Source organism: Pan troglodytes, chromosome 13, assembly GCF_028858775.2.
Source record: "Pan troglodytes isolate AG18354 chromosome 13, NHGRI_mPanTro3-v2.0_pri, whole genome shotgun sequence".
Taxonomy (NCBI): Eukaryota; Metazoa; Chordata; class Mammalia; order Primates; family Hominidae; genus Pan; species Pan troglodytes.
Window position 1 is genome coordinate 18,611,457 of NC_072411.2, and position 144,179 is coordinate 18,755,635.

The window sequence follows — 144,179 nt, forward strand, 5'->3', positions numbered from 1 at the left end:
GAATACTGCCGCAATAAACATATGTGTGCATGTGTCTTTATAGCAGCATGATTTATAATCCTCTGGGTATATACCCAGTAATGGGATGGCTGGGTCAAATGGTATTTCTAGTTCTAGATCCTTGAGGTGTCACCACACTGTCTTCCACAATGGTTGAACTAGTTTACAGTCCCACCAACAGTGTAAAAGTGTTCCTATTTCTCCACATCCTCTCCAGCACCTGTTGTTTCCTGACTTTTTAATGATTGCCATTCTAACTGGTGTGAGATGGTATCTCATTGTGGTTTTGATTTGCATTTCTCTGATGGCCAGTGGTGATGAGCTTTTTTTCATGTGTTTATTGGCTGCATAAATGTCTTCTTTTGAGAAGTGTCTGTTCATATCCTTTGCCCACTTTTTGATGGGGTTGCTTTTTTCTTGTAAATTTGTTTGAGTTTTTTGTGGATTCTGGATATTAGCTCTTTGTCAGATGAGTAGATTGTAAAAATTTTCTCCCATTCTTTAGGTTGTCTGTTCACTCTGATGGTAGTTTCTTTTGCTGTGCAGAAGCTCTTTAGTTTAATGAGATCCCATTTGTCAATTTTGGCTTTTGTTGCCATTGCTTTTGGTGTTTTAGACATGAAGTCCTTGCCCATGCCTATGTCCTGAATGGTATTACCTAGGTTTTCTTCAAGGGATTTTATGGTTTTAGGTCTAACTTTAAGTCTTTAATCCATCTTGAATTAATATATTTATTTTTTTTTTTTTTGAGATGGAGTCTCGCTCTGTTGCCCACGCTGGAGTGCAGTGGTGCGATCTTGGCTCACTGCAAGCTATGCCTTCTGGGTTCAAGCCATTCTCCTGCCTCAGCCTCCCAAGCAGCTGGGACTACAGGTGCCCGCCACCACGTCCGGCTAATTTTTTGTATTTTTAGTAGAGGTAGAGTTTCACCGTGTTAGCCAGGATGGTCTCGATCTCCTGACCTTGTGATCCGCTTGCCTCAGCCTCCCAAAGTGCTGGGATTAGAGGCGTGAACCACTGAGCCTGGCCCTGAATTAATTTTTGTATAAGGTATAAGGAAGGGATCCAGTTTCAGCTTTCTACATATGGCTAGCCAGTTTTCCCAGCATCATTTATTAAATAGGGACTCCTTTCCCCATTTCTTGTTTTTGTCAGGTTTGTCAAAGATCAGATGGTTGTAGATGTGTGGTATTATTTCTGAGGGCTCTGTTCTGTTCCATTGGTCTATATCTCTGTTTTGGTACCAGTACCATGCTGTTTTGGTTACTGTAGCCTTGGAGTATAGTTTGAAGTCAGGTAGCATGATGCCTCCAGCTTTGTTCTTTTAGCTTAGGATTGTCTTGGCAATGCGGGCTCTTTTTTGGTTCCATATGAACTTTAAAGTAGTTTTATCCAATTCTGTGAAGAAAGTCATTGGTAGCTTGATGGGGATGGCATTGAATCTATAAATTACCTTGGGCAGTATGGCCATTTTCACGATACTGATTCTTGCTACCCGTGAGCATGGAATGTTCTTCCATTTGTTTGTATCCTCTTTTATTTCATTGAGCAGTGGTTTGTAGTTCTCCTTGAAGAGGTCCTTCACGTCCCTTGTAAGTTGGATTCCTAGGTATTTTATTCTCTTTGAAGCAACTGTGAATGGGAGTTCACTCATGATTTGGCTCTCTGTTTGTCTGTTATTGGTGTATAAGAATGCTTGTGATTTTTGTACATTGATTTTGTATCCTGAGACTTTGCTGAAGTCGCTTACCAGCTTAAGGAGATTTTGGGCAGAGACGATGGGGTTTTCTAGATATACAATCATGTCATCTGCAAACAGGGACAATTTGACTTCCTCTTTTCCTAATTGCATACCCTTTATTTCTTTCTCCTGCCTGATTGCCCTGGCCAGAACTTCCAACACTATGTTGAATAGGAGTGGTGAGAGAGGGCGCCCCTGTCTTGTGCCAGTTTTCAAAGGGAATGCTTCCAGTTTTTGCCCATTTAGTATGATATTGGCTGTGAGTCTGTCATAAATAACTCTCATTATTTTTAGATATGTCCCATCAATACCTAATTTATTGAGAGTTTTTATCATGAAGGGTTGTTGAATTTTGTCAAAGGCCTTTTCTGCATCTATTGAGATAATCATGTGGTTTTTGTCTTTGGTTCTGTTTATATGCTGGATTATATTGATTTGCATATGTTGAACCAGCCTTGCATCCCAGGGATGAAGCCCACTTGATCATGGTGGATAAGCTTATTGATGTGCTGCCGGATTTGGTTTGCCAGCATTTTATTGAGGATTTTTGCATCGATGTTCATCAGGGATATTGGTCTAAAATTCTCTTTTTTTGTTGTGTCTCTGCCAGGCTTTGGTATCAGGATGATGCTGGCCTCATAAAATGAGTTAGGGAGGATTCCCTGTTTTTCTATCAATTGGAATAGTTCTTATAAAACTCATCAGTGCATTTCATATAAGAATGTAATTATCCTATTACATTCTTTGTGAAGACATGTTTTCTTTTTATGATAATGAGGATTATTAATTGACTGTGTTTATATTTTCATTTTGATGAAGAAGAAGCACAGAACCAAATTGTTGGCTTAACTCTGGAATTTATATAAAACCCAGTAGCCTGCTTATTTGTGTATAATGTTTCCAGCCAGTCTATAATTCCAATTTTAGATTTCCCTATCCTAGTGTTTTATGTTCAGTTCATAGTTTACTGTTATTCTGCATGTTTCGTACAAGCCACCTCAAATCTCGTGAATTAAGGCAGGGAAGAAAGTAATAAGCAGGTGACTGACAACCTGTAGGAGGTGGAACAGGTAAGGTATGTAGTTACGAGTCAAATTATATATTCAGTCATCCATCATTGTTGTCTTTTAAGGGTCAGAGCTCAATCTTGGGTCTACTGAGGATTTTCCCTCATTGACTGAAAGACAATAGGGGGTATTAATAATCTCCCCACCTCTCCCTTCATAAAATGCACATTCAGGAATAAATTTTAAAAGTACTGTTTATTGAGCCCCCATCATGCACAGCTGTTGTACTGGGTTTTATATACAAATGATCACTTACTCCTGCATTCACTCTATAAGGTAAATATAGTCCTCACTTAACTATATTCTAAGAGGATGAGTAGGCTGCCCATGGTCACATAGTGAGTACATAGCAGACAGGTATTTGGACTCAAGTCTGTCTGTTTCCAAACATGAGAAAGATGAAAGGAACCTAATAGAAACCTGACTAGACTCCATGTTTCAGCTTTGGCTTGCATTTTGCAGCATGAGATCTGCATGAACCTTTGCAGACTACACCTGATATAGTGAATCCTCTTGCATTATTCTAGTTGGATTCCAGGAAGAAGGTTTCAAGGAGAGTCTGGGTATCATTGGGTAGGCACCTATAGAATTTTTTGGTTTACTCCTGCTATTGGATAGTGTGCTTTTAATGTTTATTTGGCAGGGGTTTGACTTAACGTACTCTCATTATGGAAGCATCTCAGGCAGAGGGAATCACATTTATGTTTAGATTTCCTTAAAAGAAAACTATTTGCTTGCTAATTTGGTGGCAACTTCTGCTGGACATTTTAGGCTTCAAACTTTTCTTCAGTTAGTAAAGCCTTCTTCAACGGCTCACAATAATTACAAAATGTTGAATTCCTGAAACGGATCAGTTGATGATTGACTTTATGCAAGGACGCACTTATGACTCCTTTTAATTCAGAGTATTCGGAATGGAATTCTATTGACAAAACATATCTGATTTCCAATTAACATTCTAGGAACATCCTTGGTAAGTGTAATGTCTCTGTCCTGTCTCTATCTCCTTTGCCTATAGAACATGACTAAGATGGAGTTGGGAGGATGTTAGAGGAATTCATCTCTTTCCTGTGTGGATTTATTTTCTAAGGTATCACAATTTAATTTCACAAAGTTCCAGGTCTGTAGGATGGATGTGGCTAATGGAAGAGTTTTATTAATTTGGTCATGTATAATGTATAAAGTATGCTACTTTTCTCCCTTTGAATATGCCCTCCATGTTTCTTTAGGCATGTCTGAGGGAATTTATTTTTTAATTTTTAAAACTTTTTTAATTTTTCTTTTTATTATTATACTTTAAGTTTTAGGGTACATGCGCACAATGGGCAGGTTAGTTACATATGTATACATGTGACATGCTGGTGCGCTGCACCCACTAACTCGTCATCTAGCATTAGGTATATCTCCCAGTGCTATCCCTCCCCCCTCCCCCCACCCCACAACAGTCCCCAGAGTGTGATGTTCCCCTTCCTGTGTCCATGTGTTCCCATTGTTCAATTCCCATATATGAGTGAGAATATGTGGTGTTTGGTTTTTTGTTCTTGTGATAGTTTACTGAGAATGATGATTTCCAATTTCATCCATGTCCCTACAAAGGACATGAACTCATGATTTTTTATGGCTGCATAGTATTCCATGATGTATATGTGCCACATTTTCTTAATCCAGTCTATCATTGTTGGACATTTGGGTTGGTTCCAAGTCTTTACTATTGTGAATAGTGCCACAATAAACATACGTGTGCATGTGTCTTTATAGCAGCATGATTTATAGTCCTTTGGGTATATACCCAGTAATGGGATGGCTGGGTCAAATGGTATTTCTAGTTCTAGATCCCTGAGGAATCGCCACACTGACTTCCACAATGGTTGAACTAGTTTACAGTCCCACCAACAGTGTAAAAGTGTTCCTATTTCTCCACATCCTCTCCAGCACCTGTTGTTTCCTGACTTTTTAATGACTGCCATTCTAACTGGTGTGAGATGATATCTCGTTGTGGTTTTGATTTGCATTTCTCTGATGGCCAGTGATGATGAGCATTTTTTCATGTGTTTTTTGGCTGCATAAATGTCTTCTTTTGAGAAGTGTCTGTTCATATCCTTCACCCACTTTGTGATGGGGTCGTTTGTTTTTTTCTTGTGAATTTGTTTGAGTTCATTGTAGATTCTGGATATTAGCCCTTTGTCAGATGAGTAGGTTGCAAAAATCTTCTCCCATTTTGTGGGTTGCCTGTTCACTCTGATGGTAGTTTCTTTTGCTGTGCAGAAGCTCTTTAGTTTAATGAGATCCCATTTGTCAATTTTGTCTTTTGTTGCCATTGCTTTTGGTGTTTTAGACATGAAGTCCTTGCCCATGCCTATGTCCTGAATGGTAATGCCTAGGTTTTTTTCTAGGGTTTTTATGGTTTTAGGTCTAACGTTTAAGTCTTTAATTCATCTTGAATTGATTTTTGTATAAGGTATAACGAAGGGATCCAGTTTCAGCTTTCTACATATGGCTACCATTCCTTCTGAAACTATTCCAATCAATAGAAAAAGAGGGAATCCTCCCTAACTCATTTTATGAGGCCAGCATCATCCTGATACCAAAGCCGGGTAGAGACACAACCAAAAAAGAGAATTTTAGACCAATATCCTTCATGAACATTGATGCAAAAATCCTCAATAAAATACTGGCAAACCGAATCCAGCAGCACATCAAAAAGCTTATCCACCATGATCAAGTGGGCTTCATCCCTGGGATGCAAGGCTGGTTCAATATATGGAAATCAATAAATGTAATCCAGCATATAAAGAGAACCAAAGGCAAAAACCACACGATTATCTCAATAGATGCAGAAAAGGCCTTTGACAAAATTCAACAACCCTTCATGCTAAAAACTCTCAATCAATTAGGTACTGATGGGATGTATCTCAAAATAATAAGAGCTATCTATGACAAACCCACAGCCAATATCATACTGAATGGGCAAAAACTGGAAGCATTCCCTTTGAAAACGGGCACAAGACAGGGATGCCCTCTCTCACCACTCCTATTCAACATAGTGTTGGAAGTTCTGGCCAGGGCAATTAGCCAGGAGAAGGAAATAAAGGGTATTCAATTAGGAAAAGAGGAAGTCAAATTGTCCCTGTTTGCAGATGACATGATTGTACATCTAGAAAACCCCATTGTCTCAGCCCAAAATCTCCTTAACCTGATAAGCAACTTCAGCAAAGTCTCAGGATACAAAATCAATGTACAAAAATCACAAGCATCCTTATACACCAATAACAGACAAACAGAGAGCCAAATCATGAGTGAACTCCCATTCACAGTTGCTTCAAAGAGAATAAAATACCTAGGAATCCACCTTACAAGGGACCTGAAGGACCTCTTCAAGGAGAACTACAAACCACTGCTCAATGAAATAAAAGAGGATACAAACAAATGGAAGAACATTCCATGCTCATGGGTAGGAAGAATGAGTATCGTGAAAATGGCCATGCTGCCCAAGGTACTTTATAGATTCAATGCCATCCCCATCAAGCTACCAATGACTTTCTTCACAGAATTGGAGAAAACTAAAGTTCATATGGAACCAAAAAAGAGCCCACATCGCCAAGTCAATCCTAAGCCAAAAGAACAAAGCTGGAGGCATCATGCTACCTGACTTCAAACTACACTACAAGGCTACAGTAACCAAAACAGCATGGTACTGGTACCAGAACAGAGATATAGACCAATGGAACAGAACAGAGCCCTCAGAAATAACACCGCGTATCTACAACCATCTGGTCTTTGACAAACCTGAGTAAAACAAGCAATGGGGAAAGGATTCCCTATTTAATAAATGGTGCTGGGAAAACTGGCTAACCATATGTAGAAAGTTAAAACATTTTTTATATAGAGACAGGATCTTCCTATGTTGCCCAGGCTGGTCTCTTGAACCCCTGGCCTCAAGCAATCCTCCCACTTTAGCTTCCCAAACTGCTGGAATTATAGGCATGAGCTACCATGCCTGGTCTTGTCTGAGGGACTGTGGATTCTTATCATGATGGCTGTGCTCTGTGAGTGTCTATTCCACATGTAGGTGCCATCCCCAGAGGCTGCTCTTCTGGCCTCTCACCTGAGTGGTGTTGAGAGGTATCTTTTCAACTCCAGGTCACAACATATCATGAAACCAATTTGGTAGTTGGCTCAATCAGCGACATTCTCAATAGTCATGTGCAATTACTACGAAGTCTCTGTGGCATATAGCAAGTCTTTATTTCTTGCTTATATGCCTGAGTTGGCTGGGATTTCACTGATCTAGGCAGGGCTCATCTAGGCTTGGCTTCAAGCTTCAGGTTGCGTCTAGGCCTGCTCTGTTTGTCCTTCATCCTGTCCTTGGGCCAACAGGGTACGTTCTTCTCAAGAGAGAAGGGCAAGAAGGTAAACCCAACCGTGCAAGCATACTTTCAAAACTTCTGCCAAGTCAGCTAACCCATAGGACAAGCAAAAGCCCAGGGTCAAGGGGAAGTACATTCCACCTGCCATGAAAAGGCACCTGCTATGATGGGATGATGGAAAGCAGCACTTCAATGCTCAGCATTTTCAGAACAGGAAAAAACATCAGAGTGTAGTATTAAAAGGCTAAGTATTGTCTTATAAAACTTTCTTTTCAGTTATATTTAAATCTGGACTATTTCAGGGGTCTCTTAACTGGGCTCCCTGCTTCTGCCCTCCCTATAGTCAACACAGCCTCCAGAGGGATCCTTATTTTTTATTTATTTTTATTTTTTGAGACAGTCTCACTCTGTCGCCCAGGCTGGAGTGTGGTGGCGTGAACATGGCTCCCTGCAGCCTCGACTTCCCAGGCTCAACCCATCTTCCCACCTCTGCCTCCCGAGTAGCTGGGACTACAGGTGTGCTCCACCATGCCTGGCTAATTTTTTGTATTTTTAGTAAAGACGGGGTTTCGCCATATTGCCCAGGCTGGTCTTGAACTCCTGGGCTCAAGCGATCTCCCCTCCTCAGCCTCCCAAAGTGCTGGGATTACAGGCATGAGCCACTGCACGAGTGTAGGGATGCCTATTAAAATGAAGCCAGATTGGCCGGGTACGGTGGCTCACGCCTATAATCCCAGCACTTTGGGAGGCTGAGGCGGGTGGATCAGCTGAGCTCAGGAGTTCGAGACCAGCCTGACCAGTGTGGAGAAACCCCATCTCTACTAAAAATATAAAATTAGCCAGGTGTGGTGGCACATGCCTGTAATCCCAGTTACTCGGGAGGCTGAGGCAGGAGAATCACTTGAACCCGGGAGGTGGAGGTTGCAGTGAGCCGAGATTGTGCCACTGCACTCCAGCCTGGGCAACAAGAGCGAAACACCATCTCAAAACAAACAAACAAACAAAATGAACCCAGATCACATTGCTTTCCTTCTCAAAAACCCTCCAGTGGCTCCCCACACAGGTCTCCTTCATGTTCCTCAAACTCACCTGCTGGGTATGCTCCTACCTTAGGGCCTTTACACTTGCTATCCCCTGTGCCTGGACTGTTCTTTACACAGGTATCCATATACTCACTCCCTCACTAGTCAGTGAGTGAGGCCTTCCTTCACTTCTCAATATAAAATTGCAGCCGCCACCAAACCAGACACTCCTGATACCTTCCGTGCTTTAATCAGCATGTTGAAGTACCACATGACAATATTTACGTATTTATCTTGTGTGTTTTTTCCCACTGGAGAGTAGCTCCAGGAAAGCAGGTTCTCTTGTCTGCTTTTTTTACTGCTATATTCTCAGGGCCTGACACATAGAAGAAACTCAAGTATTTGTTGGTTGAATGCACAAGCTAACAGAGGTTCATTTTTCTCATGGAACAAGAATATGGAAGCAGGTGGGCCTCAGTGTGGTTGAGAGGCTCATCATGCCTTCAGAGAGCCAGGCTCTTTCCACCTTTTCCCTCTGCCAACCTCAGTGTGTTGGGATGTCTCTTTTCATGGTCTCAAGATGGCTGAAGTTGCTCAAACCCTGTCCCTCCTCCATAACTTATCACAGGAAGAAAGGGTGAAGCTCTCCTAGTGCATCTCTCACTGATCATCAGGAAAGTCCTTGCCAGAAGTTCAGCAGTCTCCCCAAAACTGGCCATAACTGGGTTAGACATCCATCCGCAAACCAGCAGTTGGCCAAAAAAAAGTGAGATTCCCCTGACTGGAAAAGCTGTCATGTTCCTCTCCTGGGGCTGACACACGGCCACCTCGGAGCTGGACAAAATCAGAGTTGTGTTGGTTTTTAAAAGAAGGCAGAGGTGGGGAAGGCTCACCCACAGCAGGTTTCCACACAAGATGGGCACGGCTTCTGGAGGATGTTAACAGCCCCCCTTGAGTCATGACTCTGAGGTATGCCTATCTTTTGTACCCCAAAAGTCAGAGGACCAGGGTTGCACTGTGATTTTTGTAAGATGGACGGAACCCTGCAGCAGCCCGTCTGTCCCAGTGATTAGTCACATCACCATCCATTTCCCCATCCCCATCCCTCCCTCTGCCAGCCCAACATGCTCCCAGAGTGTGAGAAGAGCCAGCCTCTGCTTCACTGCCGCATTCTATTCCACCAGAAAAGGACACCTCCCTTTCCATGGCCCATTGCCTCAAGACCCAAGAAAGAGTCTCACTACTTTTGAATCAAAGGCTTTATCTTTAAGAAAGCAGATTTAGAGAATCAGAATTTTCTTCCATTTTGGTTCTATTAAGAAAAGTATACCAAATTAAAAATTAAGAACTATTTTTTAATAGATAATACATGTACATGGTACAAAATTCAAAAGGTACAAAAGGTGTACATTGAAAAGTCATTCCCACCCCCTATTCCCAGAGGCAATTCAGGCTGCCGGGCTGCTAGATATCCTCCCAGAGACATCCTAGGCATATGCAGGTGGACATATGATATACACGTGTATATGTCTGTGTGAAAACATATGCACACACATACATCTACACACTTTCTCCATTCCAAACATTAGGATACCATGGGCTTTTTTCCTCACTTAATCATGCATCTTGGGGACCATTCTATGGTAGTACACACACACAGGATCCATTGTTTTAAATTTCTGCAAACTATTCCATTGTTTAAGCTGGCCATAATGTATTTAACCATTCCCCTGTATTGGTGGCACTCTCCAACTTTTTGCTATTACAGTGTTTCAACAAAAACTCTTGTACACAAGTACCTTGTACACAGGTACAATTCTTAGGAGTAGCATTGCTAGTTCAAAGAGCTTATGCATTTGCACTTTTGATAGACACCGTCCAGCTGTCCCCCATGGAGTGCCTACATGTCACACTCCTGCCACCACCGTATCTAGTGCTGCCACCCACAGCCTTGCACTGTGGTCCCACTTCTTGGTTCACGTGGCTGAGACATTTCTGCCCATCAAGTTACCTTTAGGTTCATGACACATTTTGAGCCAAAACATACCTTATCTCTAACATTAGTGTAGTTCTTCCCTCTCTTTTTCCCTTCTTAGGGAATAAAAAAAAAATCTGTAAAAGGCAATTCCTTTGAAAGATTCAAAACCTCTGACACCTTGTTTCATCTCAAACTTCAAGGTTACAGTATAACATACTCTGAGAGAGACCCTCTAAAGTTGTGAAAACTGTTCTCAAACTAAGCATCAAGTAGAGGAAAGGTTCAATCTAAATTTTCCTAATAGAGATGCAAAGTTGCAATGTGGAAAAGCCATTTTATCCAACCGGAATTTCCCAGTCAGTCATCTACCTTGAGCTAGATGCTGGGGAGAGTGTGGTAAGACAGGCCCTTACTTTTGTTGCCCAGGGCCACTGGACATGGGCAGGCAGTGAGCTTGGCACATTTTGGGGACGGATGTAAGGCTGGCGTGGAACATCCACGGTATTCCCTGGGTTGTCAAGTATGCTGCAGATCAGCACCAGATCTTCCAGTTTTGCACATTTATTGTGAGAAGAGGGAATACTATTATAGCATTACCTTTTACAATGCATCTTCAGCCTGTAATAGAAGGAATGCTCTGGACTTCATGAAAAGGATCAAGAGAGGGCCTGGGGGATTCTGAAGATGCACGGAACAAGGCACTTTCCTTGGCAATCCCAACCATGGGGACACATGATGGCATCCATCCTATGGGGCTCTTTATTGTACTGTTTGGCATTAAGATGTTCTTTTACTTTGAGGCCAACACCAGCCATGAGTAAATCATAAAGTGCTTCCTTAAAGTGTTCTTCCTCAATGCATGTTTCAACATCTGCACTTCAGAACAAGTGGTCAGGCTCAAAGTAACTGTGCTACTGCTAATACCTACCTCCCTTTTAGGGTGATCATCAGTCACCTACAGAGTGGGCAAACAAGACCATATGAGGCAGCAGAAATATGAGGGCACAGGTTAGAGCCAGGGCTCACTGTCAGGAGTGCCCTTTCAGGCAGGTCTGCTTCGGTCACTAGAGACGTACTGGGGCCTGACAACATCAACAACGTCACAACCCTGAGGTCTGAGGTCCCGGGCATGGCACTTTGTGAGGTAGTAAAAGGACTGTCTGAAGGTCTTCTCCAGCCTCTGCTCAAGGTTTCAGGAGGTCCCGAGGGCTCGGTATTGTCAGAGAATGCTTCCCATGCCTGGACCCTGGACCTTCTGGTTGTGCTGATGGACTCAGCGGACACTGGCAGGACCCAGCTATCCTGAAAATATGTAAGGACTACCAGCTAGAACCATTAAAACCATGAACTTCGGACTCTAACAGAGATATGCTTGACAAACTGGGAATTTGCCCTCTGTTAAAACAACCCTCAGTGTGACTCTGACGACTGTTTAACATTCTGTACCTCCCTCTAGTGGTGTTAGCTAACCCCAGTCATCCAACAGAGACGGAGCACAGGTCAAAGACATCAACAAATGTCCTAGCAACTCCCCACGCACTTCGTGATCACGCAATCTTGTCCTGCTCACAACAGCTCTGATCGCGGCTTAAAGCAGAGCAGTCCCATGTACTCCATAAGAAGCAAGAAGTGGGAAGGACCCCCCAACCCAGAGGCTGGCGGAGATTCCACAGCACTGGGCAGCCTGCCCGCTAGCAACTCCCTGTGCTGATTGAGCAGGGAGCCTGTCTCTCCTGGGGAAACCTGGTTCCTCCTGAAGCGCATATTTTGAAAAAGTAACTTAAGGATGTTCTTGCTTCCTTTTAACTCTGGAGAAGCCTGTGGGCTTAGAGCACAATTCCATACTATGTCTAAGCACACAGAGCCATAGCCCTGGGAAGATGACCCCTTCTGGTGCTCCAGGTGGCTTCTGAAATGATCAGGGGCCTTGGGGCATCTCCTTAGCCTATACAGCTTCACCAAAAAGTCATATAACATCCTAATTACTCAGAAAGGCACTGTCCACACTGAGAGTTGTCTGCAGCAAGTGTGAAATTTGAGCTCAAACTGGCTTCGTAGTCTAATTCAAAGTGTATTCAGGCAACAAAAACTGATTTATCCGTAGTAGGCCTTGTGGATTAAAAAAAAAAAAGGAATAGAGATCTATGGACACCTCTCTATACCAAAACCAAACCAAATGAAACTCCTGTGAAATACAGCTCAAAATAAATGCCTGCACTTTCAAAAAGAATTACTGGTTGCTTTGGATTCATCATGCCATACTTTCCCCATCAGCACAGAGGTGGACTCCAGTAACCCCAGAATGTCATCTGCCTCCCTACCACCTTTGGACAAATATTCAAATAACTGCCCCAACTGCTCACAAAGTTCAGTTAGCCAGGGGTGGGCCTACAAGCTGCTTAACAAGACAACGCAGATGTTTCCCTGACTGAAATAATTTCAAACGCAGTCAAACTTCTGTCTCCTTCCCCTGCCCTCAGAGTGCCACCTGTTCTTTTGCAATTACTTGCTTCAACTTAGCCCTTCAAAACCCCCACATGACCATGGCTCAGGGACCAGCTGAGGTGCAGCTGCACATGACCCAAGAAGCGCTCGCAGGTGGCAGTTTCTATTTGCAAGCTGCTGCTTCCGCCTGGCTCAGGCAGGCCTTGCTGGCCCTGGCACTGAAACCAGTGGCTGTTTTTAATCCAGCACGTGTGTATGTTTTTAAATCTGTACACATCAGCCCTGCTTAATCACATCCATTAGGGAACTAAAAATGAACACATTTCTGTGGCTGCTGAATGCCCCACTTGCTTGACATGTTTAAGCTTTTGTGTTACTGTGCAAACCTGCCACCTGGTATGTTTGCAAGATTTATGCAAAATGGAGCACAAACCTACAGAACATGAATGAGTTACCAGACTCCTGAGGACCAGGGCAGCAGGAGCTCCATGTTTGATCTGCACTGGTCATTTCCAGGGATTAAAATCAACCCTCAGCTGCCCTTCAAGGCCCTCCAAAGCCTAGTCTCAGCCCTACTTCCCAGACGGGTCTCTGAAGCCTCCTGCAGAGACTAGCTTATCCCCTCCTTTCCCAACATGCATGCCTTGTACTCCTCTGCACTCTCTTGGGTTTTTAATCATAGTGTATTTTCACTTAAAACAATCTTCCTATCAACATCCGATTCTCCCTTTAGATAGGGCTCAAATGCTGCCTCCTCCAGGAAGTTTCCTTGGATCTCTGCAAACCCTACTGCTCTTCCTCCTGACACCCTACTTGCCTTGAGTGCAGGGAACAGTGTCTGTCTCTCTCCTGGCTCAGACCATGACCCATCTGCAGCATAGCCTCATCAAATGTGCCTTCAATGAGGGGGATGCACAGCCCCTCTGCATGCTGTGACTCACATGAACATTGGGGCAGGGGAAGGTATAATTTTTATTGACGTGTCCTCAGCACAAGGTCTGTTTTCAATTTTCTGAGAAATAAACTTGAGTAACACATAAAAATTAAAACAACACTGAACTTTCGTTCCAGTTGCTGTCACCACCAAGCCTGCTGGCTGGCACCTGGAGGAGCTGGGAACAAAAGGTACCATGGCAGGTGAAAGGCCCAAGTGACCAACACTACATGGGCTGATCATTTCAGCTAAATGCCTTCTGTTTACTGAAAAACATCTTGGATAGCCCAGTTCTGTGGTCAAGTGTGCTGTATCTGCCTCCCTGGGCCACCTGCTGGGTACCTGTGCAGTAGGAACTGTGTTTTACACGTCTCTGAATCTTCCTCAGTGCTTATTTCTCAGTGGTTGCTGAACTAATACTTGCTAAACAAATGAATTCTTCTTTATTCAGAGTCCATACAAATACAGGTACCTTCATAAGCGCAATGTTACTGGAGACATAAAAGTTGAATCAACAGAGAACAAGTACTCCCCATATTCTTCATAGGATGATGGGTGTTATCCAAGCCACGTGTTTACTGTCTGACTCCATCAACAGCAGCCAACAGAGATGAATGGAAGCAAAGAGGAGAAAGAAAACATCCAGGTTGTTGAAATCATCACAACTGCATCTCTCTACTGTCGCTTTCAGAACCATTTCATGATCCTGTAGGTGATATACGGTGCTTAAAAGTAAAATCAATGACATACAACCACGGCTGGGGATGTTCAGGAGGCCTTCGCTTTCACCTTGGACAGCAGCATCTCATTCTTGCGGCCCTCCTGGAGGGAAAGCAGAGAGTATAGAGAGAGTGGTGACTACATTAGCACCCATGTGAGGCCAAGATGGTCTCAAAGCCCTTCCCATATCCCTATGGGAGACATCTCCTGGCCAACCCAGTCTCTTGGCATGCTGCCACCAGCATGGTGAAGCTTCCTGATGACCTACTGACATCAACACCAATATAACTATAATGATGCTCCATTTCTGGGCTGTCAGACTGAAAATAGGATGAGAGGATAGGCACTGTCATTCCCAAAGACTTCATGAAGTCTATGAAACTTCAAGGGGATAGAAGCAGAAAGCACACTTATCTGCCAGTCTTGGCCTACTATGGTGAGGGAGTGGGGAAAGGCTTTGGAGACAGCAGCCTAAAAAGAGATAAAAGGGAGCCCTAGTTTACATAGCAGGCAAAACACATAGAGTTCTAACAGTGAAAGTTAAGAATATTCTTGTCTTTAAGAAAGAAACTCAGAAAATAGGATAAGAGATATTCATTAAGAGATAATGGGGCCGGGCGCAGTGGCTCATGCCTGTAATCCCAGCACTTTGGGAGGCCGAGGCAGGCGGATCACGAGGTCAGGAGATCGAGACCATCCTGGCTACTACTAAACCCCGTCTCTACTAAAAATATAAATTATTAGCCAGGCGTGGTGGCAGGCGCCTGTAGTCCCAGCTACTCAGGAGGCTGAGGCAGGACAATGGCATGAACCCAGGAGGCGGAGCTTGCAGTGAGCTGAGATTGTGCCACTGCACTCCAGCCTGGGTGACAGAGCAAGGCTCTGTCTCCAAAAAAAAAAAAAAAAAAAAAAAAGATAACCTGCCCTTCCTTAAAACCGAACTGTATGAAATCAATGGCACGTGCTACGGGTTATCACTGAGGGAGGTCACTGTCCCATCCTCTGCCTGTAGAATCTGACATCCAGTGGCACAAGTCACCTCTGCATCATTTCATGTTCCCTCTGGGGTCATCTTCAAAAGCTTCTAACTGCGCCTCCTGCCCTCGTTCCACTGGCCTTAGTAGCTCAGGATACCTCCATCTGCTAGCAAACCTCCAATAACTCTGACCCCATTCTCTGGGTAGGGTCACAAGGAGTCCTGCTTTTAAATTGGGAGATAAAAGTGGTAGCAGAAAGGGCCCGGAGAGGTAGAGCTCACAGGCTTGGCAGTGGTCAGGCCTCCAGGGGCTGTGTTTTCCTGGAGGTGCATTTATTGTGGGAGAAAAACTTTTACCCTTGAACCTTCTGCACTCAAAACCCCCACGGTCAATTTTTCCACCTCCCTGGGCCAGGGTCAGGTGCTCCCAGCTCTCTGGAGGCCCTGATCTTTTGGCAGTGTGATGGCAGCATGACCACAACGACCTTGGTTTTGCTAAGACTAGTGCTGGCTCATCTACAGGATTCAGATGTGTCTTTCACTCAGGGAGCAAGGAAACAGGTGGGTGCTTGCCTTGGTGGTAAGGCTGAATACTTTGAGGCTGTCAGAAGCAAGGTGCTCTGACACTTTTGAGCACCTTTTTGGGGAGAGAGGGGCAGTTCATGGGCAGGGCAGTGGGGGGACAGAAATAAGGTGATGCTGGGTTCCTTTTAAAAATGGCTTGAGATGTACTTGGGGGAAAAAAGACTCCAGCTTAAAACAAATGGAGGGGAAGAGATGGAACAAGAACAGAGAGCTACACTATTATATTGTCATACTACACTCTCTACTTGTATATTTTTTAAGATTTCCATAACAAAAATATGAAACAGTAAATAAGTTTAAACTGTCACCCACCTCACCGTTTAAATGAGGCAAAAACAGCATCAGAACCCTACCGTGGGGAACTGTGTGTGTCACAGAACCCTAGGCGATGCTTGTACTGTTCGGTAGAGACAGCCTGCAATGTCACCTAGTATGTGAGCCTACAGAATCATATTCTCCGTCTCTTCAAAGCAAATACAAAAGAGGCGCTTTGGGTGTTTGTTTCTAGAAGAAAAGGGAAAATGTCTCATCACCTCAGTCTCTTTCCTGCTGAAAACTCTATCCAGGCCCACTAGGTGCCAGACAGAGAGCTAAGTTCACTCAAGGTTATGTACCAAAAGCCAGCTTCACAAAAATGTAGGGTTTGAATTCATCAGTGCTATTGAATTTAAATCTTAGTATCATGACCTGATGGTGCCCACGGCGCATAACTGTTGCCCATTTAACGTGGGGTAAATCAAACCCAACAAAGGCAACCGCTAAGGTGGCAAAAAACCATATGGTAGACAACAATGTTGTGTTTTCCATGAAGAATAATTATTGCACACTACAAGTGCTTGGGCCCAGGATGCAGTGAGAATTCAGAACGCAGAAGTAGAGGGCCAGTGAGGGGATGGTGAGAAGGCAAAATAGAGGGTGCTGGAGAAGGCTCCACCCTGGATGAAAGTCCAGATTAAACTGTAACATATAAAACAGAAAAGCAGCAGAACTAGTCTGGCTGAAGATATGGCGTAGAGGCTGTGGAGTAGCAAGCAAGTCCCTATTGTCACCTCCTCCTCAACACCTGTGGTGGCCCCAAATTACCTCAGAAGAGCTTGTGGGAGAAAGATGCTGGAACACTGACATGTGGGTGCCAGTTTTAAATTTTTGCCAAGTAATATGTTCAAAAAAAAAAAAAAAAAGGACTACCCACCATCACAATTATTTTCTAAGACAATTTTAACACCAAAAAATAAAAGGACATGCTAAATGTGAGGTGAAATATATTTAAATGAAATATGCAGGATTTTCAGGGGGTGGAGCCAAGATGGCCGAATAGGAACAGCTCCCAGTGTGAGCGAGGCAGAAGACGGGTGATTTCTGCATTTCCAACTGAGGTACTGGGTTCACCTCACTGGGGAGTGTCAGAAAGTAGGTGCAAGACAGCACGTGCAGTGCACTGAGCGTTAGCCGAGGCAGGGCGAGGCATTGCCTCACCCAGGAAGCACAAGGGGTCAGGGAATTCCCTTTCCTAGTCAAAGAAAGGGGTGACAGATGGCACCTGGAAAATTGGGTCACTCCCACCCTAATACTGTGCTTTTCCAACGGTCTTAGCAAACGGCACACCAGCAGATTATATCCCGCGCCTGGCTCAGAGGGTCCTACGCCCACGGAGCCTCACTCATTGCTACCACAGCAGTCTGAGATCAAACTGCAAGGTAGCAGCGAGGCTGGGGGAGGGGCACCCGCCATTTCTGAGGCTTGAGTAGGTAAACAAAGCAGCCGAGAAGCTCGAACTGGGAGGAGCTCACCGCAGCACAAGGAGGCCTGCCTGCCTGCCTGCCTCTGTAGGCCCCACCTCTGGGGGCAGGGCATAGCCAAACAAAAGGCAGCAGAATCCTCTGCAGACTTAAAAGTCCCTGTCTGACAGCTTAGAAGAGAATAGTGTTTCTCCCAGCACGCAGCTGGAGATCTGAGAATGGGCAGACTGCTTCCTCAAGTGGGTCCCTGACCCCTGAGTAGCCAAACTGGGAGGCACACCCCAGTAGGGGCACACCGACACGTCACACAGCTGGGTATTCCTCTGAGACAAAACTTCCAGAGGAATGATCAGGCAACAACATTTGCTGTTCACCAATATCCGCTGTTCTGCAGCCTCTGCTGCTGATACCAAGGCAAACAAGGTCTGGAGTGGACCTCCAGAAAACTCCAACAGACCTGCAGCTGAGGGTCCTGTCTGTTAGAAGGAAAACTAACAAACAGAAAGGACATCCCCACCAAAACCCCATCTGTACGTCACCACCATCAAAGACCAAAGGTAGATAAAACCACAAAGATGGGGAAAAACCAGAGCAGAAAAACTGGAAACTGTAAAAATCAGAGTGCCTCTCCTCCTCCAAAGGAACGCAGCTCCTCACCAGCAATGGAACAAAGCTGGACAGAGAATGACTTTGATGAGTTGAGAGAAGAACGCTTCAGACAATCAAACTACTCTGAGCTAAAGGAGGAAGTTCGAACCCATGGCAAAGAAGTTAAAAACCTTGAAAAAAAATTAGACAAATGGCTAACTAGAATAACCAATGCAGAGAAGTCCTTAAAGGACCTGATGGAGCTGAAAACCATGGCACGAGAACTACGTGATGAATGCACAAGCCTCAGTAGCCGATTTGATCAACTGGAAGAAAGGGTATCAGTGATGGAAGATCAAATGAATGAAATCAAGCGAGAAGAGAGGTTTAGAGAAAAAAGAATGAAAAGAAATGACCAAAGTCTTCAAGAAATATGGGACTATCTGAAAAGACCAAATCTACATCTGATTGGTGTACCTGAAAGTGACGGGGAGAATGGAACCAAGTTGGAAAACACTCTGCAGGATAATATCCAGGAGAACTTCCTCAATCTAGCAAGGCAGGCCAACATTCAAATTTAGGAAATACAGAGAATGCCACAAAGATACTCCTCTAGAAGAGCAACTCCAAGACACATAATTGTCAGATTCACCAAAGTTGAAATGGAAAAAATGTTAAGGGCAGCCAGAGAGAAAGCTCAGGTTACCCACAAAGGGAAGCCCATCAGACTAACAGCTGATCTCTTGGGAGAAACTACAAGCCAGAAGAGAGTGGGGGCCAATATTCAACATTCTTAAAGAAAAGAATTTTCAACCCAGAATTTCATATCCAGCCAAACTAAGCTTCATAAGTGAAGGAGAAATAAAATACAGACAAGCAAATGCTGAGAGATTTTGTCACCACCAGGCCTGCCCTAAAAGAGCTCCTGAAGGAAGCACTAAACATGGAAAGGAACAACTGGTACCAGCCACTGCAAAATAATGCCAAATTGTAAAGACCATTGAGGCTAGGAAGAAACTGCATCAACTAATGAGCAAAATAACCAGCTACCATCATAATGACAGGATCAAATTCACACATAACAATATTAACATTAAATGTAAATGGGCTAAATGCTTCAATTAAAAGACACAGACTGGCAAACTGGATAAAGAGTCAAGACCCATCAGTGTGCTGTATTTAGGAAACCCATCTCATATGCAGAGACACACATAGGCTCAAAATAAAGGGATGGAGGAAGATCTACCAAGCAAATGGAAAACAAAAAAAGGCAGGGTTGCAATCCTAGTCTCTGATAAAACAGACTTTAAACCAACAAAGATCAAAAGAGACAAAGAAGGCTATTACATAATGGTAAAGGGATCAATTCAACAAGAAGAGCTAACTATCCTGAATATATATGCACCCAATACAGGAGCACCCAGATTCATAAAGCAAGTCCTTAGAGACCTACAAAGAGACATAGACTACTGCACAATAATAATGGGAGACTTTAACACCCCACTGTCAACATTAGATCAACAAGACAGAAAGATAACAAGGATATCCAGGAATTGAACTCAGCTCTGCACCAAGCAGACCTAATAGACATCTACAGAACTCTCCACCCCAAATCAACAGAATATACATTCTTTTCAGCACCACACCACACCTATTCCAAAATTGACCACGTAGATGGAAGTAAAGCACTCCTCAGCAAATGTAAAAGAACAGAAATTATAACAAACTCTCTCAGACCACAGTGCAATCAAACTAGAACTCAGGATTAAGAACCTCACTCAAAACTACTCAACTACATGGAAACTGAACAACCTGCTCCTGAATGACTACAGGGTACATAACGACATGAAGGTAGAGATAAAGATGTTCTTTGAAACCAATGAGAACAAAGACACAACATACCAGAATCTCTGGGACACATTCAAAGCAGTGTGTAGAGGGAAATTTATAGCACTAAATGCCCACAAGAGAAAGCAGGAAAGATCTAAAATTGACACCCTAACATCACAATGAAAAGAACTAGAGAAGCAAGAGCAAACACATTCAAAAGCTAGCAGAAGGCAAGAAATACCTAAGATCAGAGCAGAACTGAAGGAAATAGAGACATAAAAAACCCTTCAAAAAATCAATGAATCCAGGAGCTGGTTTTTTGAAAAGATCAACAAAATTGATAGACTGCTAGCAAGACTAATAAAGAAGAAAAGAGAGAAGAATCAAATAGACGCAATAAAAAATAATAAAGGGGATATCACCACCAATCCCACAGAAATACAAACTACCATCAGAGAATACTATAAACACCTCTATGCAAATAAACTAGAAAATCTAGAAGAAATGGATAAATTCCTGGACACATACACCCTCCCAAGACTAAACGAGGAAGAAGTTGAATTTCTGAATACACCAATAACAGGCTCTGAAATTGAGGCAATAATTAATAGCTTACCAACCAAAAAAAGTCCAGGACCAGATGGATTCACAGCCAAATTCTACCAGAGGTACAAGGAGGAGCTGGTACCATTCCTTCTAAAACTATTCCAATCAATAGAAAAATAGAGAATCCTCCCTAACTCATTTTATGAGGCCAGCATCATTCTGATACCAAAGCCTGGCAGAGACACAACAAAAAAAGAGAATTTTAGACCAATATCCCTGATGAACATTGATGCAAAAATCCTCAATAAAATACTGGCAAACCGAATCCAGCAGCACATCAAAAAGCTTATCCACCATGATCAAGTAGGCTTCATCCCTGGGATGCAAGGCTGGTACAACATATGCAAATCAATAAACATAATCCAGCATATAAACAGAACCAAAGAGAAAAACCACATGATTATCTCAATAGATGCAGAAAAGGCCTTTGACAAAATTCAACAACACTTCATGCTAAAAACTCTCAATAAACTAGGTATTGATGGGACATATCTCAAAATAATAAGAGCTATCTATGACAAACCCACAGTCAATATCATACTGAATGGGCAAAAACTGGAAACATTCCCTTTGAAAACTGGCACAAGACAGGGATGCCCTCTCTCACCACTCCTATTCAACATAGTGTTGTAAGTTCTGGTCAGGGCAATCAAGCAGGAGAAGGAAATAAAGGGTATTCAATTAGGAAAAGAAGAAGTCAAATTGTCCCTGTTTGCAGATGACATGATTGTATATCTAGAAAACCCCACTGTCTCAGCCCAAAATCTCCTTAAGCTGATAGATTCAGCAAAGTCTCAGGATACAAAATCAGTGTGCAAAAATCACAAGCATTCTTATACACCAATAACAGACAGAGAGCCAAATCATGAGTGAACTCCCACTCACAATTGCTTCAAAGAGAATAAAATATCTAGGAATCCAACTTACAAGGGACATGAAGGACCTCTTCAAGAACTACAAACCACTGCTCAATGAAATAAAATAGGATACAAACAAATGGAAAAACATTCCATTCTTATGGGTAGGAAGAATCAATATCGTGAAAATGGCCATACTGCCCAAGGTAATTTATAGATTCAATGCCATCCCCATCAAGCTACCAATGACTTTCTTCACAGAATTGGATAAAACTACTTTAAAGTTCATATGGAACCAAAAAAGAGCCCCCAATGCCAAGTCAATCCTAAGCCAAAAGAACAAAGCTGGAGGCATCATGCTACCTGACTTCAAACTATACTACAAGGCTACAGTAACCAAAACAGCATGGTACTGGTACCAAAACAGAGATATAGATCAATGGAACAGAACAGAGCCCTCAGAAATAATGCCACATATCTACAACTATCTGATCTTTGACAAACTTGAGAAAAATAAGCAATGGGGAAAGGATTCCCTATTTAATAAATGGTGCTGGGAAAACTGGCTAGCCATATGTAGAAAGCTGAAACTGGATCCCTTCGTTACACCTTATACAAAAATTAATTCAAGATGGATTAAAGATTTAAACGTTAGACCTAAAACCATAAAAACCCTAGAAGAAAACCTAGGCATTACCATTCAGGACATAGGCATGGGCAAGGACTTCATGTCTAAAACACCAAAAGCAATGGCAACAAAAGACAAAATTGACAAATGGGATCTCATTAAACTAAAGAGCTTCTGCACAGCAAAATAAACTACCATAGGAGTGAACAGGCAACCTACAGAATGGGAGAAAATTTTTGCAGTCTGCTCATCTGACAAAGGGCTAATATCCAGAATCTACAATGAACTCAAACAAATTCACAAGAGAAAAACAACCCCATCAAAAAGTGGGCAAAGGACATGAACAGACACTTCTCAAAAGAAGACACTTATGCAGCCAAAAGACACATGAAAAAATGCTCATCACTGGCCATCAGAGAAATGCAAATCAAAACCAAAATGAGATACCATCTCACACCACTTAGAATGGCGATCATTAAAAAGTCAGGAAACAACAGGTGCTGGAGAGTATGTGGAGAAATAGGAACACTTTTACACTGTTGGTGGGACTGTAAACTAGTTCAACCATTGTGGAAGTCAGTGTGGCGATTCCTCAGGGATCTAGAACTACAAATACCATTTGACCCAGCCATCCCATTACTGGGTATATACCCAAAGGATTATAAATCATGCTGCAATAAAGACACATGCACACGTATGTTTATTGCAGCACTATTCCCAATAGCAAAGACTTGGAACCAAGCCAAATGTCCAACAATGATAGACTGGATTAAGAAAATGTGGCACATATACACCATGGAATACTATGCAGCCATAAAAAAGGATGAGTTCATGTCCTTTGTAGGGACACGGATGAAGCTGGAAACCATCATTCTCAGCAAACTATTGCAAGGACAAAAAACTAAACACCACATGTTTTCACTTATAGTTGGGAATTGAACAATGAAAACACATGGACACAGGAAGGGGAACATCACACACCGGGGCCTGTTGTGGGGTGGGGGGAGGCGGGAGGGATAGCATTAGAAGATATACCTAATGTTAAATGACGAGTTAATGGGTGCAGCACACCAACATGGCACATGTACATATGTAACCTGCACGTTGTGCACATGTACCCTAAAACTTAAAGTATAATAAAAAAAAGAAATATGCAAAAACATATTTCATCCCCTCCCCCTCTTCTGACTTGCTTTGGATTGAAGGAAAGAGGCCTGGCAAGAATCTGGTCTAGGTGTCTTAGCTGGCTCTGAAGGAACCACCCTCTGTGTCTGGTGTGACAATGACTGCCAGCACAGGTGGGAACCCAGACCCAAGCCACTTAACACCTCTGAAGGAACTGGTGCCTTGGAGGTCATCCTAAGCTCTCGTCTGAGAGCCTGTAGGGCGAGAATGAGCTTTTCCATTTCATTTTCAATTGCTTTGACAGCTTATACTTATCCTCCTCAACTTGCTTTTCGTTTCTATACCGTCAAAAGGGTGTCTCCAAGCAACATTTGAGATGCAGTTCTTCTCCTTTTGTGAGTTTTGATTAAAGGGAACGAGGAGCTCTGAGTAGGGCAGCAAATTCCTAATTGTTCCCTGCCAGTTCACTCACTGGCCCTTCTGGGACCTCAGCTGCAGCCTGTGCTAGCCTCAAAGGAGTCCCAGACTGAGCCGCAGACCCTCCGCTCCCCATTCCTGCACTGCTGTGGCTGAAGAACTCTCTCTTCCCATGGCTAGGTCCTGCTCACCCTAGAGGGCCCTCCTAGACCACACTACCTAAACCAGTCTCCTCACATGGCAAAGTCTGGAATTGTTACTGCTTATTTGTTACGACTTGTTCTTAGCTTGCCATCCGTCTCTCCCACCACAGCGTATGCTCCTTAAGGAGCAGGAGGTCTGCGTTACAACCTGGCATCTGCCCAGGGGTATAGTAGGAGCTGGAACACTGGAAAAGATGAGATTTTGAAATGCCTATGGGATGTGGCTTCTAGAAGTTAAATCACAGAAAAGGAAATATGTAGAAGACAAGGGAAAGATGAGGAAGGAAGAAAAGTCTTAAATTAAGAACAAAATTATGAGCATGGAAAGACTACATTTTTTATTCTGCAGACCAAACACCAGGATACAATCTACCTTTAACTCTGCTGTATTTTCAGCAGTCTCTAAACTCACTGAAACCACATGGATTTAGGTTAGGGAGAAGGAATTCCTTAAAATAAAGCTGCTGAGACCCTAGCAAGGACCAAATGAAGTCTTTTTGGAAAATGTCTTAAGGGCAGGCACTTTTCTTTCTGGAACAATGAAGAGTAACTGCCCAAATGCAGGAAGGAAAAACAGGGAAAACCGAAATTCAGTTGAGTGTTGGGTGTTAGGAGGTGCCAGGCCTGGTGCTGGATGTTTCAAATTTCTCACCTGATGCAACGGAATTCACCAATGAGGAAACTGAGGCTGGGAGGGATTAGGTCATTGCCAAAAAATGACCTGTAAGTGTACCACTTACAGCTGGTAAGTGGTAAATGTAGGATTCGAATCCAAGCCTGTGACACTTCAAAGTTCTCTCTTCCCACACGGCTTCTTGAGGTCCCTCCCCACCCTAAGATTGGCAGGAAAGAAGATTCTATATCTGAATCCGCAACAAATGCTGTTTCCAAGTGGCCCTTGATATGGACTGATGGAGTCGTTTTGTGAGTTAATGTGCTTACTAATGTTAGGAAAACTAAAGTGATGTGATGTCTTAAAACATTTAATTAGACCTCAAGATGGGCCACAGAAAAACGCAATCTTCAGCTACCTAGATGCCACACTTCACTGCCAGATCACACTCTGTCTTGTTATTTCCCTTCACAGACCAGAGGAAAACCAAAAAACTGCTGTTTTTTAGTGGCTACTTTTGAGGTGAACATATATCTCACGTTAGCCTTAATGGGCTACCCAGCCTTCCTCTTACCTCCTTGAACTCTTTCACAGTCTTAAAGTATAGCCTCTGCTTTTCTAACAGCTCCAAGTACTGGTCGTTCAACTGGTCTCTTCTCATTTTGTTCTCTTGCTTTTTCTTTTCCATCTGTTGAAACATTGTGGGAAATGGTGATGAAAAGACATGTTCTGCCCAAGGGCTACTGGCAACATCCAAAAGGCAACAGTTGTTAACAGTTTCATGGATTTCCTTCCAGTAGAGGAAGCTTCAATATATAATTTTTGAGGTTGGTTAATTTATTTGCATGATATTACATGGAGGCTCTACAATTTATTCAGCAATTTTTCTATCCCTGAGTATTAACTGTTTCCATTTTTTTTTCTCACTACAATTTCACAATGGACAGGTTGGTGATTCTCAACTAGGAGCTATTTTGCCCCCCATCCCCCACCCGGCAGTGTCTGGAGACAGTTTTGATTGTCACAACTGTGAGAAGTGGGTGCTACTGGTATCACTGGGTAGAGGCCAGCAATGCTGCTAAACATCCTACATTGCACAGGACACCCCCACAGCAAAGAATTATCTAGCCCGAAATGTTAACTGTGCTGAGGTTGAGAAACCCTGATTTAAAAACTGTGCTCATATAATAAAACCGTGTATCCTCTTTTGATTTAATGTAAGTATTTCCATGTCATTATAAATTTTCTACAAATTATCATTTTAAAAACAATACACTATTCCTGCTGATTGCTAACTTGCCCATCTTTCTGCTGGTAGACAATTTAGGATATTTTCAGGATTTTGATCTCATAAATAGATGCTAGGCTTTGATTTAAAGAGACTTTTCTAAGGTATCCAAAAGCTTATTCATTCAACAAACATTGACTTAGAACCTACTGAGTAGCTACGTGTAGTGGTGAACATGGCAAAGTCACTGCTCTCACAGAGCATACATTCTAGAGATTCACATTAAGCAAGCACCCTGACAAACAGACACACAAAATATTCGCAACACTGATAGGTCCTGTGAGGAAAATGACACTGGGGGAGGTGACGGAGAGGAGGGTGGGTGCACGGCCTCCTCAGCCTGGAAGCTCAGAGAGGCTCTCTGAGGACACTAGAGCAGGGCTGGCAATGCTATGTGCTATATGTCTGGAAGGTAAACCCAGAGAATCAGCCAGGAAATGAGGGCAGTAAGAGTTACGGTACAGACCGGGTGCCTGACTCATGGCCGGTGCTCAAAAGCTTGTTGAATCAAATTCTGAGAGATGCTTTGCTGTGGCTTTGCTGATGCCTGACCATGATTTCTGTGGGGAGGGATTTGGTAAACACAAGCTATAGGTAAAATTGACTGCATTTTATTCAGTAGTTCCCTCCACACTATAGGCTTCTGTTGACTACACAGGACAAATGCAACTTGGTGTCCCCAAGGCCTATCCCAATGCTGTTCAGAGAAAGACCCACCACATATGGGGACTGATTTGCCTAGTCAAATCCTGACCTTGCATTCAGTTCCTGAGTCCCAAGACCCTGTGCCCTGCTCTTTCCACAGGTCTGCATACGGATGCCTGGTGCACACCCATGCTAGGTCTCCAGTTTGGTGCCCTCCCTTGTGCCTAGGTCTCCCAGAGTGGCCAGTCCCCTCTGGGGTGTCCTACCACACTTGGAGCCCTGGCTCAGCAGCAAGTCCTGATCCCTGTCGATGGAACCCCTAATGCTGCCTGCATGGGTCTCTGACACCCACTCATGATCCTGTCACAGTGACACACCAGCCCACCGCAGTTCCCACTACTGTTCCTTCGTGGGCTCCAACTCTCAAAGCAGCAGACATCTTTTCTGCTGCACTGGCTAGGACCTCACAGCTAGGTCCCTCTCTCTTATTAGGACAGCCAGCAGCTCTATCTCAGGCCTTTCCTCTCTGCTCTGTACTTTAGCAAAACACTTCACCGTGACTGATTATGTCCTAGTGAGGTAGCAATGCGCTTGAATTATGAATTTATCCAGGATCCACTGTGGGAGTTAGTGTGGCAACCTAGAAATAGTATGAGCTTGAGGCCAGAAAGGCTGGGTTCAAATCCTAGTTCTGCCACTCACTGTGTATCCTTGGACAGCTAATTTAACTTTTTTGAATGCTACGTCCTTTAGCTAAAATAAGAATATCAAGATAACCAGTTTTGTTACAAGAAGCTTGGGACATGCAATGGTAAGTGAATGATCCATCACCTGGTCTATAGTAGCTGCTCAATAAAGACCATTTTTCTTCTCAACATTTCACATCCTAGAATGCCAACTCACTATGAGAAGCAGGAGTTGACTCTTTGATCTAAGCTTCATTTTCACACTCTTCTCAGTGTCCCCTTACCCAGACATACGATTGTTATTCCCTCCTTATCACCTCTTCACACCCTAGGTCTGTGAAGTGCTTGTGCCAAGCACTTGCTCACAGTATTCCAGAGATCCAGAGACCTTAACTCCTCTGAGTGAGGTCAAAATGCTGACGGATATGTGACCTCTTCTTTACTCAGAAACCTTCAGACGGGGCATAAACACCTATTCGGTCATTGTTACCCAGCGCTGGTCTACTATGTAACACTCTGAACCTGCTGGTTCTGAGAAACCTGTGCTTGAGAGGACAGACTCCCCTGCCACATCTATGAGAGCAGGACCCATTAAGGCACTGTTACAGGGAAAGCTTTTTTTTTTTTAAACAAACACAATAAAACATATCCATCCAAGTGACTGCTGTTCCATTCAGAGTGTCTATCAACATTCAACATTCAAAGCGTATCTGGAGCCCTCTCTGAGAACTGCTCTTTGACTCTGTTGAAAGAATTCACTCATTCAACAAATAGTCCTGGAGGGCCTAACCATGGGTTAGGTGCTACATCAGCCACCAGGGATGCAGACCAGAGAAAGAGAGCCCACTCTGCCCTGGGTGCCATTGACCCATTTGGCACCCACCATGGAGGGGAGAGACAGATACAGCAGTGCCTTTCCACACTGGTCAGCACTGAGGGGCCAAGAGCATGAAGCCTCGGGGAGAGTGAAGAGAGTGAAGGGGTGAGGCCCATTTCTTCCCCTGCTTTGGCTCATAGTCAACAACAGGAATTCATGGGGTTTTTTCCTTTGACTTCTGCTTCCTGTTTACAGAGAGCAGTGTAAACAGGAAGTGGAGGCGAAAGGAAAAAACTCCATGAATTCCTGTTGTTCTTGACTATGAACCAGAGCAGCTTCCTGCGGAGCAATGGCAAGGTGGAAGCGTCTAACACACTGACACCTGGGTTGTCAGAAGCTTTTGGTCAGCCAGGTTCTCTGCCCTCCACCTACTCACACCCCAGGTCACTGAGAGGGGACTGCATTCTCTCTCTGCAAGACAGGCTATCCTGGCTTGGGTGAGTGTGCGTATATAGGCAAGCACTGACTTAGGTCGTTCTCATTTTTATGGCTGAATAGTCTTGAGAAATCGTGCTTGTTACTAGTGATACTTTTTTTCTCCTCCTTTGACATCATTTTATTAAAGTCATTCACAGAGAGATTAATGATATTTTTCTACAGGGAAAGGGATATGGAGCACTTCTGCCCTTAGCTCATCTCTTGTGAGATGAGATTACAGGCAACTTGAATGTTTGTCTTCTGTAACAGGGTTTTTTATGTTGACAGGACCTATGGACAATTCTTTCTTTCTCATGTGTTTACATTCTGGCATCACTCACTGGAGCCCTCTGCCCCAAGATCATAAGAGGAGAAACCCAACGTCCCCGGAAGATTTTACTGCCATGTCGGAGAACCACTCTGGTGTGATACATTTTTAAAACAGGACCATAAGCAAGAGATATTTGGAAGTACTGTTTAGGATTCATCTGAGAATGGTGGTAGGAAACTGCAGCTGTCTCTGTAGGAAAATCCCATGCTGCACCCTGACTGAGTGGGGCCTCTCTGTTCTCTTCAGACTTCTCAGACTCAATTTCCTCTCAATTTGGCAGAACTCAGTTCAGCAATGATTTCTCTTTTTTAGAGGGTTCCTGAAAACCAAAATGCTCTCAAGATCCTAAGATTCCTAAGGAATGAATCTCTTGTGGCGGAATGTCAGGTACCACAGATCCACCGAGGAAGTGAATCTAGTCAAGAGCGGAAGCCTGCTGGTCAAAGGTGGTCTCCTCATCTGTAAAATGGGTGTGATACTGTTCACTTCAGAGGTCTTTTAGGAATGTCAGCACAATGCTTGGTACACAATAGGTGTTCAATACCTGGGAGCTACTGCTAACAGCAACTTTTGAACCCCTGGGTGTAGGCAGCTCATGAGACAGGCCCTGCCCATTACAGAGTAAGACGCGTGGTGGGAATACCTCTGTAGAAATGTGTCTTTTCAGGATTGAGGGCACACTCCCCAACTACCAGAAGAGGCCTTTTCTTCCCAGGACCTTCCCTGTCACCACTATAAAACCTGGGCTGCATTACAGAAAAGAAGCCATCTGACCTTCATTCTACTTTGCTTAATTCCTTCCACAATCTGTTCCATCTGACGTAAAAACTGGTCCCGGGCAGCAGGGGAGGCCATGGCCCTGAAAGAAAAACCAGTAGAGTTATGACCGGCACACAGGACTCTGAGGCAGGGGGAAATGCCAAGCAGTCAGCTCTGTATCCAGATGATGACCCTTGGGAGAGGCAATCAGGTCTTTGTAACGCACGGTGGAGCCACAGGGGCCCCTGGGATCCCAGGCAATTAAGGAGGCTAAACCTCTGAGAAGGCATGGAAATTAGCCTGGTCTTATAATTGCATATTAATCTTTTTTGTCATACTTTCCCTGTAACTTTCATAACTAATATGTATTTTCTTGCAGTAAAATGTGACTAAAATTAACAAAAACATTATTTATTTGAAATACGGCATGTACTGCGTAAGTAATGAATTTCATTTGGTTTACAAAATTTGAGGATTGGCAGATACTTGAAACTGGGAGACATATTCTGAGATTTCCTAAAACCAGGGGAAGCTGCGGGCTTTTTTTTTTTTTTTTAAAGAAAAGAAGCTTAAAATCTAGAACCTGTAACTCAATAAGATGTCAGTCTCAATGTGTCCCCTGTCATCTGCCAGAGGACAGCAGAGATTTGTGCCAGAGAGAAGGCAAGCATGCTCTCCAAGGAGCAAGTCCTGGGGCTGCTGGATGGTGGGTGGGCAAATGGACATGCTTGAGGGCTTGATTTGGAAACAGGTGGGCCTTGACATCTAGTTTTTAGAGAACAATGTACACATTAACCAAAAAAAATCTACCATGAGATTTAAAAAATCTAAAAAATTACATAAATTCCATTAGGTAAATTTTAAAGCATCTCTATGTGTTCATTAACAAATATTAATTTGATAACATACAGAGAGATTTTAGTAGGTGGGCACAGTCAAATTATTTGAAAGTTAACTTTTTTCGTCAGCTCTTCCTTCACTCTACTATCATTATAGTTTTGCAGGTACTCAAGGAGAGTGTAAACAAGATACTTAGCAGAAGGGCTAAAAGAGTAAGAATCACATACCCAGCGTTAAGTCTTGCATGTACCTTTGTCAAGCACATTATAGCAATGTGAGGTGGGCTGAATTCAAAGCGCAGGCTGGCAGGGTATTAGTGGGAAGGAGGACTGACAGTACTTACTGTGAGAAGTTCTCATGAATTGAGTTCAGCAGACTAATCTGGGGAAGTAAAAAAACAAACGAAATTATAAGACAGGCAAAAAGATTTCCACACTACTGCAACTGCTGCAAGCTTGCCTGTCTCCACATACTGCTTCTGCAAGGAACACATGCCTTGTTTATGAAGATTAAAGTAACATATGAAAAAAAAATTAGCCACATGTTCTGTCTCACAGATTTCCTCAGGGAATCCACCTTCTTCTCACAGAAAATTCCCTCTTCCTACAGGGCATTCCCACAGGAATGTAGGGAGAGCGTGCTTTGAAGGGAACTGGATCTCAGCTGAGAGGACACTAAGCTAACACTAGGGCTCTCTAGGCAAGCTGCCACCACAGCCCTTTCTATCTTGCCAAACATTGCACTTTATTTTCAAGGATAACAGCTTACAGGAGTCAGACAGTGTGGAAAGTGAGAGTCGTTTACACCCTATTCCTTCCCACAGAATCTTCTCGCCAATGCAGCAAGCTAAGCTGCTGGGTGGCTGAGCGCCTCCAAGGGGATGCACTGTTCAAGGCCCCGTGGACACTGCCTTAGCCCCGCAGCAAATCCTCTTATCTGCCCCAATGAAACAGTCCTGGGAAGGGCTCTGAGGCAGGAGTAAGGAAACCTGGGTCATCTTTCTGGCCATAAAACTACTCAACTTGGGGGCTCAGAACTAAGTAATTACCATACGTGAACTTTAGGTTCACAGTCTGCAATGTAGAATATTTCTTGTCCTTAGTACTCCACAGGAAGGTTTTAAAGTTAAAATATCACAGGCATAAATCCATTTAAAATAAAATACCAAATTTATTCAAATGTAACATTCTAACTGGTAACATGGCTTGGAATTAGAAAGCCCAGCTCCCCAGTCTGCCTCGCAATATTCCTAGTTTTTAAACAGTGGAACAACTTTAAACACTGCTGATGAAGGAAGGTCAATGGGGTTTAAGGTCTTTGGGAAGGGGCTGGCCTATCCCTAAGTCAGGGTTGGCAAATCTTTCCTTTGCCAGGTAGGAGGGCCCCAAGGCCAGGATGTGGGACAGAGCTATTCCCCAGGTCTGATGCAAATCCCATGAAATGCATTCATCTATTCAAACATTTATCAAATGTCTGTTATATGCCTACCACTGTGTAAGCCCCGGATACAGAAAAAAATAAAACAGCTTCCCAAGGAGCGCCCTCTAGGATGACAGAGATCTACCTGGTTTGTCTGACAGCAGGCAGTAAAGGTGACAGTAATTACAGATGCCTCAATTTGGGTTCAGGTAAAAGACACATTTGTAATATTATCCTTATTAAAGTGGTAATTAGTGTAGACTACAAGGTGACAAAATGAAAACACATTCTATCAACCTCAAGGTGAGGGGGAGGGTAGGAACAAGTATGTACTGAGAATCCACCATGTGTAAGGAACTTTACATTTTCTCATTCTGTCCTCATTATAATCATCATCAATGCAATTAGGTGTCATCCCCATTTTACAGGTGAGAAAAAAGAGGCCACACTAAAACCCAAATAAACCCAAATCTGACTGACACCAAAGCCCGTGTTCTCTTCAGGACACTATGCTGCCATGGTGAAGACCAGGACTGTTCTCTTTTTTAAATTAAGACATATCTGCATACTGTGCTCCAACCGTTTGTCATCAACTTGGGAAAGCCCTGAGCCATTAATTTAACCTGAGTTTTTAAGTGTTAAAAAGAGATATACCTAATGCTAGATGACGAGTTAGTGGGTGCAGCGCACCAGCATGGCACATGTATACATATGTAACTAACCTGCACAATGTGCACATGTACCCTAAAACTTAAAGTATAATAATAAAAGAAAAAAAAGAAAAAAAAAGAAAAAAAAAACAAAAATTAAAAAAAAAAAAAGACGAAGGGAGTGACAGTGACCCTTTCACCCCTGCTTTGAATTTTACAAACCTTTTAGTTCACGCCTTTGTCGGCCACTGATGATTAAACAGGTATTTTCTCCCTGTAAACCATAACAAGCCCACCACCCCCATTTCATTCAGCTGGTTCCTCCCTTCCTTTAAATCTCAAACTAGTCTCACCAACTCCAGAGCTTCCATTGTGTTCCTTTTAACAATGGCATTTCCCCCACAGCACTCTAGAATGGCTGTCTACCAGTCTCACTTCACAGAAGACAGTCTGGGTTCCCAAGGAATCTTGCACTTTCTGACTGGGTATGCCAGCACTTAGCATATAAAATAGGCACTCTTTCTGCTAATGCTGAACATACCTGTCCCAAACATCAAGTTCATTTGACTTCCTGGAGTCAACTGCACTGTTAGCTGCTTAGCCATTTTCTTTTTATAAATGTTCTTACCTCTTTTTCCAAATAAACCTTTTTATCATCCAGGGTATTATATAAAGTGAAGAACTGCTTGGTTTCTTTGTGCACTGCTGAAACTGTAAAGGTAAAGAAATCAGCACACGAATAAGAACAGGTATCAGAACACCCTACCTGCCCCTCTCCTCCATGAATGCACTGCCAGGACAGCTTTGTCAGGCCTGGGAGCTCACTCTGCAGAAACCCCACAGCGTGCAAACTGAATTGCCTGGGAAGCTTTTAACAAGTCTCAGGACCAATGAAAGGAGAATGTTGAAGGTGGGACCCAGGTGGTGACAGTGAGTACCCAAAGTTGAGAATTACTCCCATAAATGAACCAGCCACCCTTACCTCATCCAGCCAAAGAACTGGGTGGGGGTTGTAGATATTTGATAATAACACATTGATACAGGTATTTTGATGTAACTGCTTGAAAATGTCCTTAGTGTAAACATGTCTTTATCAGATGATTTTAACCTGTGTGAAATTTGTTCTGTGAAATAAATAGATGCAGGTATTATTATTGCTAAAAGCTTTGAAACAAGCAGGAATAGAAAAGTAAAGGGAAAGATTTAACTTAAAGCAGAAACTACTTTCTGCTGAAAACTGTCACTGCTGATCCCTGCCTCTGATCATTTGAGTCCAGTGTGAGGACTGGATGAAATCCCAGCCTAGTGGGGCCGGGCACATGAAGGAAGCGTGATCTGATCTCCTCCAATAGAGCCAGGGCTCTACCAGGAAGGATGCTGGAGAGGCCAAGTCCTCAAGGCAAAATCTTAGGTGGATTTTGAAATACCAAGTGGGAATTGTAGGATAATGGCACTATGGACTCAGGTACCAGCTCACAGGCCAAGATGCAGATGTGCAAGAGGGGTGAAGCTGGGTGAAGTGGGCCAAGACGATGCAGGACTTAGTATAGTGTATTTAGGATTCTAAAGATTACCCAAGAAGTTGCAGGGAGCCTAAGTATTACAGCTTTTAGAGTAAAATGATCAAATATATGTTGAAAAAGATCTAATTAGACTCTGGGCAGCAAAGGAAGGTGGCTACAGCGCAGTCCAGAAGAAATAGACTTGAAAATTACTAAGACACAGAATTGGCGAGCAGCTTGAGTCAGAGAAGAAAGAGGGGTCCAGTTTGCCTAAGAGGAATATGGAGTAGGAGGGCCGAATTCAATTTTGTACCTGTTGAGTTTGAGGTATCATGGGGACATACAAGAGTAGGAGCCTGGAGAAGAGGTGATCAGTTCTTGCCTGGGGTGGGGTGCCTAGAATAGGTTTACAGGATCTGAATTGGGTATTGAAGAATTTAGCCTGACAGAAGAAAAAGGATCCAGGCACCAGGAACAGGAGGAGTCAAGGCTAAGACGTCAAAGCTCATGGTTTGTTCAGAGGCAGTGTGTGGACTGACAAGGCCAGAGTGAGGGTTCAGATCAGGAAAGGGGCCTCCAGGCAGGCCACTCAGACTGGGGAGGAACCCAGGCATGGTAAAGAAAGAGGCTCTATTCAGTAAGGCCTGAGGAGTTCCTGAAGATTTGTTAGCAGAGAGAGAAGTGACAGAATCAGATGTGTGGCTAGGGGACTTGGAGGCACTGCAGCTAATGGTCATTTAGCTGAGATATGATGCAAGAGCAGATGTGGCAGGAATGTTAGGAAGAAAAAGGCAGTGGCAGCCTTGAGGGCCATTCTGAGCCTCATGAGACATGATCTCTTATTCAGGCTGAGGGGGTCATGGTCCTGGGTTACTGGGTGAATATGACACTGTTAAGGGTTAAGGACCACATCAGCAACAAAGTCTGTAGAGAAGAACAATGAATGAGGACTGATCTCTAGACACCAGGGTCACGATGTTCCGTGTGAAGTTGGAAAGTGGTGTGGGAGCTCAGGGGAAGGCTGTGTGGCTGACCAGGATGAGGGCTGCTTTGAAGCTTTAGTCTAAGAGCTCAACTGGTTCAACCATCTGTCCACGGAGAGGGCAGTGAGAGCACCACAGTGCTGCTCCCGGGACTGCCAAGTGGGCCTGCTGATGAAACGGAGCTTTCCGGTGGTGGCCTTTGTGGACTGTGCTCTGGTGCATGCTCCCCCATGCTAAAGTGGAACAGACCCCTCGCCTGTCCCTTCCCAGCCTCAAGAGCTTGTCTGTGGTCAATGCACCTACTCTGGCGGTAGAGTTCAATAAATCTCTTCTGATACTGTATTAGCTCGGCACGGCTAGGGACTTCATCAATCTTGCGGTGCAAAATTGCTATTTCTCGATTTCTTCGAGCCTAAATGCAAAAGGGAGGCAGAGACAGTACTATTTGGTAAAAGGCCTTACATGTTCTCTAGGGAGCCAAAATATTGCCTGCACCCCGACCTGAGCCCAACCATGCGCCCTACAATGCAGGCACAAACTCCTGCCATGGGCTTAAAGGTCCCCATCTCAGATTTGGATTGACTTTCCCACTTTCCTAGGAGTGGGAGGTGGTGTGACTGTGAACTGAATCACAGAAGGCACCAAATGAGTGGACCAGGAGGGAAGATACTGAATGGGAAGGGCTTCTATGGACAGAGCCTGCAGCTACCCACCAGGCCCCCAAGGAGTCTAGAATAGCCAGCTCCACCCTGCCAGGCAGGGACAGGCAACAAAAGGAATGCTTCAGATGATGGGAAGCTATGCCACCTTGCCGCCTCCACATACATCCCAAATTCCTCATCCAGGTTAAAAAGCTCCTGCAACCTACTCCTCAAATATTTTCTAGCATTTTCTCCCTTCCACAGACTCAGGAAACTGCCCTACTGACCGGGTCTGGGAGGCATGGCACTGCTGTGTGGTGTGGAATGGTGCAGGGGCAGCTGCAGGGAGAGCAAGCCGCTCACTTGTGCATGGCTCCCACTGAACACGTGTAGACTCCAGACCAAGCGGGCTCTGAGTGCTGCCTTTCTTCTGTGCCTGCATCCCTTTGTCCACCATATCCTCCCACTCTCCTGCCTGCTTCGCCTGCAGCAGCAGATGTGAATCTCTAATTCACTGGGGAAATAGGAGCCTCCTGGTGGGAAACCCACATTCAGCTCTGGTGACCTAATCCAAAACTGGGTCTCTGCAGCTCCAGGGAGAGGGAAGGATGTATTTCTCCCTTAGGCCAAGGCTATGCTCCCCATGGGTGCTCAGGCTCTGACTCCTGGTTTTCTTTCAGGTGTCTTAAGATACAACTCTTCAGTCTTTTACTGCATCTGTAACTTTTCACTGGCTACTGACCCTTCTCATCAGCATTTAAATACATTCATGTCCTCACTCCTTAAAAAGCCCTTCTTTAATCGCCATCACCTTTCAGCTACCAGCCTCTCTCTTCCCTTTTACAGGGAAATGTACTGAGAGCCACGCACATGGGAGCCTCTGTCCATGCCAGTCCCTCTTCAACCCACTGCGACTAGGCTCTCCCCAGTGCCCCACTGAACTGCTTTTGCCAAAGTCACTGCACACCTTCTCAGGGACACATCTAATGGACAATTCTCAGCTCCTAGCCTTCTTGATTTCTAGTGGCACTTCCCCTCCTCTCAGCTGAGCTCTCTGCTCGGCTCCCACAAGCCTCATGCACTTGTTTTCCCTTCTGGCTGCTCAGGCGCATCCTCACTGGGAGATCCCTTGTTTTGCTCTGCCTATCCTCACATGTGCTCACCAGGGTGTAGTCTCAGGGCCTCTTCCACATTCCACAGCCCCAGTGCTCATCAACACTGCAGACACCCAAATCTCCAGGCCATACTATTCTGGGAGTCAGAGCTGACAACCAAGCACTCCTTGGACATTTCAATGTGGTTGAGTATCCCAACTTTGAAAAGCCCCAAACAGATCTCATTAACACTCCTATTTATTATACTCCTCTCGCCCTTAACCCTAGTCCATTCCTTCTCTTTTATGCTTCTTCTCTATGAATAACACAAATATTATTCACCCTTGTGTCAGAAATTCCAGCATCATCCTTGACTCCTCTTTTTATCTCAGTTGATACTGTTCCATCAGCTACAGCCCTGCAATCTGTCCCATCAGTTCATTTCCATGCATTCTACAGCCACTGCCTAACTCAGGCCCTTGCCCTCAGCAAGCCACTGGCTTTACTGAAGCTTTCCCCTAGCCAGTCTGAAGCTGCCCTTAGAAAGCAATTTGCACGTAATCTCCCTTGAACTTTGATGTATATATAGACATGTCTTGGTTCTCAAATAGCCAGCATGTCCAGGAGATGGGTCATCCTATTTATTAGTTCTGGGACCTGATCCAATGCTGAATACATATAAAGCACTCAGTCAAAAAGTTTCCAAATATGCAGCTGTACTGTCCCGATTTTATTTAGTTCTGTGCCTCTTTAAAGATTAGTAGTCTGTAACAAGGACAAATTTGACTCACTCTAATTTAACCCTCTCAGCTCAGCAAAGTAAGTAGGTGCCAGAGAGAGGGGAAAGGGGCTCTCACTGTCCTCTGCAGCCTTTTGGCCACTCCTACTCGAGCCCAGCCTTTCCCTCCCAGGGAACAGAAGGTTGGCTTGAACCAAAGTGTGACACAAGGAATTTTTGGCTGTTGAGCTTCCATGAGCCAGATCCCAGCAATGTAGGGGATTTTAAATGTAATTTTGACTCTGCATGAATTAAATTTTAGAGCTAATTTTGAAACCTATCTCCCCCATATTTGATGTCACTCTCACAAACTGCCGGTTATCCAAACAAACAAGCCAATTTCTTCATAAAGAAAATGGGATGTAATATCCACTCTCCACCTGGGGTTAGGATTAACTCAAAGGAGTGGTTGTGAAAGTAATATACCAATGTGAGATGTTAATACCAACATCTTAAATCACTGAGTTACACTCCAGATAGAAAGAAGACTGGTGAACAGCAGCCTCATTACTTATTTTCTCTAGTTCTTAGATATTGAGACTTTCTAGTTATGTCATAGGACATTTATACCTAGTTAGAAGCATTTATGCATATTTTTGTCCTTCTTTTACTCACCTGTAGTAAACGTATCTTGTAAAGTTTCTCTTTCTCCATATTATACCGTCTGTCTAGGTCTTCCTAAAAATTGGAAAAGGCTGTAATTATCTGGGAATAGAAAACTTTCACTCTTTAATGGAGTCTTTGAAAGTTGAATATGTTTTTATCATATCTCCCCCATCCTAAGGCCTTAAATTTCTCTTCTTAAATGCCCAAGTTTACTGTCTGGGTCCTGTCTCATATGAGACCCTTGATACCCTCTCATATCATGTTATAACAACTCTTCCTTCTGGGACCCACGGCAAATCCAGTATTCTTAAGTGAAGTAACCTCCAAATATATATGCCCTTCCCCTGCAAAAACCTATGATGATGCAGAGACAAATCATTAGTTAAAGAATGTGCCGTACTATGCCTGTGTTTGGAGATGATGCTAGTTTTCTATGTTTCTACTTAGAGCTGTGTTATCCAATGTGATAGCCACTAGCCACAGCAGACAGTGCAGAACAGAACATTTCTATCACTGCAAAAAGTTCTTTTGGACAGCATTGATATAGAAAATAGAAACTAGTCCCTCATTGAACCCAGCAATGAGACATGGCTGGATGAGACATGGTAAGAGACATGGCTGGATGGTGTGTCGCCTCAGAGAAAGTTACAAAAGGGGTCAAAGGAGTGCCTCCTTCCTCAGCATAGGGAATATAAACACACACCCCTACCCAACGCACCCAAGGGGCTCAGCTGCAGGCAAAATCCAACAGACTTCACTGGAAGAGTGCTGAAGCCCATTCTCCTGGGAGATTATGAGGGTACAAAGGGAAGAGGAACCCTTAAAGAAGGCAGATGCTTACAGTTTTCCTGCTTTTCCTTTCCTCCACTTCCTTTCCTATCTCTTTCTTCTGGAGGGTTTTGGAATGCGGAGAGCACTGGTTTAACTCAGAAGAGGGTGGCAAACTACAGCCTGTGAGCTAAATCCTACAACCTTTGGGCCAAATATGCCTTGTGGCCCATTTTTGTAAATAAAGTTTTATTGGAACACAGCCATGTCCATTCATTTACAGATCAACTATGGTCACTACAGCAGAGCTGGCTCACAAAGCCAAAAAGAGTTACTATGTGCACCTTTATAGAAACAGTTTGCTGAGTCTGGTATATAGTACAACAGAGAGAGGTTTTCCCCTCTGTACCACCCCATCCCTCAGAGCCCGAGTGGTGACCAGCATATGCGGCCAACGCAGGCCTCTCCCCTTCCCAGCTGAGATGCCAGCATGAAAACAACATGCTTGTACACAGAACTGGAAGAAAACCCATCAGAAAGGTGACCTTCAGGGCCATTCCTGGTGAGACCCTGCCTCCATCTGAGGCCTAGCTGTATCAAACAGGACAATGCCCTGGAAAGCCTAGATGTGGAGTTGGCCATAGAGCACATTAAAGTAGGCGTGAGAAGCCATCACAGGAGAGTGGAAAGCTGGCCGCCTGCCCTCAGGAGACAATGCCAGTCCTGAGCAGGCAGGTACTTACGTCATGAGTCATCGCAGAGGTCAAGGTACCAGGCGGCTCTCCACTGGAGAGGGTCTGAAACAATGAAAACATAATAAACACCTCTCCTGAGCATTTGGGAATAAGACAGAAGCCAAGGATCTAGATGTAGGAAGGGGCCAGGCAGGGGCATAAGGGTGCAGCTGAGAAATGTGTTGATGTCCCCCGAGCATGTCTGAAGAGAGCAGAAAGGGAACTGCCCTTAGATGAGCAGCAGATTTTAAATTGTTCTTAGGTGTCTGTCAGTTACACACTAACACGGTAAACTGTACAGCTCTTTTTGAATGTAAGAATCTCGCTAACAAGATGTGCTGAAAAGAGAAATGAGATCTTAAGAGTCTAATTTGTGCAGAGGCTCAAACTCAAACTGATGATTTGAGCTTTAAAAGTTTAAAGTTTTAGAAACAACAGGAGAGGTGGACTGTGCGACGATGAGCCTGGGATACCACTGCCTCCTAGGCTCTCCTATTCACCCATGCCAGTCCCCTCACAGATGTGAAGAGTTGTATGGCTTGGGTGAAATAATGCAACCACTCAGGAGAGTGATAACGGCCCTGCAAGATCTTCGTCTCCCCGCTGGGCATGGCAGTGTCCTGTACAGCCATGGGCACTGTCCAGTGCAGAGTTCTGGGCCAGGCAGCAGGGCATGCGGTCTGGCGCTGGGTGGCTGGACACTCTTGTCCTCCCTAAGCCTCAAGTTCCCTGTTTCTTACAATTTAAGGTTCAATGAAAATTCATGCTAGCTCCTTGGAAGATCAAGTCCTCTGTTCAGAGAACCAGCTGTCCAGGTGTGTTCCCTAAACCCAGACTGCTCCTGCAAGCCTAGGGTTCTTCTGTTAAGTCCAACACTGCTCTCTCCTTCTTCATGTTTGTTGCTGCCTTTTGGGAGTGGGGCATTATCCCTAAGCAGGAAAGGAGAAAGGTGAAATGAGTAAACTGGCAGAAAATTTAAATAACGGGTGAGCAGGAAATAGAGCTCAGACTTTTCCCAGAAACATCTCCCTAAACAGAGGGAGGCCAGAATTGTGTCATCTGGTAATTCGTGTCTGGGTTGCTGCCTTCCACACCCTCTGCTGCCTTCTACTGCCAGAGGAAAGAGAGAAGAGATGGATGCAAATCTAAGAAGGTCACAGAAGGAAAACAGTTGAGGAATGTCTATTTACAGGATAAGTTAGCAACAGCGGTCTGCTCTTTGGTCCTCTAGAACTATCTTTTTCCCGTAATAGCACCTGAGAGTCTCAAGGACTAATTCAGAGCCTTTACCTTTTCATCTCCACGTGGTGCTCTCTCAGCTTTCAGGTTTTCAATTTCTTGCTGTAGTCGTGTCATCTCCTCCTTTAAAAGTGAGATGAACGTTTACAAAATTCAGACAAGCTAGTAATTAGACGCAATTATTCAACTATTTGGTCCACAAGTCTTATTTTCACATTTCATGAGTTTATTCTGGGACGAAAAGCTAATGAGGTAGCTGCCCTGATCTCCAATGATCAGCCTGGGAAAGTTCTTTTCAGGAGGCTACAGGCAGCTATTCCTCCATCAAAAGAGGTCTTTCTTTCTGAAGGGCTGGGGAGGTATACAGTAATCACTGGGCATTGAAATGAACAAGTGATCTAGAGCCTAGTTCCAATTAGTCTTGTCTGTTTCCTCTCTCCAGCAGGCCTCAACCTTATTCAGCTGTCCATCTTCCAGCCTGGAGCTCTGCCTCATCAAGTACCTCCTCCACTTGCTGTCCTCCTTGGCCCTTAAGTAAGATCTAGCTTTTTGGTGGCTCCTGTGCTGAAGTGCCTTTTCCTCCCCTGGAGCTCACACAGAACTTGCCAGGCCTCATTTCCTATCTCACACTAGAGTTGCCAGAACACGCATCACCCCCACGACTAGACTACAGGTTTCCAGAAGATGACAGCCAGGACTTATACATAGGACAAAGACATCCGAAGTTTTCACGACAGCCCTGGTTTTGTATGATGTTACTCTTTTCACAAAGGCCGTCTCTCAACAAAATATATTTTTGCAAAAACTTCATAAGACTTTTCTTTCAAATACCAAAGTTGGGTGACATTGTTTGTTTCGGGGTTTGGCACAAAGTTACTAACCATGGTGCTCTATTCAGCTTATACAACTGACAAATAACTGCTGGATGAATCTGCTTTTTTTTTTTTTTTTTTTTTTTTTGAGATGGAGTCTTGCTCTGTCGCCCAGGCTGGAGTGCAGTGGCGTGATCTTGGCTCACTGCAAGCTCTGCCTCCCAGGTTCACGCCATTCTCCTGCCTCAGCCTCCCAAGTAGCTGGGACTACAGGTGCCCGCCACCACGCCAGGCTAATTTTTTTGTATTTTTAGTAGAGACGGGGTTTCACAGTGTTAGCCAGGATGGTCTCGATCTCCTGACCTCGTGATCCGCCTGCCTTGGCTTCCCAAAGTGCTGGGATTACAGGCATGAGCCACCGCGCCTGGCCGAATCTGCTTTTTAAACTGCACTGGATAGGATGCCACAACAGGACAACGGAGGTAAACCAAGAGATTCAATAAGAGTCCTGGTTTATTTGCTGACACCAAACAACACTTACTCGACAATGTGCTTTAAATTCCTGTTCTTGACTTTTTAGATTTTCATTCATGGCTACAAGTGCTCTCAGGTTCTGTAGGATACTGAAGAGAAAAGACAAAAAAATGACATATGGCAGGCCATTATGATTTTATGAATCACAGCTAAAAGCAGGTCCGCAGCTAAAAAAGGACTCTCCTTTTAATTTCCTTTCTCAGCTCTAAGACTGTCTCACAGATTCTGCACAAATGATAATGACTTCCATTTAACTGACATTATTATTCATTTATAAACCCAAGACCATCAATGCCGGATCCAAGAAAACATTACAGATTCCACAATTAAAATGTCAACTATAGAAACATCAATGAGTTTCCATAGTACCAGGTATATTTAATGATACCAATTATTCAACTGTATTCGGGGCATATACAGTATTGAAAACTATTTTTAAAATCCATTCTGAAAAGGAAACAAGTTGCTTAAGGTCATTAAAAGCACTAATTTGACAATAAAAATATCAACTATCTGACAGTGCTTTGCTCCATTTCATGAAACAAAGGTTTCTAATTATAGAGTCAAGTTACCTGTGGGTACTTTTTGCTAAAAATGTTCATCAAACAAGCACTGCTCATTCTGTGCCTGCAACTTTTTGATTTCATAGTCTCATTCAAATAAGCAGCTCCCGGGAGACTTTACCACCCAAATAGTCTGAAGCTAAAAAGGTCAAATGTTAAGTGCTTTCTCTCCTCTAATGCTCTAATGACAATTAATTCTACATGAAAGAACAAACAACTACAGCAGCTGTGTCTTGACAGAAAAGACTGCACCTTTTCTACCAAGGAGGCACGAGCTGTTTAAAAACTTGTAACAATAGTGAACTCTAGGGAAGAGAATTGGGTGGCTGGGGACAGGAGTGGGAGGAAGATTTTTCACCATACGCCCTTTTCTGTACTATGAAGGTATGACCATTTTGAAAAACAGAAAAACAAAAAACTATGCTGCTTCTGTACACAAGGGGTATTGGGAAAAAGGTGACTAACCCAGGGCAGCCCAGGCACATCTCAGCATGGCAGAGTCACCACTTTCTGGATGAACAGTAAAATGATCTGACCTGCAGGGGCCAGACCAATAGCCGTTGGCTGCTTTGTTCTGTGTTTAAACAAATTAAGCCAACAAGTATCAGCAAAGTCACTTTCATCAAAGCAAAAATAAGCGCATGCTGAAACATCTTACCTTGGATCAGCTTTGGATTCTATCTTCTCGAGGGCTGCTTGCTCTTTGTCCAGTTTCTCACTGTAAGTCTTCAGCTGCAAGAGAGAATGAAGACATGGTTGCTGGAAACTTGGTAGCAGAGGTGAACAACTTCACCTTCTTTTTGTGAGGCAGATGATGACACTTTTTAAAGAAGAAACTTAAACTTGGATTTTAACGTGTAAAGTAGGTAATTACATCATACAACAGAATACTAAGCCAATATTTTAAAAAAGAATAAAGTAGCTCTTTTACAATGATCTCTAGTATCTACTGTTCAGTGAAGAAAATACCGACTGTTTCTCCAAACCTACACCCTTTGTACTTTTTGAATTTTGTACGATGTGAATGTGTTACTTATTCAAAAATTTAAAAAAAAAAAGTTTTAAAAAAGTTCCAAGAGTTCTAGTTGAAAATAGTAGACTAAGCACAACTTGCAGCCACCCCTTCTTGCCCTAAGACCCCCAAACATCCAGACTATTACATTAGAACACAAGAGTTTAACCTCACAGGCCAAAAAAGATGGTTAACAGACAGGAATGGCCTCAGGAGGAAGCTGTGTGGAGTTAGCAGACGTAGGAAGGACTGGTGTGCAGTGTTGGGGATCTGCATTAGGAATAGCCACATAGGCTAGGCAATGAAACCTGACTCTCTTAAACACAACAGCTGGTGCTTAAGTCTCAGAGGCAGGGCGGGGTCCCACATAGTTGGTGATATCCAGCAGAAATGGGGAGTTCCCCGACCCAGAACATCAGTTACTACCGGCTGATCTCAGCAAACAGTAGGTAGATCCCTTCCAGAATAAACACAGGAAGTGGGCTGCATAAAATGGATGGATCCACAGAGGTGGTAACCCGAAATTTTAAAATTAAAGATGAACATATAACCAAGGATCATCAAAGAGCTGAAGATAGACATAACCTTAAAAAAGATGTATCAATTCAACAAGTCAATTCTGATCTTAATAGTTATAGAGCAAGCAAAACTAGATACAATTAATGTACTTAGACATAAAAGAATACTGCATAAAAACAATCAGCCTCACACACACGAAATCAGAGTTGTGACTGCTGAAGTTACAAAGCAGAGGGGCCAGCCAATCTCCTGGCCTTTCTGAAGCAGTCATGCAGCCTCCCCCACAGATGTCAGGCACCACTGCTGTCTGCAACCCTCCATGCCCAGCTCTACTTTTCCCAGATTTACTGGAAAGACACAAGTCCTCTCTGCTTCTCAGTGCCACTAGGTTATCCTGGAAGGGCAGGTTTTGCTGAAGAGGTCAAATCTGGGAAGCCTGGAATGAAAGGGTTCAGAGCGCTCATTCTGCTTACTCCTAACCTTGATAGGTAAGGAGAACCAGGCCCAGAGGTGAAAAACATTAATTACGCACAGGCTGACGAAATCAAGCTTCTTCAGAAGTTGTTCAGTACCAGGTTTTATATAGCTTCCCATTTTTCTAGATGGGAATTAGTCTGATTTTCCTATTAGATAGTAAGCTCCCAGAGAGGGCTCTGATGCCAGGCTGCCTGTATTTGAATCCTGACACCCGGCTGCATGGCCTCTCTGCCTTAGCTTTCCCATCTGCAAAAAGGAATGACGACTGTAGGAATGACATGCCCAGAGCAATGTTGGCTGCTGTTTTCATTTGAGGATAGTCTTATTACTGACTTAAATCACACCCTCCACCTTTCTATAACATGAAAAGGGCTCAACAAATACTTGATTTAGTATTTAGTATAAAAAGCCCCTTTGTAAGTCACTGATAGTTTATATCCTAAGGCATATAAATGTCTTAGAAAGCTGATATCAAGATATTTTGCCTTTAATCTCTTTCAGATTATTATACAAAGACAGATCCACGAATTGGCAAACTTCATGCCAGGGGCTCTGCAGCATTAAAATATCACAGAGGGCTCCCAACCCGCAGAGGTTGCCATCTAATCCGTAAGGAACGCAGTCACAGAGCAATGTAAAGGAAGCTAATCTGTCCAAAGGCAAGGCAGGCGTCTTTATGAACAATGAGAAAAAAATTATTCTAACTGCCATTCATGTGCCTGCCCTTTTGAAATATTCTGACAATAACTGAAGAGGTTAGTCCAGACCAGAATTGAAAAGCTTTGTCAGGTTTACATCAAGGTGGCAAATTAAGTGCTACATATCGCTACAGAGTAAGAATTTTAAATTGGTAAATGTCATGTGAATTCTAGAAAAGTAGGGATACTGGGTTGGTTTCAGAGACGTCTTTGAAGATCCTAGCTTCCAAATCGTCCAGGAAGTACGAGGTAGGGACCTTGCAGCGAGGTCCTTCCATAGTACGGCTATAGTCCAAGCACCAAAATCACAAGGAAGACAGCTTTTCAAGTCTGGATGAGGATAGTTCTCTGTGGAAACCAAGGAACAGAAATATCTACACACTGCTCACGACAGAGGTGGCAGCAGAGGTGTCTGTTTAGCAATCACAAGTGGGAAGTGAGCAGCGACAATGTGATGTGAAGTAGCACACTTGCAACCTGGACTACAGATTGAATCGCAGGGTTCAAATGCACTCCCAGCCCTCCTTCTCCTCCTGCAGCCCTTCCCCCACTCTGCCTAGGAGATAACTGGAAATTCTGAACAATTATATCACTCTGAGGTTCTCTCATCTTTCAAAAGACATCTCACTCTCAAGGAATTCAGGATCTTAGAGTTACTATACAAGCTGCTGTTTGAGGGGCAGGAGCTATTTACTGAGTGACACTGTGAGTTCTTCTCTGTGCCCCACCCAGCCTATCAGGATCACCTTCCCAGGAAGCCTTTCCTGACCCTCGCAGCCCACAGAGACCCCTCCCACCAAGACCACTAAGGGACTAGAACGTGGCAGTGTGGGCAAACTGATGACATGGGTCACGCACTACCATGTAACTGTCCTATGTCCTCAAACTGACTGCAGACTCTGAGAACAGGATCGTGTCTCCCACACACAGACTGATGAAACACGTCATTCCATTAGTGGTTCAGGTCAAAAACAATTCTTGACAAGGGCCCACAGAAGAAGGAGAATCTATCTGCTCACCTCTGTCAGCGTTTTCTTGGCTTCATTATATCTGGCTTGTAGGCTGGTGTGACTTGCTCGCAGCTGTAAATGAAAGATAAAAGATGTATGCTCTCATTTGATCCTTATGACAACACAGATGTGAATTTCACAGATGAGAAAATGAAAGCTCAGAAAGATTTAAACTGAGCAAATGTGAAAATTTTAAAAGGGTTGCCAACAACAAATGAAGAAAAAAAACCTCATATTTAATTAGCACCAAGTACATGTCAGCTGATGTACTAGGAATTTTGCATAAATTATATCACTGAATCTTTATATTCAGTGAAAAAAGACACTTTTCTTATTTTACAGATGAGGAAATAAAGACTCAGAGCAGTCAAGTTATTTGACTAAAGTCCCATAGCTGATAACTGATGAGACCCAGATCCAAATTCAAGTCCCTCTGACTTTTCAGTGGGGCTACAATCAATGCAGTTAACCCACTTGCCTGTTTGCAGAATACAAACAGCATTTCAGCACTTGAGATTCCAGCATAAGACTGGTTGGCAAATGATGACACATAGAAGATAGGATTCAGGACTTCAACACCAAGAGAATGAAAATAAATTACTTTTACTGTTCCAACTTATGTAACTGTAAACTCACATCTTGAAAAAGTCAATTCCCTTTCTCTTGCTAAAACAGTATATCCTTGTGTCTATCAACTTTTAGAAATTCGAAAACATTCCTTTACATGCTCAAAAGGATTGTGTATTTTCACTTTTAAGAAGGATACAAGGCAGAAAACCACCTTCAAACTTGTTATTAACTGGATTCAAGTTAACAATGAGAAATTTTAACCTATATCTCAATGGTTATTTAAAAGTAACATGCCCCATCCTTGGGCCTGTAAGCAGCTTATTAAGAGTTATGTCACCTTCAGAAATCATTACTCCAATCTAGCTACTAGTCTTCATGACTGATAAATAGTTACAATTCCAACAAGGCCTATCAAGAAGCCAACTCAAGCTGAGAGCAATGTGATAAAGGAGAGAGAAGCAGGTGGGTTCTGGTGCCTCCCTTTTCAAAGACAGCCATCTGTGCAATGACAACTTTTATTAACCTGTTTGTGTAACTGGGAGATAAGGGTACTTTGGGAAAAAGTTTAGTTTTCTCTTTAAATCCCAGTGTTTTAACTGTTGATGTTTGCTATGGTCTGAATGTTAGTGTCTGCCCCAAATTTGTATCTTAGAACCTAATACCCAATATGATAGTTTCGGTGGGGTCTTTGGGAAGTGATTAAGTCATGAGGGCTCCAGCCTTGTGAATGAGATGAGTGCCCTTATAAAAGAGGCTCAGTCTGGGCAACAAAGTGAGACTCTGCTGTCTCCAAAAAAAAAAAAAAAAATTAGCCAGGCATGGTGGTGTCCCTGTGGTCCCAACTATGTGGGAGGCTGAGGTGGAAGGATTGCTTCATCCCAGGAGGCTGAGGCTGCAGTGAGTTATGATCATGCCACTGGACTCTAGCATAGATGATGAAGTGAGACCCTGTCTCAAAAAAATGAAAATAAAAGAGGCTTGAGTGGGCTCCCTTGCCTCCTTCCACCATGTGAGGAAGCAGCAACAAGGCATCATCTATGGACATCAGACACCAGATCTGTTGGTGCCTGGATCTTGGACTTCCCAACCTTCAGAACTGTAAGCAACAAATTACCACGTCTAAGGTATTTTGATAGAGCAGCCTAAATGGACTATGACAAGGCTCTAGGAAAGGTCCCCGGGATCTTCCCACCTGCTTCACCCACCTTCTTGTGTAGCCTCTCACCCCTGCACCCACCTACTCATCTGACATTTACCCAAAGCTCTGCTCAAATGAAGTGTATGGGAGAAAGAAAAGAACATGACATTGTAACTGTGGGATTAAAATATGAGAAGAGATGGGGCAGAGCCAGGCCCAAGGAAAGAGAGTTAGCTCCCTCACCAGGGGGTTCAGGAAACCTTCACCAACAAAGACTTACCCCAGATGGATCTTGGCAGGGAAGTAAGAGCTTTCTAAGAAGAAAAGGCTCATCTCTTTTCTTTTCTTTAATTAATTTAACTAACAATTAAATTCTTCATCTGATCATCTTTTCTTAAATAGGAAGTGTCCCAGTAGCTTAGCTTAGTTTTTATCTTGCTGGAGTCCTCCAGGATTCTCTTACCTCTATTTTCTTCTTCATCATTAACCCCTACGCTTACTCTAAAAATTCAGCTGCTGGTTAACACCACCTCTCTGGATTTCTCTTTCTTTCATCACTCTCAGGTTTCCTCTTAGCTACCTACCACCTGTACTCCATTCTATTCCTTTGCATATTCCCTCACTGGACCATGATATGATTTGGCTGAGTCCCCACCCAAATCTCATCTTGAATTGTGGTTCCCATAATCCCCACGTGTTGTGGGAGGGATCAGGTAGAGGTAATTGGATGATGGGGGTGGTTTACCCCATGGTGTTCTCGTGATAGTGAGTTCTCAGGAGAACTGATGGATTTATAGGCATCTGGCATTTCCCCTGCTTGTACTTCTCCTTCCAGTCATCATGTGAAGAAGGACATGTTTGCTTCCCCTTCCGCCATGATTCTAAGTTTCCTGAGGCCTCCCTACCCATGCAGAACTGTGAGTCAATTAAACCTCTTTCCTTTATAAATTACCCAGTCTCAGGTATGTCTTTATCAGCAGGGTGAAAATGGACTAATATTTCCTTATTTGTATAATGAGGATAATAACAGTACCTCCCCTTCGTAAGGATGTTGTGCGAACTGAGTTAATTTTGCAAAGTGCTTAGTAATTAGTAAGCAATAACAAAGCACTTATTAGCCATTACTATTACTGACAGATAGATGTCTGTGATAGAATACGTGAAATAAAAACTCAATTTTGTAACCATACAACTCACTCTCCCCAGGTGAGGGCATACGTGTCTGTAAAAGCCTAAAAAAGGATGCATCTCAGATGCCTTCTGCCTGTATGACCTTGTAAAAGAGGCTGTGGGATTTAAAGAGTTTGGAATCCCTCACATACTACAGGTAGAAGTATAAATTGATAACATAATTGATGAACAACTCAATAGTTTCTAGCAAAATCAAAAACGCATTTTTTGAGAAGTTAGGGAACAAGTTAAATAAATTGTGTTACATATATACTATGTCACACTATCCAGTCACTAAAAAGAATGAGGTAGATTTATTTGCTTAAATTTTGGTTCAACCACTAACAAGCTATGTGACTACAGACAGCCTGCTTAATTTCTGTGTCTCAGTATCCTTATTTGTAAAGTGAGGAAAATAACAGTACCTCCCATTCATAAGGATGCTGTGTGAACTGAATGAGTTAATTTTATAAAGCACATAGTAATTACTAAGCAGTAACAAAGCACTTATTAGCAATTACTATTACTGACAGAGAGACGTCTGTGATACAATAAGTGAAATAAAAACTCAATTTTGTAACCATACAAGTCACTCTCCCCAGGTGAAGGGGCATACATTTTTGCAAAGGCCTAAAAACAGGTTTGCCAGGAAACACAGCAGACACAAATAGTAGCTTGCTCTATTTATTCTTATCTTTATATACTTCTATACTATTTAATTTATATTCAGCTTATCCCTACAATTTAAAAAAAGCACTTGAAACATTTGAAAACTGACAGAAACAAAAGGAAAATGTGTTTAGTATATCTGCACACACACAGAAACATGGAACACAGACTCTGAGCAAGTCTCTCCCTTCCCTACCTCATTTTCCTCATCCAGTTGGCCTAGCTACATGGGCAGGGATTACTGCATGTGCTGGTCATCATCTTTAATTACATTAAACATCGCAATAATGATTGTTGTCTTTTAATGACAGCCTGCTATGTTAAGCAGTATGCTTGAAAAGTAACAGCCTCTGGGTAAAAGTGTTCTGAACCAACTGCAAAACAGACTCAAGAGTCAGGGAGGATTGCCCTGTCAGCTGGACCAAGAATGAGTCAAGACTGCCATTTGTGTTGAGGCTTAGTATTGCTTCTCCCCAGGTTTAGACAGAAGGTAGAAGCAAATGTCCATTCCTGCTGGGATACTCTGGCTCCTGGAGTCCACAATAATCTCAAAACTATCTTCCCTCAGAGATAAAGACACCATAATAAGGCAGCCTCATCCTTGTCTCCTGCTCCTTCTGATTCTGTGATGAGTTCTTTTTGAACCATTCTTATCACCAGCAGGGGTCAGGAGTAGGGATGATACTGTCTGAGTTGACAACTCATTAAAATGTCTAAACAAATAACTGAACAGAAACCAAATCATAGGCTATCTTTTCATCCTTCTTTGATTCAGAGCATTTAGCAAACCAACCTATTATTTGTTCAGCTATGGTAGAACAAATTCTAATAGAACAAATTCAAATAAAGAAATGATTGGGCAGGACCATTTGATAGGTTAATATCTTTTAAATATGTGGGACTAACTAAAAACTAACAAGCTCAAAATGCCAACTGGTACCCAATTTTTTTTTTTTTTTTTTGAGATGGAGTTTCGCTCTTGTTGCCCAGGCTAGAGTGCAACAGCATGATCTCGGCTCACCGCAACCTCCGCCTCCTGGTTTCAAGCGATTCTCCTGCCTCAGCCTCCTGAGTAGCTGGGATTACAAGCAGGTGCCACCATGCCCAGCTAATTTTGTATTTTTAGTAGAGACAGGGATTCTCCAAGTTGGTTAGGCTGCTCTTGAACTCCCGACCTCAAGTGATCTGCCCCTCGTCAGCCTCCCAAAGTGCTGGGATTACAGGCGTGAGCCACAACACCTGGCCCATATTCATTCTCTTAATCTTCTTCTACGTGTATTCTTCTAATCTAATCTATTGCTAATGCAACTGAAGCATATAACTTTTTTATTGTCCAATGACTGTTGCTGAGTCAAACTTCCCAGCTTCCTCTTAGGTCTACTTTTCAGGGCAAATATATGAAGGTCTTTCCAAAACAGTCTCATATCACCAGGTATTACAGAACACCATCTCCTATAGCTCTTTTAAAAATGATCAAGTTTCCTCCATTTCCCTGCCATCAATAGTAGCAGTCCACATCTAGACTACTGCATCAGCCTCCTACCTGTTGTCCCTGAATTCCTTCTCACCCAAGTCCAGTTAATTCATGCTCCTGCAGCAAACAGAATGGTCTTTACAATATGCAATTCTGATCATGCCACTCCCCTATTTAAACACGTCAATGGCTTCTGTTGTCCTTAACATGGCTTGGATGGTCCTGTTGATCAGACACTGCCAACCAACTGTCTTCATTCATGACTCCCTGGCCACAAAACAGACTGGCTAAGACCCTTCCTCCTCTGGTCTTTGTTCATGTTGTTCTGTAAGTCCATATAGCCCATACAGACTTCCTGCCTGGAAATACCCACTCATCTTTCCAGTCTCAGAACTCTGTGACCTGGGGCTAGGTCAGGTCTCCCTATTAGTCACTCTCCCAGCTTCCTAGACTTCTCCTTCAAGCATTTAACACACCTGTAATTAAATGACGATGAGTGTGGTGACTTCTCATTAGAACTTAAGATCCTTGACAGCAAGGATCATAACTTGTTCTTCATTCATCCCAATAGCTAGTTCAGTGCCTAGCACACAGTAGTGCTCGGTAGATATTTGTTAACTAATGCTATTTATTCTTGCCCTGTGATCTTTTCCTATGATAGAAGTTAGCAAATTTTTTCTGCAAAGGGCTGGATAGTAAATATTTTAGGCTTTGTAGGTCTTATGGTCTTCTGCAACTACTCAACTCTGCTACTGTAGCCTGAAAGCAGCCACAGAAAATGTGTAAACAAATGGATGTGTTATGTTGTAATAAAACTTAATTTACAAAAACAAGTGGCAACTGGACTGGCCCAAGCACCACAGTATGCCAACCCCCGTTCTGGAATCTCCTTTAACCAATCTACCATGAAGATCTTGAATAAACTTACGAAAAGAAAACACTGACCTCTTCAAGATGTTTGGTCTTTTGCGCAATCTGTTTGTTCAAGGAAATGACTTTCCGGCGATGTAGCTGGGAGGTTCCTAATTTTTCTGGACTTTCTTCAGCTGATAGCTCAGACTGCTGTGGAAAAAAGGGACGGCAAATCCAAAGGATTTAATTAGTTGACCTTGGTTCATGTAATCAAGCCCTGTTCAATGTGGGCAAAGCAGTACTGGGCAGCCAGTCACACCAAGCCAGGGCATTTACAGGGCCTGTTCAAAACCTGGCGTACAGAAGAGATTCTGACACAATGACCAAAATCCCTATCAACAGAACCTGCATTCTGGGCTGAGGGAACAGCATGTGTAAAAAAGTACAGGGACATAACTGTGGTTATGTCAATATCATATAGGCAATAGGTATCATCAAAAAGTCTTAAATAGGGGAATAACATGGCCATAGTAATGTCTTCATGAGACCATTCTGGAGTTATCAAGAATAATGAATTGATTCACTGTGATCGAAGTATTATAAGCAAATGGTTAAAAAAGTCTAGCCATTCAGCAGCACTTATAATGAAGAGTCTCCCAACACATTTTCCATCACTTGGCCCACTCCAATTTAATCATTTCCTATTTCTGATGTTCTGGAGTTAACAGGGGATTGACTGGAAAGGGATTAAAGGTGCTGAGAGAGGTCAGGTAGGAAAAGTTCTGCAACTGTATAAGGGAGGAGGGGGTGGAGAAGGATCCTCAGGACCAGGAGTGAGTGTGAGAGAGATCTCTGAACAAGATGATGAGGTGAATGTGATAACATTTTCCAGGAGGGCAAATGGCCATTCCTGAAAAACCACACAAAGAAGTAAGCAGCTTAGTGTAGATACTGAATACAAACACCGCCTCAAGACTCCTGTGAGAAGCCCCAGGAAAAAGAAATTAAAAGGTAGACCTTTTTGCAATAAGTGCAATTATAATACTTCTTGGATGATTATAGTTTTATTAAACAGTCAAACACCAACAATAAAACATCTCCTTTCTTATAGTAAGTACCCCAATTCCAAGCTAATCATTGATTCTAAACTCACATGCAACAAAAACCATTTGGATATTCAACTTTCCCTGAATGTTTTAACAGTGGTCCTAGGCTTGAAAGTCTAAGATATTTACCCACAGAAAAAAGAAATGGGAAAGTGAGAAGGAGGAGAAATTGGATGGCCATAACCATTTATTCTGGTTAAGGATTTCTCTGAATAATTCAGCAGTATTATTAATGGATGATGAGTTCTTCTGCTACTTAACAACTTTGGAGTTACAAAACAACCAGCAGGATACAGCTGCATAAAATGGTAAGAAACATCACTTTCTATCTCATGGGCTGGTAGGCCATAAAGGAAACAGAAAAACTAAGCATTTAGTATTACAACACATTTAGCCTTGAAACCTGGGACTGTGTAAAATGTCAACATTATTTTAGCTTTTAGGATTTCTGGGAATTGGAATTAACTTTTTAAAATTAATTTTGGACACACCAAGATATCCACAACTTGTAGTATGGAGAAGGACAAACTATTTCTGAAAATTATTTGAGAGTATTAAAAAAGGGTGGCGGAAGAGGAAAGACCAGCCCCACTCTAAATCACTTACAAAAACAGAATTACAATTAACTACATCTCCTCTACTTTGATTGGATTGACCTGAACTATGCTATTAATTTGGCCACTTTTGTATGTTATGTATTTAATAGCTTTTTTATAATTAATTTTAGCTTTGAGTTTTAATATCCAGCTTAGATTCCTTGACTTTGACTTCCAAAGTGTCATAAGCATATTCTCGGAGCATTGTGCTTTACTAGCCGAATTACATAAGCCTTCTATTCATGCTTTTCTGATACCTGAAACAGAACTAATTTCCCATACAGTATGTCTCTATGTTTGGTGTCAGGATTATGCTTCAGTATCCTGACCTCCTCCAGATGCCTGTCAGGCTTTGTGACTGAGACGTGGGCAGGCAGGCTCCAGTGGATCCACGTATCACTCACCTTCCAGACTTCCTCCAGTGTGTGGGGGCTGAGTAAACTCATTCAATTCTGTTCTGCAGCTTTGGCATGGATTGGGTGATGTCTCTGACTGTTAGCAAGCTTTCTTGCTCATAAACTGCTTTTATGGCCAAAGTCCTAAGAAAATAAAAACTGCATTCCCCCACCCAGCTTCCATGCTCTCATATTAGTGTATATGGCACACACACAGCTTTGTTTTAAAATTATGACCTTCAGACTTCACTTACAAGAATTCTTCTTGCAGGAAAACCAGCAGCCATCTTGATATGTGGAAAGATTATTTCTGTTGATAGCTATCTATTTAAGTCTCAATTTTGAGCCACATGCTCCCTCAAAACCCTGTCAGAAGGTCTCAGAGGCCAAATACCTTTTCATAATAATAATATGTTATTTGCCTTTTCACTCTCATTCTCATGATTATACAGTGACATCTTCCAGATGTTATATGACATGTGATATCACTGATCTGATGTTAATATTAATGTGCTCATTATAATTTGTAAGTAAATACATAAGCTATTGGGTATGAATTAATACATGTTATTGTCAATGAATACATAAGCTACTGTAAATGAATTAAAATACACAAGCTATTGAGTCCTCAGTTATTTTTAAGAGTCTTTAACTGGGTCCTGAAAGTATTATAAAATGTTGAGAACTGCTACTTTAATCTAAGGAGCCTGGTTCACTTGGTAATCCACCCATGGACTGGGACAGTCAATGGAGTGGGCTCACCAACTGGCCAGCCATCATTTATATAACACTGAGAGGGAAAAGTTCTTTCTGATTCTACTCTTTTACTAGACCCGTGATTCGGACAACCATACAAACAGAGAGAAAATGCTCGCAATGCACAGAAAAAAAATCTTGAAATCTCTATAGGTACCTCTATCATATCTGTTATAATAGTGTACGTTCCAAGGAAACATGAGCTTTCAAAATGCTCTCTTTTATTGGTAGGTAATAATTCTTAGTCCTGTGTGGAGTCCTGTAAATGTACATTTACTGGCGCACAGTACTTATAAACTTGTAAGTTCCTCTGTTTGCCTTTGAGTTTAGAGACAGTGCTAAGAGAAGCTGCTTTGTTTAATGGGAAGTTATTTTTAGTCAGATAAAACAGTTTATTACTGAGCTGAAATGAGAGTTCCTAACCTAGGAAACAGAAAGCTGACCGCCCTGTTTTTCAAACACACTTTTTATTAAGCAATCTAAATTTTTTGTTTCTCAAAGCCAAGAGAACTCAGACTGATGAAGACAGGAACAGGTGCGTAAACCAGCGGGTCTCATCTGATGGTTCATTCACTGAGAGATACGATGAGAACGAAAACTAGATGACCAAGGTGGATTTGAATGATGAGACAAAGTCAGACAGAAGGAGAAGAGGAAAAGGGGCTTTATACTAAATCCTTGACAGAAAAAATTTAAACCGTAGAGCATCGTAACAGATTTCTGCTCCCAAAATGCAACATCTGTCAAAGAACATCAACCATCTACAAATATTCCATTTGTGTTTACACTGCAGTGAGGGCTAAAGTGCCAATCTAATTTGTTCAACATTTTCAGATTAAGAACGTGCTTTCAAAACCACATTGTGGATTAAGATGACTTCTAGTGTAAATTCAGTGTTTTCTAATAACTGACAGATATTCACAACTTCTATTTTTAGAGGAAACAGATTTAAATGTCACCGAATAATATTACTCTAGTTCAAAATGGTAAATTCCCAAGAGAAGCAAAAAATGATTACTTTAGCTAAAACTATATACTTTTATAATTGAAAGAGACCCAAAAGGTTATTTACACATCAACCTTCTAATACAGGGTTCTCTCCTATATCATCTCCCTACCCCACCAAAATATGGTCACTAAGCTGACAATAATAAAGAATTCCTATCTTACAAGGTACCAGGAATTCTCTACACTAAATAGATGGACTTCAATTTTTGGTACCCTGACTGACCAATTAAGGACAAGTAGGCTGGGCGCAGTGGCTTGTGCCTGTAATCCCAGCACCTCCAGAGGCCAAGGTGAGTGGATCACTTGAGGTCAGGAGTTTAAGACCAGCCTAGCCAACATGGTGAAACCCTATCTCTACTAAAAATACAAAAATTAGCCAGGCATAGTGGCATACGCCTGTAATCCCAGCTACTTGGGAGGCTGAGAATTGCTTAAACCCAGGAGGTGGAGGTTGCAGTGAGCCGAGGTCATACCGCTACACTCCAAGCTGGGTGGCAGAGAGGGACTCTGCCTCAAATAAATAAATAAAGACAAGTAAACAGACTATGTGAAATATTTCTTTAAAAATGTTTTTAAATCTAAGAACTAGCAAGAATGTTAAATTTCAGAAGGCCAAAAAGTAACTGAAAGTGGGAATCCAGGAATGTATGTGTACCCACTGAAGTTGGCTTTTTTTCCTGAGAGTATCTGCCAAAACCTGATGATCACAAGCTTTGATTTTTACAATTCAGTAACGACTTTTTACCACATAAATCTTGATACAGCTGTAAGAGGGAAAAAATCCACAATGAGATTTTGTAACAACAGATTGGACCTCATGCAGTTCTGCAATCCTAATTCACACACTACTTTGGTGCAAAAAACCCATAAGTAAGGACTAGGTATAAAATGCACTTGGGCTGAAGTATCCCCAGGTGCTTGGCAGAAGCAAAAGCAGATCTTCCCTGAAAGAACAGAGCTTCAATCCTAGGCCTCAAATAGTTCCTACAGATAAATTTCTAAGGAATATGGGGCTCACAGTCAAAAATCAAAAGCAGACAAGAAGTCAAACTACCATAAACAAAAGCCAGTGAAAACAGACAGCAAAACTGCATCTGTAAAGACTTATTCAAATACACCCCCTCCCAATGCACACACCATATACATACAAGCATGTGCATTCCTCCCTAAAGCAACAGATTAAATCTAATCACTCTTTCAGATAACAGTTCAACTAAGTGTCCACAGCTCTTCCACCTGTCCTTTCTATAACAAGATGCTGACACCTTTCACCACCTTGGATGTTATCCTAGTTTGTAAGTGAACTTCGAAAGCACTCCTGATGATGTGTGACCACTGCAGATAGGAGGGAATCATCCACTTTCCCTGATCTATATTCTGCTTCCAAAAATGAAACTCAATACATGAATGCTCTTTTCAATATTTTTAAAACCCACTAATGAAATTCCATGAATTTCAAAAACCCATAGTTATGTAACCTTGTTGAGTCTAAGGCTTTGCTTTGGGTCCCACCGTGAGTAATGCGGTGTGCCTGCTCAGAATGCACTTAACATTTAGGAGGTGTGAACAAAATCCAAAACCTCCTCTTTAATCCCCATACACTACTGTCAGGTCAGATGGCATCCTCACCAAATCATGAATTGGTACAACTCACTTTTCTGAAATTCAACAGTTTTTTCATTTTTCTTAAGTGATGTTCCAATTATCTTTGCAAGTGATGCTTTAAGTGATGCTCAAATCTGGCAAGGCTAAAGTCCAAGTCTTTATGCAAACTGATAAGGACTCTGAAATGTATAAGTTGTGCTGTGTGGCTTGAGACCATTTTACCAGGCTGACAATTCATTAGTTGATACCATTATCCTTGCAGTTAGGTATTGTATACTAACTATGTATGAGTCGCTCCGAATTCAGGAAATCTTAGAGCCGTTTGTAAACAGAAACATATTTAGCATTGTTCTCTCCAGATTTACAGGGTTCCTTACTCTCTTAACTCTGATTAAAATTTTAAATCTCTCTCCCCACCTTCCTTGGCTTATTTCAGCTAATCTTTACTCAGATCTTATTGTGTGGGGGCACGGTGGTATGCACTGGGCAAGTGGGAAAAGGCAAAGACTGTACCTCTGACCCTTCATAATCTAGCCAGACAAAACCAGCTAATTCATAAGTAAAGGTGTTGCATCCTCTGCATTCTCCTCAATGCCTAAATTGTGTCACAGAGGAAAAGAGTTCTGAAAGCTGCTGTTGTTCCTTCCTCTCCCTCTCTTCCTTTCTTCTTTCCTTCAGCAAATATCTGTGAAAACCCAATTGTGTTGGGCACTGAGAGTAGACTATAATCCTAGCCCTCCTGGAAAGCAAACATTCTAGTCCTGGGAGACAGGCAAAGAAACAAACGAAACAGTGCTTGAGGGAAGTGCTACAAAGGAGATAAAGAGCTGATCTCTACAACATCACTGAAGAGCCTCTTTTAAGAAGTAGAATTTTTTTTTTAAAGAGGGTCTCACTCTGTTGCCCAGGCTGGAATGCAGTGGCATGATCATAGCTCACTGCAACCTCAAACTCCTGAGCTCAAGCAATCCTCCTGCCTCTGCCTCCCAAGAGGCTGGGACTGGAGGTACATGTCACTACACCCAAGTAATTTTAAAAAAATATTTTGCAGAGATAGGGGTCTCACCATGTTGCCCAGGCTGATCTCAAACTCCTGGCCTCAAGCGATCCTCTCGCCTCAGGCTCCCAAAATGCTTGGATTACAGGCGTGAGCCTCTGTGCCTGGCCCAGAATCATTGCTAATGGCTATCAGGTGAGTCTCCACAAAGTCTTCAAGTGATCCATTATCTTCTACTGAGTATTTATTATGAATGAAGCAACAGGAATACAAAGATAAAAAATGAAATATTGGCCCTCTAAAACTTCAGAGGTTAGGAATATGATTTATGCAACACCTATTATGTTATGTGAGGAAACAGTATCTAGAATGAAGGGGTTTAAAAATCTACCTAGACCCCCACCCCTCCTGATTTTAGACCCCCAAACCCTCCTGGGTTTTTCTATCTGTGGCCACAATAGGAGGTTTCCAAGAGAGGAACACCCCCACCCCTTTCCTGACTCATACTACACTTCTCCCTAACTCCAGAAACCGATGCTGCTAGCAAGTGGTAACATTTTTTGAGTTGGGGCAGGATGATAGGATTGGAAACACTCACATCTAAGCTTATTAGAAATCACACAGGTGGCAGATCAGGCTGATTTTCTAACAAAGCAGTCAGGGTCCCCGGGCTGCTAAGCTTCCTGTTACTTTCTGGCCCAGGCAATGTCCCTGGGGTGTGGTATCTTCACTCAGTCCTAAGCCCTTCCCTTTTCCATTTCTAACCCCATGGAATAATTTTAAAAGTCACCCATTCTGCCTGGTTATTATCAGGCAAAAATATTTTAATATCAATTATGTCAACAACTTTTCTTTGGGCAGATACTGTCACTTCAAATGATAACACAAACCTAGTAGCACCTGGCAGCCACTTTACAGGCACACAAATTGTATTATTCTGTAATTTATGTTTTCACAGGTTGACTGACTCCTTACTGGAAGCCCCTCAGGGCCGCAACTCTGACTCATGCGTAACGCAATCCCTGCCCCCTACACCTGACACTGCCTGGATGCAGATCTACTCAACAGGTGTTTGCTGAAAGAAGAAATATATCTAATCACTCTTTCACAGGACAGTGATTATGAGGTCAATTCCATCAGTTCTCTGGCAGAAAAGAAAAACCAAAGACTTAAAATATAAAAAGATTGTATTAATTTAAAAATATATTTTCAGAAGACTTCATACGTTTGGAAAAAGTGTAAGAGTTACAAACCCAGGGTGGAGAAATAACAATGTGAAGGCAACTACTAAGAGGACAAACGATATATTAACAATTGATTCTTTTGGGTCAATTCCCTCCAACTTTGTTAAATAAATTTCCTGAGGGCCTAGTGGAAACGAAGGCCTTATGGGGGTGCTAGCCACCATGTGTGCCCCATATCTGTTGGTAGAAAAGCAATCCCTGTCTCCTACTCTTTCTAGTTCAGAGGGGCTGCCAGTCACACCCAACTCCTGGCAACAATGGGCCTGGGGAGAAATCTGTGACCTAAGCCATGACAGACAGAGGACAGTACTTCCTTAGGATTTTATACACTGATGGAGGAAGGGGGCAGTAAGACAGAAACTGTCTACAGTCAGGCCTCCAAGGTGACGAAGCCAAGACAGAGACAAAGTGAAGCAAGGGTAAAGGGATATGGCAGGGCCATTTGAGTCCCCCCCTAAAGACTTCCAGTTCTGAGAGCTGATAAAGGCTCCCTTTTGCTTATAGCAACATGCTGGGTAGAATTCCTATTACTTGCACCCAAAATGCTTAAAAGGCAAAGGGTCCAACTTAGTGAGTGACAGAACTGAAGAGGCAGTCTTCTCTGCTGATTGCATCATAAAGTGGAATAAAAATCATCATGATAGATGGGGACAAGATCTGCTCTAATCAAATGTGGCTGTCTGCTTTTTCTAGAAGAGACCCTTTCCTTTGTGTTTTTTCATAAGTACATCCTTGACCATACCCAAGCTCTAATTATCTGGCGAGATTCCCCAGGTGCTCTGGAAAGATATGACTTCAAGATAGAGCAAAGGCTTCTAACTGCCAGAGAATGATTCTCAGAATCAAAAGGTCAGAGGCAATGGTGCCAGAATTTCTTAATTGCTGGACAGGAAAATTTCCAAAACCCATTAAGGAAAAATTCCTTCCACAAATAAGTCCCTTGATGATCTAAAATACACCTTGCTATGGAAATGAGATCAAGATGTTGACATTCTTCGGGCTAGGAGAACCTCCCACTGCCTTTTTTTTCTGAAACAAAGTCTCTCTCTGTCGCCCAGGCTGGAGTGCAGTGGCGCGATCTCAGCTCACTGCAACCTCCGCCTCCCAGGTTCAAGCTACCAATCCCACCTCAGCCTCCCAAGTAGCTGGGATTACAAGCATGTGCCACCACACCCAGCTAATTTTTGTATTTTAGTAGAGACAGGGTTTCACCATGTTGGCCAGGCTGGTCTCAAACTCCTGACCTCAAGTGATCTGCCTGCCTCAGCCTTCCAAAGTGCTGGGATTACAGGCGTGAGCCACCATGCCTAGCCAGATATTACCCTTTAAAGAACTGCATGAGAACACATTAATGTGGTATTCTCCAGAAACATGAAGAGTCACTTAGATACTCCAAATACAAACTTCCATGGCTTTCAGCAGCTTAGGTTTATGGTGTGTGAGTGCCTGGGCTGAGCTGCACCATTTTCACTTTTTCTTGTTTCCGTGGTTAGTTCCCAGTATGCCCTAGCTACCAATAGCCCAAGGTAGGCAGTTGAATAGTGGGGCAGTCTAAGGAGGCACAGCCACAGCCAAGCCTGGAAGGCAGACACTAAGGATGGTAAAGGAGGCTGTCCCTGCTTCTCCCTAAGGAAGCTCCACCTAGCCAAGGAGAAAGATTGCAAAGTCAAAACAGTCCTGTACTCAAACCTGGAACTTATTAGCTGTATGGCACTGGACAAGTCACATAATCTCGTTTCTTTGCCTGCAAAATGGATATAATATCACGTACTCATTTATAGAGCACCAACACTGGTGGGCCCTTAGCGAGACTCTCAGATTACAGACAAGAGTAAAGGTGGTCCACAGCCACATAAACAGATAGTTTCAACTGCATATAAATATAATGATGGAGGAAGGCAGAGGATTATAAGCAGGAAGGCAGCCTATACGAATTAAATGAGATAATTTTTTAGAATTAAAAAATAAGAACTAAATGAGATAATGGTACACAAAGAATCTGCATGGAGAGGCACTCAGGGTAGATTCAGATTCACCAAGACAGATCTGTGCCTCTAGAGCTATAAAATATTCAGATCCTTTAGAGCTACACAATGTTCCAATATCCTGTCTTAGGGAGAAGTCGACCAATGAATGATTTAGTTGGCAGACTAAGTATTAAAGTGGTCAAAATGGTGTATAGTTAGTATGCAGCATTAGGGAAAGTCCCTTCCTGCCCTCCCAGGGACCTTGCAACTTCCCTGGCCCAGCTTCCTTTTCTTTCTTCTGGCTCCTATCAGGCTTAGGGGGTTGCAGGGCGGAAGTATTTTTTGGACAGTCAGGCATTTCAGTTTTCTGTAAGTCAGAGTAATATTCTTCTTCCCTGTAAAAATAAATGCTATGATGCAGTGAGAATATTAGACATGAACACCAAAAGCACAGTGGTACTTCTTGTAGCACATTCAGGGAAGGGTGTTACCCTTTGGAAACAATGGCAGATGGAGCTACTCAGCCTAGAGTCTACGGACACTCATGAATTATGTATCTGGAAGCTTCTTCACATTCCTCTTTCTGCTGCTCTACAAGAACCATATTGAGTTACATGTCTCAGGAACTTTGAGATACATGTTATGTTACACTCTTATAAGAAACTTGTGAACTTTACCAGTAAAAAAGAATACTGCACATGTTTTTTACCTTGTTTTTATATCCCAGTGCCTGTCAAGTTTCCAAACACTCACATCTGGCAGGCTATTCAATTTATTCCCTGGTCACAAAATCATTTTTACACTTGATCCTCCCCGCAAATTATCCTTTCCCCTCTCTTCATAAAGAAAAAATAAATTCTGATCTCAGCCTAAGTGAGTTTTTCTCAGATACTACCAACAGCTTCCCTCCTGGGCATTCCTCAATCCCATCTCTATTTCCAAGGTATATTACTGAGACCATGAAGGTGGCAGCATTGCCAGTGTCCAGTTTCAGCCCAATCTGTGGCAGTATGATTAAAAGACCAATAAGCAAACCATGGTAGACAACTCTACAATGGCCCCATGATTCCCACCTGCTGATGTTCACACCTGCCTTTGTGTAACCCGTTTCTTTTGGGTGTGGACGGAAGCTGTGCCTTGCTTCTAACCAACAGAATACACCACAGAGAAGAGGCAGTCTTTTGATTACATATATGTAATTACGTTATGTAAGTCTATAATGCCTGCCCTGCAGGGAGACGCCCTCCCTTGCTAGCTTTGATGAAATAAGTGGCAATGTAGGAGAGGCTCATGTGACAAGGAACTGCGGGTAGCCTCCAGCTAACGGCCAGCAAAAACTGGTGACCTCAGTGAGCAGGTTGCAAGGAACTGAATGCTGCCAACAACCATGTAAGCTTGGAAGCGAATCCTTCCCCAGTAGAGCCTCAGATGAGACTGCAGCCTTGTAAGAGTCACAGAGGGTGCTGCTAAGCTGTGCCCAACTGCTGCCCCACAGAAACAGTGAGACAATAAATGTGTGTTATTTTAAGTGACTACATTTGTGGCAGTACTGCCACACAATAGCAGATAACCACACAAACAACGTGAGAATGAGAAAAGCAGCCCCTGACATCTGAAAGCTAGCCTGGTACTATTAGCAAGGCATTGATGTTGGTGGGAGGCTGACTTGCACTCATAACCAGGCCTTGTTGCAAAACATAAACAATTTCAAAGAACACCAATACCAGACAAGGCCACCCTATGACTATGAGTATGTCCGAACATGGACGAAAACATAAACATTGTCCGAATCACAAAAATGACCAAATATCCCCTATACTGGCTATTACACATACATAGCTTTAATCTTGATTCATTTTCCCCATGTCTTAGAGATAAGATTTATTAAGATACTCATTGACAGACTCACCCCTCCTTACAGTATCGAACCCAAAGCAAAGCCCCACTTCCTTGAACCCTCCTTCAAGTCACCTTACATAAGTCCAAATCCTATACTAAGTCCTTTCTGACACATTCTTACTGAAAGGCCCCATGATTCCCATTGGTATGTGTTCTCCCTCACTACAAGCAGCAATATACCCAACTTGTTCAACCACAGATATGTTCCTAGTTGAACAAACTAGGTCTTTGACTGGAGAGCACTGACAAAACAAAAACAAATCAAGCAAATAACAAAAACACCATACATGACTTTACCACAGAACTTGCATAAAATAGAAGTATAAACCAATAATACAAGAAAGAGGCCATACTCAGTTTAGCTATAAGACATAAAAATAGAATCAAGTATCTCCAAATGAGTAGAAAGAAATTATCTGACAAACAGTAGTAGGATAAGTGGATATGAATAGGAAAACTAGGACAGGTCCCCACTTTAGGCTAAAGAAGAATAAATTCTACATAGGTTAAAGAATTAAACATAATTAATAAAAGACCAGCTGACATGCATTAACTATTTTACCAGATCCATGGAAAAACAATGAACCTCTCATTTGGAAACAAGAATAAAAAAAAAGACTGACCAACTTGGGTACAAATTCCTTGTATATAATGAAAAACAACACAAAAGTAAAATAAAGTGCCTGAGAAATACTTGCATCACAGTGACAATATATTTAAATCTGAAGTATAGACTTTATTCAAATTCACAAGGAAAACGTTACTCGAGTATAGTCTATAACAGACAATTCAGAGAAGAAAACACAGTAAACAATCCTGTATTCAAACCTGGAACTTATTAGTTACATGGTACTGGATGAGTTCTCTGTAACCTGTACTTACACAGAATCATCTTCGATCCTCTCAGTGGTCTACAGAGCTGCCATTTTAAAGTTGCTACAGTAACAAATTAGACAAACAAAAAAATCAAAGCTGGAAATATTGGGGGCATATGCTGGGAAGTCCCTTCACAACTGTTAGTATTTTACGTAGTTGTAACACACAGAGGGAGTGATAACCAATCATCTAACACCTAGAAAACCTCTCAGCAGAAACTATCTGATCACATTTCACAATATTATCCACAATGGCAAACAGAAACAACTTAAAATTGTGTCTAACAAAAAAAAGTTTAATGAACTGCGCTGTATTAACACATAAATTATGTAGTTATTAAAATAAATGAGAACGGCCAGCCACAGTGGCTGAGACCTGCAATCCCAGCACTTTGGGAGGCTGAGGTGGGAGGATGGCTTGAGCCCAGGAGTTCAACACCAGCCTGGGCAACATGACAAAACCCCATCTCTACAAAAAATACAAAACTTAGCCAGGCATGGTGGTATGCGCCTGCAGTCCCAGCTACTTGGGAGGCTGAGATGGCAGGATCACCTGAGCCTGGGAGACCAAGGCTAAAGTGAGCTGAGATTGTACTACTGCACTCTTTGCCTGGGCAACAGAGTGAGATCCTATCTCAGGAAACACACACAGCCACCCATACACACAAACACACACTTAGAAAAATAAAAATAAATAAACAAACGGGAAGGCTAGAAAATATTTAGGATGTGATCTGACAAAACCAAAAAGAATGAAGACTACAGTAATGAAAATAAAGCTATCAACAGCTGAAGAGTGCCAGGCACCATTTGAGGCATTTTGGTCACATTTCATTTAATCTTCCCAACACCTGTCAGAAAAGTAATATTATTCTCATTTTATAAAGCAGATACTAGGGCAAAGAGAGATTAAATATATGGCCGAGGTCACACAGCTGGGAAATGGAAAAGGCAGAAATGAACCAAGATATGGCTTCAAATGGTGTGTTTTTAATCACTGCACTCACTCACTGTCCTACCTCTTTTAGACATATATGATGATTACAACTATACACAACTATGAAGATCTGGGAACAAGCACTGTAAAATAATATGCAAATGTGAAATAACTGCAATACGGGAATAGGATTAAAGGCAATTTAATTTTGAAAAACCATCAGCTTTAATGCTATACTACCTACCCAATGAAAACAACACAATTAAGTAATGAATGTTTGACACCTCTGCTTCTCCATCGGAAGTTTAACTACAGTCATCTCTTAGTATATGTGGGGGATTGGTTCAAAAACCACCTGCTTATGCCAAAATCTGTGCATACTCCGCAGTCAGCTGTACGGAACCCACATATATGAAAAGTTGGCCCTCCATATACACTGGTTTTGCATCTCATGAATACTGTAGTTTCCATACACATCTGGTTGGGAAAAAATCCACATGTAAGTGGACCCACACAGTCCAAACCTGTGTTGATCAAGAATCAACAGCATGTATGTCCTTAGAAAAAATCTTGGCACGGCTTCCTGTCCAAATTACTCCTAATTTCACTCTTTTCTAGAAGAATGGAATGGAGGTAGAGAATGGTCCAAGACAGATAAACCAGAATGTATCCATCAGAGTTGGATAGAGATCACTGGTCAAGAGTGAGGAAGAAAAAGCTTATTAGGAGATAAAGATACAGAGAGATCCAGAAGGAGACATGCAAAATGCAGAATAACTGGGGAAGTCAGGTGAGCTTCAGGAGTCCTAGGCAGAGGAAAGTGTGGAAAGAGAGATGCACTGCCAACCACAGGGGGCTCTGCCTGCCTGCTTTTTCCTCTTACAATCATCAGAGCTCCTACGTGCTCCCTGTAGAAACAGCAGTGGGTGCTCTATCCAGTTGTCGTTTTTTTTTTTTTTTTCTGAAAAACTGGGTTCAGCAATGCTATGTGGCAACATAAGGGCGGGTATAAACTCACACTCTTGCCATTCAGATGTGTGTGCTCACAGGAAACGAAGACACTTTCTTCTCAGACAGTGAGTTAATACTGTTTCCATAATTACATCTTCATTTGTACTTTTAGGATAACAAACATCCTTTTCTGGTCAAATTTCAGATGACACTTTGAGCAGTGTCATCTTTCCTAGGTGGTAATGGAAAGACAGGACACTCTGGATTCTATGAGATTGGACTAGAAAGCCCATGTTAAGAAACACTTACTTGGGGGAGTGGGGAAAACAAAGGAATCTCATCCTGAGACATTCCAAGCTGTTTTCCTCACTCATATTCGCTTGCACAAGGGTCCTTCAAGTCTCCCTCCCAGAGGTTCCCACGGATGGCAGCACTAGGCATTTAAAACAGTTTTCCAAAAGTCTTGGGGGTGTTATAGCTGATAACACCTCCAGATTACTGGGGACAATTTTTCCCTAACTGTATCACCTGTGCAATCACTTCAGAAGAATATGTCACAGAGAGTCAGGGCAGAGCTAATTTGTAGTAAAAGATTCTAAGAAAAGGAAAGCAAAGCTGGATGCTTCAACAGACATCAACATTTTAGGGGGACAGGGCTGGGGAAGGAGGGATGTGCAACAATGTCCTGTAAATCTGATTTTACTGATACCACATCTCAGCCACACCAGAATCAGTTATGTGCAAAATGATTAATCACCGTCTCCCTGAAATATTCAAGGTTTAGGATGGAAAAAAAAAAAGCAAACTCTGAAATATGATTTCAGGCTTTCCTTCATTCTATACTCTTTTAATAAAGTAGAACAAAAAATTTTGCCTTGGGTTTGGCTGAGTTATGGGGTTTATCTCCTAAGTGGCAAAGCTTCATTCCCTAGCCCAATCATCAAACTGAGCCCAAGTTATAAGAGGCCTGATAGAGAAGAAAAAATGCTCATCCCATACCCTCAGGCATGAATTTATCAAATGTGATAACTGCTCTGTGAGACAGGTTTTCTCTTTATATTTACAGAAAAGTGGGCACTGCAGGACAAAATTAATTTAACTAACGGGCAAGTGCTGATAGCCAGTTGTGCATGGTAAAGCCCAGTGTGCTTCTGACTAACGTGGCTGGTGAGTTACAAGAGAACACAGGGCACTGCTGGGGTAGTGGGGTAGGGAAGTGGGAGAACAAAGCCATGGAGCATTATCTGGGGCACAGACTCCAGCTGGGCCCCCACCTACCTTCTCCGCATACTCGGACACAATCTGCTTGATCTCAGCAGAGCAGAGTCCCACAATCTGGCCCACGGAGCTTGCGGTGAGACGGCTCTGCAAGCATATGGAGGGAATGTTCTCAAGGCCAAGCCTTGTCTTCCATAGCACTGGAAAATCTGAACACTCTATTACGGTAAAACATAATATTCTCAGGGGAAATAATAATTTGGCTTTGCCACATATTACCAACAGAAAGGGAGAAAAGAAGCCTCAGGACAAACACGCAGCTACCTCCTGAGTCACTGAGCGGATGGTGCTAAACCCTCCTCGGACCCTGGGCACCCCTGGAAAATGGTCCTTCCCTTCTATGTACCACCCCAAGGTCTCACCTCCTGAGAGTCACCAAACAGAGCCTGCAGGGGATTTGGCAGGCCTAGGACACAGGGAATAGAGAAGAGCATGGGAAAGGACAAAGAATCTCAGAACTCTAAAATATCTCTTTACTACCGTAGGTCTTCCCAGGCCTCAAAAAGAATGATCCTTTCACATTGGCTATACCTTCTGGACAGGCTTTGAGCTCTGGAAAGACCAACTATAATCTCAAAATCCCGCTTCCTGCCTTGATAGTGTAGGAAGAAAGCAGAAGACAAGAGCTGCCTCAGCATGAGGCATAACTCACGGGTCAGCTCTAGCTCTTCTGCAGAGGCCCTGTGAACCTCCCAGCAGGAATATTCTGCTTTCACAAGGGTCCTTCAAGTCTCCTTCCTAGAGGTTCCCATGGGTGGCAGCACTAGGCATTAAAAACAGATTACCAAAAGGAACTCCCTGGGGAAGAGGAGGTACTGTGTGCTGGTGAGAGGCAGCTCTGGAGAAGGTGGGCTCTCTGGGAGAAGACCCCAGCAGAGCAGGGTGGTGCCAAGTCCCCATCCCTACACCTCCCCAACTCCCACTCACCTCCTCATTTGCCATAGCGGTCATCTTGGTCATCAGCGACTGAATACGCTGCTGAAAGAGGAATGGATGGGAGCAGCAGTGAGTGGTTCTGAACATGTAAGACAGAAGCAATATGCCTACATGGATCTTTGCGGTGATATCCAAGGGTGTCTTCCTTGATCTCGTCTTATGTGAGCCTCAAAGGCAGGTGATAAAATGAAACTGGAAGGTGTGAAAGACCTGCTCACAGCAGCTGGCTGTGGGAGGTGGTGGCCATTTGGAAACGCTAGGGATAAGAGTACAATTTCTCCCAAAATGACTTACACAGAAACCTCAGAGGGCCTACATGGACCACACACCTCTTCAGCTGCTCGAAGCTCATCTTCCTCGTGGGCATCAGCTTTTTCTGTAGCTGACAGCCCTGCTGGAAGTGCCGTTTTCTTGTCCTCAGCCTGCAAGGGAAGATGTGAAAACAGCTGAGCACGGGAGATGGAGACTCAGTAGAGAAAGGACAATACTGACAAGAGGCATGAGTCTGTGAAAAAAACACAGACCTGCAGAGCAGCAGCACCCTGAGAGAGTGGATACTCCAAAGGCCTGAACCTCCACTAGAGTACAGGGTGGGCAGGTTAAGCTTCAGGAACTGGCAAATGCCTGTTTCCATGTCCCAGCTGCTCACTGATTAAATTCAGGCCACACACATTTGCCTGACTTACCCTTGCACTTTGACTGGGGCTTCCCCCTACTTTAACACTTTCAAGAGCAGATCACTACTAAAGGAGTGTTTCTTCAAACTGCCTGTTAAGACCAATTAGTGGGACATAAAAGTAATTTGGCAGGTACAACTAGCATCTGTATAAATTAACACAACAGAACATGCCAGAGTGCTTTGTAGTGAGGGGTTAAGTACTGCTTACTGAAACTTTTGTTTTAGGGGTATTAGTGTGTGTGTACTGAATCATGATGAAAAATTACATGTTTACTGCTCAGAGTAATCAAAACAGTTTGAATACCACTGGTCTGAAGGATGAAAACTGCCTTATCTAATGATCAAGCAGCATGCTCTGGACTTAGCCCCAGGCTCCAAACGAACCAGGTCAAACTCAAGGCACCCTGGATTAACTGCTGCCTCCCCAATCATGGGCTATATGTTTTAATTCTATCTCTGCCATCCACCAGCTGGGTGACCTCAGGCTTACCTCTGATACCTGCATGTTAAGGACTTCTAGGGTCAAAAGGGAGGTTTGGTCTCAAATGCCCTTCTTGGACCATCCCAACTCTAGGATGCTTTTCTATAACGAGTCTATCACTGCCCATGGGAACACTCCAAGCTCCTAACTGCTTGGACACATCTACAGGGGATGAAACTGCTAATTCAAATGTGCCGTCTGACATAAAAATGACAGGACAAGCACAATTTGAATACTAATTTCAGGGACATCTCATGATTTTTCCAGTCATAACCAAATTGCCCAGTCATATATAAAGACAATCTTTTCAGACTTAAATTACATATCAAATTAAATATACACATCAAACCCTTAGTATATACCAGATAAAACATGATATACTCAAATCCAGAAAACACCCTGCTCTGTAGGAAATCATTATTCAGTTGACTAAAAAAACACAAATGGGGAAAAAATAATGAGAAAACTAAAAAAGAAGATATCATAATCAGTACATGACTAAGTACCAATAACTAATACTGATATTAACGTTTATTAAATGTTTACTATGTGTTGGATCATTCTAAGTCCTTTACATTTCAATCTTCACAATAATGCTGTGAGATAGGTACAATGACTGCCCCCATTTTACAGATGCTGTCAACTAATGTACAAAGAATCAGTAAATTATCCAGAGTCACTCAGTGAATAGAGGAGCTGGAATCCTAAACCAGCTAGTCTGGCTTTAGAACAGTGCTCCTAGTCACTGCTGGTGCCTGCAGTGACTGAGACAACAGTCAACACAGGAAGCAGAGGGGGAGCCTGGGGAGTGGGTACAATGGAGTGGGTGGCAGGGGAACAGCAAGGGGAGTGTGTCCTGTTCAAGAAATCTGGGGATCAGGTAGAGAATGAAAAGAGGTTAATAACCAATCTTTTTTTTTTTTTTTTTTTGAGACGGAGTCTCATACTGTCACCCAGGCTGGAGTGCAGTGGCGCGATCTTGGCTCACTGCAAGCTCCGCCTCCCGGGTTCACGCCATTCTCCTGCCTCAGCCTCCCGAGTAGCTGGGACTACAGGCACCCACCACCACTCCTGGAGAATGTTTTTTTGTATTTTTAGTAGAGACGGGGTTTCACCGTGTTAGCCAGGACGGTCTCGATCTCCTGACAATAACTGAACTTTTTAAGAGGCCACTGACCACTATAGCTGACACTTTATTATTTAGAAGGCAGTGGCTATGAGCACAGGTTTGATGTCAGACCTCTAGGTTCAGATTCTTATTAAGTTCACTTTAGAGCTATGTGACCTTGGAAAAATCACTGAGCCTCTCTGAGCGTTAGCTTTCTGACCTAAAAAGCAGAAATAAATGTCCTCCTCATAGAGTTGTTCAAGGCAGTAAGTGAAAACATACAGAGCCCTTAACATAGAGCCTGGGACACAGAAAGAGTTTAGCACCATAACATTTATGTACCTGTCCTGCTGCTGACAATGAAGCATCATTAATAAACACATAAATTAACAGAAATCTTTGGGCATCCTTTGTGAAGTTAGAAAAGCCATCCTGATTTACCTGGCTCTTCCATGACTGGCTGTTTCAGCAGAGGGCAGGCCTGTAATTCACCGCTGTGCTCTACCTAACATCCTGTTCACATCTATTTAGAGTCACACCTCAGATGAGGAGTGCTCTGGGAGCCCTGGCAGTGGACTTCATCTTCATACTGCAGAGCCACTAGACCCCAAGTGACTGACCCTGGGCCACAGCTTTCAATCACCCCTCATTTCCAGCCCCAGGAGGAGACTGCTGCTTTGCTCCCCAGTCTGTAGAGGTGGCTAGCTAGAAAAGCCAGGACGGAGATGCAGGGGCCAAAGGCAGCTCACACATCCCTGGGTTTCCCAAGAAGCTGCTGCCCAGCCTGTGAGTGTTAGTCAGAGGTGAAGGGAGTCACTTCCATCTCTCAAGTATTCTCTCTTATTATCAATGTTTTTCTTACCTTCTCCGTTTTGCTCTGGCGGCTAAATCCATATCTCCTGCAGGCCACAAAAAAGGAGTTTAATTACTACTTTAAAAATTACAATAAATTCAGTGAAATGCATTTTGGTTGACTTTTTACATGAAAAACATCAAGAGAATTTATGCCATTTGGTGACTTGAGAAAATGTTACAAGTGCCTAAATTACAAACATATTCTACTGTCTTTTTAATAAAGGGCCAGCCACCCTACTTGCTATGCAAATACTATAATGTAAATTGGAACTCTCAGACAGTATAGAATGCAACATTTTCCTTAAGTGCAATTATGACTTTTTGAATCAGCAACTGCATTTCAGAGCCACGGTTTAAGCTAAAAGCCTTAAAAATATCTATATAAACAAATGTAAATGTGTTTCCTTAAGCCAAATATGCGCTTTAATGGCTACTTCCATAACTTAGAGTCTAGCACACTTTTTATTCCCAAACATAGTCCAAGCATGATGCCAATAATGTGTACTCACTTCACACAAACTTAAGTTAAAAAAAAACACAAAAACACAATTCAGTTTCAAGTAGTTTATTTTCTGGCTCTAATTAATCTATGTTTTTTTAAAAAGCAAGTATAACAATGCAAAATCCATTCAACCCTCAACAAAAAGCAAAATGCAAACCACCCAGCCTCATACACCTTTAAGTGATTTGTAAGAAAATAAAGTTAATGCAAACATTTAAGAAGAACAAATTGAGCCGGGCGCGCTGGCTCACGCCTGCAAAGTGCTGTAATCCCAGCACTTTGGGAGGCTGAGGCGGGCCTATCACCTGACGTCAGGAATTTGAGACTAGCCTGGCCAACATGGTGAAACCCTGTCTCTACTAAAAATACAAAAAGCAGCTGGGCATAGTGACACATGCCTGTAGTCCCAGCTACTTGGGAGGCTGAAGCACCAGAATCACTTGAACCCAGGAGGCAGAGGTTGCAGTGAGCCGAGATCATAGCACTGGACTCCAGCCTGGGTGACAGAGCAAGACTCTGTCTCAAAAATAAATAAATGAAAATAAAGAACAAGTTTAAGGCTACTCTGTGCCTCACTTCTGGGTTGTGGGCTCACCTGGTCTTGGTCCTCCAGCTTCACTCCCCACACTCTTCCTGCCCATTCCTTGTCCAACTTCTGCATTGGCCTGATGCACATTTATTAAATGGCAGGCCTCTTCCCTCAGAAGAAAACAGAACCTCCTCAGGAGCCTTATAAAGCCTCTCTTCCATGGCTCAGCCTAACAAATGTTTCACCTCACCACCAGCAGCACCTTCTGTGTTCCTATTACACTTACTACCTGAACAGAGAGCTCTGCACAAACTAAGCTGTTCCCTTCTCGCCCCTGCTTCCCTACTCACCCTCCACTCCTCAGCTCTAAAGCTCCTCCCCTGTGAAGCATCCCCCATGCACATGTGCTCAGCCTGGCCTATCCATTCCTGCATCTGTTCATGCTCCTCTCACTTCCCAGATGGTGAATACATGCAACTGTTACTTATCTGTATCATTCTCCTGAGGGCAAAGATTCTACCTTTATATGTGGTTTTTCCAATATTCACTGAACAAACAAACTAAACATAAGTGAAAAAATGCAAAAATCAAGAAGCCAAAAGTATCATCTGACCTTGCAACAGATTGTCATATAACTGGGGAAACCAAAAAGTCACTGCTGGGCAGTATGCCCACCCTTTAGAAATAAACCTATAGGTCCAAAGTGTAGCAGACCAAGGTTAAATTTTGGCTATCCACACGAATTCTGTAAAGGACCTTATGGCAGATTCCGTGGACTGGCTTAATATCTATTGCATCTTCTAGTACTGCCGAGGCTAGAAAAGAGACTATTTTCCATGTTCCCTTGCACCTAGGGTTCTGAATACTATTAACGTTCCACCAATCAGATGCATTTGCTAGAGTTTTCAATATGGAACAGTTAAAGGAGGAAAGAGGGAAGCATAAAGGATCCATTGTGTTGGTGTGGACCACAGTAGAAACAATCAGGTTCTGGGGCTAGCAGCTATCACAGTGGCTTCTTGGTTTTTCAGAGCTTCCTAATTTGACAGAAGCAGCGTGGTTTCCTTCCTTGTCAAGCCGCTATAGCACCAGCTTCCCAATCCTACAGGCTGCTGGCTAGCTTCCTGATTTTGGAGGCAGAAGCAGTATCCTGGAGCTCCAGTTCTAATGTGAAGCTTGAGAGCTGACCCTGGCTCAGCCTAGTTCTCATCCAGCCCTGTAACCAATCCCTTCTGCTGAAACTAGTGGGAGGGTACTGTTTTTTCAACCAGGGAACCCTGAACAATACAAGGTCTTGCCCAAGTTTCCCACTCCTATAGAAGTGTCCTTGCATCTTGAGTATTCATCTTTCCTTTTTTATGCCTTTAGTCTGTGGAGACTTTTAGGGCAGAAGACATAAGGCCCTTATCTAAGGCCCAGGGACTTCACGGATTTTCCAAATAAGGAAGTAAACAACCAAATCTGAGTGACTTGATTCCTAGGACGAATCTACTCCTCCTTAAAGACAGAGGCTCTGGGAAGACTCTTTTAAGTAAGCCCTCCAGATGTGAGCTTCTGTGACAGCCAACGCACTCATTGTATGGTGAACATAATTATCCCTCATGAGTAATCCGCTAAGCCTTTCTGTTGAGCCTCTGGAGAGGAAGAAATTTGCTTCATTCACTTTTAAAAAAATATTTTAAAAGCTGACATAATTCATATAATATAAAATTCACCATTTTAAAGTGTATTGCTCACTGGATTTTAGTGTATTCACTATGTTGTGCAACCATCGCTATTATCGAAATCAAGAAAAGCTCCATCACCTCAAAAAGAAACTCTGTTACTATTAGCAGTTAATCACAATTCTTCCCTCTTCCCAGCCCTTGGCTACCACTGATCTACCTTCTGTCTCTATGGATTTGCTAATTCTGGAGATTTCATAGAAATGAAATCACTCAAAATGTGGCCTTGTGTGTCTGGCTTCTTTGACTCATGAGAATATTTTCAAAGTTCATCCAGGTTGAAGCATGAATCACTACTTAATTCCATTTTATGGCTGAATAATATCCCATTATATGAGTAAGCCACATTTTGTTTCATCAGCTGACAGACATCTGGGTTGTTTCTACTTTTTAGCAATTATGAATTGCTAAATTCATAATTGTGCAATATATTATGCAACATATTTACAGTGCTACTATAAATATTCATGTACAGCTTCATTCACTTCAATATCCCCATTGCCTGGCAGTTCAGTGCCCGGCACATAGTAGGTGCTCAATTAATGGTTGCTGCATGAATGAAGAGTCCACATGATTTTTCTAAAGGCCTCATCCATGTCACAAAGTAGTGAGATTTCCATGACAAAGCTCTGTCCTCAACTGCCTATTAACTACTGCCTCGCTTTCCTCTTTTCCTGTCAGCCCTGCCTGTTTCCCCCAAGTGACAGCTCTGATCCGCAGTGCCGCATGCTTCTTTGCTCCTGCATTCCTCTTCTTTAGCTCTGATTCTTGCTACCTACACTGTTAGCACCAAAGAGCTCCTCCCATCATCCAGTTCACTTCTTCATACCTTAGTCAGAGGACCCAGTCTTTAAATCAAGCATGTACATTTAGAACAGCACAGTACAAAGAAATATAAAGAAGGACACACATACAATTTTTTAATTACTAGGTTAGTAGGTTCATATGCCCAAGTTATTCCAAAGATAAACATTTTCCATTAACTAAATCAAGCACAAATCTTAAAATTTAAATTTAACTTAATTAAAATCAAAATTCTGTTCCTGAGCCACACTAGTCGCATTTCAATTGCTCAATAGCCACATATGGATAGTGGCTACCATACTGGACACCACAGTTCTAGAAAACAAACTAACTTTCAAGAACAATTACCTCAGGCCAAACTAAGATGGTTATCTATCTGGAATATAAAACAAAATAGGGGCATAAAAAGCCCTAAATACCAAGGACTGTGAACTTTGTTCTTTATTCATTTGACAAGAACTTACTAAATATCTTTTATGAGCATGTCATAGGCCTATCATCATAGGAGACACAAACAGGTTGGGAGAGATATGTCGTATTTTATTTACTAACTACAGAATGCTGGAGTTAGCCTATTCCTTAGTATTCAAGGCCTAACTTTGAGTTGCCTAGAATGACTTCAAGAACTCAAAATTAGGCTTTGAATACTGAGGAATAGGCTAACTCCAGCATTCTGGTGGCTGTGCTCCAAACCTCCTCTTGCAAGTCAAATATATGGCACATAAAATGCATTTCCCCAGAGTAGCAGTTTCACAGCACGGTTAGGTGCTTAAGTTAGCCTCTCAAAATTGACTGAACCCATAACAAAACTGAAATATTATAGGTGTGCAATTCTGTTTACATCCAAAATCAAAACTATAAGTCTTGTTTTCCTAACACCATTAACACTTAGAAAAATATACCCAAACCATGTTTTTAACAGATAAACAGTCCTTAAGGCCTTCAGCATAGTTGACAAGGTTCATAATTCACCTTTATTTAAGCAACTGAGAGTGAAAATAGGGGGAAGGAGATGGAATGCGGACCTAAAAGCCAAAGGGCACTGTGGGTGTAACGCTGATGAGCGACCTTCAACCCCAAGGAAGAAATACTGATTTCAGACCTTCTTGCTCTAGAAGTCAAAATACTTTCCCCCTGACAAGAGGTAAGATAAGCTAGAAAATAGAAACACTGGAAGAGAGATCTGGACTCCTAAAGCTGTGATGCCATACTGTAGTGGGGGGTGGGTGAGGAAGTCAGGAATGCTGCAATGTTAAAGGGAAAGAGAAGACGGAGCAAAGTGAGTCCCAGGGCCAGCAGGGGGCCAGCCTTGTTTGACAGGGGCAGGGGAGAAAAGGCCAGAGGGTGAGACTTCCCACACACATGCTAGAGGGAGGGCTAGTGTGAAGGGTAATAAGTGAAGGAGTCCACGGGCTGTTGCCCCCAAATATGGCACCCTAATATGCTGAATACCTTGAATTAAAGGCACTTGAAGGTCACATGTTAGAACAGGGTTTTTTCTCTTATCTATAAAAAGACTGGACCCGTTAAAGAAAACACAAGTGTCTTCCATCCACTCCCTGAAATCTCATTATCTACCACAGAGCAAGAGACTGAAAATTAAATACCACACCTAGAATGCAAACCATGGTCTGTTTCCCATCCAATTCAATTTCCAGAAAGTCATTTATTAACCATGGTCTGATTCATTTCCCCTAAACATCATTTACTACCCCTCCAATTGGCATATTTCCCTATCTGCCTTCCCCTGTGAAGAAGGACATATAGGCATCTGGACACCACTGGGTTACTGGGTAGTCACACTTCTGTGGTTTTCCCCCCACACAATAATAAATTATGTATGCCATTTTCTCCTGTTAATCTGCCTTTTGTCCGTTCATTTTCAGTGAACCTTCAGAGGGCCAAGGGGAAGCTTCCCCTCTTCACTCATACATAAACACACAAGGACAAGGAGAACTGTAAGGGGAAAAGGTCATATCTGAGGGCATTTGAAAACTGAACTGTTGCTGCTAATAATGATGATTATAATAAGGAGAATGATGACAGCAGCCAATGGTTAACATTTACTGTTTTCTACATTGAACAAACTGCTCAAAATTATATATATATATATATATATATATATATATATAGTCATATAATCCTCATTTAATGGGAAAGATCTCCATGCAGTGGAGAATGCTGAACAGAACCTAGAGGAAACAGACTGCCAGAAAGGAAGGGAGAAGCCTTCCCAGGGAGGTGGAATAGAACACACACTTGTTGGGGCTGTACATTTTATCTGATTTGCTCTGTCAGTTTTAATAACCATTCTCTTCTTATTTAGTTTCAGACCAAAGAATAGACATGCCCAGTCTTCCTAAAACTCAGAGCCTAAAAATATACTCTCACTGAAGGCTCAAACAGTATTTGCAGACAATGATAATGACATGCTTTTGAAGTTCAAGGTATCTTAGTTGAAGTGCCAATCTGAGCCTCTTAATAGTTTATGACCTTAAGAAAGTCATTTTTTAACCTTTCTGAATGTTGTCATTATTAGTCTCAAAGAGGAGAATGAGCTAAATATACTATCAGAATGTCCTAAGTACCCACTACTCCACCTGCCACAAACTTACCCTCTCCTTGCCAAAAAAGCTAAAAAAACAAAATAACATCTCTCTCCCACCCAAAAAAACCCCCCAAACCTAAAACCTTCAGGAAATGCCCACCCTAGCCATAGAAATTAGCAGAAGTCAGCATGACCATACCAACAGGAACCAGGATTGGTATCAAGACACTGCTCTTTCTCACTCTCAGAGTTTGAGAAGAGTCAAGCAAAATCTGTCTTGCTTCCTTTCCTAAAGAGGCCAAGCCAGATTCTCACCTCGAACTGCATCAATCACTCCTGATGACAGGCAGGGAGGTTCTGAACTTTCCCAGCCTTCAGATGGTGATACTAGCTACTATCTACAACATATATACAAAAGATCCCATTTGAACCTGAGAATTTCAGAACAAGAATACGGATCTAGAATTTTGTCAACATGGTCTCAGCGAGGTGGACAATTTACTGAATTTCTAACTCCTTTTCATCCTCAGGAAAATCCTATTTTCCATGATGATGGAAAAATGGATGCATAAATAATACAAACTCACAAAATCCACTACATTCTCCCAAGAACTTCTTCATTCTGGGACACGTGACACCCACAGAGATTGTCTCTCCAGCTCTGGCTCTCCCAGAGCTGTGCAGCCTCACCTGCTCACTTACAGCTGGGCATGGCTAGACAGACTCTGTCATGATTCCCAGGGCTGGCTTCCTGAGCACACAACCCGTCCACTAGCACAGGGCCCCATGCTTAGAAGAGTTCTCACTTGGCTGTTGTTGTTGTCTTTAAATTCTTAATAATTAATCATCATTAATAACTGCTAACAAGTTACTTGGCATTTTCACTACATAGCTAGTCCTGGTGATGCCTGACTTGGAGGAGGCATTCAATTCACAGCAGCAACTAGTGAACTGTGGGGGCAGCCATCACACACAGCCCAGGGCCAGAACTACTTCAATTTCCTTTGAAACAGACTAGTTTTTATTCTTAGGAAGAAAAAACAAAACAAAACAAAACAAAAACACAAGCAATTGCATGCACTTCCATTTGGAAACTAGAATAATTAAACCTAATTTCCTGCTGGTTCTCTCTGGTACCCTAGAGGGCAGGCAAAGCCATCAGATGCTCACTTAGGGAAACGCCAGTGGCAGTGCAGTTAGTTCCAGCCACCCTACAAGGGTTGGGCTGTGAGGCAGAGCAGCACACAGGAGCCTCTCCCAACACAAAGGAAGCACAAGGAAACTTACTCACATCAAGGAATCAGTTACCCTAAGAAGAGAATGCGTGACATAAAAGGTTAATACCCAGTGACAAATAAAAAATTCAATGGGAAGAAGCATGTCCTTGCACTTTTTTTTAAAGTAAAAACTAAGGATATAAAATAAGATTTTTTTTTTTTAAACTAGAGATGTTTTTAAGAAGTGACAAAACTACTTCTAAGTTCTTCATTTTCCTAGTTAGGACAATATTCACAGGAAATTGAAATTATTATTCTAACACTTACAAGTGAAATCACTGAAACTGTTTTCATTTACCTGAAGATTTTAACAAACAGGGGCATGCAGGACAGAGTACCTCAGCCTCTGTAAATGCCTGGAACACCCCAACTCCCAAAGGAAGGCAGAGCCAGGTGCACATTTCCAGAGAGGAATTGCAAAGGATGCCCACAGAAACAGGTAATTCATTACCAGAGAAAAGTCCCTGATGTTGGAAATCTCATGGCTGAAGGCAGAAACTCAATCGGGTAGAAGCTAGTCAAGTTAATCCAAATGAAGCAACTTAAATTAGCTTTTCTTTTAAAAGAGACACCTAGACTGGGTCCCACTCATTACCTGCCATATTCCAAAAGCGTAGCATGGATTCGAGATTCTTCATCAAGTAGCTCCTCTGCTCCCTGGTGGCGTTTGTATTTCCGACGGGGCTTGTACACTTCCTAAGTGGATGAGACAGCCAAGTTACTGAGTGTGAGAGGGCTCTCCTCCTGAATTGGCTGCTGGATGCCTCCAGCCATGGGGTATATTCTCTTTTTTTTTTTTTTTTTTGAGACAGAGTCTCGCTCTTTCGCTCAGGCTGGAATGCAGTGGCGCGATCTCGGCTCACTGCCAACAGCTCTGCCTCTACCGTGGGGTATATTTTAAAATTATACACATGCACACATATATATCCTAAACAAAATACGTGGCATGTAGTAAGTGATCAATAAATGCAGGTCTTCAGCCCCAATGAAGTGCTCTGCCATGCTACCCCAAATCAATGTCCTTCTTGACTGCTAAGCTGGCTGTCAAATAATACCCTAGTAATATCTGCTCAGGTCTCTGGGTGCAGGTAGGCAGCTGCTATGCCAGCAAGGTATTCGGGCTGCTTGTCCCCACATCTCTCTTCTTCCCTACTACCCGGGTTTATTGCATCTAATCATTACCTGGATATCACCACAAAAAGCATTACTACCAGGTTTTACCAGATACTGGCATTTTATTTTAATTGGAATTGTTCCCCATGGATAATTCTGGTTAACTTTATTATTTTACTTTAGTATACAGTTTTGAGCATACAGAAAAACATTCTTTCTGTAACACACACGATATAATCTCAAACAATTTTGTGGAAAAGGAAATGGATCAGGGCCTGAGATGATGCTAAAGGTTGTTCTTAAAAATTCCTGCCACAAATATTCCTCAGTTTACTGCTGGTGTCTACACGAATAGGAAGCTATAAATAACATAAAACAGACTTGCAGGGAGATGCAAAATATAATCAACCTACATGGTGTCAGTTACTGTGCCTGGTTTAGCTTCCACTGAGCTCTACTATTACAGCTTGAGCTTAACTGCTATTATACTTAGTTACAATTGAAAGAGTCAGTAACCCAAGGCAAGAAATTGGATTCTTCTATTAAAAAAAAAAAAAAAAAAGGATTGACTCCAAAACAAGAGCATACTGACACCAACAGCTAAAAGGACCTTTTATTCTGCCAAACAATGACAATGTTGGCTTTTGTGAATTATTCCTTACATGTTAAAGTATAAATCTTCATATATATCTCACCTTTCTTTTACACTTTATAAACCACACTGTGAAGTAGAGACAGGGCACATACCATCAACCTCACTTTACTATTGAGGAAGCAGACACTGAATAATTTGTCCAAGATCCCTGGGACACTACGCGGCCTAGCCCTAGGTAACCTGGTTTCTCATTTCAAGGCTTGTCCCTGACACTACCTTGCCCCAGGCTGCCACTCTAGCCACCCACCAGCCATTTCAGCTAGCCCTCTCACAAGACTCATTCTACAATCTGAAGCTAAGTAATGCAACCTAAATATCAGGGGTTTACAGGCCAACTATAAAGAGCTATTGCTAAGTCACCCTTTAAAGCAACAGGGTCAAGAATGCTGATGTCTAGCCCTATCTCTGCCACTAATCAGCTGCATGACCTTGAGAAAGGCAGTTCCCCTCAATGGGCCTCAGTTTCTGTATCTATAAAATGAAGTTGTACTAACAGATCTTGAAGGATGCTCCCAGGGTCTCTTCCTTTGTATTATTTTAATCCTGTAAAGATACTGGCTTGGTAACATAATTCCTTAAAAAATGTAGTCTGAGATTAATAAAAAATCTACCATGCTTTCCATGATGTGCTCTTAAAAAGGAATATAAAATCAATTTATCCTTCTGTCATTAATAGTGGTAGCAATTGTAATAGTTATCACTTATTGAATAGTAGGTATGTGCCAGGCACATTCTGCTGTATCTGTGCTGTCCATTTGATCCCCACATCTGAGTGTAGTTATCCTTGTTATCTTTCTATAGACGAACTTAGGCACAAAGAGGTTAAAAAACTTGCTGATGGTGAAAAAGGCAGTAAGCGATAAAAACAGGATGACTCCAGAACTGAGACACTTAAGCACTTTGCAAAATGTCTCATACCTGTACTTTCATCACCCTTTATCTAGGTTCTGATACATATATATATATCAGATATATATATATATGTATTTATTTTATTTTTTTGCAGATGCTAAAAGGCACACACACAGGGTTAAATATTAAGGTGACCCTTTTGTAAAGCAGAGAACTCTTACACTGTGAGAGTCAGAGCTCTACTTTGCACGTCTGGGTTACAAGTCAGGTTCACCTGTCAGAGTAATTACTCTAAGTTCACATTCCTCAATGCAGGGAAGGGAGGTAGAACAGCACAGTACCATGGCAGTGTCTGCAGCAAATCCCTGATCGCTTCCCTCACAATTACCATAGACAACTTTTTTATTGAAATAATGGAGCAGGCAGTGAAACAGCCACCGCCGATCTGTCATTCTACACTCAAAAGCTCCTGTGGGCCAGCCCATGCCCAACTCAACAGGAAGCGATACTTTCCATTGACCTTAACAGTTCATCTTTGCAGCCCAAACCCAACTCCAACAGATCCATCTTACTTAGCCTATGTGTCCCGTCAGTAATTCTGCCTTTTACCTAAAGGCAGAACTTTTACCCCATAGATGTTTTCACCACCAAGTGCAATGTCCTGAAAGATCTCATAAGAAAAAGTTACTATAAATGGGACAAATAAGTGCTTCTTAAAAATTCTCACATTAATAAAATAACAAAAATGAAGTGCCTGGGTATTGACTGAAAGAAATGATGAAAGATGGATGGATGGCAATCATTTCTGTAGAATTTCCTCCAGTGACACCCCTCACCCCTGTTCTTCCATTTTCTTTTACATGAGCTCTGCTATGTAAGTATACATCTTCTGCTCTTTGAAGTACGGCACAAGCCCCACCTCAGGTCTCCTTGAGTCTGCACTAAACAGTATGACTTGGTGGGTAAGAATAAGATCACTGGGTTATATAAATGAGCTAAAGATGGCTCCTGGGTTGTTTACTTCTTCACAGAAGACTGACACCCATTGGCTCAAAAGTTGACCAGCACAAACTCAAATTTTTACATATCAAAATGTTTTATACATAGCCTAAATAATCAGACTTTTTGTCATTTAGAGCCTGCCTACTTTGCAAACCCTTCAAAACTGTTGGCATTTTCCAACCATGGATAGGATAAACCCTGTGGCTAGGTAGACCTCAAGCCACTGGGGCTCTTCATAGGTCTCTGACCACAGACTCCCCCCTGTGTGATGCTGAGCAACATCGCCAAGACACATGAGCCTCCTCTATGATCTTGGGGAGTTCCTTTCCTCTCCTCCTACTCTGGATGTGGCCCTTGCATGCAAGCTTCTGGATGGTCTCATGGTATAAGGGACTCCTCTACCCTGCAAGCAAACCTGTCAAAGCATCACCCAAAGAAAGCTTATATATGCTACTGCCACCTTGCAGTCAGGTCGTTCTTCTTGATCAGCCCTCAAACTCCTCACTAGCTGGAATGTCACTACTGTTGCCTCAGCTCCTTGAACATGGTCTGGCATATAGTAAGTGTTCAATTAATATTACTGAATGAATACATGGAGTCAAACAAGCTAGAGTTTTAATGCTTGCTCCATTGCTTACTATACCTCTCTGACTTGAGGCAAGTTACTTTAACCTCTGTGGTTTTCCATCTGCATATTAGGTATAAGCAGAGCTGTTATGAAAATAAACTAATCGGTATATTTAATAGTACCTGACATATAGTAAGGGCTAAGATATATACATATTTACGTGCATATGGATGTGTATTATTATTAACATTGCTTTACTTAGTTCACTACATTTATATTTTACAAGCTGAATGAAAAGGACTTCCTCACAGCATTCCCTATGGAAGAACACAGTGGACTGGTAACTTTAAATGGCAGTCTCTTAGATGATCCGGTAAGTTCCACAGTGCACTTCTTTCCAACTAGTCTGGAAGCTCTAAGAAGTCTTTTCTCTGTCCCCTCTATTCTCATACAGAAGTCTAAACTACCAAAAAAATGCTGACAAATAGTAAATGAATGTATCTTTTGGGTCTGGGTAAAACTGTGTGGGCACCTGTTATTCAAGGTTAAGAGGGAGTAAAAGACCTCACTTCACAGGACAGACATTTCATGGCTATGGAGGGCTGACATCTCAGAGGAGGAAGCTGTGTCACAGCACAGTACATGAGACAGAGGAGCTGATTATGATTATGATGTGAAAGTGGAAGGTGGTAGTTTCCATTCCTTATGTCCTTTGAAAATACCACCTCCTATTGGGCAGGCCTTCTACAAAGCAGCCAGCTATTCTGTGCAAAGGAGATAGGGAGAAGAAAGAAATGCACTTCAAAGAAGAAAGCAGCTACTGGGAATAATCTCCTGAAGGAAGAAAAATAAAGCCAAGACAAAAAGAGAACACGCCCATCATAAGCTCGGATGATAAAGTTCACAGCAGCCTTTCTGCCTGGCAATCTGGCAAGAAGTATTAAAAGCCTTAGGTATAATCTTGACCAATTCCACTTCATGGAATAAATCCTAAGTAAATAATTAGAAATTAAAGAATAAATTTAGGTATGAGGATGTCCTACATAATGGCCAAGTGAAGAAAAAAAAAAAAAACAGAGATACAAACTATAGTTGAACTAGTTCCACATAATTAATAATCTACAGCCACTAAAAATGCTATGGAGGTATCTTTATTGGCATGGAAAGATATCCTCAATATACTACTGAGCAAAATGAGCAAGCAACAAATGAGCAAGCAACAAAACAGAATATATAGTACAATGCCATTTTTTTTTTTTGCAATCTCTGATTCTCCATACTGATATTCACAACTCTTTATTTCCTGCTTGCAATATCAGTGGTTATCCCTGGCTCGTGGTATCATGGGTGATTTAGTTTTTGTTTTTCTCCATTTCCTAATTTTTCATTCTTATTACAACAGCATTAGTACAAAAGAAAAAAAAAAAACTTTGAAAACAAAAAATCATGCACCAAAAAAATGAATGGGCCACATAACCAAAGATGAATGCAAAAAATTCAAACAGTCTTCTAAGGATGGCTAAAGACAAAAGCTAAAGATTCAGTATTTAAATACTTTTATGTTATGTCTAAACAAGAATAAGTAAAAGCCTGTTGGTTGAGACACAAAGGCATCATGCTGATCAAAAAGATAACAACAGGACAGCTCCCACCTGGCATCCATTCTTTGACTGGGCAACAGGTCTTCAGATGAGAAATCAGCCAATGTTCTCGTAAGGAACTGAAGAGGTGGTAGGAGAGGACCCAACCACTCTGTAGGCATTTGAGTCTCTGGGACCCAGAGAAGCAATATCCCAGAGCCCTGAAGTAAGTCAGCAATAGTACTGCAAAACTGGTGCTAGGAATATGTGGGAAAGCAGAGAGCAGGTGAAAAGCTAGAAGAGAGGAGGAGTGCCGACACCTGCTGTGTTAGAGTCAGGTGTAATGTCAAAATCTGACTCCCTCTTCCTAGCTCTGCAGCTACACAGGGAATTTATCAACCTTTCTAAGCTTCAATTTCCTGACTTGTAAAATGGAAATAATAACATATAACTCCTGGAGTGTTAACGAGGGATAAAGGAGCTAATGCTTGTTAAATGCCTATTGAGATGCCAAGCACCTGGTAAGCACTTAATAAATACACAGCAGCTCCACACCTATTTTATAAAATGCTGGGTCTAAAAACTAGGCATCTACATGTCTGACCTTATTTTATTCCTTAATTTTCCATTCACACCTTAAAATTAAGGATTTCCTTTCCTTTATTAAAGGAGGGATTTTCCTTGAGGAGCATGACAATAATTAAAGTTTTGAGCTGTTTAATTTCTTGTACTGACTCACAAGAATAGGTCAGGGATATGCACCACAGCCCTAGAGTTTCTGAGACCTTTTGGGACTCTCATTTCAAGTCAGCTAAAGAAGGGCTTGCAGAAGTGGTAGAAGGGAGGGAGGAAAGTTAATGGTGACAGAGCTCGCTAAGAAACCTACGCAGACAGCTCCTGGAAGTGAGGGGTGTTTAAGCAGATGAGGAAAAGAAAAACCCAAAGGCAACCTTTAGCCATCCATGAAGATTCTTTATCATTCCTGCTGAAAATGTATTGCCAATCAACTGAGGATTAAGTTCACTCATAAAAAAGGAAATAAACTAAACAATACAAATTATAACCAGGGACTCACAATTTTTTTCCATTCCCCTTTTTATTTATTTTTTTGAGACAGGGTCTCACTCTGCCACCCAGGGTGGAGTACAGTGGCACAATCACAGCTCACTGCAGCCTCAACCTCCCCAGGCTCAGGTGATCCTCCCACCTTAGCCTCCTGAGGAGCTGAGACTACAGGTACATGCCACCATGCCTAGCTAATTATAGCATTTTTTGTAGAGATGGGGTTTCACCATATTGGCCAGGCTGGTCTCGAACTCCTGGGCTCAAGTGATCTGCCCACCTCGGCCTCCCAAAGTGCTAGGATTACGGGCATGAACCACCAGGCCGGACACGTTTTCCTTTATTCTGATACTATTTTCTCATCAGCTGCGAACACCATTTTATCTAGAGGCTCACAGCAGCACAGTTACAAGACTGGGTTTGAGTCCTGCCTCTACCATCACCATTGTGACATTGGGCAACTTATATATAACCTACCTGTGTTTCAGTTTCCTGATTTATTAAAAAGCAACAACAACAACAAACTACTACTTCATGGGATTGTTGTGAGGACTAGATGAGTTAGAGATGAACACCCTGAACAATGTTTGGGCACTACGTAAATATCTGTCATTATCACATATTCCTTAATTCTCTGCAATCACATTACCAAGCAAAAGTGGATTAAAAAAAAAAACCTCCATTAAAAATGAGAAGAAAAAATAATGTGCCTCTAGGGGCTTTAACTAATCCATAGGCATAGAGATGCCAGGCTCAGTTTCATTACCAGGATGATTGACAGCTATGCTGGCTTTTGCTCTATGGCCGAAAACTGTACCATTTTCTCATTCTCTACCCAGGGCTCAGAGTGAGATTTACACATAAAGATATTCAATTAAGCATTAAAAATGTTTAATGTTTGGGCCGGGCACGGTGGCTAACGCCTGTAATCCCAGCACTTTGGGAGGCCGAGGTGGGCGGACCACGAGGTCAGGAGATCGAGACCATCCTGGCTAACACGGTGAAACCCCATCTCTACTAAAAAAACAAAAAGTTAGCCAGGTCTGGTGGCGGGCGCCTGTAGTCCCAGCTACTCGGGAGGCTGAGGCAGGAGAATGGCGTGAACCCGGGAGGCAGAGGTTGCAGTGAGCCGAGACAGCACCACTGCACTTCAGCCTGGGAGACAGCGAGACTCCGTCTCAAAAAAAAAAAAAAAAAAATTTAATGTTTGAATGTGGCTTTTGTTACCAAAAAAAAAAAAAAAAAAAAAAACACCTTAATGTGTACTTACTGTTTTGAATAGGTAATGCACAGACTTAGAATAAAATTCAAATAGTACAGAGATTATAGGAAAAAGACAATTTCCCCTTCTCTCCTGCTGCTGGCCTAGCAATTTCCTGCCTCAGAGGTAACATGATTATCACCTTGTTTTCATATCATTCCAGAGATGAAGTAACATTTAAAACAGGGGAAAGCAATTATCATATCCAACTAACTGGTTACTATTTGTCATGAGAAATGTAGTTAGCAGGAATCTTTGTTGTGTTTTTGTTTTTGTTTTTGTTTTGAGATGGAGTCTTGCTCTGTCGCCCAGTCTGGAGTGCAATGGCACGATCTTGGCTCACTGCTACCTCCGCCTTCTGGGTTCAAGCAATTCTCCTGCCTCAGCCTCCCAAGTAGCTAGGATTACAGGGGTGTACCACCACATCCAGCTAAATTTTGTATTTTTTGTAGAGATGGGGTTTCACCATGTTGGCCAGGCTGGTCTTGAACTCCTGACCTCGTGATCCACCCGTCTCAGACTTCCAGTGTGCTGGGATTACAGGCGTGAGCCACTGTGCCAAGCCAGCAGGAATCTTTTAACAGCATACAAAAGGCCCTACATTGGTAAGTGAAAAAACCACAAAATTATCTTTAAAGTATGATTCCAATTCAGTTTAAAAATGCACAATAAAAACATGGAAGAAATATGTCCAAAAATTAACAGTGGTTGCTTCCGTGTTGTGAAATTAAGGTGAAAAATCAAATTCCCCTACATCTATCAATCTTTTTAAACACTTGAGGATGCTCTAAACTGAACACCTATTTCACAACCAGGAAAGAAAATTACTCTGAGGTCATATCATTTTTTGTTGTTATTGTTTAATACTGCCACCAAATCTGAAAACAGTATCTGGCTTTTGAGTGTCACCTTCCTAAAGGTTTTCCACCTCTAACATTTCCAAAATGGAATTGAGAAAAAAAAGAAATTACAATCATAAAGTGATCAAGATTTTTTGTTTTATAGGAGATTTTCATGTCTTTCATTACCAAATGATTGTTCTTTTCAGAGTAATCACCTTGGTAGACCACACATTTATTTTTAAGATAAGCCAGTTTGGAATTCTTTTTCTGGAAAGACTCTGTAGGCAGTTCACAAAGCCACAAACACCAGGCAATGCCAATCTTTACAATGACGCAAGGTATGTAACCCATGCCATCTGTATAAGAAGTACATCTGATATTTCATTTGGGTGGCATATTAATACAAGAAACTTTGCAACTATGAAAACCAACTAGATGTATGACATAATTTAGATGAAGTAAAAAGCATGCCAAACAACACAACACATTATTTTCAGGAGAGAGAGACTGTGCACACAGGCACCTAGGCTTCATTCCCTTCAGCTCAGGTAGGAAGGCTGGGGGTGGAGGGTACAGCTAACAAGGTTCCACAGCTCTGGCCCAAAGTGTTTTGTAAAGGGTCAAAGGTTCCACTAACCCTCGTGCTGGCGAAGTTGGGACACATGTGCAGACTCATTGTGATTAAGACGTACTGTGAATGGGGACAAACGCCATCCCAGAGCTTCCCGCACACAGCTCAGAGGCTACTCTGTCTATGCAAAGCCATCAGGGGGGTGTGGGACAGAAACCTCAAGTTATCATCCCCATTCATCATCTGCTCTTCAGAGCTATTCAAAGTTTATACCTGCCATTGGGATAAACTAGGAAGGGCTCTGTGTTTGGCTATTCCTCCCTTAAAACTGGAAGTGAGGAGACAGAACAGTAGTGTGGCAGGTTCTCCCTGTGCATACCGGTGTCCTGGCCCTGAGCAGTAAAGCAGGCGGGGCTTCCCTCACACAGCCATCTGAGTCTAGCTCCTAAGCGATCCCCGTAGATGGAAGCCTCAGGAGCAGCGCTTTTGTGATTTAACAAAGGGCTATCTGAGGCTACACAGGGCTCTGACAGAAGAACACGGCCAGGGGACTTACTGAGAGGTCCACAACTGTCTTGATGGCCTTTTCTTTTCTCTTTATGAAGTCATCATCCTACAAGACAAAACAGAGCGATTAAACAAATCCCAAGGGAAAATTAAAACTCAAGTGGACCACTCAGATATCTGTCTTATAAATTGACTTCTCATCTCATCACTACTTTGCCTGACGAAGTCTCAATTTTCGAACAAATTGTAATATATTCTCCATGGGAAAAGGCTACAAACCCTGCAGATGGCTCCAACATAGATCCCTACACAGCCAGTAAGAAAAAGGGGGTCATAAGGAATAGTGCTTAAGACAAGAGTTCTCATTTCAAATCCTCTTAAGCACTGAAACCTCAGGTAAGTTACTTAACCTCTAAGCCTCAGTTTCTCTGTCTATGAAACAGAGATAGATAAAAACGCCCATCTCAGGTTGCAGTAAGGATTAAAGAATAAAAGCCATAAGACGTGCTGAGACTAGCATGTAGTAAATACATGATGGCTATTAGCTATTATTGTTTTTAATTATTATTATTATTATTAAATTGTTACTATAGGATGTTCTGGGCAAGTGGCCTCTCAAAAAACTTAATACAAAAATCAACTATTATTCTTGTAAGTTAATAAAAGCTCTAGATCAAACACTAAAATTCAGAGAAAATGACAGAATTATAGAGCTTTGCACTCAGTGGCTATGTAAAGAAGCACTAATGATGCCAAATGGGGCTGAGAACGTAGGGGAGCCTGAGCTTACTCTGCTCCTTGCTAGGGAGTCTCTAAGTGTGCACTCTGTTTCTCAGTGGGACAAGAAAATAAAATCACAATACTGACCTCAGGGAGACTGTAAGTCTTCTGGAACTGGGATACAGAGTAGGAGCGGATATAGTCACCCATCTCTTCTTTTGTTTCTATAGCTCGTTTCACCAGCCACTGGGGAAGAAAGTGAAAAGACATGAGTTGCTAAGGACAACATCCCACTGCAGTGAAGGCCAGTTCAGACATGGCCCAACTCATGAACTCAAATCAGCATAGTTGAACTGACTAGGTGATAAGAAGCTATCAACACATGCTGTTCTATAGGAAAAGCAACCAGCTGGGTATCCGAGATGTTAAGATCCAATGGGACCTAGTGCTGAGTAGCCGTGCAGGAGCTTTAAAGCCTTACTTCACATCCTTGAGCCTCAGTTTTCCTTTCTGTAAAATATATCTGTTCCCTTCACCTCACAGACCTAACATGGGAGTAAATGAAATCACAAGTAGTAGAGTGATTTGTAAACACCTGAAGCACAAAACAAACAGAGCTATCTCCCAACTTCCTGGTCCTACTGGCAGATCTTCATGTAAATCTCTTTTTCTTGTGCTCCTTACACCGCAGACCAGGGAAAAGGGAGAGAACCACAGAGAATGCTAGTGTAACTCCCCATTTGACAAGTGAAAAAATGTCCAAAATACTCAGATTTGACAATGGTGCATACTGAGTACGCAGTTGAAGGCATTGGTTTATCCTGACATTCATAACATTCTCTCTTAATCCTCACAATGTCGGATGGTACTGGCTGAGTTTTACTGAACCTGAAGTGCCGGGAGACTATATAACTTACTCATGGATCCATAGCTAGCCAGCTGCAAAGCTGGGAGTCACAACTCAAGAGACTATCCTACACCGAAGACTGGACAAATGGTTTCATGAAATGTTTCCCAGCTTTGTTAGGCTGATACCCAGAAACAGCTGCTCTTCACTTCTCCCAACTGAAAACTCCAGTTATTATCATTAAAACACCACCCTGCAGAAGATCCACCCGCTCTGAGGGTAAAAACCTGCAGAAGATCCACCCGCTCTGAGGGTAAGGGTGTAAAGTGTAAAAAGAACCTTTGCTTCTCCTCCCCGGCTCTTCATTCACTCCCTTTATTACTGAAGAACATCACAGAAGGGGTGCCACTCCCTCTCCAGAGAAAGCTACTGCATCTCAAAAGCAGTTTTGGGATAGTAGCTGTGTTTCGCCAACAGCATATCACACTTGGTGAGGGTTAGCTACCTAGGAAAGCAGGCACATGGCACATAACACTGTGCTGCACGGTGTTCCCGCAGATGTTTGTTCACAAAGCGCAGCCAGCTCAAGTAAAGCACATGTTTAGGAAATAGCTGCTCAGAATAGAGCAAATAACTCTGAGGAATATTCCTTGCTGTCAGTATCTTCTATATATTTCTACCACTTCACCCCCAAACAGTGACCTCAGGCAAAGACTAAAATCCAGAAGCAGAGACAGAAGATCAGAGAGTATTGAGAACGACTGTAGTCCCTCACCTGTACTCCATCCCAGTACAACTAAGTGGTCCAGGACAACTAAGGGCCAACTAAGGCAGTTGGCTCATTGCTCAACTCAATTCAGCCCTGCTTTCTTTTGAATTGGGAGACCCAGTTTCTGGCTTTTCACATCTGCTTCCCTTTCAGAGCTGCTCCCATTAATCCCAGATCTACCCTGAGTTACCGCCTGGCTGGATCCTGGAGAGCATGATCCCATTATGAAGGGAAAGCTTGTTGAGTCCTAACAGATGTTTTGGAGTTTCCAGCATGAAAGGCTATAGAGGGAAACTCTTGGACAGTCTAGCTCTGCCACAGGTTCCCTAGCACCCAAGAAAAATACTGACCTTCACAGGAGTCACATGTCCAACCCAAGAGAAAAAGATATGATCTAGAACTACCAGGGGCCAGAAATTAGATCTGCTTTTTTCTTGGCTGCATCCAGAGAAAGTTACTACAGCTTTGCTAAAATGGTGTGAACACGGATGATGGGCTTCTAGAATCACATAAGAGAAGTAGGTCAATGGCTTACAACTGCTGGCCGGTGATTATTCTTTCACGAGTGCCCAGGGGGAAAACAAAACAAACAAACAAAAACAGGCAAAAGCTACAGGCACATGGTGAGTTTCATCATAGTTATATGTATTTAATTTCAAGGACTGCTTTTTTTTGAGTTTGAGAATTAAATGGCCATTATTTTATGAAATGATAAAGCAAGATTGTAGTTATTTTTTAAAGTGTCCTTGCCTGGAAAACTATAGGTGGCAACCCTAGGCCAACCTCCATTTTTGCTTTAAAATTTTACAGGTCCATGAAATTAAGAAATTGTAACCACTAGCCTGGGCCCTCCCATCCAGACAGACCCTCTAGCATTCCACTCACAATGGAGAACATTCAGACCTTCAAAACACCCAACTGACTGCAGAAGATCACTTCCAATTCGTCTCACAACCTGACTAGATTTTTTTGCCTCCAAAGTCCTAGTGCAGGGTTAAAAAAGGTCTAATCTCCAGAGATCCATGTTTTGGGGGAAAGGTAACAACTTCACAGTTTGATGATATTGGAGGTTTCAATAATAATCAACACAGGGCCCCAACTTCCTATTTTCATAAAAATGATCAGGTAGTGTCCCCTTGTGTAAGAAAGACAGAAAGGCTAACAAACATACCAATAAATTTTAAGTTAAAGTCTTGGCCTCCAATTTACAAATTTCATGGAATTCGGCTTGAAGTCTAGCAGAGGGGAAGGCTCAACACATAACAGTAACAAACTATGTAACACTTAGAGAGCGCTTACTAAAATGATCAGTCTTTCAACTAAGTGCTTTAGACGTACAACTAACTTAATTCTCATCCTATCAGGTAGGTGCTATTATTTATTTCTATTTAACAGACAGAAAGTTATTTACCCAAGGTCACACAGCTAGAAAGTGACCGACTTGAACCCAGGAGGTCTCCAGTGTCCATACTCTTGACCCCTATATTTCAAAATCTTAACACAGAACTAGAAAACTTCTAGCTTCAAGGGCTGTGTAGCTTCCTTCTCAGCAGCTGCATGAATGGTGGAGTGGAAAAAGCACAGGCTTGGAGACAGAGTTTAGACTGTAACCTTTGCTTGTCCACTCTCCGCCCTTAAGCAAATCAATTACCTTCTCTCAGTCTCATTTTTCCCAAATGTAAGGAAATTACATTTCTCACTTTCCTCAAATGTAAGGGATTATAATAAATGCTTCAAAGAACTCTATTAGAGTCAGATGGGAAGTAGTGTTCACACAGCGGGCAACACACCTGAGTCCCTTTGCTCCTCCTCTTTCTAAGATGCCTAGAGGGGAAGAGAAGAACTGCACAGAATGCAGTTGTCCCAAGGAATCTGTGGTGGATGGGTTCCAGGACCCGCTAGATATTAATCCACAGATGCTCAAGTCCCTGATATAAAATGGCACAGTATTTACATACAACCTAAACACATCCTCCCCTCTATTTTAAATCATCTCTAAGGTTATAATACCTAATACAACGTAAATGCTATGTAAATAGTTATGTTATACTGTATTTTTAAATTTTTATTACTTTCTTTTTCCAGCTTGCTAAATTTATATTACTTTTTATTGTTGTATTGTTATTTTTTATTGTGTTTCCCCCCACCCACCCCCAAACATTTTTGATGCATTGTTTGTTGAATTTATGGATGTGGAGCTGCGAATATGGAGGGCCGGCTGGTTGGGAGCTGTACAGCATGAGCCACTTATTCATAGGGGTTTGGGAAACAGCTGGAGGCAAAGAGAAGTCTCTCCCTTAGGCATTTAGCCATACGGACTGAATATCTACAAATTGTAAGATGTTCTGGTAGGTACTGGAAACAAAACAATAAGCAAGACAGCCATGCAGACTTGCTCTCATGCAGCTTAAGAGTCTAATGAGAGAAGCAGATAAACAATCACACACACATGGATACACATGATTACAAACTGCTGTAAGATTCTGGTGAAGGAAAGGAATGTGGCCATAGGAGTGCATACCATAAAGGAACATGCTGTGGATTAGGGGATGAGGGAAGGCTTTCTTGAAGAGGTTTGGTGGAACTGAGATCTGAAGGGTTGAAGTAAGCCATATGAATTAAACAGGTAAGGAGAGAATGGAAGAGCATTCCAGCCCAAGGAACCAGCAACGCAAAAGCACTGTGACAGGTGGAAGAATAAACCTGGGGAAATCTGAATGAATGCCAGAGAGTGCTAGAACAAAAAGAACAAAGAAAAGCAAGGAATGAAATCAAGCTGGATAGGTCAAAAGGGAACAGAGCATACCAGGCTACAGAGTTTTGTTTTCACCAAAAAGGCAATGAAAAGTCAGATGAGAACATTCAAATATCTTATCAGGTGACAGCATGAAACTAGGGTATATGCAGGACTGGCAATCTTCTGAAGATGACAACAACGAACACCACCATGTTCTGCTGTACCAAATCTAAGCCACGCCCATTACATTCAGGATTCAGGACAGACAGACCCATTAGAGGACAAGCCAGGCCCATCACAGGAATTCTGATGTTAAGAGGACAAGAAACCACACGGAGGCTCTCACCTGAACAACAGGAAATATGTGAATAAAATCCATCCCCTGGATCTGGTGGGGCTCCAGCTGGTGTGGGCATTTCATCCTTGGCAGGACCGAGACAATTTTTTCTGATAGAGCTCTGTTCAGAAAAAGTAAGAAGCAAAGAGTGAGGTATACTAAGTGGCCTTTATGGCATCTCTAAAGTCTGGGCAGCATCACAGACGGATCTGGGACTTTTCCATGCCAGGCTAGTCCAGACCATGACAAGTTTCTCCTAGATGACTGCAAAATGAGAAAAATAAGCACAATTTAGTGGTGTGTAGGTGTGTGGTCACAAAACTGCCTTCATCCTTTATTCTATAATGTTTTTCTTCCTACTTTTTTTGATGTAAAATATTTTGTGAAATGATGGTAACATTAGAGGTAGTCGTTACTATTTTTTAACTTCCTTATGTAGTAAGATAAAAAGTTATTAGTGCCCCGTATTCTTTTTACATTTCGTTTTACTGATCTACTTTTTCTAAAAGTTTGAAAAAAGTATTCTAAATATCAGGCAACAAATAATTACCAGACCTTACACCAGGTACCCAGAATATTAACATGAAACATGGAGCCCCATTTCCAAAAGAGATTTGGAGTTCTCTACTCTGGTACAAGAATATTTTTAAAATAAATAGTAGCCTTTAATTTTTTGATACTCTAAAATAAATTCTAGAGTTGAGGGAACTGTATATCCTCACTCTCATTTCCATACAGAAGAGATATTTTCTGCTTCTTATAAGGGACACCGACCTTTCTCTAACACCTCGCCTCAGTCTTCCTCCTATAGAAGACCACAAGGTGGGACTGAGAAGGGAGGAACCAGGCTTCCTGAGGCCTCAGAGTTTTCTTCTCTGTAGGTCAGGAGGAAAGCATCCTCTCCTGCTAGGGAGGTTTCTCAGCTCAGCCTGAGCTGGGGTAGGACAGTTTATGGCAGCACTGGTGGAGGGATTTGTATGCAAGTCTGTTTTATTGCAGCTGAAACCCCCTTCTCGAATCAGTGGGCATTTCATCTCTAGCTATGTGATTCCTGTTTCTTATACTATCTTAATTGGATCAGACTCAAGGGGAGAGAAAAGATACTATTCAGTGGTGTGCCTGACCCCAAAGCCCTGGTATGTAGCCTGGGAACATTGAGAAGCAGTCACCAGGCATGGCCTTGTGGACATTTGGAGAAATAGGAGCTTCTGGCTCAGCCTACATGAATAGGTTACATTGCCACACAAGACCCTTTAAAAAAATCTTAGCCAGTCACAGCAGCTACTGTGGCCTTATAAACAAATATAGTACTATGTTCTAATAGACAAAGGTCCAGGTAAACAAGGGTCACTTAGAACTTACTAGGTGCTTCAAATTCAACAAGTTTTGGGTCTCCCAAGTGTTTCTTGTTCAGAGAAGTCTTGTCCACCTTTATCTTTCTGCAGTTCAATAATCTTCCAAGGAGACAGATACCCTCAAGATGAACATCTGACTCAGGGCTGGGTGAGAGTTATTACTGTCTTATCTATGATTCACTTAGTAGGTTTCACCCCTCAGTCTTAGTATTAACAGTAACTAGGTGACCTAGGAACTAAAGTTAAAACAGCCCCCCAGGGAATGGGCACTAGAGAACACATTAAGAAACAGTGTCTGGTATCTGGAAAATAGCTTCACAAGTTGGGACCAAGGTTAAAACTGCTGAGGACAACAGTAACACCCCACTGATCATAAGATCAAATGTCAGATCCAATGTGTTAATAGAAAAAAATATGGAAGGGGGGAGATTAATCCCTCACTGCACACATTCATAGAAGAGAGGGAGTATCTTCCTCCTAGGAGGGAAGCATATAGGAGAATATTTGCTGCCTCTTCCCCTTCACCCTCCCTCCCTAACAGAAGAAGGGGTGAAGAGTGATTTATCCACAAGTCCTGAGAGGGGCCAGGCATGGTAGCTCATGCATGTAATCCTAGTGCTTTGGAAGGCCAAGGAGGGAGGTCACTTGAGGCCAGGAGTTTGAGACCAGCCTGGGCAACATAGTAAGACCTTGTCTGCATAAAAAAATTTAAAAATTAGCCAGGCATAATGGTGCATTCCTACAGTCCCAGCTACTCAAAAGACTAAGGCAGGAAGATCACTTAAGCCTAGGTGTTTGAGGCTGCAGAGAGCTAAGATCACGCCACAGCACCCTAGACCAGGCAAGAGTGGAACTCTGTCTCTTAAAACAAAACAAAACAAAAGTCCTGAGAGGAAGAAGAAAATTTTCATGCAGCTCTCAGCCACTCCTGGTGCCCTTCCTTTCTGGGCAGCCTGTCTTTGGGACACATGCATCTTTTCTGCCATAAGATATGTTGCCTGCCCCACAGGGGAAGCCAGTGGTTGTCCAGGTCTGCTTGGGACTCACATGGGATAGCTTGGTAGTGAAGCACTAACAAACCCATTTGGCAACATATCTAAGGTTCTCTGTTAAGCTTTTTAAAATGTTGATCTCCATCAGACTCTCATAGCTTATTTAATTTCCTTGAAACTTGTAAGAAGAGATGAGTGTTCAACTGGTACTGCTGCCTAAACTCCAAGCTTAGCAAATGAAAATGAATATCAGTCCTGGTTTTGCTCAATGCAGGTCCCAACTAACTATGCAGGGGCACGTGATCAATACAGCCTTTCCTTGGTTACATTTTGGTTCAGCAGGAGGAGAGCTCCCTCTTGTGGCTACAGATATATTGGTTTGCATAGAGTTACCAATTGCCTAGAACCATACATAGTAGCTTAAAAACAAGAGGCTGGGACCCACACCACCATCCAGCCTAACCCCCTGCCTTCAGACATGGCATTTCCTGGCCACTCTTCGGAGCCAGGCTACTCACCCAGTTCATAAAGGCCCAGAGAGAAGGCTATCACGGGTCATCCTAGGATTTACAACCCTCTTAAACCCACCTCTCAGAAATTACTGCCAAGTCTGGACAGTCTTGGCAGCCAAGGTGAGGACATGGAGGAAAATGCAGGCAGGCTGGGGGTAGGGAAAGAAAGTGAGAAAGACTTCTTCCAGAAATCTAACAATCCCCTTTCAGCTTCTACCTGCGGCTCTAGGTGGATCCTTCAGATTTCCTAAAAATCACAGAAATTAACAATTGCAGAGGTCACCAGGCCGGTTTCCTAGACTAAGATTTTAACATGCCCAGCTGTGGCTAGTTTGACTCCTTTAGTTTTTAAGAGTGTTCAGTGCACTGCTTTCTTCTCCACTGCAAACAGCTTGAAAGACAGTGAATTAAACCCGGGTCTAAATTCAAGTTCCACCAACTCTGAAACTTTTGGCAAGTAACTTGGTCCAGGTCCAATACTCCTATAATAAAACCAGGGATAATCCCTACTCAAAGCGGTAGTGAAGGTAAAATAATAAAATACACATGCAAGTGCTTGGAACACAGATGCCCAATAAAATGTTTGTTGTTGAAATGAACTCAGTTATAAATGTAAAATCCCATTTATGGGCCTCCGGCCATAGGACCCTCTGTTAATGGGGCTTCAGGAGAGGATAGAAGTAGACGATAGAAGCTTATGGAACTCTCAGCAAAGAAAGATGACAGAGAACAAGGCCTCATTTGGGCACATAAAGAAGACAGCTTGAGAGACAACCATGCCCTCAATAGGCAAGTGTGCTCCTTGGACATACGTCCACCCACCCATTAAATTGACTAGATATACCGGAAGACTGCAAACATAAGGCAGTTTTAGTCTAAACTGCACCTAACCAGAAACTCTATGGTGGGGGGGGAACACCAAACAGAACACATTCCAAAACCAAACAGAAAAGATTTTTAGATGACTCAGTACCCTGTGGCTATAACATGTCTTCTACAGATAATAAAGAATGAGCTACCTGATGCACTGCTGACTCTGGTGGGTCCTTAGTCACGTGAACCCGTCTCCAGCTTTGCCCACAGTTACAGTTCATGGCTCTGCACTTAAGAGACACACATCAAGCACTTACCGGAGAATATAACACATCCTCAATCCCTTATCCAAACCCTTTGGGTCAGATGTGTTTCAGAATTCTGAATTTTTTAGATTTAGTTCCTTAGAATACCTAAGGGGTACATATTATATATTATGTAAGAACCCAGGAAAATCTAGAGTCACACTCTATAATAAAAAAAAATTTATTTAGCAAAACTTATAAATAGTCACATAAGTGGGATCAATAAAGCTATAAATTCAGTCAATTCAGGTTATGTTTTGCTCCCAAATAAGCTTTGTATCTAAACCTAAAAGAAGAAAAAACAGTTTTCAGTGTCTTTTAGATTTCAGAAATATAGACAAGGAACTGAGAAGACATAGAAAAATACTGTGTTCCCATATCTATTAAAAGTATAATGGAATGCTGCCACTGATGGGAGTCTACCATATTCCCTAAGGATATCGAAATGAAAACAGGGCCTAACAACCACTGGAAAACTCAAGGGGAATTTAGGAAGAAAGCACATGTGGGATCCAAGAAATGGTAAAACTAGCACAGAAAAAATGCAATGAAAAGAAATACCAGCACATCAAGGGTGCCACAGGTATAGGAAGCAATCAGCTCAAAGACAGAAGCTTCCAAGAAAAGCATCCTCAAGAAGACAAAGAATTCATGCTAATGAACAGCCTGATTAAGAAGCACAGGCCAGGGGCAGTGGCTCACACCTCTAATCCCAGGAGGCCAAGGCGAGAGGATTGCCTGAGCCCAGGAGTTTTAAGACCAGCCTGGACAAGATGGTGAGACACCATCCCTACAAAAAATTTAAAAATTAGCTGGGCGTGGTGGTGTATGCCTGTGGCTCTAGCTACACAGGAGGCTGAGGTAAGAGGATCACTTAAGGAAGTCGAGGCTGCAGTGAGTGGTGTTGGCACCACTGCACTCCAGCATGGGTGATAAGAGTGAGACTCTGTCTCAAAAAAAAAAAAAGCTGGCTGATCTGAGCTACAGCTAAAGGCATATGCTTCTTTTGTCAACAAGAAAAAAACAAAGGCAATTAGAAACTTATGGGGAAAATGCTGTATAAATATAAAGTAAACTGCAACACTCCTGATGCTCAGTTACTCACAGATACCACCTCCACTTGGCTGCCAGAAACACAGGGGCAAATCTTTGGCCAATAGTAGGAAAACAAAGCATTTTGTGATCCATCACTGTGGTAGTCTTACCCCAACTCTGCCTTTTGTCCCCACTTTTTTTCCCCCTTTGCTCCATTTTCCCACCATTATTGCTTCCTGTTATTTGTAAGACCCCTTTGTTCCTTTTGGAAGTGTTTTCTCTTGGGAGAAGGTAATACTTCAGAAAAATGAATAAACAGACTGTCACAGAATCACACATATCTGAGGTCAGGAATCTCTCTTCTGACGGATAGAAGAACTGAGGCCCACAGAAGGAGTGGCTGTTCCAAGGCCACACAGAGACCCACTGGAAGGCTGGGAGAAGAACCAGGTATCCCAAATGGTCTAATGAAATGGCCAAGCCCCTGGTGAGCTGCTGTGCTACAAAAGACTGGGCAGGGTATGCTCAGGTGAGATCTCTAGCAAGGAGACCATGCTGCTTTCTCTCGAAGACAGGCAAAGTGAGGCTCTGCCTTACACAGAGGCAATGGGGAAGGAAAGCATCTCCTTTCCTCTTTCTAATCAACTTCCACCGATATGAGCTGTCTTTGAAAGATAAACTAAGTAGTCACTACAAACTTTGATCTAGCTGTGTGACCTTGGCTTCTTTCAGTCTCAGTTTCATTTGTAAGGCAGGGATAATACCTCTTGTAATAAAAGTTAAAATAAACTATGTAAAGTGTCCAACCAACTTCTGGCACACAGTAGACACTCAAAAGTTAGTTCCCTTCTCCCCACCTTTAGGTTTTCCATAGAAAAACTTACATTTTTTGACCTATCGTAGAGTTTTCTTGAAAGAGCAAATCAACATCTACATCAAAGTTGCAAGTGGTGATACACCAAGTCATTCCTCCTACTACCTGCAAGACATAAAGAAAATATTTGTTTTCTCTTTTTAGTTTGAGGAGAATGGAAGAAGTGGAAGGTAGATGGATTATAAATAGCTCTAATAGACTCAGTAAACATACAAAATTATATATCTTGAGAGAGAGAGAGTGTGTCCTCCTTACCCCATCAAGTACAATTAATCTAAAATGGCACCGTTACAGAAAACTTTCTGCAGTGACAGAAATATTCCGTTATCTGCAAGGACAAGTACAGCAGCTACTAGCCACATGTGGCTGCTGAGCAGTTGAAATGTGGCTGGCATGACTGAGGAGCTGACTTTTATTATTAAATGAACATACTGTACATAGATCCTCTTTATAGTCAAAAGGACAGACATTAATTCTGTGTTTTATAGACCAGACACATGGGCAGCAAGGCTGACATTTTGTTTCCATACATCTTATTTTTCTTATCTACCTGAGAATCCCTGGCTCTACTTTTCCCTCAGGAATTCTCTGAGATGCAAATGAGAGTAAGACTAAAAACCCACTTTGAAACAAAATCCTTTTCAGACACAGCTTGATATTAGAAAAAAATAACAGTAAGGCTGGGCGTGGTGGCTCACGCCTGTAATCCCAGCACTTTGGGAGGCCGAGGCGGGTGGATCACGAGGTCAGGAGTTTGAGACCAGCCTGGCCAACGCAGTGAAATCCCTCTCTACTAAAAATGCAAAAATTAGTCAGGCATGGTGGCAGGCACCTGTAATCCCAGCTACTCGGGAGGCTGAGGCAGGAGAATCACTTGCATCCCGGAGGCAGAGGTTGCAGTGAGCCGAGATTGCGCCATTGCACTCCCGCCTGGGCGGCAGAGAGACTCCATCTCAAACAAACAAACAAACAACAACAACAAAAAAAACAGTAAATCTTACCCCTGGCTGCTTTAGACTCTTATGAGTTGCCCAATAAAAATGCAGATTCCAGGGCCCAAGCCCAGACCTAGCTAACCAAAATTTCAATGAGTGAATCCTGGGTTCTGTATTATAAAATAACTCAGAGTGATTCTGTTAGGCACAGCCAGGACTGTGACCCCGTGGAGCACTCAGCACTGTCTTCCACAGCCTGCCCTGTCTGATTTGAATGCGTCCTTTCTGTGCACAGTCCACGGTCGCACTTTCTGCATCATGCCATTTATTCTGTGCATGTTGATTCACTTGTCTCTCATCCCCACTCTACAGAAATTGGGCTGTTTGAGAACTGTGCCTCTGTTTTTTCTCTGTGTCCTCAACACCTATTACTATGATTTGTGCATCATCATTCATGCTTCTGCTGAATTAAAAGATTTCATTGCATAGCGATCTCTCTCTCATCCTAAATCAGAGGATTTACTATTCGCAGAATATCTGGCAACCGTCTGTGAGCACGCTGACTTGGGATAGCTCATTATTAACTCTGATTATTTTATTTTCCATAAATTTTATAATCCCCACCCAAACTGTAAATTCCTTGAAAGAAGGAACTATTTATTTTGCTTCTTTGCATTTCCTAAAGCTTTGTGCACAGAAAAGGAACTGACGTATTCACTGATACATCATTTCTGTCTTTGAAAAGAAGTTTGAACACTTCCATAATGAATCTGAATTAGGAAGAAATGGAAACACAGACATGGAGGAAGTTAAAACATCATCTTTTCCTCCTTTCTTTGCCATGATTAACCATGTCATTCTGACAAAAGATAGTGTAATGGTTAGAAAGATTTCCCCTTACCTTGTCAAAGGGTGACAAGCCTTTAATTCTTGCCCTGAAATACCCAGCTGCAACCAAGAGCTCCAGAATTTCAGTCAACTTGACATTTTGTTCTTCATCTTCTCTTGTTTCCACCTAAAACAAAAGGTAAAAGTTTGGCTGGTAAAAGATATGCTGAATAAAGGAACACCAGGTATATCCCCTGATGCCACAAGCTCATTGCCAAGGAGCAGATGACATTGGCTACATCACCACAATAGATTCTCTGAAAATTCAGCAAGTGTCACACAGAAGCATGTGGACAGTGTTGCTGGAGTCACAAATGGGTCCGTGGTCCTCAATGGGCTGTTAATCTTCATAGCTGAGGGAGACACATGCCCAAGTAGTATACACTACTCATCACATGCTGAAGGAATCCAGGGAAAAGGAAGGTTAGAGCACAATACTTCCTTTTTCTCTAACCCATGGTTTACTTTGACAGTCTTCTCAAATGGATTATGACTCCTTACAAACAGGAACAAGGTTTTATGGTGTTTTCTAAAAAAAACTTTACACTTAGGACTTAGGGCCGGCGTGGGGGCTCACACCTGTAATCCCAGCACTTTGGGAGGCTGAGGCGGGTGGCTCACTTGAGGTCAGGAGTTCGAGACCAGCCTGGCCAACATGGTGAAACGCTATCTCAACTAAAAATACAAAACTTAGCCAGGTTTGGTGGCCCATGCTTGCAATCCCAGATACTCAGGAGACTGAGGCACAAGAATTGCTTGAACCCAGGAGACAGAAGTTGCAGTGAGCCGAGATCGTACCACCGTACTCCAGCCTGGACGACAGAGCAAGACTCTGTCTCAAAAACTTTATACTTGGCCGGGCACAGTGGCTCAGGCTTCTAATCCCACCGATTTAGGAGGCCAAGTGGGGGTGCCGATCACTTGAGGTCAGGAGCTTGAGACCAGCCTGGCCAACATGGCAAAACCCCACCTCTACTAAAAATACAAAAAATTAGCTGAGCATGGTGGTGCACACCTGTAACTCCAGCTACTCGGGAGGCTGAGGCACGAGAATCACTTGAACCCAGGAGGCGGGGGTTGCAGTGAGGTGAGACTGTGCCATTGCACTCCAGCCTTGGTAACAGAGCAAGACTCTATCTCTAAAAAACAAACAAACAAAAAAAGTTATACTCATCCAGAAGTTACTGACAACAGGCATAGAAATGAAGAAGGGAATTCAAACGTGTATCCCTCACTGTACTTCCCTTTTCGATCTCGAAAACAAATATATGAAAGGCTTCCAACCCAGATACATTAAAGGGTGATTATTGCCACATAATAGGATTGCCTTAAAAATAATAAATTCATCTAATATATGTATATCAGTATTTTGCTTTTTTTTTGTTTTTTTGTTGCTTTTGTTTTTGTTTTTGAGACAGAGTCTCGCTCTGTCACCCTGGCTGGAGCACGGTGGCGCAATCTCGGCTCACTGTACTCGGATCCCAGAGAGAACCTCCACCTCCTAGGTTCAAGCGATTCTCCTGCCTCAGCCTCCCGAGTTGCTGGGACTACAGGCACGTGCCACCACGCCCGGTTTTTTGTTTGTTTGTTTTTGTATTTTTAGTAGAGATGGGGTTTCACCGTGTTAGCCAGGATGGTCTCGATCTCCTGACCTCATGATCCACCCGCCTCAGCCTCCCAAAGTGCTGGGATTATAGGCATGAGCCATCGCGCCTGGCCGTATCTCAGCATTTTGATTTAAAATTTTTAATTTATATCCTCCTTTTACCCCAATCTTTATCTAATACTTAAATCCATCTAAATATTCTAATACTCCTTCATCTATTTACTATCATGAACTACCTTTCCTCTCTTCCTTTGCCACCAAAAATAAAAAACCATCTCTCTATATAAAACACCAATAAGATACCCTGGTTCACATGCTCATAATCATCTCTGAGTCCTCCCTTACCCAACAATGCCTGTTAAGTCTTCCTTTACTATGCATCTCACATTTATCTTCCCTTCCCTTTCATTCATACTTCATTCCAGGACTCTTGCAAATGCTTCTTCATCTTTCTTCCTTTAATTTGTTTTGCTCATCCCTTCCTAAATCACAGCTTTCATGTTATCCCTCTTTAGCTCACCCTCCCAGCCCTTATCAACAATGCACCACACACACTGCCTGTAAGATAAACTCCAGATGTCTGGTTTCACATTCAGATCTTTGGCCACCAAACTATCTTTTCAGGTTCATCCTTTAACTACCCCAAAAACAATCAAGACATGGCCACGGCTATATTCTCTAACCACTGAGAAATCACTTTCAAATTCCAGCTCCCATTCAACACCATCCCTCACAAGTCTATCCTGAAATGGCCACTCTCCTCTGCATTTCTGTACATATAACTAAGTATCAACTATATACTGTACATATAACTAAGTATCAACCTCTTCGAAGTGAGATATCTAGTGTTATATACATGCTTGTCTTTGCAACTGGACTACTGATTGATTAAGGAGAGGACTATATATTATATACTTGGGTTTACTCCTCTGAATCCAAACAGCATTAAGCTCCAAGGACACACTTATTAAATAAAGAATGATCTACTAATGCTTACATAAAGTAAATGAACCTAAACCAGTCATGTATTAATAAAATGTTTCAGTGATCACATCCCTGACAATGGAAAGAAGTTTATTTTGATGTATAAACTGCCAGGAAAGGGAGTATACATATTAAAATATAGTTAATACAGAATTATTAAAGTGACTGATAATCCCCTGCAATAGAGTAGGAGTGGCGTGGGGGAGGTGACAGCACTGAGCTACATCCGTCTCTGAAATGACCCTGGTCCAGTCCATTAAGGATCCTGAAGATCAGCATTCACTAGTTCCTAGTGGACATAAAAATTTTCTTAATATAAATAATTCACACCTTCTCTCCCTTCTGCAAAAAATCTGGGATGGTTGAGAAACATCTACAAGTGAAAACACTCTAAGAAAAGAGAAGCTAAAGAGTAGTTGTAGTTCAAGTCGGCAGAAAAAGAAAATGAGATAATGTAAGTACTTTGTTAAAACTTCTGGGGTGTAAAACAGGAACACTTCATTTGTTCAATCATTTATTATGAAAACACGAGAAGACGACAAAAAAAAAAAACAAAAAAAATAGGATCATCACTGCCTCGACACCTATCTAATGGGCACCCACTGGCCACCCCACCACAGATGCAAGGCCCAGGCTTCCATCCACTCACCCCTAGCATGGAGAAGTTTACTTTTGCAACATGACTTGTGAAGTAATTTTGGCACAAGACACTAAATGGGAATGTATGACTCCAAATTCACTTAGCAGATTAACACTGAAGTCAAATGGAAAAGGGCCACTGTCTGATCTGCTGGGAATGAAAGACCCTCTCTTGAAGCGATAAAAATCCACCAGGCTGGTTAATACATCCAGTTGTTGAAGCTAAATTTCTGACAAAGACAAACAACAATGAGCTCTTACACAAAGCCCAATAAACTTTCAATTTCCGTCCACTATAGTTGTTGTAAGCTGGAAGGCAGGCCAAGTCTAGCTATCTTTGTAAAGGGTTAAAAAGAATGAATTCGGGCAGGGCAGTGGCTCACATCTGCAATCCCAGCTACTGGGAAGGCTGAGGCATAAGAATTGCTTGAACCTGGGAGGCAGAGGTTGCAATGAACCGAGCTCACACCATTGCACTCCAGCCTCAGTGACAGAGTGAGACTCTGTCTCAAAAAAAAAAAAAAAAAAAAAAAGAATGAATTTAATGAATTAACTGGTCTAGTGACATCCTAATAACACAGACTATCCATATTTCTATTTACTAGCTTCTGAACTAAATGATGATAAGTTATTGCTTGACCTGGTGAGTGTGGCCTCTTAGCAGTCAGTGAAAGTTTAAACGAAGGACATACAGCAGCAGGTTGCTCTTCATTAATTAATTTATTTATTTTCCCCCCAGAAAGACCTCCACTGATAGTACTGTGGAATATTGGGTTGGACGGATTTAAAGTAGAACGTGGGAGACCAGACAGAAGTGTACAGCAAAAGTCCAGGCAAAAACTTGACGAGAGCCTAGAACACAGAAGTGGCAAAAAAGAAAACTTCAAACGTCACAGTACAAATCCTATTGTTCACTATCCTGGGTCCCATCCCAAGCAACGTGCATGTAAGATTTTACCTAATACAGGGGTTCTGACAACATTATGCTTGTCAGGTTTTCTTAAGACAACAAAATGGACTTGCATTCGGGGAGCACACACTGACAAACAAATCTGTCCTTTCAGACTATATATATTCCCAGCTTCTGGACACAGAACACAGTGATCCCTCAATTAGTGGATACTTGTGATATGAAAGAACTGAGGATTTGGGAGGAGTGCAGAAGAGTAACATTGGTCACTGGCAGGTAAGTGCGAAGGGACGACTCACCACGTCAAGCAAGCAGTGACCCTGCCCAATGCCTGCTCCAGAACCTTAGGAAAAAGGCAGAGGTGCGGCGTGGGTTCCATTTCTCTCCAGAATCCAGTAAACTAGACTAGCCTTTGAGTAAAATCAACTGAAAGGGACGACAGATGCAAACTACCTATGAGATGCTAAGTGGTATTTGCAGCCAAAAGAAAATGAATACACTTTCCCTGTATTCCCAGCAAACGTGGAAATCCGCAAACCACTGATGACCCTCTCCCTAGCACTGAGTGAGTACTTAACAAACACCTTTGGAAAAGAACCCCGCCCTCTTCTGGAGAAGCTGCAACCTTTCCGCCCAGAGCTGGGTCCCCCGCCACACAGCACCCCTGGAGTGCGTCCCACCCCGAACGCCCCGGCGCGCTGACCCAGCGGGACACCTCCCTGGTGCGCGCAAGTCTCCCAAACTTCCTCCCGCCGCCCCGGCCCGGGTCCACGCAAGGAGGGTGGCATTCCCTCCCGACAGCGAGGCGGGTGGGGCGGGCCGCCGGGACTCTGCGGGGTGGCGGTAGACGTCCCAAGGTCACCGCCCTTCGCACCACCCGAGCCCGAACCGCCACGGAGAGCGGTCTCGTGACTCCAGCGCCCAGCAGCCTCGGCCCTCGGGGCTAGCCCTGCGGCGCGGGGTGGGGGAGCCCGCCCCGGACAGGGAGAAAGGTGGGAGCCCAGGACCCCGCGGCGCGTGGGGCTGCGTCAGAGCAGGTGTCGGGCTAGGAAGGCCACCTCCGCCCCAAGAGACCCGGGAGCGGCTTAAGTTTGTCCTCACCCGCCCGCTGCCCCCTGCCCATGCAGGGGTACCTGCTCCCCGCCTCCAAGAAGAGGGTCGGCGCTTCCCTGAGGTGGATACACCTGAGGAAGGGGGCGGGGCGCCCCTAACGCACCCAGGGCCCGCTCAGCCCGCCGCCCCGCGGCTCGGCCCTCTCTTCAGGAACCCCGACGTGTCAGGGAAGGAGGAGGCGTTCTTACCTCCGGGAGACCCTGGCCCTCCGGCCCCTTGGGCAACCCCATGATCCGACCGGGCTGTCGTAAGGCGAGAGCGAAGCCCGCCAAGCGTCCGGAGGAAGCTGTCCCTGCCGCGGAGCTGCTACCGGGGTGGAGTGCAAAGCGGAAACTTCCTCTGCCGCCGCCACCGCCGCCGCTGTTGCCGCTGCCGCCTGCCCGAAGCGCCGCAGCCGGGCAGAGCATGCGCGCTGGGGCCGGAGCGCGGCGCCACTGCGCCTGCGCCACAGCAGCCCGGGGAGAGGTGGGCTGGGCTGCAGGTCCTGGCGTTGTGCTGGATCATCGCGCCCGTACTCTGAAGTTTTCTCCGTGGCGCTCCTTGAGAGGGGTTCCTCCTGCATCTTGAGAATATTTTGCATTTCGGGTCCCTTCTCTTCTCGCTGCCATCGGATGCCCCAAATAGGTCCTGTCCCCTCGGTGAATCAGACTTCGGAAACCGCCTCGCTTCAGGGTCAGAGTCCAAGTATAGATGAGCTTGAGGATTCTGAATGCACGCCCGGCTCTAGACCTTACAGACACACGCTTGGACAGACTTCTCCATATACGGCCCAGGAACGGACCCCTTGAGAAGGGATTCTTCACGCCCGCTGCCCTCTCCAGCGTCCTGGCCAGTGGCATCGCGTTCCCAGGAAACCTCGCTTTAGATATTGCCCACCACCCCGCCCTATTCACGGTTTCTGGGTCTTCCTGGAGGAGTGACATCTCAGAGAATGCGGACTCCTATGTTCATGTCATTTTAGCCGCCGCGTCCCTTATTTGATGTACCCCTTGTTGGTCCCGGAGGATGGCAACTAGACAAAAGGTCACAGGCCCCCACACCCGCTCCATAACGGCTTCTTGGCTTTTTGTTTCTTTTAAGCAATGAGGAAAGAGATGACTTTCGTGAAAACTTTTGCTGGAGAAGAGATCCTTCCCTCTGTATATGTGTGTGGGATGGGAAGTGTCAGACTCAGACCTTTAGCTCCTTGAGATCAAAAAGGTTTCGTGTTTGCTTTCGTCTCTTCTTTGCATCCCTAGCGTCTTTAAAAGAGTAGGCAGGCGCGGTGGCACATGCCTGTAATCCCAGCACTTTGGGGGTCGAGGCGGGAGTATCAGTTGAACCTAGGAGTTGGAGACCAACCTGGGCAACATAGTGAGACCTCCATCTCTACAAAAAATAAGAAAATTAGCCCGGTGCCAGTGGTCCCAGCTAGCCGGTAGGCTGACGTGGGAGAATTGCTTGAGCCAGGAAGGTTGAGGTTGCAGTGAGCTATGATAACACCACTGCACTCCTGCTTGGGTGACAGAGCAAGACCCTGTCTAAAAACTATATATATATATATGTATATGTATGTGTATATATATATGTATATATATGTATATGTATGTGTATATATATGTATATGTATGTATATATATACACACATATACACATATATATGTATATATATACATATATGTATATATGTGTGTGTATATATACATATATGTATATATATATACACGTATATATATATATGATGTTTTCTATTTTATTTTATTTTATTTTTGCACCTTTTATACTCCTCCTGGAGTTCATCCTGACAGACAGAGGTTTGTCTGGAGCCAGAGCTCACAAATAGTTGGAACTGCCCTAAGGATGCCATTTTGTTCTTAAATATAACTAGCAAATATTACTCAAAGCTGTGCACGATCCCCAAACCCTGGTCCCCAATAATTTGAATAATCTGAATATGCAAGTTAAGGTATTGAGATGGGAACCCTCCTGTGTGGTATATCTTGCTCTTATCCTTTGTGAAGCCAATAAACTTCAATTTCTACTCTCATAACTTCCCAAATGTGTTGTTTTTGTAGTTTTAAAACTGTCATTCACTGAAATGGTATAGGTTGATGGGGAATGGAGAGTGATAATAATTTGTGGCCACTATTGTGTGACCAGACAGGTACTGATGCCTAGGAACAGGTAGTAAGATCTCACATAGCAGGCAAGCCTAAACAGCTGTATATAATAGCAGCCTGGAGACTAGGGCCTGGAGAATAACAGGACTCAGGCCACACCCTGAGTTCCCTGTTATAATGCTTTTGCAATGTTTTAAATAAGCATGAGTAGCTAACTTCCTCAGTAAGAGACTGTCCTTCCCGAGCGCGGTGGCTCATGTCTGTAATCCCAGCACTTTGAGAGGCCGAGGCAGGTGGATCACCTGAGATTGGGAGTTCGAGACCAGCCTGACCAACATGGAGAAATGCCGTCTCTACTAAAAATACAAAATTAGCCGGGCGTGGTGGCGCATGCCTGTAATCCCAGCTACTTGGTAGGCTGAGGCAGGAGAATCACTTGAACTGGGGAGGCGGAGGTTGCGGCGAGCTGAGATTGTGCCACTGCACTCCAGCCTGGGCAACAAGAGTGAAACTCCGTCTAAAAAAAAAAAAAAGAAACTGTCCTATGTTACAACAGGTGTAGGGTGACAGTAACAGAGTTGAGGGGCATGGGGCATGCTTTAAAAAAAAATCTCAGCAAAACAGCCATAATATCAGTCAAGAAAGTTTGAACAGGGCTAGGTGGCACCTGCTTATGTCCCAGCAACTCGGGAGGCTGAGGCAGGAAAATCGCTTGAGCCCAGGAGTTCTGGGCTTTAGTAAGCTATGCCAATCAGAGATCTGCACTAAGTTTGGCATCAATACAGTGACCTCCAGGGAGCAAGGTTGCCTAAGGAGTGGTGAACTGGCCCAGGTCAGAAACAGAGCAGGTTAAAACTTCTGTGCTGATCAGTAGTGGGATCATGACCATGAATAGCCACTGCACTTAAGCCTGGGCAATATAGCAAGACACTGTCTCTTAGAAAAGAAAAAGAAAGTTTAAGCAGCCCATATTTGAGAGCAGAAACCCTTCACAGTCTTGAAGAAGACCTTTAACAGCCAATGCAGAGAAGGAGGCTTGTGAGGAATCTCTCAGATCAATCCATCTCTCTCCCTTTCCCTTCACTCCAGGCACCCTCACAAATTGTGTCTCCCAAGTGTGATATCTGAGGACTAGAAATCAGTCATTCTGTCTCTCTTCTGTACACTGAGTACAGAGTTGTGTGATGTTCCTCTTTGGAGCCTCACAAATACTTTCCAGTTCGTGGGTAAAGAGGTACCATAGTGATATAGTTTGGATATTTGTCCCACCCAGATCTCATGTCAAAATGTAATAGCCAGTGTTGGAGGTGGGGCCTGGTGGGAGGTGATTGGATCATCGGGGTGGATTTCTCATGAATGGTTTAGCACCATCCCCTTGGTGCTGTCTTCCCAATACTGAGTCACTCATCACGAGATCTGGCTGTTTAAAAGTGTGGCACTTATCCTCTCTAGCTCTTGCTTTCACCATGTGACATGCCTGCTCTCCTTTCACCTTCCACCATGATTGTAATCTTCCTAAAGCCTCCCCAGAAGCCAAGCAGATGCCGGCGCCATGCTTTCTGTAAAGCCTGTAGTACTGTGAGTTAATTAAACCTCTTCTTTATAAATTACCCAGTCTCAGGTATTTCTTTATAGCAATGTGAGAATGGCCTAATACACATAGTAAAGAGCTTCCTGTTAGGCTTAGCTTTGTTCTGGAGGAAGTTTTCTTTCTTTTTTTTTCTTTTTTTTTTTTTTCGAGACGGAGTCTCGCTGTGTCTCCCAGGCTGGAGTGCAGTGGCGCGATCTCTGCTCGCTGCAAGCTCCGCCTCCCGGGTTCACGCCATTCTCCTGCCTCAGCCTCCCGAGTAGCTGGGACTACAGGCGCCCGCCACTACGCCCGGCTAATTTTTTGTATTTCTACTAGAGGCGGGGTTTCACCGTGTTAGCCAGGATGGTCTCGATCTCCTGACCTCGTGATCTGCCCACCTCGGCCTCCCAAAGTGCTAGGATTACAGGCGTGAGCCACCGCGCCCAGCCGGAAGTTTTCTATAAAGCTTTAATTATTCTGTCTTCAGGCTTCTCTCATTCCTTCTACATGTAGTGCAACAATGGGTGTTCAGTAAAGTAGAGTGACACAGCGAGGTCACACAGCACATTAGAGGGAGTGCTAGAACCAGAGCCCCAAATTTCTCATTCCCCATGTTCTTTTGCTCACCCATCCAACCATCCATCCATCCATCCATCCATCCATCCATCCATCCAACAAATATTGCTGAGTTTCTTCTATGTCAGTAGCTCTCAAACTTGGCTGCACATTGGAATCACCTGGATTCCACCCTTAGCAATTCTGATTTAATTGGGCTAGGGAGAGGCATGAATATTGAATTTTTTGCCTTGGAACATATTGTTTTATATACAACACAGTAGTGAATAGTGACTTCATTATGGATTTGTTTCTTTATAGATCACAGTGGCATATAAAATTCAAAATCCATAAACAAAGAGCTCTTAGGTTAAATGAGTTCTTCCTAAAAATTCTTAATGGCATGCTGGTCTATTCTCAAGCGGTACAATTTTATAATGCACCATCCTATATTTAGCATGTCACATTTCTACAGTAACATAATGGAGGCACAGGCAGTGCAAGCAGATTTAAACCCCTTCTAGTTCTGGACTGAAGGTTAGAAAAACACAGCGTGTACACACACACACTTGGATGAGTTCTTCCAATACGTTTTCCCACAAAAATGATAGTTTTATCAAAGAATTTCAATAACTTTCATAGTTTGTACAACCACACTCTATTAGCTACATTAAAAAGGATTCAACAAGGGGCCAACTACACAGTAGTAAATAAACATGTTTGAGAATATCTGCTACATTCTCTATCTCCTGGAGAAAATAATATTTACATTTTTTGGTAAAGTGATTTAATAACTAAACAATTCTTTCTTTTGGTCGGGGGTAGGTAATGGGATTTTCAAACCTTCACAGGTGATTCCAACGAGCAGTCAATTTGAGAAGAGTTTCTCTGTGCCAGAAACTGTTCCTGATGCTGCAGATACTTTAGTCAACACACCAAACAAGATAATTACTGACAGAAATTAAACATGTAATTAATAAGATAATATCAGGTAGAAATAGGTGCTATTAAAGGGGGAAAAACAGTGTAGTTTGGGTGTGGTGGCTCACACCTGTAATCCCAGCACTTTGGGAGGCTGAGGCAGGCAGATTGCTTGAGCCCAGGAGTTCAAGACCAACCTGGGAAACATGGCAAAAACGTGTCCCTACAATTAACAACAACAACAACAACAAAAACAAAAACCAAAAAACAAGCAATGACAACTACAACAACAACAATTTTAAAAAACCAGTGTAATGCAATAAAGAATAGCTAGAGTCAGAGTCACTTTTAGATGAAGGGGCCAGGATTAGGCTTTGCAGTGCCATTTGAGAGAGACCTAAATCCCAAAAGGACACCATAGAAGGGCCTCAGGGGAAAGCATTGCTGGCAGAAGGAGCATCTGAGGTGTTCTGGACAGTTTCCCATTACCCTTCCAGTCCTGCTCTCAGTCCTCTCCTTGCTTGTTTCAGCACAAGACTGACCAGTAAGGACTTCAGCAGCAGGGCCTAGGGTATGAGGATCTGGGATGTGGGTCTTGGGATGAAGGGGTGTCTGGGATGTGAGTCCTGGGGTTTGGGGGAACTGAGTTATAGGGACTAGGAAGTAAGATTTCAATAGTAATTTGACAAAATATATTAAGAACTTAAAAATTTTCTTTGATATGATACTTCCACTTTCAGGGCTTATATCAGATCTTCATCACAATGTTACTGATGAGAAAAAAAACCTATAAACCATCTGAATAGCCCATAATAAGGGACTGGTTAGGTACATTATAGTCTGTCCATTTGATGTAGTGAAAATGTGTGCTTCAGCAGGCCATGAACAAAAAGAGTGAGAGATGAGGCTGTATAAATGTTAACAATGTCTGCCTGTCAAAAAATTATTACAACATTTAAAAGGCAAACTGGAAAAATATTTGTTACCTGTGACAAGAATTCTTCCAAATGAGGAAGAAAAATTTAACAGAAAAATGAGCATAAGACTTGAATAGAGAATTTCTAAAAGAAATTGTCACTAAATGTCTGAAAAAAAAAAAACTCAGCCTTATTCTAAAAGGTTAAAATGTGGTATCCTTTTGCATGGAAAAAATAATTAATGCTTAAAAGACACTAAACAAATGCCAGTAGCATTCCCTAGTCAGTAAGGTTTTACAACAGTTCTTGGACGGCAGTTTGGCAAAGTTAATTTTTCACCAAATATTCATTCTGTGCCTCTTCTGTGCCAGGTACAGAGAAGGGCTCTCAATGTGGGTGAGGGTAGAGATTCAGGTCCAAGGAGCAGTCTGGAGTTTTCACAGAGCATGGGAGATTGTCTTAGTCTTTTTAGGCTGCTATAACAAAATACTACAGAGTGGCTTATAAACTACAAAAAATTTATTTTCCTCACTTCTGGAGGCTGGGAAGTCCAAGGTCAAGGCACCGCCAAATATAATGTCTGGCGAGGTCCCATTTCTTATGGATGTACAGCTTCTCATTGTCACCTTACATGGTAGAAGGGTGAGGAGCCTCTGTAAGGCCTCTTTTATAAGAGCACAATCCCATTCATTATGGTAGAGCCCTAATCACCTCCCATCTTCTAATACTATCACCTTGTGGGAGTCAGGATTTCAACATATAGATTTTGGGGTAACCCAAACATTCCCACCACAGCAGAGGCATTACCAACATTTAGCACCCAGTTGTTAAAGACATCAAACTTCCTGCATTGATTTTAGGTCATAAAAATTTCTTTGACCAGAGAAATGTAAGCAGATAGGAGATTGTGCCAGTTCTGGGTGAGGTGTTAAGAACCATTCTGTGTTCCCTCACTCTCCTATGCTCATGCCATTCACCAGGAGACCGCATACTCAGGCAACCATACCTCCCTCCACCTGGGCCCTCAAGCAAGAAACACCAGTGAGAGAGCAGAGCAGACCTGAGCCCCAAGCCCAGCCGAGCACCAAGCCCACGAGTGAGATATCAGTGTTGGTTGTGACCAATGAGGTTTGGGGGTTATTTGTTAAGCATCATTATCATGCATAACCTTATAAACTGTACAAAGAATTGTTCCCCCAGATGCCATAAGCATGCCCAACCCTCTGTCTGAAAAATGCTGGATACAGAAAAGAAAGAGAACAGAGCTCTGGGATGAGCATGCACAGTCAACCAATCATCACAGCACAGATGACATGACGCATGTTGAAATAAGTGCCTTTAATAATGAGTTGAAAAGTGGGATGAAAAAGAGGAATAGGAGTAACAGTTTTGAGTGGGAAGTTAATGAAAGTTTCTCCAGGGATACAACATGTAAGACTTGAGATGAAAGAGGGTTAGACCTGGAGCGGGATAAAGGTTTCCAACAGAGAGGGGGCCATGAATAGGGAGGAGCTTGCACCTGAGGGGTTGGAGCAGGAGCACTAGGTGCCAACTGGATGGTCTGGCCCAATCAGGACCTTGGGGACCACCAGGAGGGGATTGGATTTTACCTAAGTGCAATGAGAGCCATCAAAGGGAATTTTGTTGGTTTGTTTAAATCAAAATTTGTTTTGTAAACATATTAGTTTTACCACTGGTGTGATTTAGCCTTTGATCTATAGAAATGGAATTTGAGTTTCAAATGTCTCCAGTGGCAGGACTGCCCACAAAGAATCCCTACTACCATTCACGTTTTGGGGAGGGGGTTAATAGCACCAACTCAAGTACTATCCTTACACTGTCTAGAAATGAAAGGAAACAATTGACTCAGGAATTTCACTTCTAAATAGCCTGCATTTACATAACAGTATCCTTGGAATTATAGTTCTATCAAGCTTTCATGTGAAAACTAAATGAGAGAAAATGAAAATTACTTTAGAAGAGAGACCAAAAAATACTGTTTTCTGGATTAATCAGAGACTTCCTGTTAATAGCAATAAGAATACAACTTTCATTATCCTGAAATCAAATAAGATGAAAAGAATTATACTAAGATTCACACATATATTTGTATGGATATATATATGGGAAAAACCTAAGCATGTTTCCCTACTCTCTACTCACAATCACAGAGTACTTCTGACACCAGATGTGTGGGGGGTTTTCTCCACATGCCAACGAAGCAACTCTGCAGCAAACACCAGCTAGGTGTCCTGTTATTCTGATCCTACTTACTTGGAGACAGCCAGGTAAAGTTGGGTTGAGAGCTCAGGATAGGTGAGGGCTCAGTCCTAGGAGCCTGACCCCATTTCACATGCCAATTACAAACTCAGATTTTGACCTCAGCTTCTGGCCCACTGACTATAAACCAGGGTTCCCATGATTCCCTCCTTGGGTTGTGGCATTGGGCATTCTGGTGAGCTCTCCATGTGATCTACACATCAGGCATGAGACTTTATCCCTGAAACTTATGTCAAATTGTCCGGCTTAGCAGTTTTTGTTCTTGTTTGGAGAGTTGTAGCAAGATATTGAAGTAAACTAGAGGAATTTAAGATCCAATCCTAAATAAATAACAAAAACTTGAAAACAATGAACAGGGCTATGATCTAACAACAAGTGTACTATGGTTTTCTTCTGAAACCTAATTTTTCTCTCTATTGTCATCCCCACTTCTACTAAAAATAATCACAGTAACACCGATTTGTTTCTAAAATAAGTTTAGTCTCAAACTTGGCCTAATTATTTGTATAAGTACAGCAAGAATAACCATATAGGCTCCTTTCAAATTTGCTTGATGATAATTTTGACAAGAAATCTTAGGCTGGACTTTTTTTTTTTTTGAGACGAAGTCTCGCTCTGTACCCCAGGCTGGAGGGCAGTGGCGTGATCTTGGCTCACTGCAAGCTCCGCCTCCTGGGTTCATGCCATTCTCTTGCCTCAGCCTCCCGAGTAGCTGGGACTACAGGCGCCCGTCACCACGCCTGGCTAATTTTTTTTTTTTTTTTTTTTTTTTTTTTTTGCATTTTTTGTAGAGACGAGGTTTCACCGTGTTAGCCAGGATGGTCTCGATCTCCTGACTTCGTGTTCCGCCTGCCTCGGCCTCCCAAAGTGCTGGGATTACAGGCATGAGCCACCAGGCCCGGCCCGTGTTAACCATTTTTATAGCACGCAAATGCTAAGCATGAACTCTAAAGTTAAATGCATGGGTATTTTCCTGATCACAAGACACAGTTGTTTTTATTTAAACAACAATAGTAATAAACTAGTCCTATTTACCAAAGATTTACGCAGATCACATGAACTAAAAGGCATTAAAATATTTGATCTAACTGCTTAGGTTTTCTTCAAGCAAATTAGAGCTTTTTTTCATATATTTTAGTAGAGAAATATCACATACACGTAATACATATAGACATATGGACACACAGAGAGAAGCAGATCTTACAGCTTTTAAAGATTCTTCTAGCCAGTCATGGTGGCTCATGCCTGTGTAAACCAGAGTATCTAAGACAAGTCTCAATCAATTTAGGAAGTTTATTTTGCCAAAGTTAAGGATGCACCCATGATACAGCTTCAGAAGGTCCTAACAACAGGTGTCCAAGGTGGTCGGGGCGCAGCTTGGTTTTATACATTTTAGGGCGACATGAGACATCAATCAATATATGTAAGATGTACATTGGTTCAGTCTGGAAAGGTGGGACAACTCAAAGTGGGGAGGGGGCTTCCAGGTCACAGGTAGACAAAGAACAAATGGTTGCATTATTTTGGGTTTCTGATTAGCCTTCCACTGAATCAAAGGAAGCAATCAGCTGTGCATTTGTCTCCTGGGAGCAGAGGGATGACTTTGAGTTCTGTCTGTCCTTTGTCCACAAGGAATTATTTTGTGGACAAATTGTGAGGGAGGTATGTAGGTTTTTATCTTTGTAGCCATCCTATTTAGGAATAGAATGGGAGGCAGGTTTGCTCTTTGCAGTTCCCAGGCTGACTTTTCTCTTTGGCTTAGTGATTTTGGGGTCCTGAGATTTATTAATTTTTTCGTACCTATAATCTCAGCCCTTTTGGAGGCTCAGGTGGGAGGATCACTTGAGGCCAGGAGTTCAAAGCCAGCCTGGGCAACAAAGTGAGGCCCCTTCTCTACAAAAAAATAAAATTACCTGGGCATGGTGGTGTGCTCCTGTAGTCCCAGCTACTGCAGAGGCTGAAGTGAGAGACTTGCTTGAGCCTGGAAGTTCAAGGTTACGGTGAGCTATGATTGTGCCACTGTACTCCAGCCTGGGTAAGAGAGTGAGACCCTGTTTCAAAAATAAATAAATATTCTGCATTTTCTAGTTTTCAAGATCTCTCTCTCTCCACTTTAGACTATCAATCTTATGATTGCTTACTCCTTGCTCTAAACAATTGTTAGGTAGGTGACCTTAAATTTGCATTTCCAAAGGCATGACATTTGTGTGAAACAAGGTGGAAAATTTATAGAACTTAGGTCTAAATGCCATTATTTGCTGAGATAAAGAAGGGCATAGGTAAAAGACTCGGTTAAGACAAGATGGTGAGGAAAATTACCTTACACAAGAGTAAAATTTGTTATGTAAGCTTTAAGCCAATGTCTTCCCTATTGTTTAGGTACAGAAAGGAAGATACCTTTAGAAATGCAGATTTCGTTTATAGATGTAAATTTATTTTTACAAGGAATTTCAAAATAGCTAGCTAAATGCAGAAAGTTATATTTTGGAGACCAAGTTAGTTCAACGGGCAGTCTTTTCAATTTAGCTTGTTTCTTAATTAGATTACTGACTTTAGGATGGAGTTCTTCAATGAACAGGGCTAAACAAAAAGGTCAGTAGATTTAATTTTCTTATCAATCACTTAAGCTTTTTATTTGGTATTTTGTAAAAAGCCATTCAAAAGATGCAATAAATTTTTTCTGAAATACTTTTAGAAGCTTATGCCTATTGAAGGCATCCCTGGGTGGGCCTAATTTGGGAGCCCTGTAGATCAGCTCTTCATGAACCACTCCCAAAAAACAGCCAAAAACCCCAGAGATTTAAATAATGCCTTGAGAGCTGCAACAATTGAAGTGGCCTCATTGTCTGGGGTGACATCTGAGGTCCGTTTTCTCTTGGCCATGGAGAGCAAGGATGCAGACACACAAAGAGTAAGGTTAAGAGTGGAAATTTAACAGGCAAAAGAAAGAGAATAGCTCTCCGCTACAGAGAGGTGTCTGGGAAAAATGGGTTGCCGATTTGTGGTGAAATGCAGTGGTTTTTATAGATGACTTAAGAGGGAGGCAATGTCTGATCTACATAGGACAAAAAAAATCAGTTAGGACCAGGTGTGCCATCTGCCTAGGGTGTGAATCTCTGGCAGCCCCCACCCCAGTCTTTTATTTGCAGGTGGATTCTCTGCCTGAGCTTCTCCATGTTGCCCATTTCATTCTTACTGTGCATGTGCTAACAAAAAAGGGAAGATGGAGCTTCCATGGCAGACATGCCCGTTCCCAGGTAGCCCTTTTCTGTTGGTGCAGTTGCTGGCATTCCTCCGTGCAAGCTTCCAGCTTCCTTTTTTATGTTTTGCATCCCTATTTCTCAGGCTGCTCTTTGTTAGAAAAGACATGATTTCTAGGGCTGCTTTTTGTTAGAAGGGAAGTTCTGCCAAGGACTCTTTGCCATCACTATCTGCCTAAATAATTTCTTTATCTCTCCTGTATCACAATCAGTCTAGCCGCAAATAAGGTTCAACCCACATTTCTGTCTGGCCATATTTTGCTAGCTGCAAATGGGATGCAGCTCCATTTCTGTCTAGCCATATTCTTGAGGCTCCTAGCCTTTTGATTGGCCACCTGTATACACAGGCCCAACAACCCATGTACCCCTGACAGATGGAAAGTCAAGCCAAGTTCTCAGGACAAGAAATGAGAAGATCAGGAAAGTGATTGCTGCTCATGGAAGGGAAAGGATCAATCTTAAAGTATAATTGTTAGAGTAGGTAGTTGTCAGATATGAGCAGGGCAGAAGAGGCCCCCCTCTACCAGGAACGTCAGGCGACTATCAGGTGATGGTCAGGCAGTTGTTAAACTGTCTCTCTAAAGTTATAATTGGTCACAGCTGTTGCCAGGGAAAATGCCAACTCTCAGTAGATAGAAAACACCTGAAGCTGATGAGCAGCCACTTCCCAATAAGATCTCAGGAACTGGGTGAGTGGGCCCAAGCATGCACGCTAAGAGACAAGATGGCAGTTTAATTGGTATATGACCTTCTTCTAGGAATACGTGACTGCTAAGGGAAAAATGCCTCAAATGAGCCTGTGAACAATTTCAGTAAACACACTGTACATGTGGCCCCTCCCAAGTCCTGGCAGGCCACTGCGCATGCGGACAGCCCACCCCAAGGGAAGAATCGGGGAGAAGAAACGCAAACCCTGGAATCATACCGACATATAAACCCCAAGTCAAGGGGAGGCGCTTGAATCTCCCAAGTTGCATGCTTGGCCCTTTTCCAAATATACTTTACTTCCTTTCATTTCTGCTCTAAAACTTTTAAAATATACTTTCACACTGTGCATTATGCTCGGATGAATTGTTTCTTTTAAGGAGGCAAGAATTGAGTTGCTGCAGACTTGTACAGATTCACTGCTGCTAACTCAATGTTGAGCCAGGTGCAGTGGCTCTTGCCTGTAGTCCCAGCTACTCGGGAGGCCAAGGTGGGAGGATGGCTTCAGCCCAGGAATTTGAGCTCAATCTGGGCAACATAGCAAGACTTCGTATCAAAAAAAAAAAAAATGAAATAAAGAAATTTTTTTAAGTGTGGCGTTGTTCATCAGGAACATTCTATGCAATGGCCGCTATAATTCTGATTTTTTTTAGTGTTATTTTGCCACTGTTGTAAAATTTGCCGCTTCCAGACTCATAATTCCCATACATAAAAAGGAAGGTATAGCTGGAAAGCAGAGTACTTGGAACTTTGGAAATTAGGATCCCATTTTTACATTGCATCTTGGGTCTCTTGGAGCTGAGATGGCTTTGACCCTGACATCTTGGCCTGCATGAAGAGAAGAAATAAAGAGGCCTTTCAGTAAAAACCACTTACTGCCATCAGTTACCTTAAAAACTGCCATTTTTTTGCCAATGGCTTGTCAGTCACTGTAGACCAAAAGACCATGTGTCCTCTAATAGCACAAACTAACCATTGCTATCCCATGGTCAAATGCCCTCTCACAGTGGAAACTAACCTTTGGTACCCCCCAAAAGGCAAAGAGATCAGGGCACCAAATGCAAAAGCGAGCAGAGCTCAGATCTGAGACGGACTTATGCTTAGGGCTCCTTGGGCTCCCTGAGGAAGACAGAGGACACCCCTCCCACCGCCCCATGCTCAAAGAGGTGAGTAGTACCTTTTCTGTGTTCCTCATGGGGTCTCAGGTCATCAGCAGTCTCCTTCAGGTACCTTCGTGGTCACCAGATATGTCAAAAGACAAATGTAAACACATTGAGTTGAAAGAAGTCAATTGGCTTTATTGTGATTCTAGAATTGGACAATACTTCATTCCATAAAATAGAATAAGAGTTCCAATGAGCTGAACAGAGGTGGTTGGCTTTATAGCCAAAAAAGCGGGCCAAATAAAGCAGAAACAAAAAGCAAAAAGTGGATTGATCATTTCAAAGTTACTTTCTTTGTAAGGTGGGGACAGGGAAACAGAACAATAGAAAGATAGCTAATTATTTAACATTGGGTTACTACGTGTTACTCTTTGTTGTAGGGTTAAAACAGAGGGAACTTTATTAGCATGCTGACTGAAGATTGAAACTGGCCTATTTGGAACATTAGGTTGTTATCTCTTTCTCTCCTGATTTCTTGGAAGGCTAGATAACAACTCAGTTTCCATTTGGTGAGCATTGGTGATTGCATTCTAATTTTTAGTCTGGTCTACTGGAGCCTAGTGTCGGAGTTTAGTCCAAAACAATGGCCTCCTATAGTTTTTGTTTAGCAGTGGAGAGGAAAAAAATAGTCTTGCTGTGGTTCTGAATCTTCAGAAATGTTCTTATTACACGGTGGAATCAACTTAGGTGATTAGGTGACTCACCTCTGTTCCCAGGTTGTGTGGACAAAGGACAACATTTAGTGCAAGAACTGGCACATTTCTTGTTGCTAGTGGAAGGTGTCATGGGCCATTGAATATCCTTTTCTTTTTTCTTTTTCAGGACTGAGTCTCGCTCTTCCGCCCAGGCTGGGGTGCCGTGGTGCGATCTTGGCTCACTGCAACCTCCGCCTCCTGGGTTCAAGCAATTTTCTCTGCTTCAGCCTCCTGAGTAGCTGGGATTACAGGCCCCTGCCAACACACCTGGCTAATTTTTGTATTTTTAGTAGAGATGGGGTTTCGTCATGTTGGCCAGGCTGGTCTCAAACTCCTGATCTCAGGTGATCCACCTGCCTCGGCCTCCCAAAGTGCTGGGACTACAGGCGTGAGCCCTGGCACCCGCCTGCTATTGAATATCCTTAATGTAGAGAAGTCCTGGGGGTAAGACGGGGGTCTTCTACTTAAAAACTGCACATGTGGACAAGATGCCCATGAGAGTGTTCATGGCAAGCATTGTTTGAAATAGAAAAATAATGAATATGACCTAAATAGTCATCAAAAGAAGAATAGATATATCATTTGTGATAACTTCATATGGTGGAATAATATACAGTTGTGAAAATGAAGTAGAGTTTGTATTGAATATGGATAAACATGAAAAAATATAAATAGGAAGTTGAGTTTTTAAAAAAAGCAGCATTCATAATGATTTGCCAAATTTACAAACATTCAAAATACTATCCACTGCTATGGATACATAAATGGGTAGCAAAAATGTGAGCACATGCATGAGAGTTATGATCATGACCTTGCTTTTCTCTGCAGAAACAGAAGAGGAGGGAGCAGGAAGGGAGCAGAAAGGAGGAACTGAGAAAATCACCATCTGTGATATTTTATTTCTTAGGGCAAGAAGATCTTAAAAAAAAAGACAATGTCAGTGATAAAAAGTGGGTGATGAATACATAGGTAATTATATTATGCTTATTTTCTGAATATTCTTAATTATTTTACAATAAAATATATTAAAAATAAAATAAAGAACAGAACCACAAAAATAAGTTAGAGGCAAGGAAAGGGTTTCAGAGGGTATAGAGTCTGCTTTGAAGAAACTTGGCTGTGAATAAAAGGAAAGAAATAAGAAAATGGTTAGGGGTAGCATGATTTATGAAAAGTTTGTTTGTTTTTTGGCTTTTTTCCCGTTTAATATGGCAAAGACTTAAGTATCTCATTAAATTCCAGGGAAGAAGCCAGTTGAGATTTTTTTTAAAATCTTGAAACACAAACTTGGATATTGGAGCCTTAGCTTTTAGAATCCTCCCTGAAAGAAAGAAAAATACATGTTTTTCTCCCCCACTATATTGTCACTTTCTTGAGGAAGGACAAGGGCTCATGTATTCTGTTTATCTGCATGCCTGGAGCCTAACCCAAGTAAGTGCACCATGCATGTATGTGTAGACAGATGGACGAAGTGATGATGGATGGATGGGTGAATGAATATGAGTGATGGGTGGAAGGATGGATGAAGGGATAATGGGTGGATGGCTGGATGGATGGCTGGACAGATGGATGGGTGAATGAATGAATGAAGGATGCAGGGGTGAAGGATGAAAAGGTGTAGGCTAAGTATTAGCATAATGTGTGCATCAGAGTGGCCACTAGGTGGCAGATGTGACAGTCAATGATTATTCTTTCGGAGAAATCAGATGGTTAGCTACAAGATAATGGACCACAGTTATAGTTTTTCTTTCTTATTTTCTTCTTTGTTTACTTTCTTTTTTTATATTGAGATCGGATCTCACTCTGTCAGTCACATTGGAGTGCAGTGGCTCAATCATGTCTCACTGCAGCCTCGATCTCCCAGGTTCCTGAGTAGCTGGGACCATAGGTGTGCACCACCATGCTTGGCTAAAACTTTTCTCTTAAGTGAACTTATGTAAGTGGAATATGCCCAATATTTGAAGTGGGAATTTGGACTATCCTGTTAGCTATGGATTTTTCACTCAAATATCAGTAGGTCAACTTAGTGTTTCCTGGAGAAGGAGCTTTTGGGCCAAAAACAAAGTAAGAAAGGAAGAAGGAAAGAAAGAAAGAAAGAAAGAAAGAAAGAAAGAAAGAAAGAAAGAAAGAAAGAAAGAAAGAAAGAAAGAAAGAAAGAAAGAAAGAAAGAAAGAAAGAAAGAAAGAGGGAGGGAAGGAAGGAAAGAGAGAGAGAGAAAGAAAAAAGAAAGAAAGAAAAAGAAAGAAAGAAAGGCAGTTGCATTGACTCGTTGTTTAAAAAGGGACTGAGCACATGTGTCCATATTTTCTCTTGCCTGAAATCCCACTGAAATGATGGCAAAAGTATGATTCTACAAGGACACAGAGAATGGAAAAGGAAACAAAAGTGCTATTATAACCACTTTCTTAAATGGATTGTACTTAATAAATAACAGGCAGGAAACAACCTGGTCATCTTTAAATTTTCTCTGTCAGATTTCCTTTCTTCCATGCTAGGATAATATCTTGTGCAGAGTCTAAGGCTTTTCTGGGCACTTTTGGAGGTTAGAATAGTCTCATTTTGGGGTATTGAAAAGTACACTCTAATATAATCTTCCATCTTTTATCTAATTTACATCTTCTCCCACTTTCTAGCTTGGGTCTGATCCTGAATTCTGCCGGATGGAAGTGGGGGTTCATGGTCTATTCTTCTTGTTTCCATCATAACCCTTCTTTCTCTATTCACCAACTGATGCTTCTATGCCCCCCTTAGTATTATGCCCAAGGGGAGCAGGGATTAGAAGAGAAAAAGACAGTCCTATATTATTGGGCAGTTGTACCTGACATTGGTACCTCTGTGTGGCAGGTGCCCCAATGCTGACCGTTTCTGCTGGGGGTGCTTTTGCATAGTTATTTGTTGCTCAGTCTCCCGTGGGACTTTTGACTTCACACTGTTCTCTCCATACTTCACTTGGTGAAACCCCATGCAGCTGAGCTTTCATGATTTCCCCTAATTCTCTTCCCAAGTACTCTTGATGCAAGCTCATTCTGTTGAGCCAGAACTCTTGGGTGGAAACTCAAGCTCATTATTACTTTCCTGGTTTCTTATTTAGTTCTTGGAAAAACTCATGAATCTCTGTCCATTTCAATGACGAAAGTTCAGACCGTTCCCACTGCAGTCCCTTCTTTGTTCTACACAAGCATCTCCAGGCAGCCTCAGGTGACTAGAAGGCACTAATCCTTCCGCCCTACCATCCATCTGACCCCCTAAATCCAGAGGACCTGGGTCTAGATCTCCCAAGAATACTATTTCCCCACTCTCTGCTCAAGTAGAAGCACAGAACAAGTCTACACATTTCTGCAGCTCAGCAGCAGCTGACTGGGGACTGAGATGTTGGTCTCCACTCCTGGCAAGTAACTGAGTGTCTTGAGTGTGCACCATGAAGCCTCCCCTTGCTTGACCCAAGAGGTGGAGAGAAACTTCTACTTTAAATGTTCATATGCCCACATATGACGCTCTTCAAAAAAAAAAATCCTAACTCACTCTAAAGAGTCTCTAGCCTTTTTATGGATTCTTCTTTCTTCAGACATGGACTAAAGTTGGGAGGTGGGCTATGGGCACAAGACTTATTTTACCGTAAATGCATGGTATGTTAGTCCTTCATGAATGTCTAGCATCTTCTTTTGGAATACGGGCATACATGGCATTCTAGGCTTTGAGCCTCAGACACAACTCCAAATTTATGAAAAACCTCACTTAAAAGCTTGTTATACTATAATTAAAGATAATTATTAATTATAGTTAGTAATTGTATTAGTTCATTCTCATGCTGCTATGAAGAAATACCCAAGACTGGGTAATTTATAAAGGAAAGAGGTTTAATTGACTCACAGTTCCAGAGGGCTGGGGAGGCCTCAGGAATCTTACAATCATGGCAGAAGGGGAAGCAAACACATTCTTCTTCATATGGCAGCAGCAAGGAGAATTGCAGAGTGAAGTGGGGGGGAAAGCCCCTTATAAAACTATCTTGCAAGAACTTGCAAGAACTCACTCACTATCATGAGAACAGCACAGAGGTAACCACCCCCATGATTCAATTACCTCCCACTGGGTCCCTCCCACAACATGTGGAGATTATAGGAACTACAATTCAAGATGAGATTTGGGTGGGGACACAGCCAAACCACATCAGTAACAATTAGAGAAAAAAGAAGGGGCTCTTGGAAATTAAAAAATGATAGCTGAAATTTAAAAATTCAGCAGAAGAGTTGGAAATAGAATGAAGAAAATGTCCAGGAGGTCAGATATCCTAGTATAAAACAGTAGGGGAGAGGATTTTCACAGAAATAATAAAGCAGTGTCATGATTGAAAACATCCTCCCAATGCCATGCATAAGAAATGGAAAAATGATCTACACAAAGGCACAGACATTTCAGAACATTAGAGATAAAGAGAAGAAACTAAGATTTTTACAGAGAGAATGATCACATCACCTAACAAAGAAATGAGAATCAGAGTGGCATGATTTCTTAAGAGTAACACTGGAAGTTGGAACAAAATTGAGCAATGCTTCAAAGTTCTAGAAAAATTATTTTTAAACCAGAACTTATACTCTAGGAAGCCTTTAATCAACGAGAAGGATATAGTAAAAATGTATTTATTTATTTTATTTATTTTTGAGACAGCTTCTCACTCTTGTTTCCCAGGCTGGAGTGCAGTAGTGCAATCGTAGGTCATTGTAACCTCAAATTTCTGGGTTCAAGTGATCCTCCTGCCTCTGCCTCCTGAATATCTAGGACTACAGGTGTGCACAACCACAATTGGCAAATTTTTATTTTTATTTTTTGTAGAACCATGATCTCACTCTGTTGCCTGGGCCAGTCTTGAACTCCTGGTCTGAAGTGATCCTCCTGTTTTGGCCTCCCAGGATGCTGGGATTATAGGCATAAGCCACCATGCCTGGCCAAAAATATATTTAAATATGCATTTCTGTGGGGTCCCTGGTGATATCCCCCTTATCATTTCTGATTGTGTCTATTTGATTCTTCTCTCTTTTCTTCTTTATTAGTCTAGCTAGCAGTCTAGCTCTTTTATTAATTTTTGGCAAAAAAACAGGCTCCTGGATTTGTTGATTTTCTGAAAGGTTTTTTCACGTCTCTATCTCCTTCAGTTCCCCTCTGATCTTGGTTATTTCTTGTCTTCTGCTAGCTTTGAGATTTGTTTGCTCTTAGTTCTCTAGTTCTTGTGATGTTAGGTTGTTGACTTGAGTCTTTCTAGCTTTTTGATGTAGACATTTCAGTGCTATAAATTTTCCTCTTAACACCACTTTAGCTGCATCCCAGAGATCCTGGTATGTTGTCTCTTTATTCTCATTAGTTTCAAATATCTTCTTGATTTCTTAATTTAATTTAATTTAATTTAAAGTTCTAGGATACATGTGTAGGATGTGCAGGTTTGTTACATAGGTAAACATGTGCCATGGTGGTTTACTGCACCTATTAACCCATCAGCTAGGTATTAAGCCCTTCATGCATTAGCTATTTATCCTGATGTTCTCCCTCCCCTCACCCCTCCAACAGTCCCCAGTGTGTGTTGTTCCCCTCCTGTCTCCATGTATTCTCATTAGAACGTCTTGATTTCTGTCTTAATTTTATTATTTGCCCAGGAGTCATTCAGGAACAGGTTGTTCAATTTCCATGTAGTTGTGTGGTTTTGAATGAGTTTCTTTATCTTGAGTTCTAATTTGATTGCTCTGTGATCTGGGAGACTGTTATGATTTCTATTCTTTTGAATTTGCTTTTGAATTTGCTGAGGAGCTTTTTACATAATTATGTGATCAATTTTAGAGTAAGTGTCATGTGGCGATAAGAAGAATGTATATTCTGTTGTTTTGAGGTGGAGAGTTCTGTAGATATATATCAGGTCCACTTGATCCAGAGGTGAGTTCAGGTCCTGAATATCTTTGTTAATTTTCTATCTCGATCACCTGTCTAATGTTCTCAGTAGGATGTTAAAATCCCCCACTATTATTGAGTGGGAGTCTAAGTCTCTTTGTGGGTCTCTAAAAACTTGCTTTGTGAATCTGGGTGCTCCTGTATTGGGTGTATATATATTTAGGAAAATTAGCTCTTCTTGGTGAATTGAACTCTTTACCATAAAAGTGTAGTTGCTAGTTGTCTAGGCCATGTCCATTCTTTCTTGCCTTTTTTCTAGAAGAACTTCTTAGGCACAAAAATATGCTCAGTTAAAGTCTACATTTCCCATGCTTTCATGCAGACTAGGAATAGACATGTGACCCATTCTGAAAAATAAAATGTAAGTGGATGACTTTGAGGAAAAATCCTTCAAAGGGAGTAAGATTAACATACATACTGTTTGCCATTTTCCATTCTTGTCTTCCTGCCTGGAAAAGTGACATGAAGCTTGAGTCGGAGCAGCATCTTTTCCCATTTCTTTGCAAGTTCTTGTTGACCTGTATGTATTATCCTGAATTTCATGACTTTCCACTTTTGAGGTCTGTTAACTAACTTTGAAACCTTTCCCTGCTTGAAGATAATACATTCCCTCTTTGATCAATGCTGTTGACTTCATGTGTCTTATTGGTGTTTGCCTCCCCAGTGCCCAGCGCAGTAGGTTCTGAATTACAGGCCTTTGAATGAGTACATGAACCAAAGAGTGAACAAACATTATCCTCATCTGTCGGCTTCCTAGACACCTCCAACTTCTTTCAAGGCTTTAGCACTTGATTCATTGTGTCTTTTCCTCACCATCGTTTGCTCACAACTTCCATGACTTCAACGCCCACAAGATCCTTATAACTCCTTGACCTCAATGTGCCGTGGCTTCTCTTAAGGGGATAAACTAAATGATTCCCGAGTTCTGTTCCTCCTTGCTGCATCCCTATTTTCCTCTCCCATAATTTTTTGTTGCCTCTCACGAGGGCAATTGCAATATCTTCCAGTAATTCCCTCACCCCCTATGGCACTGCAACCAGATATATCACCTGAACAACACAGCTTTCTGGCTTAAAACCCTATTTATTAAAAATTGTCTGTGCACTTTACATCTCTCCTTCACAATCTGATCCCAACATACCTTCCTCTCCTAACCTCTCACAGCCAACCCAGGCTTCTTACATCTCCTCACACCCACTTGGAACTTGCCCAGCTCTTTGCAATAGTTTGTATATTTTCTCCACCTAGAATTGCGCTTGCATTCTCTCAAGCCCACAGCCATTAATCTCGCCCAATTGAAAGACCAAGTCTCATGTCACTTTCTCCCATGAAGCATTCCCCAGTGATTTAAGCAGAATTAATCCCTGGAGCTGCTATGACTGCAAAAATACTTTGCAAGTATGTCTATTATAGCATTTATTAGAACAGTTAATACCGTATATGGCTACCTGCCCATGTACACTCACTGAAGAAGCTCCCTTTCTATTACCTTCACAGACTTAGCACACAGTGCCAGGCATGTAGTACACTATCAAAAAACTGTTAGATGAACTGAATTGAGATTCAAGGAGCTATCCCTGACTGTGAGTTAAGTCTAGTGTATTCTGGAAATAGGAAAGGCAGTGAATATCTACTCCCTTAGGAACACTGCCTCATAATTATTTTTAAAGTTTTCTATTTTATCAAAGAGCCTTAGAAATCACTCCTTTTCAAAGCTCCACCAAAGCATTATTTTCCTAATTAATTATTGTGGAGGGATAACTATTGCATAAATCAATTCCCAACTTAGTTTGATCATGATCACTAACGAAATAGATTGGAGATCTGGAGACCCAAAGAGAATGTTTTCAGATGAATAATATATTTTATTTGTCAGCAGTCCTCAGGCTCAATTTATGGTGAAATTAACTGAAAGTGGATTGCAAATAATTGTCAGTTCATTGTCAGTCTGCATTTCCAAGGCGCTGAATAGATAGAATGACGAAAGGTAATTTCGTTTTTCTTCGTAATTGCTTCTGGGTAATACCAGAGCCTTTGAAAGAGAGTGTGAGGCTGTGCATGTTGAAAATTGCAAAGAAAATGCAAAGCTTGAGTTGAATACCAAAAATTCTCCCTATGTCAGATGTAGTAGAATTAACATTTCTAGGATTCTTTGCAGTCTATTCCACTGAAATTATCTACAACAGATAACATGGTTTTGGACTTAAGATATGAAAAACACTATTTTACGTGTCAATGGTGATAGTTAGAATGGTGATCTGACTCTCAGTAGTTTTATGGTAATTTCTGAAAGGGGTTAAAAAAATACAATTTCTTTCACATAATATGAGGAGTCAGTGGAAGGTTTTTTAGCTACTTAAAATCACCAGAGAAGAAAGTAATCAATAGCCAATGAAGATGAATGAGGTTTCAAAGACAGGTGAAGAAAGTGAGCAGGTAATGGTGGTGGAAGAAACAAGCATTCCTGAAAAACAAAAGTAAAAGAACAACCTCAGCTTTCTGTCATTTCTTTATATTTATTCTAAAAATTAATTAAGATAAAGGAGGTTACTGTGTGACATAATGCCACAAATCACTAACTAGTAGGGATTACCTATGCCCTGTGTTGTAACTCTTCAGATGAACATAGTATCTTGACTTGCTAATACCGTTCACCTCACAAAAGGGTCCCATGGTTCAAATATATTTGGGAATGTTGCATGTAATTTCCCCTCTTAGAGAATCACAGTGCACATTAACATAGGAAACTCTATGAAAAGTCCTGCAATAGGAAAACTGTGTAACTTCGTCTGAACAAATATTTCCCAAGCATATTTTACTGCAGTTTCTAATCAATGCCTCATGGACCACTGTCTGAGCAATGGTCCACTGGAAGATCAAGCTGGCTGGTTCTGCGAAAGAGTCTTGGTCTAGATGTTGTCCATTCTTAGAGTTATGGCTGGGGGAGGTATATGGGCACTATCCTGTGTGTATGTCAGACACTGACTCAGTGGTACTGTTGTCTTGAACAGAAGAGACAGGAAAAGTGAAGAGAGAAGTCATGGTTTAAGTTTATTCTTGCACTGCGATGAAGAAATATCTAAAACTGGGTAATTTGTAAACAAAAGAGGTTTCATTGGCTCACGGTTCTGCAGGCGGTAGAGGAAGCATGGCTGGGGAGCCTTCAGGAAACGTACAATCATGGCAGAAGACAAAGGGGAGGCAGGCACATCTTCAAATGGCCAGAACAGGAGGAAGAGAGAGAGTGGGGAGTGGGGAGGTGCCACACACTTTTAAACAACCAGATTTCATGAGGACTGTATCAGGGGAACAGAACCAAAGGGGGAAATCTGCCCCCAGGATCTAATCGCCTCCTGCCAGGTCCCACCTCCAACACTGGCGATTACAATTTGACATGCGGTTTGGGTGGGGACACAAATCCAAAGCATATCGTGGTCTATATGAAATAAGTGCATACACTAAATGTAAATTGGAAAATAAAGTATTGCTACAGAGACACACTCAGTTGCTAACTCAGCTAGTAAAAAAAGTACTTGAACATTCGTTCTTTTCAGAGTAATCTATGACATGTCTCCTGCTTGGAAGCCCCTCCATAGGTCTCAGAGATGAGTGCAATGTCTTTATCATGGGCTACAAGTAGGTGCCCTCTCTGGCCCATGCCTGTTTCACACCACGGCCCCCCGGTCACCTCCTGTGATCAACCTCTCTGGTGTTCTCTCAGATCCCACATCTCAGACCAGGCCCTCTTATGGAACACTGTAACTTTTCTTGATAGCACTCACTGCAAATGATTAATGCTATGTAGAACATCGGTTAACATTGTATTGAAGTATAACATATTCTCTACAAAGTGCCTAATCTTGAAAAACTTTTACTTGTGGATAAATCTGAGGAGCTACCACCCTGATCAAGCCGTGGAACATTTCTAGCATCCCAGAAGGCTCTGTTCCTGCTGTTTAAGCCACTTAGTTTGTGGTACTCAAACACCTAGTTAGTAGTTAGGGGTGTTCTCGCCACCACCACCTCCACCTCAGTGATGCAGGTGACCTGCCAAGGAAGCCAGAGCATTTCCCAGCAAAGCTGTGCCATGCCCCACCTGGAAGGAAGTCTGTGGGGGCAATGGAGCTGTGGGTCTGGCAGCCCCGCTATAACACCAGAGTGAGCTAGCCACCAGTGACAATGTTTGCGGGCTGTGGTGGCACCTAGCATGCTACACCCACATTCAGAACATGGAAGAGGCAGCTTCCCTTTTCTGCTTGCCAAACTTCACACAGATCGTCTTGTCAGCCCAAGCAGAACCACCCAGGGAAGGGGATTCTGCTAAACATAGTTCCCATTTAGCTAAGTCGCCACTGTACCAACCACCACAGGGGCATCGTTTCTGCAGAGAAGCTCTTTCAATGTCTTGCGTGGGGAGCACACAGCAGGCTCCTGGTGCCCTGGTCAAAGACGGGAGACAGGATGGGGCTCTGGCCATGCGTACGTGGACCTCTACTAATCTTCAGTTTGGGGCACAGAGCCTCAACCATTGCCTCTACTCTGACACATGTTCCAGAGTTGGGATTCTGGCCCTCTCAGGGTCTCCAGAGAACAATTCTCTGGTTACTTGTGAGAATCAGGGGGTTGGTGATTCAACTGTAAAGGATGGGATGGAGCAGGGATGGGTCCAGTGGCTCTAACAGAGGCTTTCAGACTACCTCCCTGTTTTCAGCTTTGCCTGAGCCTTAACTCCTGCTCTCCAAGCTACCTGTGCCTCAGCCCTGAAGTTGTCAGAGTTCTAAGCGGTGAATCGCTCTCTGCCATTACCCCCACTGGGCTCCAAGGTGTCTCTACATTCTCTCCTCTACAATGCCAGACACCAGTTCTCCATCTTTTTTTCCACTTCTAGAAATTTGTTGACATTTTTCACTTCCTGTTGCTAATTTTTATCCACTGTGGTCTTTTCGCTTGTTCTTATTGTCCTTGCAGGTTAAAGATATATATATATTTTTAATTATTTTCCTCACACTTCAGTTGTGTCTCAGAAGGAAGTCAATGCGTACACCCAACCTACCATTTTAAACACAAGACTTAAAAATATATTTTTTTCTATAAGTTATTGGGGTATAGGTGGTGTTTGGCTACATGAGTAAGTTCTTTAGTGGTGATTTGTGAGATTTTGGTGCACGCATCACCTGAGCAGTATACACTCACCCTATTTGTAGTCTTTTATCCCTTGCCCCCCTCCCAACCTCCCCTCCAAGTCCCCAGAGTCCATTGTATCATTGTTATGCCTTTGCATCCTCATAGCTTAGCTCCCACATATCAGTGAGAACATACAATGTGTGGTTTTCCTTTCCTGAGTTACTTCACTTAAAATAATAATCTCCAACCTCATCCAGGTCGCTGCAAATGCCATTAATTCATCCTTTTTATGGCTGAGTAGTATTGCATTGTATATATGTATATATACACACACATATATATATACACACATACATATATATACACACACATATATATATACACACATATATATACACACACATATATATACACACATATATATACACACACATATATATACACACACACACACACACATATATATATATATACACACACCACAGTTTACTTATCCACTTGGTGATTGATGGGCATTTGGATTGGTTCCACAATTTTGCAATTGCGAATTGTGCACCTATAAACATGTGTGTGCAAGTATCTTTTTTGTATAATGACTTCTTTTCCTCTGGGTAGATACCCAGTGGTGGGATTGCAGGATCAAATGGCAGTTCTTCTTTTAGTTGTTTAAGGAATCTCCACACTATTTTCCACAGTGGCTTTACTAGTTTACATTCCCACCAGCAGTGTAGAAGTGTTCCCTGATCACTGCATCCATGCCAACATCTACTGTTTTTTGATTTTTTGATTATGGCCATTCTTGAAGGAATAAAGTAGTAACTCATTGTGGTTTTGATTTGTACTTCCCTGATCATTAACGATGTTGAGCATTGTTTCATATGTTTGTTGGCCATTTGTATATCTTCTTTTGAGAATTGTCTATTCATGTCCTTACCCCACTTTTTGATGAGATTTTTTTTTTTCTTTTCTTACTGATTTGTTCGAGTTCGTTGTAGATTTTGGATAGTAGTCTTTTATCAGATGTATAGATTGTGAAGATTTTCTCCCACTCTGTGGGTTATCTGTTTACTCTGCTGACTGTTCCTTTTGCTGTGCAAAAGCTCTTTAGTTTAATTAAATAGCTATTTATTTTTGTTTTTATCGCATTTGCCTTTGGGTTCTTGGTCATGAAATCTTTGCCCAAGCCAATGTCTAGAAGGTTTTCCAATATAATCTTCTAGAATTTTTATAGTTTCAGATCTTAAAGTCCTTAATCCACCTTCAGTTGATTTTTGTATACGGCAAGAGAAGAGGATCCAGATTCATTCTACATATAGCTAGCCAACTATCCCAGCACCATTTGTTGAAAAATGTGTCCTTTCCCCACTTTATGTTTTTGTTTGCTTTGTTGAAGATCAGTTGGCTGTAAGTATTCGGGTTCTTTTCTGGGTTCTTTATTCTGTTCCATTGGTTTATGTGCCTATTTTTATACCAGTACCATGCTGTTTTATTGACTATAGACTTAGAACATAGTTTGAAATCAGGTAGTGTGATGCCCCCAGATTTGTTCTTTTTGCTTAGTCTTGCTTTGGCTGTGCAGGCTCTTTTTTTGCTTCCATATGAATTTTAGAATTGATTTTTCTAAACCTGTAATGAATGGTGATGGTATGTTGATGGGGATTGTCTTGAATTTGTAGATTGCTTTTGGCAGTATGGTTATTTTCACAATATTGATTCTATCCATCCATGAGCATAGGATGTGTTACCACTTGTTTGTGTCATTTATGATTTTTTTCAGCAGTGTTAAACACAAGACTTTTTTTTCTACTCGTTCTTTAACCCACAGCCCCTTGGCTTTGTTCCCAACAAACTCCTGGTGTGATTCTCCACCTCCTAATTTCCAGGTCAGTAGATTCTTTCCAACCATCACTTTGCTTGAACTTTCTGCATATCTGGCCTTGCCCACACCCACACCCCTGTCTTCTGCTCCTACCTGGTGGACGCTGTCTCCTGTGCCAGGTCTCCTGGAACCCCTGATCACTCCCTCAGTTTCCTTTGCTGGCTTCTCTTCCTTTTCACTCTCCTTAAATGAAATTCCCTATAGCTTAATCTTTGGATCTATTTGCATTCTCACCATAGTTTTAATGGTCATGTTTACAGAATGATTCACAAACATGTATCAATCAGGACCCTTTGTCTCAAGTAATAGAAACCTGATTTCAGAAACAGAAACATAAATTTGCTTTGCACGCAGAAAGAAGGCCGAGGCAGCCCAAGAAACGTGAATGACAGGAAAGCCTACTATATGCTGTCTTATGTTACTTCTCTGTATTGGCCAACTACTTATATTGAAAATGATGACATAGAAGTAAAGAGAATTGTAATTCCTTACTCATCAATAAAGTGAGCAATGTTGGTAGAATGTGCACACATCAAGTAAGATGAAAACAGTCGAGTAACAGAAACCTGATTCAAATTTTGCTAAGAAACAAAGGGAGAGGTTGTTAACTCATTTATGTAACTCAGGACTCAACTGAGATGCTCAAAATCTGTACTCCTTGAAGGGTTTGTTTTTGTCTGTGTCTCTCAGCTCTGCTTTTCTCCACATTGGCCTCATTCTCAGGCAGTCCCTCTCTACCTGGTGACAAGTCCAGTGCTCTATGATGTCTTGGTCCTCATGTCTCATCATCCCAGAGGAAAAGGGTGTCTCTTTCCCCACAGATGTAACCAGGTTCCTGTGGAGGACACGGCTTTGCTAAGCCTGCCTGCCTTCTGTGTCCTCCTCTGGGCCTGAGTGCAGAGGGTGAGAGTCCACATCCCCAGAACCATGGGGACTGAACAGGATTACTACAGAGCAGCAAAGAAGTGGGGCACCAAAGGAAAGGTGGGTTGTGGAAGGGATGGAAAGGGGAAGGAGATAATACATTCATTTTGACAATTTGAGGAGGTCTAGATTCAGGACATCAGGGCTGTCATCTGGTTCTTTGGGTTTCTTGTCTTTTGTCTGTAAAATAGGAAGGTTGGAATTCTAAGGCCCTCTGTCCACCATCATCTTTCTTTAATTCTATGAATAATGGACACATAAAGCAGAAGCTTTTGAAGGTGCCTCTGGGCATAATCTGAGGGGCAGCAGAGCACAGTGGTTAGAAGTGTGAACTCTGGAAACAGATGTGTCAATCTGTGTGTGTCCATCATCTCAGGGTCTGCTCAGTGGGCGTAGTCTCACAGAGCCCCAGGCTCAGAGCGCCTCACGCTTATTTTAATGCTCTGCTGTCACTGTCTTGAAATTCTCAACAATTTTATGTTTGAACTTACGTTTTGCAAGTGAATTCTGACAGACATTGGAGCATACATGAGAGTAGGGAAGATAAGCACAATATGTTAAGCTCAATAATAATAATGGAGTATCTGCTGTTCCTTGCTACCTTATTTCCTTACAGAGTACACAACACCTTGTGAACACAGAATTCTGGTGGACCCACAATATATGGGAGTTCAGTGAGACTTAAAGAGGAAAAGGTGAGCGTGGCATATTGGCATATCTGCATATCTACCACTGACTTTTCGCTTGGGCCAGAACTTGCTTTGAATGCAGAAAGAAGGCCAAGGCATTCCAAGAAACATGAATTACAGGAAAGCCTACCATATGCTCTCTTATGCTACTTCTCTGTGTTGGCCAACTACTTGTACTGAAAATGATGACATAGAAGGAAAGAGAATTGTAATTCCCTACTCACCAATAAGCCCAAGGTGAGCAGTGTTGGTAAATTGTGCATATATCAAGTGAGATGAAAATAGTTGAGTTGGTTTTGTGCAGCCTTTCTACCATTCTGGAGAGAGTGAAATACACACACATGAGCGACAAAATAATGAATTGTGAAATTTTGATTATTCTGTATATGAGTTACATGCTCTTTTATTTGCATTGAAAACACATTGCACAATATAAAAATGAATGGTAAAACTCGTACAATGACAACATTAAATTTTTTATTAAAATAACATTAAATAGCAAATTAAAACATCATAACAAGTTGAGAGAGAGACTTAGAAAGAAAGGAAAAAGCTTTATATTTTCGTACCTTTAATGGCACTTCTTTCCCTGCTTTTGGAACAAAAGGCTCCACATTTTGATTTTGCACTAAGCCCCACAAATTATTTAGCCTCCCCCTGAATCAGCAAATGACTTTACCTCCTGGTGATTCTGTTTCTCTATTTGTAAAGTGGGCACAAACACAGCAATGTCTCCATTATTGGACTGTTGCAAGAATGAACAGTGCTTAGCATTCAGTAGTTGCTCAATAAACATAAGCTTTTATTATAAAAATGAGTTGGTATAAGACATATGATTTGAAATAGTCAATCTTTTTGTTTGTTTGTTTGTTTTTGAGATGGGGCAGGGTGGGTCTCACTCCTGTTGCCCAGGCTGGAGTGCAATGGCATGATCATGGCTCACTGAAGTCTCAACCTCGGGGCTCAGGTGATTCTCCCAACTCAGCCCCCTGAGTAGCTGGGACTACGGGCATGCACCACCATGCCTGGCTTTTTTTTTTTTTTTTTTTTTTTTGTATTTTTAGTAGAGACAGGCTTTCGCCATGTTGCCTAGGCTGGTTGATTATTAGATCTTAAATTTCCCTCGATGGTGACTTTCTGTAAACCAAACTTGATAGCAAACTCCCCTCTTCTATACTTTTCCTATGTTGGAAAAGTTTATTGGAGTAGTTTGAATTTTTCACTGTAGTTTCATTAATAGGCTCACTTAATTTACTACTTAAATGATGCCATTGGCATTAGCAGAATACTTTATGTAGTCAGCAGCAGAACAAATGAAGTTAAGAAAAATATTTTAGGGGGAGAATATTGTGGATCAATCTTTTTTAATTCCAAATAAAAACTGAGGTAAGGATTAAGCTATTAAGTGAAAAAGCAGAGAAGGACATTTTCTACTTCTCAACAACAGATGGCGATGTAGCTAAGCAAATAGAGGACACTGTTCTCAGAGAAATTCTGTCTTCAAGTGCGAGGAAGCAAAGCTATAAACAACATATGGAAAACAATGAACATTTTAATTAGGTGTTAATAACTGAATATTGAATCCTTGTCTTCCACCTAACTCACAACAATGTTATGACAGCTAATTAATAAGTGATTGTAAAGGAAATGATTAATTATTTAGAGTAATAATTAGAATAGCTTACATGCTTGTAATCATAAAATGGTTTTAAAAGTAGACAGAGGCAAAGCAAGTTATTATTCTGTTGTTACAAAAATATTGCGGTGCCTCTTTCGGGATGATTCCTATTATCATTCTGCATTGTCTGGATTTAATAAACAGGCACCATCATGCTTTTTTTTTTCCATCAAGTTTCATTTCAGCCATGGAATAGAAAATCATGTATGTGTGGTTTTTAAAGGATTTTCTGTCATACTTATTTGAAATTATGTACATGGGAGTAAACTGAAGGCCTACCCATGTGGGGGGAACTTTTTGGAAAGATATTAACCACAGAACGAACCAAAACAAAACCCTGGACCAGAAGAATAAAGTCTCCCCCTAGAGTCTCTGTCTGTAGCGTCTGATTCTCATATATAAAATCAAAACTAAAAAGCAAGTGTATAATCCCAAACTTCTCCTCCTCCGCCTTCTCATTCCGTATTTCAAATCTCTTTGAACTGTCTCATGTCTTCAGGATATAATGAAATCCCTTGCTCTGGAAGGAAGCCACAACAGATATCTTTCAAGACCTTTCCCTTTCCTTTCTGCTGGTAGCAGAGCTAATGTAGTTTACTTACTAGATGAGTCACCATGGATGCTGATACACTCAAGCCAAGTCTACCCTAGTGAGGGGAATTGGAGAATTGTGGCAATTATCTCATAATTTAAATAAACAAAGCTTCCCTCATTTTTGTTTCGGTTACCTGAATTTTTCAAGTGAATGTCTAATTTTAGTTTTGAATTATTAGAGGTTGTTCTTGCCTCAACCCTCTTATTAGCTAGCAGAGCTCTGGATGGCTTTGAGGTGAAGTGCTTTAAGAATGTGCACCCAAGGCAAATGTATTCTGTGCTTTCTATTTTATCATCCCAAGCATTTCTACTTGGCATTTGGGGAAACAATGTGAATAACTCAAGTCTAGGATGAAACATTTCTGGAAGTCAGACAATATTGAGATCTGGAAATGGTTGTTTGGAGAGCCTAGATATTTCCAATCAGACAAAGACATTCATAATACCATGTCCTTCCAGACAATACGGACCCCAACACGTTCTGTGTGGACCACATATTTCTCGGCTGGCCCCAATCCAAGCCACCACCTGTACTGAAACTTCCAACTGGGAGTTTACGGCTGATCCTGGCTACCTCTCTTAATCCCATCTTTCTCCTCAGACCATGTCCCCACCTTGCCAATGTGAATTCCTCCATCTTATTACCCCTCACTTAACGCGAGTGAACATTTGAGGGAGATAGAGGAGCTTTGCAAGTGTAAGGCATGGCTGTCATTTCCGGGTCCTAAAGCATCATATTGTTATTTAATACTTATATTCAATGTCTTAATTATTCAGCACCTTTAAGCCACAATTGTTTGGCTTCAAGTGGAACCTAGGTGATGGTAGTTGCTAAGGTGTGAGCCCAAAATGACTATGATCTGCATTTCTTTTCATACTGTACATTTTTGAAGACTGACTCTCAACTTTCAGCTTTTGCCACTGCCTGTGATATGTCTTGCTCTATGTGACTCAGCATGAAAGGCTCATCTGGCAATCCCATCTCTAATTTCTTATCATTTGCCAGCAGGAGATAGCTATGTTGCCTGTTCAGAGAAGGAGCATCTGTCTGATTGACAGGATGCTGTGGGTGGAAAGGCTAAATGTGGGTAGAAGTGGACGTTGGCAGTTGACGGACCTGGGTTTGAATCCCATCCTTTCACTTCAGTCATGTGCAATATTTCTTACCTTCCCTGAACTTCAACTTTATTTCTGTAAAACAGGGATAATAATACATATCTGGCAGAATAGTGATTAGAAATAACTTGTGTAAAGTGCCCAGCAAAAGGTGAAAGCTTAATAATGGTAACCATTGTTAAAACTGCTCTTTATGCAACAGGAGAGAAGATATTTCTGTTCTTTTGCTATTATGCCTCATTCTCCTTTCTCCACCGTAGCAGGACTTTACCCCTCAGTTACATATTTTCTAAAAACATACTGTGAGCCCAACACTGTAGGGAACACAAATAACATGTGGTGCTGTGACTCTGTCTTTAATCAATTACGCTCTTATGAAGAAAAGACAAAATGGACATGCATGAAACACAATAATAATAATATCTAATATAGATGGAGAATTTTACTCTGTGACATATTTGTGTTAATGCTTTACAAATTAGATCTCATATCATCATCACAATCATCCAGTCAACAAAAGTATTGTTGTCATCCCAATTTCACAGAATAGAAAAACCTCAGAGAGGTTAGGAGTCTTGCCCAAGGTCACACAGCTAATAGTGGCAGAATCAGGACTTAAACTTGGGCCATCTGACTCTGGAACCTGAGCCCTTAACCACGCTGTTTAATTGTTCACATGGACAGTATGAAGTGGTGCAAACAAAGGGCTGTCAATTTTCAGAGACTGGACAGACCATAGTAGGGTGGAATTTACCCAAAACATTTTTTGGAGGGAGTGTACCTTCATCTGAGTCCCACAAGGCATTCTTTAAAAGGGAACGGTTAACAGTAAAATATAACAGTCACAAGAAGGTGAAATAGAAGTTCCCCATGAAACCACATGTCCATCATTTTTCTGCTTGGCTTAATGCCAGGGCCTGAATCTTCTCAAGTAATTCATGGCTGGTTCAGGTGTCCCCAGCATCCTGTGATCTCATTTCTCTAACATCAATCATTTGGACATCATTGTTTAAGGAATCAAAGGATTTCTGTGCTGGAAGGGATGCCAGGAGCCCCGTCATGACCTCAAGGGAGAGGGTGGCAGTTGCCCAAGGTGACACAGCTGCCCCAGCTAGGAATTGGGTCTCTTGACTGCCATACTCATTCTCTTTCTGCTTTGACACATTGGGACCCTGCCTTTGATGGCATCAAGGATGGTGGTATAGGTCTTACACAAATTCTCCCAGTTCTGTTTCAAGTGGTTAGCACATAGCACTGTGCAATACTCATTTCCTCATTGGTACTTACCTTCTCTTTATCAAGGCAGTAAGAATTTCCCCAAAGACGTTATTGGTCAGTCTGCATCTCCCTCATCAAAATGCTACTCTATTGTCTTGTTGAGAATCAAACACAATATGCTGGGGACCCCTTCTCTCCTCCTCAGAAGTCGTGCTTCCCCCCAAACTGGAAGCAAAGCATGTTCACACTCAAAATCCTGAGCGTTTGATTAGATTTTAAAGTTGGCTGTACACCCTCTTCCTGCCACCCAATATGTTATGGGTTTGGCTGGAGAGGCTTTTGTTTTGAACTAATGTCTTTATTTAAAACAAAAATTCAGAGCCTGGTTTGACAAATGCATAAACAGGTATCCGACTTAGAGTGACTTCTTTGAAGAGGCAGCCTCTCGCCGGCTGTCAGTGGGTCCCTGCTGAGTTGTTTGATGCATTCACTGCATTTTATATTACTTAATGTGGCTTATGTATCTGCCAATAAATCTGAAATACAGGTCACAGAATATGTAGCTCAAGGAAATCCATAAAAGTAGTAGAGAGAGGCTTCACTAACTGCGTCAGATTGCCAAAAGCTGAGGTCATTTCCTCTTGCTAAAAATGTAGAGCTCCATAAATTATTTTTATCACCTCCAGAGTCAAGCAAACAGTTTTGCACAGATGCCAAAGGGGTTTCATTGCCTTTTCTCCTCTTTAAGCTGAAAACATTTTCCCAAGTCTCCTGCAAAGTGATTGTGTTTATCCTCCCTGCACCACCCCCCGCGGCATTATTAACATCCTAGTTTATTGCATGTAAATCTAGGAACGTAAACACAATTGCACCTGGCTAGGGTCTTCAGTGAAAGTGGCGCAAACACCTGAGCCTAGAAGAGGGTTCTGACCTTGGTTGAAATATTCCCCATGACTGGGAGTTGACATTGTCTCCTTGAAGATATTTTTAAGGAGATGTTAGGTATGCAGAGACAGTAAAAATGAGCAGTGAACATTCAGTGGAGAACTTTATAGAAAACACTACTGAATTAACTTACAGTACATTTGTTAAACACGAGCACCTCTAATAATGACATTTCATTTAACAATGCCCTTTGTCTTTTCAGTTCATCAGTTACCTATTTCAGTAATGAACTGCAGTCATACCATTCTGATTTTCTCCTAATGTAAAGGCTCAGCTCACTTCACCGCCAGTGAAGCATGATGCTATTATTCAGTTCCTGGCTTAGGAAAAAAGCTGTAGAATATATCACAATTCTAATTGGCTAACAAATATTAAGCCCTACAATTGTTAAGGGCACCCAGTGATTCTGTTTAGCTTTTGATGGGAATAAGTAAAATAAAGAAAGGGGAACGGTTTGAAGGAAAAAAAAAAGGTTAGCGTGTATACTTTATGAGCAGTAACCGAAGTATCCATTGAAAAAATATGAGCACACATTATATTTAATAGCTCAAATGTTATCTTAATTCTTTATCAACAATTCATGCAGATAGTTTAATACCAAATATTTTAGTTAGGATTAACAATCTGTGAAACAGAAGGTGCAGCAAATGAGAGATGGAATTTGTTCTACCTGCAGCCACACGAGGAGGCAAATGTAAGTTACTGGAAGGCTGGGTCACGCGTGAGACATTCTTTTTCTGCCAAGTGAATGCAGGCAGATTTGGAAAATATTATGTCTCTCGTAGCCCCTATTTATACTTCCCATGGAAGGTAATGAAGCCTGGGTCCAAATTTATTTTTGTCCCTTTTGCAAAGCTTTCCTCGGAATGAAAGATGGGCCCCTTCCTTGTTTTCCTTTTTCCATGTGGCAGAATTCACTAAGGCATCTCCCCCCTCTCTTTTTTGAACTCACAACAACATCTCATTAGTAAAGGCAAGATTCAGCTCACCATAATCTTTCCCCAGCTGAGGCAAAGCTGCACAATTTACAATAGATCTTTGGAAAACTGCTTTTAACCGAGTGCTGCTGCATCTATAGATCTCTCTCAATTACCCACAGTAAATTTAGGCATTGTACAAGAGCAAATTTTACAGTCCATGAAGAGATGAAGTGAAATCTAGATGAAATTCATTGTGACAGATTCCCAGTTAGTGCTGTGATGTGTCTGTATTACAGAAGATAGACATTCTATTAGCATGGAAGCTCCCATAATGGACTGTGAATCATCTCAGGTAATAGAGATGCCAAGCAGAATGACTGAAAAGCACTATTGAATTCCATTAGAGCTCTTTGTTTTTAAATCAGTCATTTCTTGTGAATAACCAACTATACACTTCTTGACCCTATCTCCAAGTGATAATTGTGGACTAATATTACAATACATTAATCTGAGTTACTGTGCAATTAGCATTTCAGCTGCAGGCTTATTTGGGGTCTCCTAAATGCAAAGGCCCATTCCTTTGGAAGCCAGAGCTTATATTTCAAATGCACAGTTTCAGAAAGGGCCTCTTCCATGATGCCATTTCTAGTTCTGTTTCCACATTCTGGAGTTGTTCCTTGGTTGTCTTGTTTTCAAGGATTTTGTATTGTAACTTTGTGACTTCCTACCCCTTTTCATTTAAAGATTTCTGCCTACACCAGGCCAGACATCAAGGGAAAACAATTATCACAAAGGTAAGTCTATAAAGGAAACCATTTTAAATAAGCCAAGTCAGCAAGTCTTTTCTTCCTTTTTAAAATCTCAAATATGTAGCTAATCTTTAGGAAAATAAAGAACATCACATTCTACTGCATAAACAGCCCCATCTAATCTATCAATCAAATATGATTGATCAGACACAGTGATTACTTGGATAATTAGTACAGGGTTTAGGTTTATGCAGTACTCTGAAGCCTTTGGGATGTCTGCATAATTACCATTTGTACAGTAGATCGAGTTATAGGAATTCTGCTAGTCGATTATAAACATGAAGCACTTAGAATAGACAACTCGAACTAGCACAAGTTTCTTAATTCATTGCATTTGATACAAATGCAATAGCTTGTCATGAGGCAAAGCTTTATTTGGCCAAAAGCTCTGAAGTTAGCATATATACATTTAAAAAACAACCTATCTCTTCTTGTATCTAGTGTCTTCCACCTGATTTGCAAGGCAGGAGAGAGGTAATTTCACAAGGGGACTGTGGCATCCAAAGCACAGCAACTTGAGTTGAGCCACTTCAATATTCTCCCATAA

At 42.3% G+C, this 144,179-nt stretch overlaps 1 protein-coding gene and 1 long non-coding RNA gene across 9 annotated transcripts; one reads left to right on the forward strand and one right to left on the reverse strand.

The window, feature by feature from the left end:
- Positions 1-9,531: 9,531 nt before the first annotated feature.
- Positions 9,532-108,070, reverse strand: CCDC93 (coiled-coil domain containing 93). Of its 8 annotated transcripts, none has more exons than XM_016949310.3 (25): positions 107,826-108,037; positions 102,399-102,512; positions 100,573-100,667; positions 94,686-94,797; positions 90,134-90,232; positions 89,316-89,372; positions 79,849-79,949; positions 79,268-79,285; positions 71,877-71,913; positions 69,076-69,168; positions 68,738-68,785; positions 67,811-67,897; positions 52,290-52,406; positions 46,333-46,395; positions 43,266-43,339; positions 42,052-42,133; positions 40,750-40,821; positions 39,469-39,522; positions 37,967-38,029; positions 35,142-35,250; positions 32,982-33,064; positions 30,628-30,665; positions 29,460-29,544; positions 25,016-25,129; positions 9,532-14,376 (listed from the first exon to the last, which is right to left on the reverse strand). In XM_016949310.3, exons 1-25 carry the CDS (start codon positions 107,865-107,867, stop codon positions 14,323-14,325), a joined length of 1,911 nt encoding a protein of 636 aa, XP_016804799.1. In that variant the 5' UTR covers positions 107,868-108,037; the 3' UTR covers positions 9,532-14,322. The 8 variants fall into 8 exon arrangements, 7 of the variants coding, with proteins under 7 accessions (XP_016804799.1, XP_024210403.1, XP_016804798.1 ...); XM_024354635.2 differs by having other exon boundaries at positions 52,290-52,403; positions 68,738-68,788; XM_016949309.3 differs by having other exon boundaries at positions 68,738-68,788.
- Positions 89,270-92,318, forward strand: LOC107973747 (uncharacterized). The gene is made up of 2 exons (XR_001716146.2): positions 89,270-89,662; positions 90,217-92,318. It is a non-coding gene; the product is annotated as an uncharacterized LOC107973747 (long non-coding RNA).
- Positions 108,071-144,179: the final 36,109 nt, after the last annotated feature.

What these genes read in the sequence shown, in the direction of transcription:
- CCDC93 (XM_024354636.2), bottom strand. Translation starts at nt 108,044, where the DNA reads ATGCTCTGCCCGGCTGCGGCGCTTCGGGCAGGCGGCAGCGGCAACAGC. An exon ending in CCGCTATGGCAAATGAGGAG is followed by an intron (nt 67,898 to 68,737) that starts GTGAGTGGGAGT and finishes ATATGCTTGCAG; the next exon opens with AGCCGTCTCACCGCAAGCTC. An exon ending in AGGTTTATTTGGAAAAAGAG is followed by an intron (nt 30,666 to 32,981) that starts GTAAGAACATTT and finishes TTACTTCCCCAG; the next exon opens with ATTAGTCTGCTGAACTCAAT.